The sequence below is a fragment of the Microtus pennsylvanicus genome, chromosome 3 (assembly GCF_037038515.1).
Source record: "Microtus pennsylvanicus isolate mMicPen1 chromosome 3, mMicPen1.hap1, whole genome shotgun sequence".
In the NCBI taxonomy this organism is placed as follows: Eukaryota; Metazoa; Chordata; class Mammalia; order Rodentia; family Cricetidae; genus Microtus; species Microtus pennsylvanicus.
In genome coordinates this window covers 144,411,182-144,555,360 of record NC_134581.1, presented here as the reverse complement: position 1 = coordinate 144,555,360, position 144,179 = coordinate 144,411,182, and the positions used below count along the sequence as shown (strand labels likewise).

General features: G+C 43.8%; 2 protein-coding genes and 1 long non-coding RNA gene across 3 annotated transcripts; 1 reads left to right on the top strand and 2 right to left on the bottom strand.

Moving 5' to 3' along the window:
- Positions 1-36,569: 36,569 nt before the first annotated feature.
- Positions 36,570-42,319, bottom strand: LOC142847382 (uncharacterized). The gene is made up of 4 exons (XR_012910155.1): positions 42,219-42,319; positions 41,893-42,046; positions 40,445-40,709; positions 36,570-37,483 (listed from the first exon to the last, which is right to left on the bottom strand). It is a non-coding gene; the product is annotated as an uncharacterized LOC142847382 (long non-coding RNA).
- Positions 42,320-44,628: 2,309 nt separating this feature from the next.
- Positions 44,629-92,080, top strand: Aco1 (aconitase 1). The gene is made up of 21 exons (XM_075967519.1): positions 44,629-45,205; positions 64,221-64,336; positions 65,073-65,241; positions 68,170-68,307; positions 69,122-69,191; positions 69,308-69,491; positions 70,249-70,388; positions 72,208-72,379; positions 73,429-73,529; positions 74,584-74,700; positions 75,577-75,736; positions 77,560-77,695; positions 78,397-78,481; positions 79,375-79,531; positions 81,396-81,520; positions 82,666-82,770; positions 83,940-84,082; positions 85,401-85,548; positions 88,285-88,407; positions 90,129-90,314; positions 91,292-92,080. Exons 2-21 carry the CDS (start codon positions 64,240-64,242, stop codon positions 91,403-91,405), a joined length of 2,670 nt encoding a protein of 889 aa, XP_075823634.1. The 5' UTR covers positions 44,629-45,205; positions 64,221-64,239; the 3' UTR covers positions 91,406-92,080.
- A 7,531-nt stretch (positions 92,081-99,611) lies between these two features.
- On the bottom strand, positions 99,612-142,827 carry Rigi (RNA sensor RIG-I). Its single transcript, XM_075967515.1, has 18 exons — positions 142,397-142,827; positions 131,272-131,406; positions 127,213-127,394; positions 126,188-126,332; positions 124,971-125,093; positions 123,372-123,479; positions 122,509-122,662; positions 121,318-121,576; positions 119,454-119,616; positions 117,615-117,719; positions 117,180-117,337; positions 116,117-116,252; positions 113,810-113,958; positions 110,222-110,312; positions 109,840-110,010; positions 108,679-108,830; positions 103,199-103,342; positions 99,612-100,816 (listed from the first exon to the last, which is right to left on the bottom strand). Exons 1-18 carry the CDS (start codon positions 142,500-142,502, stop codon positions 100,520-100,522), a joined length of 2,778 nt encoding a protein of 925 aa, XP_075823630.1. The 5' UTR covers positions 142,503-142,827; the 3' UTR covers positions 99,612-100,519.
- Positions 142,828-144,179: the final 1,352 nt, after the last annotated feature.

Below are 144,179 nucleotides of genomic sequence, written 5' to 3'. Positions count from 1 at the left end.
CTCTATAATACAGACGTGATACACAATAGACACTATAGTACAGGAGTAAGACACTATAGACACTAGAGTACAGGAGTGAGACCCTATAGTACAGAAGTGAGACACTATAGTACAGAAGTGAGACACTATAGACACTATAGTATAGAAGTGAGGCACTATAGTACAGAAGTGAGACACTATAGACACTATATTCCAGAACTGAAACACTATAGACACTATAGTACAGAAGTGAGTACAGAAATGAGACACTATAGACACTACAGTATAGAAGTGAGACACTATAGTACAGAAGTGAGACTCTATCGACACTATAGTACAGAAGTGAGACACCATAGTACAGAAGTAGACACTATAGCCACTATAGTACAAGAGTGAGACACTATAGTACAGAAGTGAGACACTATAGACACTATAGTACAGAAGTGAAACACTATAGTACAGAAGTGAGACACTATAGACACCATAGTACAGAAGTGAGACACTATATTACAGAAGTGAGACACTATAGACACTATAGTACAGATGTGAGACACTATAGACACTATAGTACAGAAGTGAGACACTACATACACTATAGTACACAAGTGAGACACTATAGTACAGAAGTAGACACTATAGACACTATAGTACAGAAGTGAGACACTATAGTACAGAAGTGAGACACTATAGTACAGAAGTGAGACACTATAGACACTATAGTACAGAAGTGAGACGTATAGACACATTAGTACAGAAGTGAGACACTATAGTACAGATGTGAGACACTATATACACTATAGTACAGAAGTGAGACACTATAGTACAGAAGTGAGACACTATAGTACAGAAGTGAGACACTATAATACAGAAGTGAGACACTATAGACACTATAGTACAGAAGTGAGACACTATAGTACAGAAGTGAGACACTATAATACAGAAGTGAGACACTATAGACACTATAGTACAGAAGTGAGACACTATAGACACTATAGTACAGAAGTGAGACACTATACTACAGAAGTGAGACACTATAGTACAGAAGTGAGACACTGCAGACACTATAGTACAGAAGTGAGACACTATAGTACAGAAGTAGACCCTACAGACACTATAGTACAGAAGTGAGACACTATAGACACTATAGTACAGATGTGAGACACTATAGACACTATAGTACAGAAGTGAGACACTATAGTACAGAAGTGAGACACTATAGTACAGATGTGAGACACTATAGACACTATAGTACAGATGTGAGACACTATAGTACTGAACTGAGACACTATAGACACTATAGTACAGAAGTGAGACACTATAGTACAGAAGTGAGACACTATACTATAGAAGTGAGACACTATAGACACTATAGTACAGATGTGAGACACTATAGACACTATAGTACAGAAGTGAGACACTATAGTACAGAAGTGAGACACTATAGTACAGATGTGAGACACTATAGACACTATAGTACAGATGTGAGACACTATAGTACTGAACTGAGACACTATAGACACTATAGTACAGAAGTGAGACACTATAGTACAGAAGTGAGACACTATACTATAGAAGTGAGACACTATAGACACTCTAGTACAGAAGTGAGACACTATGTACAGAAGTGAGACACTATAGTACAGAAGTGAGACACTATAGACACTACAGTACAGAAGTGAGACACTATAGACACTATAGTACAGAAGTGAGACACTATAGTTTAGAAGTAGACACTATAGACACTATAGTACAGAAGTGAGACTCTATAATACAGACGTTATACACAATAGACACTATAGTACAGGAGTAAGACACTATAGACACTAGAGTACAGGAGTGAGACCCTATAGTACAGAAGTGAGACACTATAGTACAGAAGTGAGACACTATATTACAGAAGTGAGACACTATAGACACTATAGTACAGAAGTGAGACACTATAGCACTGAACTGAGACACTATAGTACAGAAGTGAGACACTATACTACACTATAGTACATAAGTGAGACACTATAGACACTATAGTACAGAAGAGAGACACTATAGACACTATAGTACAGAAATGAGACACTAAAGACACTATAGTACAGAAGTGAGACACTATAGACACTCTAGTACAGAAGTGAGACACTAAAGACACTATTGTACAGAAGTGAGACACTATAGTACTGAAGTGAGACACTATAGTACAGAAGTGAGACACTATAGTACAGAAGTGAGACACTATAATACAGAAGTGAGACACTATAGACACTATAGTACATAAGTGAGACACTATAGACACTATAGTACAGAAGTGAGACACTACAGACACTATAGTACAGAAGTAGACCCTGTAGAAACTATAGTACAGAAGTGAGACACTATAGACACTATAGTACAGAAGTGAGACACTATAGTACAGAAGTGAGACACTATAGACACTATAGTACAGAAGAGAGACACTATAATACAGAAGTGAGACACTATAGACACTATAGTACAGATGTGAGACACTATAGACACTATAGTACAGAAGTGAGACACTATAGTACTGAACTGAGACACTATAGACACTATAGTACAGAAGTGAGCCACTATAGTACAGAAGTGAGACACTATAGTACGTAAGTGAGACACTATAGACACTATAGTACAGAAGTGAGACACTATAGTACAGAAATCAGACACTGTAGAGACTATAGTACAGAAGTGAGACACTATAGTACAGAAGTGAGACACTATACTATAGAAGTGAGACACTATAGACATTCTAGTACAGAAGTGAGACACTATATACAGAAGTGAGACACTATAGCACAGAAGTGAGACACTATAGACACTACATTACAGAAGTCAGACACTATAGACACTATAGTACAGAAGTGAGACACTATAGTTTAGAAGTAGACACTATAGACACTATAGTACAGAAGTGAGATTCTATAATACAGACGAGATACACAATAGACACTATAGTACAGGAGTAAGACACTATAGACACTTGAGTACAGGAGTCAGACCCTATAGTACAGAAGTGAGACACTATAGTACAGAAGTGCGACACTACAGACACTACAGTACAGATGTGAGACACTATAGAGACTACAGTACAGAAGTGAGACACTATAGACACTATAGTACAGAAGTGGGACAATATAGTTCAGAAGTAGACACTATAGACATTATAGTACAGATGTGAGACTCTATAGTACAGACGTGAGACACTATAGACATTATAGTCCAAAAGTGAGACACTATAGACACTATAGTACAGGAGTGAGACACTATAGACACTATAGTACAGGAGTGAGACCCTATAGTACAGAAGTGAGACACTATAGTACAGAAGTGAGACACTATAGTACAGAAGTGAGACACTATAGACACTATAGTACAGAAGGGAGACACTATAGTACAGAAGTGAGACACTATAGTACAGAAGTGAGACACTATAAACACTATAGTACAGAAGTAGACACTATAGTATAGAAGTTAGACACTATAGTAAAGAAGTGAGACACTATAGTACAGAGGTGAGATACTATAGACACTATAGTACAAAAGTGAGACACTACAGACACTATAGTACAGAAGTGAGACACTATAGACACTATAGTACAGAAGTGAGACACTATAGACACTATAGTACAGAAGTGAGACACTATAGATACTATAGTACTGAAGTGAGACACTATAGACACTATAGTACAAAAGTGAGACACTACAGACACTATAGTACAGAAGTGAGACACTATAGTACAGAAGTAGACCCTATAGACTCTATAGTACAAAAGTGAGACACTATAGACAGTATAATACAGAAGTGAGACACTATAGACACTATAGTACAGAAGTGAGACACTATAGAAACTATAGTACAGAAGAGAGACACTATAGTACAGAAATCAGACACTATAGAGACTATAGTACAGAAGTGAGACACTATAGTACAGAAGTGAGACACTATACTATAGAAGTGAGACACTATAGTACAGAAGTGAGACACTATAGTACGGAAGTGAGACACTATAGACACTATAGTACAGAAGAGAGACACTATAGTACAGAAATCAGACACTATAGAGATTATAGTACAGAAGTGAGACACTATAGTACAGAAGTGAGACACTATACTATAGAAGTGAGACACTATAGACACTCTAGTACAGAAGTGAGACACTATAGTACAGACGTGAGACACTATAGACACTATAGTACAGGAGTGATCACTATAGACACTATATTACAGGAGTGAGACCCTATAGTTTAGAAGTAGACACTATAGACACTATAGTATAGAAGTGAGACTCTATAATACAGACGTGATACACAATAGACACTATAGTACAGGAGTAAGACACTATAGACACTAGAGTACAGGAGTGAGACCCTATAGTACAGAAGTGAGACACTATAGTACAGAAGTGAGACACTATAGACACTATAGTATAGAAGTGAGACACTATAGTACAGAAGTGAGACACTATAGACACTATATTCCAGAACTGAAACACTATAGACACTATAGTACAGAAGTGAGTACAGAAATGAGACACTATAGACAGTACAGTATAGAAGTGAGACACTATATACAGAAGTGAGACACTATCGACACTATAGTACAGAAGTGAGACACCATAGTACAGAAGTAGACACTATAGCCACTATAGTACAAGAGTGAGACACTATAGTACAGAAGTGAGACACTATAGACACTATAGTACAGAAGTGAAACACTATAGTACAGAAGTGAGACACTATAGACACCATAGTACAGAAGTGACACACTATATTACAGAAGTGAGAAACTATAGACACTATAGTACAGATGTGAGACACTATAGACACTATAGTACAGATGTGAGACACTACATACACTATAGTACACAAGTGAGACACTATAGTACAGAAGTAGACACTATAGACACTATAGTACAGAAGTGAGACACTATAGTACAGAAGTGAGACACTATAGTACAGAAGTGAGACACTATAGACACTATAGTACAGAAGTGAGACGTATAGACACATTAGTACAGAAGTGAGACACTATAGTACAGATGTGAGACACTATATACACTATAGTACAGAAGTGAGACACTATAGTACAGAAGTGAGACACTATAGTACAGAAGTGAGACACTATAATACAGAAGTGAGACACTATAGACACTATAGTACAGAAGTGAGACACTATAGACACTATAGTACAGAAGTGAGACACTATACTACAGAAGTGAGACACTATAGTACAGGAGTGAGACACTGCAGACACTATAGTACAGAAGTGAGACACTATAGTACAGAAGTAGACCCTACAGACACTATAGTACAGAAGTGAGACACTATAGACACTATAGTACAGAAGTGAGACACTATAATACAGAAGTGAGACACTATAGACACTATAGTACAGATGTGAGACACTATAGACACTATAGTACAGAAGTGAGACACTATAGTACAGAAGTGAGACACTATAGTACAGATGTGAGACACTATAGACACTATAGTACAGATGTGCGACACTATAGTACTGAACTGAGACACTATAGACACTATAGTACAGAAGTGAGACACTATAGTACAGAAGTGAGACACTATACTATAGAAGTGAGACACTATAGACACTCTAGTACAGAAGTGAGACACTATATACAGAAGTGAGACACTATAGTACAGAAGTGAGACACTATAGACACTACAGTACAGAAGTGAGACACTATAGACACTATAGTACAGAAGTGAGACACTATAGTTTAGAAGTAGACACTATAGACACTATAGTACAGAAGTGAGACTCTATAATACGGACGTTATACACAATAGACACTATAGTACTGGAGTAAGACACTATAGACACTAGAGTACAGGAGTGAGACCCTATAGTACAGAAGTGAGACACTATGGTACAGAATTGAGACACTATATTACAGAAGTGAGACACTATAGACACTATAGTACAGAAGTGAGACACTATAGCACTGAACTGAGACACTATAGTACAGAAGTGAGACACTATACTACACTATAGTACATAAGTGAGACACTATAGACACTATAGTACAGAAGAGAGACACTATAGACACTATAGTACAGAAATGAGACACTAAAGACACTATAGTACAGAAGTGAGACACTATAGACACTCTAGTACAGAAGTGAGACACTATAGACACTCTAGTACAGAAGTGAGACACTAAAGACACTATTGTACAGAAGTGAGACACTATAGTACAGAAGTGAGACACTATAGTACAGAAGTGAGACACTATAGTACAGAAGTGAGACACTATAATACAGAAGTGAGACACTATAGACACTATAGTACATAAGTGAGACACTATAGACACTATAGTACAGAAGTGAGACACTACAGACACTATAGTACAGAAGTGAGACACTATAGTACAGAAGTAGACCTATAGAAACTATAGTACAGAAGTGAGACACTATAGACACTATAGTACAGAAGTGAGACACTATAGACACTATAGTACAGAAGTGAGACACTATAGTACAGAAGTGAGACACTATAGACAATATAGTACAGAAGTGAGACACTATAATACAGAAGTGAGACACTATAGACACTATAGTACAGATGTGAGACACTATAGACACTATAGTACAGAAGTGAGACATTATAGTACTGAACTGAGACACTATAGACACTATAGTACAGAAGTGAGCCACTATAGTACAGAAGTGAGACACTATAGTACGGAAGTGAGACACTATAGACACTATAGTACAGAAGTGAGACACTATAGTACAGAAATCAGACACTGTAGAGACTATAGTACAGAAGTGAGACACTATAGTACAGAAGTGAGACACTATACTATAGAAGTGAGACACTATAGACATTCTAGTACAGAAGTGAGACACTATATACAGAAGTGAGACACTATAGTACAGAAGTGAGACACTATAGACACTACATTACAGAAGTCAGACACTATAGACACTATAGTACAGAAGTGAGACACTATAGTTTAGAAGTAGACACTATAGACACTATAGTACAGAAGTGAGATTCTATAATACTGACGTGATACACAATAGACACTATAGTACAGGAGTAAGACACTATAGACACTTGAGTACAGGAGTCAGACACTATAGTACAGAAGTGCGACACTACAGACACTACAGTACAGATGTGAGACACTATAGACACTACAGTACAGAAGTGAGACACTATAGACACTATAGTACAGAAGTGGGACAATATAGTTCAGAAGTAGACACTATAGACACTATAGTACAGATGTGAGACTCTATAGTACAGACGTGAGACACTATAGACATTATAGTCCAAAAGTGAGACACTATAGACACTATAGTACAGAAGTGAGACACTATAGACACTATAGTACAGGAGTGAGACCCTATAGTACAGAAGTGAGACACTATAGTACAGAAGTGAGACACTATAGTACAGAAGTGAGACACTATAGACACTATAGTACAGAAGGGAGACACTATAGTACAGAAGTGAGACACTATAGTACAGAAGTGAGACACTATAAACACTATAGTACAGAAGTAGACACTATAGTATAGAAGTGAGACACTATAGTAAAGAAGTGAGACACTATAGTACAGAGGTGAGATACTATAGACACTATAGTACAAAAGTGAGACACTACAGACACTATAGTACAGAAGTGAGACACTATAGACACTATAGTACAGAAGTGAGACACTATAGACACTATAGTACAGAAGTGAGACACTATAGACACTATAGTACTGAAGTGAGACACTATAGACACTATAGTACAAAAGTGAGACACTACAGACACTATAGTACAGAAGTGAGACACTATAGTACAGAAGTAGACCCTATAGACTCTGTAGTACAAAAGTGAGACACTATAGACACTATAATACAGAAGTGAGACACTATAGACACTATAATACAGAAGTGAGACACTATAGTACAGAAGTGAGACACTATAATACAGAAGTGAGACACTATAGACACTATAGTACAGATGTGAGACACTATAGACACTATAGTACAGAAGTGAGACACTACGGACACTATAATACAGAAGTGAGACACTATAGTACAGAAGTAGACACTATAGACACATAGTACAAAAGTGAGACACTATAGTACAGAAGTGAGACACTATAGTACGGAAGTGAGACACTATAGAGACTATAGTACAGAAGTGAGACACTATAGTACAGAAGTGAGACCCTATACTATAGAAATGAGACACTATAGACACTCTATACAGAAGTGAGACACTATATACTGAAGTGAGACACTATAGTACAGAAGTGAGACACTATAGACACTACAGTACAGAAGTGAGAAACTATAGACACTATAGTACAGAAGTGAGACACTATAGTACAGAAGTGAGACACTATAGTACAGAAGTGAGACACTATAGACACTATAGTACAGAAGTGAGACTCTATAGTACAGACGTGATACACTATAGACACTATATTACCGAAGTAAGACACTATAGACACTAGAGTACAGGAGTGAGACCCTATAGTACATAAGTGAGACACTATAGTACAGAAGTGAGACACTACGGACACTATAATACAGAAGTGAGACACTATAGTACAGAAGTAGACACTATAGACACATAGTACAAAAGTGAGACAGTATAGTACAGAAGTGAGACACTATAGTACGGAAGTGAGACACTATAGAGACTATAGTACAGAAGTGAGACACTATAGTACAGAAGTGAGACCCTATACTATAGAAATGAGACACTATAGACACTCTATACAGAAGTGAGACACTATATACTGAAGTGAGACACTATAGTACAGAAGTGAGACACTATAGACACTACAGTACAGAAGTGAGAAACTATAGACACTATAGTACAGAAGTGAGACACTATAGTACAGAAGTGAGACACTATAGTACAGAAGTGAGACACTATAGACACTATAGTACAGAAGTGAGACTCTATAGTACAGACGTGATACACTATAGACACTATATTACCGAAGTAAGACACTAAAGACACTAGAGTACAGGAGTGAGACCCTATAGTACATAAGTGAGACACTATAGTACAGAAGTGAGACACTATAGACACTATAGTACAGAAATGAGACACTATAGTACAGAAGTGAGACACTATAGACACTATACTACAGAAGTGAGACACTACAGTACTGAACTGAGACACTATAGTACAGAAGTGAGACACTATAGTACACTATGGTACATAAGTGAGACAAAATAGACACTATAGTACAGAAGAGACACTATAGACACTATAGTACAGAAGCGAGACACTATAGACACTATAGTACAGAAGTGAGACTCTATAGACACTCTAGTACAGATGTGAGACACTATAGACACTCTAGTACAGAAGTGAGACACTAAAGACACTATTGTACAGAAGTGAGACACTATAGTACTGTAGTGAGACACTATAGTACAGAAGTGAGACAATATAGTACAGAAGTAGACATTATAGACACTATAGTACAGAAGTAAGACACTATAGTACAGAAGTGAGACACTATAATACAGAAGTGAGACACTATAGACACTATAGTAGAGATGTGAGACACTATAGACACTATAGTACAGAAGTGAGACACTATAGCCACTATAGTACAGAAGTGAGACACTATAGACACTATAGTACTGAAGTGAGACACTATAGACACTATAGTACAGGAGTGAGACATTATAGTACAGAAGTGAGACACTATAGACACTATAGTACAGGAGTGAGACACTAAAGACTCTATAGTACAGGATTGAGACCCTATAGTACACAAGTGAGACACTATAGTACAGAAATGAGACACTATAGACACTATAGTACAGATGTGAGACACTATAGACACTATAGTACAGAAGTGAGACACTATAGCCACTATAGTACTGAAGTAAGACACTATAGTACTGTAGTGAGACACTATAGTACAGAAGTGAGACACTATAGTACAGAAGTAGACATTATAGACACTATAGTACAGATGTAAGACACTATAGTACAGAAGTGAGACACTATAGTACAGAAGTGAGAAACTATAGACACTATAGTACAGATGTGAGACACTATAGACACTATAGTACAGAAGTGAGACACTATAGCCACTATAGTACACAAGAGAGAACTATAGTACACTATAGTACTGAAGTGAGACACTATACTACAGAAGTTAGACACTATAGACACTATAGTACAGAAGTGAGACATTATAGTACAGAAGTGAGACACTATAGTACACTATAGTACAGAAGTAGACACTATAGTAGAAAGTGAGACACTCTAGTACAGTATTGAGACACTATAGTACAGAAGTGAGACACTATAGACACTATAGTACTGAAGTTAGACACTATACTACAAAAGTGAGACACTATAGACACTATAGTACAGAAGTGAGACACTATAGTACAGAAGTGAGAATCTATAGTACAGAAGTGAGACACTATAGACACTATAGTACAGAAGTGAGACACTATAGTACAGAAGGGCGACACTATACTACAGAAGTGAGACACTATAGTACATCAGTGAGACACTATAGTACAGAAGTAAGACACTATAGACACTATAGTACAGAAGTGAGACACTATAGACACTATAGTACAAGAGTGAGACACTATAGACACTATAGTACAGAAGTGAGAAACTATACTACAGAATTGAGACACTATAGCACAGAAGTAGACAGTATAGACACTATAGTACTGAAGTAAGACACTATAGTACTGTAGTGAGACACTATAGTACAGAAGTGAGACACTATAGTACAGAAGTAGACATTATAGACACTATAGTACAGAAGTAAGACACTATAGTACAGAAGTGAGACACTATAGTACAGAAGTGAGACACTATAGACACTGTAGTACAGAAGTGAGACACTATAGTAGAGAAGTGAGACACTATAGACACTATAGTACAGATTTGAGACACTATAGTACGGAAGTTAGACACTATAGTACAGAGGTGAGACACTATAGTACAAAAGTGAGACACTATAGACACTATATTACAGAAGTGAGACACTATAGTACAGAAGTGAGACACTATAGTACTGAAGTGACACACTATAGTAGAGAAGTGAGACACTATAGACACTATAGTACAGAAGTGAGACACTATAGTACTGAAGTGAGACACTATAGTACAGGAGAGAGACACTATATCACAAAAGTGAGAAACTATAGACACTATAGTACAGAAGTGAGACACTATAGTACAGAAGCGAGACACTATAGTACTCAAATGAGACACTATAGTACAGAATTAGAAACTATAGTACAGAAGTGAGACAATATAGTACAGAAGTGAGACACTATAGTACAGAAGTGAGACACTATAGTACAGAAGTGAGACACTATAGACACTATAGTACAGAAGTGAGACACTATAGACACTATAGTACAGAAGTGAGACACTTTAGACACTATACTACAGAAGTGAGACACTATAGTACAAAAGTGAGACACTATAGACACTATAGTACAGAAGTGAGACACTATAGTACAGAAGTGAGACACTATAGTACAGAAGTGAGACACTGTAGTACAGTAGTGAGACACTATAGACACTATAGTACAGAAGTGAGACACTATAGTAAAGAAGTGAGACACTATAGACACTATAGTATAGAAGTGAGACACTATAGTACAGAAGTGAGAAACTATAGACACTATATTCCAGAAGTGAAACACTATAGACACTATAGTAAAGAAGTGTGTACAGAAATGAGACACTATAGACACTACAGTACAGAAGTGAGACACTATAGTACAGAAGTGAGACACTATCGACACTATAGTACAGAAGTGAGACACTGTAGTACAGAAGTAGAAACTATAGACACTATAGTACAGGAGTGAGACACTATAGTACAGAAGTGAGACACTATAGACACTATAGTACAGAAGTGAGAACTATATTACAGAAATGAGACACTATAGACACCATAGTACAGAAGTCAGACACTATAATACAGAAGTGAGACACTATAGACACTATAGTACAGATGTGAGACACTATAGACACTATAGTACAGAAGTGAGACACTACAGACACTATAGTACACAAGTGAGACACTATAGTACAGAAGTAGACACTATAGATACTATAGTACAGAAGTGAGACACTATAGTACAGAAGTGAGACACTATAGACACTATAGTACAGAAGTGAGACACTATATACACTATAGTACAGAAGTGAGACACTATAGACACTATACTACAGAAGTGAGACACTATAGTACAGAAGTGAGACACTATAGACACTATAATACAGTAGTGAGACACTATAGTACAGAAGTGAGACACTATAGTACAGAAGTGAGACACTATAATACAGAAGTGAGACACTATAGACACTATAGTACAGAAGTGAGACACTATAGACACTATAGTACAGAAGTGAGACACTACAGACACTATAGTACAGAAGTGAGACACTATAGTACAGAAGTAGACCCTATAGACACTATAGAACAGAAGTGAGACACTATAGTACAGAAGTGAGACACTGTAGTACAGTAGTGAGACACTATAGACACTATAGTACAGAAGTGAGACACTATAGTACAGAAGTGAGACACTATAAACACTATAGTATAGAAGTGAGACAGTATAGTACAGAAGTGAGACACTATAGACACTATATTCCAGAAGTGAAACACTATAGAAACTATAGTACAGAAGTGTGTACAGAAATGAGACACTATAGATACTACAGTACAGAAGTGAGACACTATAGTACAGAAGTGAGACACTATCGACACTATAGTACATAAGTGAGACACTATAGTACAGAAGTAGAAACTATAGACACTATAGTACAGGAGTGAGACACTATAGTACAGAAGTGAGACACTATAGACACTATAGTACAGAAGTGAGACACTATAGACACTATATTCCAGAAGTGAAACACTATAGAACTATAGTACAGAAGTGAGTACAGAAATGAGACACTATAGACACTACAGTTCAGAAGTGAGACACTATAGTAAAGAAGTGAGACACTATAGTACAGAAGTGAGACACTATAGTACAGAAGTAGACACTATAGACACGATAGTACAGGAGTGAGACACTATAGTACAGAAGTGAGACACTATAGACACTATAGTGCAGAAGTGAGACACTATAGACACTATAGTACAAAAGTGAGACACTATAGTACACAAGTAGACACTATAGACACTATAGTACAGAAGTGAGACACTATAATACAGAAGTGAGACACTATAGACACTATAGTACAGATGTGAGACACTATAGACACTATAGTACAGAAGTGAGACACTATAGACACTATAGTACAGAAGTGAGACACTATAGTACAGAAATGAGACACTATAGTACAAAAGTGAGACACTATAGACACTATAGTACAGAAGTGAGACCCTAGAGTACAGCAGTGAGACACTATAGACACTATAGTACAGAAGTGAGAAACTATAGACACTATAGTACAGAAGTGAGACAATATAGACACTATAGTACAGAAGTGAGACAATATAGTACAGGATTAGGACACTATAGTACATAAGTGAGACACTATAGACACTATAGTACAGAAGTGAGACACTATAATCCAGAAGGAGACACTATACTACAGAAGTGAGACACAATAGTACAGGAGTGAGACACTATAGTACTGAAGTGAGACACTATACTACAGAAGTGGGACACTATAGACACTATAGTACAGAAGTGAGACACTATAGACACTACAGTACAGAAGTGAGACACTATAGTACAGAAGTGAGATACTATAGTACAGAAGTGAGACACTATATATACTATAGTACAGAAGTGAGACACTATAGTACACTATAGTACAGAAGTGAGGCACTATACTACAGAAGTGAGACACTATAGACACTATAATACAGAAGTGAGACACTATAGTACAGAAGTGAGATACTATAGAACAGAAGTGAGACACTATCGTACACTATAGTACAAAAGTGAGACACTATACTACAGAAGTGAGACACTATAGACACTATCGTACAGAAGTGAGACACAATAGACACTATAGTACAAAAGTGAGACAATATAGTACAGGAGTGAGACACTATAGTACAGAAGTGAGACACTATAGTACAGAAGTGAGACACTATAATACAGAAGTGAGACACTATAGTACAGAAGTGAGACACTATAGTATAGAAGTGAGACACTATAGACACTCTAGTACAGAAGTGAGACACTATATACAGAAGTGAGATACTATAGTACAGAAGTGAGACACTATAGACACTACAGTACAGAAGTGAGACACTATAGACACTCTAGTACAGAAGTGAGACACTATAGTACAGAAGTGAGACACTATAGTTCAGAAGTAGACACTATAGACACTATAGTACAGAAGTGAGGCTCTATAGTACAGACGTGAGACACTATAGACACTATAGTACAGGAGTGAGACACTATAGTACTGAAGTGAGACACTATAGTACATAAGTGAGACACTATAGTACAGAAGTGAGACACTATAGACACTATAGTACAGAAGAGAGACACTATAGTACAGAAGTGAGACACTATAGTACAGAAGTGAGACACTATAGACACTATACTACTGAAGTGAGACACTATAGTACACTATAGTACAGAAGTAGACACTATAGTACAGAGGTGAGACACTATAGTACAGAAGTGAGACACTATAATACAGAAGTGAGACACTATAGACACTATAGTACAGAAGTGAGACACTATAGACACTAGAGTACAGAAGTGAGACACTACAGACACTATAGGACAGAAGTAGACCCTATAGACACTATATTACAGAAGTGAGACACTATAGTACAGAAGTGAGACACTGTAGTACAGTAGTGAGACACTATAGACACTATAGTACAGAAGTGAGACACTATAGTACAGAAGTGAGACACTATAGACACTATAGTACAGAAGTGAGACACTATAGTACAGAAGTGAGACACTATAGTACAAAAGTGAGACACTATAGACACTATAGTACAGAAGTGAGACCCTAGAGTACAGAAGTGAGACACTATAGACACTATAGTACAGAAGTGAAAAACTATAGACACTATAGTACAGAAGTGAGACAATATAGACACTATAGTACAGAAGTGAGACAATATAGTACAGGATTGAGACACTATAGTACATAAGTGATACACTATAGACACTATAGTAAAGAAGTGAGACACTATAATCCAGAAGAGAGACACTATACTACAGAAGTGAGACACAATAGTACAGGAGTGAGACACTTTAGTACTGAAGTGAGACACTATACTACAGAAGTGGGACACTATAGACACTATAGTACAGAAGTGAGACACTATAGTACAGAAGTGAGATACAATAGTACAGAAGTGAGACACTATAGACACTATATTACAGAAGTGAGACACTATAGATACTATAGTACAGAAGTGAGAAACTATAGTACACTATAGTACAGAAGTGAGGCACTATACTACAGAGGTGAGACACTATAGACACTCTAGTACAGAAGTGAGACACTATAGACACTATAGTACAGAAATGAGACACTATAGTACACAGGTGAGATACTATAGAACAGAAGTGAGACACTATCGAACACTATAGTACAAAAGTGAGACACTATACTGCAGAAGTGAGACACTATAGACACTATCGTACAGAAGTGAGACACTATAGACACTATAGTACAGCAGTGAGACAATATAGTACAGGAGTGAGACACTATAGTACAGAAGTGAGACACTATAGTACAGAAGTGAGACACTATAATACAGAAGTGAGACACTATAGTACAGAAGTGAGACACTATAGTATAGAAGTGAGACACTATAGACACTCTAGTACAGAAGTGAGACACTATATACAGAAGTGAGATGCTTTAGTACAGAAGTGAGACACTATAGACACTACAGTACAGAAGTGAGACACTATAGACACTCTAGTACAGAAGTGAGACACTATAGTACAGAAATGAGACACTATAGTTCAGAAGTAGACACTATAGACACTATAGTACAGAAGTGAGGCTCTTTAGTACAGACGTCAGACACTATAGACACTATAGTACAGAAGTGAGACACTATAGTACAGAAGTGAGACACTATAGTACAGAAGTGAGACACTATAAACACTATACTACTGAAGTGAGACACTATAGTACACTATAGTACAGAAGTAGACACTATAGTACAGAGGTGAGACACTATAGTACAGAAGTGAGACACTATAATACAGAAGTGAGACACTATAGACACTATAGTACAGAAGGGAGACACTATAGACACTAGAGTACAAAAGTGAGACACTACAGACACTATAGTACAGAAGTAGACCCTATAGACATTCTATTACAAAAGTGAGACACTATAGTACAGAAGTGAGACACTGTAGTACAGTAGTGAGACACTATAAACACTATAGTACAGAAGTGAGACACTATAGTACAGAAGTGAGACACTATAGACACTATAGTACAGAAGTGAGACACTATAGTACAGAAGTGAGACACTATAGACACTATAGTACAGAAGTGAGGCCCTAGAGTACAGAAGTGAGACACTATAGACACTATAGTACAGAAGTGAGTAACTATAGACACTATAGTACAGAAGTGAGACAATATAGACACTATAGTACAGAAGTGAGACAATATAGTACAGGATTGAGACACTATAGTACATAAGTGAGACACTATAAACACTATAGTACAGAAGTGAGACACTATAATCCAGAAGAGAGACACTATACTACAGAAGTGAGACACAATAGTACAGGAGTGAGACACTATAGTACTGAAGTGAGACACTATACTACAGAAGTGGGACACTATAGACACTATAGTACAGAAGTGAGACACTATAGACACTACAGTACAGAAGTGAGACACTATAGTACAGAAGTGAGATACTATAGTACAGAAGTGAGACACTATAGACACTATATTACAGAAGTGAGACACTATAGATTCTATAGTACAGAAGTGAGAAACTATAGACACTATAGTACAGAAGTGAGACAATATAGACATTATAGTACAGAAGTGAGACAATATAGTACAGGATTGAGACACTATAGTACATAAGTGAGACACTATACACACTCTAGTACAGAAGTGAGACACTATAGTACAGAAGTAAGACACTATAGACACTATATTCCAGAAGTGAAACACTATAGACACTATAGTACAGATGTGAGTACAGAAATGAGACACTATAGACACTACAGTACAGAAGTGAGACGCTATAATACAGAAGTGAGACACTATAGACACTATAGTCAGAAGTGAGACACTGTAGTACAGTAGTGAGAAACTATAGACACTATAGTACAGAAGTGAGACACTATAGTACAGAAGTGAGACACTATAAACACTATAGTATAGAAGTGAGACACTATAGTACAGAAGTAAGACACTATAGACACTATATTCCAGAAGTGAAACACTATAGACACTATAGTACAGAAGTGAGTACAGAAATGAGACACTATAGACACTACAGTACAGAAGTGAGACACTATAATACAGAAGGGAGACAATATATACACTATAGTACAGAAGTGAGACACTATAGTACAGAAGTAGACACTATAGACACTATAGTACAGGAGTGAGACACTATACTACAGAAGTGAGACACTATAGACACTATAGTGCAGAAGTGAGACACTATAGGACAGAAGTGAGACACTATAGTACAGAAGTAGACACTATAGACACTATAGTACAGAAGTGAGACACTATAATACAGAAGTGAGACACTATAGACACTATAGTACAGATGTGAGACACTATAGACACTATAGTACAGAAGTGAGACACTACAGACACTATAGTACAGAACTGAGACACTATAGTACAGAAATGGACACTATAGACACTATAGTACAGAAGTGAGACATTATAGTACAGAAATGAGACACTATAGAGACTATAGTACAGAAGTGGGACACCATAGTACAGAAGTGAGACACTATATACAGAAGTGAGACACTATAGTACAGAAGTGAGACACTATAGACACTACATTACAGAAGTGACACACTATAGACACTGTAGTACAGAAGTGAGACACTATAGTACAGAAGTGAGACACTGTAGTTCAGAAGTAGAAACTATAGACACTATAGGGCAAAAGTGAGACTCTATATTACAGACGTGAGACACTATAGACACTATAGTACAGGAGTGAGACACTATAGACACTATAGTACATGAGTGAGACCCTATAGTACAGAAGTGAGACACTATAGTACAGAAGTGAGACACTATAGTACAGAAGTGAGACACTATAGACACTATAGTACAGAAAGGAGACACTATAGTACAGAAGTGAGACACTATAGACACTATAGTACAGGAGTGAGACACTATAGACACTATAGTACATGAGTGAGACCCTATAGTACAGAAGTGAGACACTATAGTACAGAAGTGAGACACTATAGTACAGAAGTGAGACACTATAGACACTATAGTACAGAAATGAGACACTATAGTACTGAACTGAGACACTATAGTACAGAAGTGAGACACTATAGTACACTATAGTACATAAGTGATACACTATAGACACTATAGTGCAGAAGAGAGACACTATAGACACTATAGTACAGAAGTGAGACACTATAGACACTATAGTACAGTAGTGAGACACTATAGACGCTCTAGTACAGAAGTGAGACACTAAAGACACTCTTGTACAGAAGTGAGACACTATAGTACTGAAGTGAGACACTATAGTACAGAAGTGAGACACTATAGACACTATAGTACAGAAGTGAGACACTATAGTACAGAAGTGAGACACTATAGTACAGAAGTGAGACTCTATAGACACTATAGTACAGAAGTGAGACACTATAGACACTATAGTACAGAAGTGAGACACTATGATACAGAAGTGAGACACTATATACACTATAGTACAGAAGTGAGACACTATAGACACTATAGTACAGAAGTAAGACACGATAGTACAGAAGTGAGACACTATAGTACAGAAGTGAGACTCTATAGACACTATAGTACAGAAGTGAGACACTATAGTACAGAAGTGAGACACTATAGACACTATAGTACTGAAGTTAGACACTATACTACAAAAGTGAGACACTATAGACACTATAATACAGAAGTGAGACACTATAGTACAGAAGTGAGACACTATAGTACAGAAGTGAGACACTATAGACACTATAGTACAGAAGTGAGACACTATAGTACGGAAGGGAGACACTATACTACAGAAGTGAGACACGATAGTACATGAGTGAGACACTATAGTACAGAAGTAAGACACTATAGACACTATAGTACAGGAGTGAGACACTATAGACACTATAGTACAGGAGTGAGACACTATAGACACTATAGTACGGAAGTGAGAAACTATAGTACAGAATTGAGACACTATAGTACAGAAGTAAACACTCTAGACACTATAGTACAGAAGTAAGACACTATAGTACAGAAGTGAGACACTATAGTACAGAAGTGAGACCCAATAGACACTATAGTACAGAAGTGAGACACTATAGACACTATAGTACTGAAGTGAGACACTATAGTACACAAGTGAGAACTATTGTACACTATAGTACTGAAGTGAGACACTATACTACAGAAGTTAGACACTATAGACACTATAGTACAGAAGTGAGACACTATAGTACAGAAGTGAGACACTATAGTACACTATAGTACAGAAGTAGACACTATAGTACAGAGGTGAGACACTATAGACACTATAGTACAGAAGTGAGAAACTATAGACACTATAGTACAGAAGTGAGACACTATAGTACAGAAGTGAGAACTATAGACACTATAGTACAGAAGTGAGACACTATAGTACAGAAGTGAGACACTATAATACAGAAGTGAGACACTATAGACACTATAGTACAGAAGTGAGACACTATAGACACTATAGTACAGAAGTGAGACACTACAGACACTATAGTACAGAAGTGAGACACTATAGTACAGAAGTAGACCCTATAGACACTATATTACAGAAGTGAGACACTATAGTACAGAAGTGAGACACTGTAGTACAGTAGTGAGACACTATAGACATTATAGTACAGAAGTGAGACACTATAGTATAGAAGTGAGACACTATAAACACTATAGTATAGAAATGAGACACTATAGTACAGAAGTAAGACACTATAGACACTATAATCCAGAAGTGAAACACTATAGACACTATAGTACAGAAGTGAGTACTGAAATGAGACACTATAGAAACTACAGTACAGAAGTGAGACACTATAATACGGAAGTGAGACACTATAGACACTATAGTACAGAAGTGAGACACTGTAGTACAGTAGTAAGACACTATAGACACTATAGTACAGAAGTGAGACACTATAGTACAGAAGAGACACTATAAACACTATAGTATAGAAGTGAGACACTATAGTACAGATGTAAGACACTATAGACACTATATTCCAGAAGTGAAACACTATAGACACTATAGTACAGAAGTGAGTACAAAAATGAGACACCTTAGACACTACAGTACAGAAGTGAGACACTATAATACGGAAGTGAGACACTATAGACACTATAGTAGAGAAGTGAGACACTATAGTACAGAAGTAGACACTATAGACACTATAGTACAGGAGTGAGACACTATAGTACAGAAGTGAGACACTATAGACACTATGTTGCAGAAGTGAGACACTATAGTACAGAAGTAGACACTATAGACACTATAGTACAGAAGTGAGACACTATAATACAGAAGTGAGACACTATAGACACTATAGTACAGATGTGAGACACTATAGACACTATAGTACAGAAGTGAGACACTACAGACACTATAGTACAGAAGTGAGACACTATAGTACAGAAATGAGACACTATAGACACTATAGTACAGATGTGAGACACTATAGACACTATAGTACAGAAGTGAGACACTATAGACACTATATTACAGAAGTGAGACACTATAGTACAGAAGTGAGACACTATAGACACTATAGTACAGAAGTGAGACACTATAGTACAGAAATGAGACACTATAGAGACTATAGTACAGAAGTGAGACACCATAGTACAGAAGTGAGACACTATACTATAGTAGTGAGACACTATAGACACTCTAGTACAGAAGTGAGACACTACATACAGATGTGAGACACTATAGTACAGAAGTGAGACACTATAGACACTACATTACGGAAGTGAGACACTATAGACACTGTAGTACAGAAGTGAGACACTATAGTACAGAAGAGAGACACTATAGTTCAGAAGTAGACACTATAGACACTATAGTACAGAAGTGAGACTCTATAGTACAGACGTGAGACACTATAGTACAGGAGTGAGACACTATAGACACTATAGTACAGGAGTGAGACCCTATAGTACAGAAGTGAGACACTATAGTACAGAAGTGAGACACTATAGTACAGAAGTGAGACACCATAGACACTATAGTACAGAAATGAGACACTATAGTACAGAAGTGAGACACTATAGACACTATAGTACAGAAGTGAGGCACTATAGTACTGAACTGAGACACTATAGTACAGATGTGAGACACTATAGTACACTATAGTACATAAGTGAGACACTATAGACACTATAGTACAGAAGAGAGACACTATAGTACAGAAGTGAGACACTATAGACACTATAGTACAGTAGTGAGACACTATAGACACTCTAGTACAGAAGTGAGACACTAAAGACACTCTTGTACAGAAGTGAGACACTATAGTACTGAATTGAGACACTATAGTACAGAAGTGTGACACTATAGTACAGAAGTGAGACACTATAGACACTATAGTACAGAAGTGAGACACTATAGTACAGAAGTAAGACACTATAGTACAGAAGTGAGACACTATAAACACTATAGTACAGAAGTAGACACTATAGTACCGAAGTGAGACACTATAGTAAAGAAGTGAGACACTATAGTACAGATGTGAGACACTATAGACATTATAGTACATAAGTGAGACACTATAGACACTATAGTACAGAAGTGAGACACTATAGACACTATAGTAAAGAAGTGAGACACTATAGACACTATAGTACAGAAGTGAGACACTATAGACACTATAGTACTGAAGTGAGACACTATAGACACTGTAGTACAGGAGTGAGACACTATAGTACAGAAGTGAGACACTATAGACACTATTGTACAGGAGTGAGACACTATAGACTCTATAGTACAGGAGTGAGACCCTATAGTACAGAAGTGAGACACTATAGTACAGAAGTGAGACACTATAGACATTATAATACAGAAGTGAGACACTATAGACACTATAGTACAGAAGTGAGACACAATAGTACAGAAGTGAGACACTATAGACACTATAGTACAGAAGTGAGACACTATAGACACTATAGTACAGGAGTGAGACACTATAGTACACAAGTGAGAACTATAGTACACTATAGTACTGAAGTGAGACACTATACTACAGAAGTTAGACACTATAGACACTATAGTACAGAAGTGGGACACTATAGTACAGAAGTGAGACACTATAGTACACTATAGTACAGAAGTAGACACTATAGTTCAGAAGTGAGACACTATAGTAAAGAAGTGAGACACTATAGTACAGAAGTGAGACACTATAATACAGATGTGAGACACTATAGTACAGTATTGAGACACTATAGTACAGAAGTGAGACACTATAGTACAGAAGTGGGACACTATAGACACTATAGTACTGAAGTTAGACACTATACTACAAAAGTGAGACACTATAGACACTATAGTATAGAAGTGAGACACTATAGTACAGAAGTGAGACACTATAGTACAGAAGTGAGACACTATAGACAGTATAGTACAGAAGTGAGACAATAAGGTACAGAAGGGAGACACTATACTACAGAAGTGAGACACTATAGTACATGAGTGAGACACTATAGTACAGAAGTAAGACACTATAGACACTATAGTACAGAAGTGAGACACTATAGACACTATAGTACAGGAGTGAGACACTATAGACACTATAGTACAGAAGTGAGACACTATAGTACAGAATTGAGACACTATAGTACAGGTGTAGACACTGTAGACACTATAGTACAGAAGTAAGACTCTATAGTACTGAAGTGAGACACTATAGTACAGAAGTGAGACACTATAGTACAGAAGTGAGACACTATAGTACAGAAGTAGACACTATAGACACTATAGTACAGAAGTAAGACACTATAGTACAGAAGTGAGACACTATAGTACAGAAGTGAGACACTATAGACACTATAGTACAGAAGTGAGACACTATAGTAGAGAAGTGAGACACTATAGACACTATAGTACAGAAGTGAGACACTATAGTACTGAAGTGAGACACTATAGTACAGAAGTGAGACACCATAGTACAAAAGTGAGACACTATAGACACTATAGTACAGAAGTGAGACACTATAGTACAGAAGTGAGACACTATAGTACTGAAGTGACACACTATATTAGGGAAGTGATACACTATAGACACTATAGTACAGAAGTGATTCACTATAGTACTGAAGTGAGACACTATAGTACAGAAGTGAGACACTATAGTACAAAAGTGAGACACTATAGACACTATAGTACAGAAGTGAGACACTATAGTACAGAAGTGAGACACTATAGTACTGAAATGAGACACTATAGTACAGAAGTAGACACTATAGTACAGAAGTGAGACACTATAGTACAGAAGTGAGACACTATAGTACAAAAGTGAGACACTATAGACACTATAGTACAGAAGTGAGACCCTATAGTACAGAAGTGAGACACTATAGTACTGAAATGAGACACTATAGTACAGAAGTAGACACTATAGTACAGAAGTGAGACACTATAGACACTATAGTACAGAAGTGAGACACTATAGTACAGAAGTGAGACACTATAGTACAGAAGTGAGACTCTATGGACACTATAGTACATAAGTGAGACACTATAGACACTATAGTACAGAAGTGAGACACTATGATACAGAAGTGAGACACTATAGACACTATAGTACAGAAGTGAGACACTATAGACACTATAGTACAGAAGTGAGACACAACAGACACTATAATACAGAAGTGAGACACTATAGTACAGAAGTAGACCCTATAGACACTATAGTACAGAAGTGAGACACTATAGTACAGAAGTGAGACACTGTAGTACAGTAGTGAGACACTATAGACACTATAGTACAGAAGTGAGACACTATAGACACTATAGTACAGAAGTGAGACACTATAGACACTATAGTATAGAAGTGAGACACTATAGTACCGTAGTGAGACACTATAGACACTATATTCCTGAAGTGAAACACTATAGACACTATAGTACAGAAGTGAGTACAGAAATGAGACACTATAGACACCACAGTATAGAAGTGAGACTCTATAGTACAGAAGTGAGACACTATAGACACTATAGTACAGAAGTGAGACACTATAGTACAGAAGTAGACACTATAGACACTATAGTACCGGAGTGAGACACTATAGTAAAGAAGTGAGACACTATAGTACAGAAGTGAGACACTATAGTACTGAAGTTAGACACTATACTACAAAAGTGAGACACTATAGACACTATAGTACAGAAGTGAGACACTATAGACACTATAGTACAGAAGTGAGACACTATTGTACAGAAGTGAGACACTATAGACACTATAGTACAGAAGTGAGACACTATTGTACAGAAGTGAGACACTATAGACACTATAGTACAGAAGTGAGACACTATAGTACAGAAGTGAGACACTATAGTACAGAAGTGAGACACTATAGACACTATAGTACAGAAGTGAGACACTATAGACACTATAGTACAGAAGTGAGACACTATAGTACAGAAGTGTGACACTATAGACACTATAGTACAGTAGTGAGACACTATAGTACAGAAGTGAGACACTATAGACACTATAGTACAGAAGTGAGACACTATAGTACAGAAGTGAGACACTATAGACACTATAGTACAGAAGTGAGACACTATAGTACAGAAGTGAGACACTATAGACACTATAGTACAGGAGTGAGACCCTATAGTACAGAAGTGAGACACTATAGACACTATAGTACAGAAGTGAGACACTATAGACACTATAGTACAGAAGTGAGACACTATAGTACAGAAGTGAGACACTATAGTACAGAAGTGAGACACTATAGTACAGAAGTGAGACACTATAGACACTATAGTACAGAAGTGAGACACTATAGACACTATAGTACAGAAGTGAGACACTATAGTACAGTAGTGAGACACTATAGACACTATAGTACAGAAGTGAGACACTATAGTACAGAAGTGAGACATAGTACGTGTGTGAACCGTGCACTCTGGTGTCTAGTTTTTGGTCATGGATGGCAACAAAGGCAGCATTGTGGTGCCAGATGTCAGTAATGAGGAGGTAGTTAGGAGTGACACATGACACCTGTCTGTATTTTCTATTCAATTTGATTGTGACCTTAAATAAAGAGTAATAAAATTACTCTTAAAAGTTCATTATTTTTAAGATCCTGCTCGTTATTCTGAAATGTGATAATAAACCAAAAAAAAATTTTTTTTAAATATGGTGAGATGGATCATGAGGAAAATGACAAAGAAATCATATAATCAGTTACGCCTAGGGTCACACTGGAGGAGATCAGAAAGGTGCCCAGAGCCTGCCATGTGAAGAAGAGCAGAAGCCTCAGGGTGGGCCATGAACCTGGCAAGAGTGAGCATCAATGAGACAGGCAAAGCCAACATGCCAGGAAGAACCATGGCATGGGATATATTAGAGCAAAACTCAGATGTTGTAAGAGCTCATTGATTGTATCCAAACACCATGTGAAGCAACAGGGAGATGCAATGTGGAACAACGCAGCCTGTTTTATATTTCAGAAGGAAAATGCAACATTTCATGAATTGTAGTGGGAAACGCTGGAAGCAGACCGAGCAGGTAGGATGCTATCAAGTGGGTAGAAAGGAGCTATGAGTGCACTAAGGGAAGGAGGTAGTTGTAATGAATAAGGGGGGAAATAAACAGATGAGGATACAGTTTGGAGGGGGAACTAACAATCCTTAGATAGATGGGAGGACTCTAAGGAACAGATGAGCCAAGTATGTTCCTAGGCTTCAGCTCGAGCAAGGGAGGGCCATGTAGTTTCCAGAGATAATGAAGGCTGGGGAGATATAAGAGCAGGCTCCTGAAGGAAAAGGGGGTGAGGGTCTCCTCTGGACCCATTAAATGTGGGTGTGATTTGATTTCCTTTGAGAACTGCTCAGGTAGGAAAAGGATCACGTGAATTTGGAAATTAAAAGAGTCTAAATTGGAGAGATAATTTTGGCAGTAATCAATAAATACTCTGAATAAGGTCACCAGAGAAAGAGAAGTGAAGAAGAAAAGCCCCACAGAAGAATCCTAAGACTCTTCAATAAGCCAAGCAGATGTCAGTCTCAGTAACAAACAAGGGAGAATCTCCAAACACAATTCATGTATTTGGGAATGAATCTTGTAATACAAATATATGTAGGAATATCCAAAGAAACAAAATAAATCAGAGGTTTTAAAGATAAGACAATGTGGTAGTTTGAATGTAACTGGCACCCATAAGCTCACAGAAAGTGGCATTATCAGGAGGCATGGGCTTGTTGGAGGAAGTGTGTCACTATGGGGACGGGCTATGGGATTTCCTATGCTCCAGCAACTCCCAGTTCTCAGTTCACTTCCTGTTGCCTGTGGATCAAGATATAGGACTCCATGTCTGCCAGCATGCTGCCATGTCCCACCAACATGATAATGGGATAAACCTCTGGAACTGTAAGTTACCCCATTATATGTCTTCCTTTATTGTCTTAGTTAGGGTTTTTCTTGCTGTGAAGAGACACCACGATCATGGCAAAGAAAACATTTCATTGAAGTTGCAGCTTACAGTTTCAGAGGAATCCATTGTCATCAGGATGGACACATGGTGGCTTGCAGACGGGATGTGGTGCTGGAGCTCAGAGTAGTATATCTTGACTCAGAGGCAAGAGGAAGTCAACTGACTGTCATATTGAGGGAAGCTTCAGCAAAAGAGAGCTCAAAGCCCACCCCCACAGTGACACACTTCCTCCAACAAGGCTACACCTCCTAATAATGCCACTCCCTTTGGGGGTCATTTTCTTTCAAACCACCACATATGTAAGAGTTGCTGTAATCATGGTGTCTCTTCACAGCAATAGAAACCCTAACTAAGATATAAGTTGGTACCAGAGACTGGAGTATTGTTGTGATAGGTCTGACCTGTGTTTGTTTTTAGGAATCTGGACTTTTGGAAATTGGTACATTTGGGTTAGGAAAACAGTGGATGCTGTAATTATGGACTGTATTAGTGGAAACATGAAAGACAATGGTATTGACTATGAATTGATGAACTATGGAGGCCTTGTTCAAGAGGTTACAGAGAAGAAGAATATTAATATGATGCCTAGAGATTGTTCTTGTGATATTTTGGAGAAGAAAGTGGTCACTTCTTTATCCCAAGAGTCCTCCTGAGGCTAAAGTGAAGAGTTTTGGATTAAATCCACTGGAGGAAGAAACCTCAAAATAGCCTACTATAATCTCCTCCGTGTGGACATTAGTGATAATTCTAATAAAAAAAATTATAATGAAAAGTAGCAAGCTGAGCACGGCAAATTACAAAAGTAAATTTTGAGGAGAAAAAGAGCATCATAAAGTGAAATGGTGCTAAATCCTGCGTTCAAGGAAGCAAACAGACTAAGAAATGGAATAAAGGGAGTGGTGGCCTCAGGGCAAAGTCCCTCCGAGATCCCCAGAGACCCCCATCGGGACCCCAGACCCTGAAGGTTTATTCTGATCGACCATGGTAAATCTATCTATGTTAGAAATCTTGTCTGTCTGTCTTCCATTTTTGTCAGCCCTGATCTCAGAATTTGAATCTGAATCTGAACAGGTCAATTTGCCCTGGTGGATGTGCTAGAGAGCCAACCTGGAGGAATCAGGAGGCATCCCCTTTCTTTATCTGGATGGGGGTCTCTCATCTAAGACCATCCCATCAGAGACCCAGTTGGGCCCCATCTGTAACTCTGAATCTGAAGTCTCTGGGGATCAGGTAACCTTACTGAAGGGCTCCCATCCCATCCATATTGTTTTGATCTTGTCAAGGCCAAATCTCCGGGCTCTCAACAAACCAGACAATCTGGTATCCTCAGGGATCTATTTTGGGCCCTTTGTCTAACTGTTGTGCTTGTCGGTCTTGTGTGTTCTGTCTTTGTATCTCTGTTGATGACTGACTTGACTGGACAGACCATGGGAACAACTCCTTCTTCCCCCTTGGACCTCACCCTAGCCCACTGGAAAGATGTAAAAGACACCACTCATAGCAACAGTGTTGATGTAAAGAAGTGTAAATGGTCACTTTCTGTTCTTCCCTTCCGAATGGTCCTCTTTCAACATGAGCTGGTCCAGGGAATGACCTTTCCACCTGAATTTGATTCCTAAGGTTGAAGACATTGTTTTCCAACCTCCCACAGGACACCTGCAGCAGATTCCTTACATGGCGACCTGGCAGGGTCTCATTGGCAGAGTCCATGACCCCTCCTGTGGGTTAAGCCTTTTCTTCTGCCTAATCTGACTGCACCCACTTTGCCTTTCCAGATTTTTTCCCCTTAAAACCCTGAGAAGAGGTCAAGCCTGTCCTCCAGGGGGGATCAGATGACTCATATGTCTTCCCTCCTTCTTATTCTTCCCTTAGACCTGAAGCCCCTCCCAGGCTCAGCCCCCCCCCACAGGCAGGCCCACCTGCACCCCTGGAGCCACCCCAAGGGCCAGCACAGGCCACTAGGAGCCAGAGGGGGTCAACTCTGCAACCCGAGTCAGTCTCCCTCCGGTCGGCAGGTTCTCCTGGTGGAGATGGGAACCCAACCTTCCACTATTGGCCCTTTAACACCAGTGACCTCTACAAAGTGGTGCATCCAGAATGCCCCTTTCTTTAAAAAAAAAATCTCCAAGATCTTAACCTCTTAGAGACTGTTCTCTTCGCCCATCAGCCCACCTGGGATGATTGCCAGCAACTCCTGAAAATCTTGTTCACCTCTGAGGAATGGAACTGGATTCTGGAGGTTGCTCAGAGGCAGGGGCCAGAGGAAAGCCCAGCTGTTTATTTAGAGAGACTTCTAGAAGCTTTCTGCCAATACATACCGTACAATCTTGAGACAGAGAGTCAGCCCAGATGATAATGTTTGCCTATGTAAACCAGGCAGCACCAGATATAAAAAGTTACAGTCTCTAGAAAGGTTAGGGAAAGGAATCTGAGGGATCTAGTCGCAATGGTGGGAAAGGTGTGTAATAAGAGAGAGACACCAGAACAGAGAGAGGAAAAGAAAGAAAAGAGGCAGGAAAAGAGTCTCACCAGGATCCTAGAACAACAGCAAGCTCTGCACAGGGAAGACTTGAGAGAAATCCCCATGGCCACAAACTCCAGGAACGTGAAGCCAACTCAGCGGAAGAGGGACACTGGGTCAAAAATTGCCCAAAGAAGAAGGGACCTCCCAGACAACCCCAGTCCTGCCAGCCTACATGGGAAATGAGGAGAACAGCGACAAGGGGAGACAGGGCTCAGATCCCCTCCCTGAGCCTAGGGTAACTTTAAAAGTGGAGGGAAAACCAATTGATTTCATGGTAGACACAGGGCAGAAAACTCGGTGTTGCTAAAACCAGGAGGACCCATGTCCACCAAAACCACCTGGGTCCACGGGGTCAAAGGGCCCAAACCTTATTCATGGACTACCCAAAAAAACGTGGACTTGGGAATGGGACAGGTAACCCGTTCATTCCTGGTAATACCCACATGCCCCTACCCCCTGTTGGGCTGAGACGTCCAAAATGAAAGCCCAAATCCACTTTTCTAACAAAGGAGCTAAATTAGTCCACCAAGTCTTGGTGACAAGAGACCTAACTGAGGAATATAGACTTTACCAAGAACCAACAAATCCTAGGCCCCACATAGAGGACTGGCTCCAGAAGTTCCCCGGGGCTTGTGCAGAGACGGGAGGCATGGGACTGGCCCTTCACAGGCCCCCAGTCTACACTGAGATCAAGGCAGGAGTGGATCCTCTTAAGGTCCACCAGTACCATGTGCCAGTGGAGGCTAAAAGAAGCCCCCACGTAGGAAGCTATTGAATCTTGGGGTCCTAAAGCCTATCCAGTCAGCCTGGAACATGCCTGTTACCAGTTAAAAGGCCTCACACCATGGCTCACAACCACCTGTAATGAGATCTGGTGCCCTCATCTGGGGTGAAGGTGACCATGCAGGCAAAACACTGTATATATAATAAATAAATCTTAAAAAAAAAAGCCTCACACCAATGACTACCCCCCAGTACAGGCCTTAAGGGAAGTAACAAGAGGGTTATGGACATACATCCCACCATTCCCAATCCTTATACACTGTTGAGTACCCTGTCTCCCATTCGGCAATGGTACATTGTACTGGATTTAAAAGATATCAGAAATATCTAGGGGCAAAAGTAACAGGGTAGCCATCTGGAAAGTACAGATAACCACAGAATGTCCCCCTCCTAAAGGTCAGCCCATAAGGAAATTTGACAAACAAGAGGCAAGACTTAAGAATAAAATTTCTGAAAAGTCCTTAGGCACAAGCCAATCAGAACTGAACCCGTCACCTCACACTCTGCTAATGTAACTTTTCTGGGTTTTGCCTTTAAATAATGCCCTTTAGAAGAGCGGGGCACCTCTACCTGCTGCTTCTGTACCAGTTGCTTTGACGAGGTCCCTGCTGGCTTATATTGTGCACACAATAAACCTTGCCTTTGCATTTCCGTGAGTCAGTCTCCCTGGTGGTCTTTTGGGGTCCCCACAGACTGGGCACAGCAATTATATTGTTACAAGCTTATGGGGGCCAGGGAGTAGAATATGGTAGTTTGAATATGATTGGCCCCCATAATCTCATAGGGAGTAGCACTACTAGGAAGTGTGGCCTTGCTGGAGGAAGTGTGTCACTATGGGAGTTGGCCTTGAGATCTCCTTTGCTCAAGAGTTGTCATGGTCAAGGTGTCTCTTCGCCGCAATAGAAACCTTAACCAAGACAGACAAAGAAAGTAATTTAGATTGTTTTATAATAATCATCATTGAATATGAAAACCAATAACAAAGATGGCAAAAAAAAAGCAAGTTGGAGAGGAAAGGGTTTATTTTCATTACATTCTGCATTACAGTTCATTACTGAAGGAAGTGAGGACAGGAAGGATCCTCCAGGCAGGATCCCAGAGGCAGGAGCTTATTCAGAGACCATTGGAGAGAGGCTGCTTACTGGCTTGCTTCCCATGGCTTGCTCCGCCCACCTTCTTACAGAACCCAGCACCAACAGTCAGGGCATGGCACCACCCACAGTGAGCTGGGCCCTCCCCCATTGATCACTAGATGGTAAAATGCCTTACAGCTGGATCTCATTGAGTCATTTCCCCAACTGAGGCCCCTTCCTCTGATGACTCTTTCTTCTCTGGTATTCCATGGTGTGAATGAAGGCTCTGGTTAGGTACCAGTTCAACTTCTCCATGTTCAAAAAGATATGTGAGGGCTGTCTTCAGCAATAGGGCCATGATTATAACTTAATGGGAATTAAAATAAGCAAGTTAAAATGTATTAGAGATTGCTATAATAAAGTAATAAACTCTATATGCTTGTTTTTACTAATGTGCTACTTAGGTCATCAACAGGACAAAACTGGGCCTTAGAAGGACCCTCAAATGGAGAAAGTACCTCTACCAGATTGATCTGTGGGCATGCTTGAGGAGGCATTTTCTTAATTAATAATTGATGTAGCAAGATTCAGCCATTGAAATGTGGTCCTGGGTTATATAAGAAAGCAGGCTGAGCAAGCTAGGAAGGACAAGTTAGTAAACAGCATTCTTCCAAGGCCTCTGTTTCAGTTCCTGCCCTGAGTTCCTGCACTGGTTTCCTCCAATGATGCCTGTAATCTATAAGTCAAGCAAACCCTTTCCAGCTGCAATACGGGACAAAATATAACTCTAATTGCAAACTAGGACCGAAGCTGGTACCGGGAATGTGGGGCATGACTGTGACAGACCTGGCCACGTTGTTTTGGAGAAGATTATAAAGCATTCAGAATTTTGGGCTGAAAAAAATGTTCAGTGTGCTGTGTTCAATGAGCGATCCTGTGGGAGCCCGCAAGCTAAGAATTTTTAGAGAAATGCAGACAATGGAGGCCTGGCTTGTGAAATTTCAGAGAGAAGCTTCAGGGCCTCAAAGATTATATCAGAGTTGCTTATGATATTTTTTAATTAAGAGTCCGTGATTTCTTCTCAGCCAAGCCTGAAGAAGCAGCTGAGACTAAGAAAAGATCATCGTCATTGAGTTGAAAGCATCTAGAAGAATTAGCTCAGGATCAGAAGCTGTGGTCTAGAGGAAGGCTAAGGCTGCACCACACTGACACAGAATGTGACAGATAATGTAGGAGCTGCCTACCCTGTGCTGGTTTCGCAGGTGTGAAGGGGTAGTGAACAGGAGCTATGCTTGACATTCTGTGGCAGAGTTGGACTCTCCGAAGAGAGGCCAGGGGAAGCCAAGGGTACAGGTGAAACCTCAGTTGCAGTGGAGATCCCCGCATATTGAAGATGCCACACAGGATGGCGCCAAGGACAGCAGTAGGTGTGGGGTGGAGACACCCTGGGCCTATAAAACCAGTTGTGTGGAATGTGGATGGCAGAGCTGGAGATATGAGTGGGTCCCAGATGTCAGACACTGAGCTGTTTACCCTGTTGGACTTTCCGTTTTGCTTTGATTTGATTGTAACTGTTCCTTGGTTATTCCCTCTTGGACTAAGAATAAAACTTATTTTTTATATTTTCTGCAGTTGAGAGACTTTGAACTTTTATGTGTCTGAATATTTTAAATAGGGACTGTAGGACTTTTAAAGTTATATTGTGTTTAATATTTTGACCTTGTAGATAGTCAAAAAGAGTTATGGTTTAATAGTTATTTGTGTATCAAGTTGACAGAGAGTCAGTTGTGCTGGTTTATTTTTTGTCAGCTTGAAACAATTTCTAGTCGTCTGGAAGAGGGAACATCAGTTGACAAATTGCCAACAACAACAGAGTGACACGTAGACAAATGTTCTTTTTTTTTCTTTTGGTTTTTTTCGAGACAGGGTTTCTCTGTGGCTTTGGTTCCTGTCCTGGAACTAGCTCTTGTAGACCAGGCTGGTCTCGAACTCACAGAGATCCGCCTGCCTCTGCCTCCCGAGTGCTGGGACTAAAGGTGTGCGCCACCACCGCCCAGCTAAGACAAATGTTCTTGATTAATGATTGATGTTGGACAGTACAGTCACTGAGTATAAGTGCCACCCCTACAGGTGGTGCTGGGTTGCATAAGAAAGCAAACTAATAAGCCATAAGGACAAGTTAATAATCAGCATTCCCCTCATGGTCTCTGCCTCAGTTCATGCCTCCAGGATCCTGCCTTGAATTGCTGCCCTGGGTTCCTTCAGAGATGACCTATAATCTGAGAGTTGAAAGATAATAAGCTATTTATTCTCCTAACTAAGTTAGTTTTTGTTGGTGTTTTGCCAAACTACAGAGAAACCTACCTAAAACATGCACCTGTATTTATGAAAGTACAAAATCAAAATGATAGATGTATCTATCACCTCCAAAAATATCCTCATGACTCTTTGAAATTCCTTCTTTTATTGTGTTCCAGTCCCCCAAATACTCCATATCAACACATTGGTGCTGTCACTACAGACTGATTTGTATTTCTTGAAATTTATGTGAAAGAAATCACACAAAATGTACTCGTGTGGGACTTCTTTATTGAATAATTAGATGGGAATGGAATTCGTGTTGATGCATGTAGTGACAGTTTGGTCCTTTTCATTGTTGACGGGTATCCTATTATGTTCCCATACCACAACAATGCAAAAATTGTGTTTTCAATAAGATTTCAATCACCCAATGCTTCTGATACTATGTGTGCTGACTTAAATAAGAATAACCCCCACAGATTAATATATTTGAAGGCTTTGTCATTAGGGAGTGGCACTATTTGGGAAGGATTGGAGGTGTGGCATGTGGCTTTGTTGGGGGAAGTGTATCACTGGGGGTGAGCTCGGAAGTTTCAAGCGGCAGACTCGGGCTTTCTCTCTCTGCTTACAGATCACCATGCAGCTCCCAGGTGACTTCTCTAGCACCTGCCTACATGCTGCCTTGCTTCCCACCATGACAACAATGAACTAAGCCACCGAGACTCTAAGCAATCCCCCAGTTAAATGCTTTCTTTCATAAGAAGTTCCTCAGTCATGGTGTCTTTTCACAGAAACTACCAATTATGTATTCCTCATTTAGACAGACAAGCTGAAGCAAACTCTTTGGCAGTCATAGGTCATCGATGAAATATAGGATTGTGCAAAGTTTTGAAGAGAGAGAGTGAGAGAGAGAGAGAGAGAGAGAGAGAGAGAGAGAGAGAGAAGTCGTTTTCAGTAAATATGTTTTAGTCCTGTAATGACGGAGTGCTATGCAGAATTGCACCTAATTTCACTTCTGTTCAAACCCACTCTTACTACGTAACAATAAATGTCTCCTTCAAGAGTACTTCACTTTTTTTCTCTCTAAAAGTTGCAAAAACAACTAAGAGAATGAGCAGTTTAATTGCAGTAATAATTTATTGGCTTGGCTTAGGGAATTAGCTCACAGAACTTTTCCCTGTGGCAAAATAAAATGCCATGCACAGAGGCATCGTGGTGCTTATGCTAACCCTGGCATTTTACACATTTGAGCTCATTATTGGTCTCATTAATTTTGTGACTGTTAATAACACTGCTATTTATATGTAACTTAGCCTCTACAGATTTCCATCCAACACAGCAAAACCCAATGGGTAATATATCTAGAATGTTAAGCATGTGTCTGAATAATTTTCCTCAGCAGGAAATATTCTTTGAGATTTGACATATATGAACTACTGGGACGCCTAAGAAATGTTTTTATTTACATTTTGATTCTTAGGGCAAAGTCTGGTGAAATGCATTGGTTTCCTCAACTAAGAATAAGGAAATTTATATTTTCTAAAAGGGTATCAAATTGAAGACAAGATAACACATGAGTTAATTTTTCTACTGTGATTTCTTTTAAAAAAAAAAACCACAATGAAAGCATTTATGGTGGAAAGCAAACAAGTTTGGTTCTGCCCACAGTTCAAGGTTATAGTTTATCAGCTAGTTGTGAGCCACCTAACATAGGTGCTGGGAACTGACCTCAGGTCCTCCAAGAGCAGCAAGCCTTCTTAGCCACTGAACCATCTCTCCAGCCTTTGGTTTGTAAAATTTTACAAAGATAAAAAAAGTTTCTGCACTTTTTATGTTGAAAACAAAGCATGACTCCCCAAAATATGTATCTGTCACTTATGCAATAGAGGGTTTAGCCCATCTTACTCACTGATAGAGTAATTCATAATCACTGTCTCTGTCAGCTGTATCTCTATATAGTTGTAAAGTTGTGAAGAATAAACATTCATTCCATTATATATTGTTGTAATAAGAGCGGCGGGCTACGTTCCTGGCACCCGACTGCCTGCATGGCTAGCTTTATACCTGAAATAATTACACGGAAACTGTATTCTTTTAAACACTGCTTGGCCCATTAGCTCTAGCCTCTTATTGGCTAGCTCCTACATATTGATCTAACCCATTTTTAATAATCTGTGTAGCCCACGAGGTGTCTTACCAGGGAGGATCTTAACCTGCGTCTGTGTCTGGCAGCAGAATCATGGCGACTCCTTGACTCAGCTTCTTTCTCCCAGCATTCTGTTCTGTCTACTCTGCCTACCTAATTTTTTGTCCTATCAGAGACCAAGCAGTTTCTTTATTACTTAACCAATAAAACAACAGATAGAAAGATGACCCTCCTCCATCAATATATGAATAGTGAAGTTATTGTAATTTTTGTTATTATTCTATTTTGTCTAACCATGTTTAAAATCATGACAATTAATTCCCTATTGGCTAATGGCAAAAATCTAATAGCTAACAAAGCATTAATTGAATTGGTGATGGAAATACCTATATGCCATTATTGGGAATGTTTTTGTTTTACTCTGGAGAGACAGGAGAGATTATTTTGTTTTCAGTAATGGAAACTGAGCCCCATGTCTTATGTATGCCAAGTATGCATTCTGTCCTTGAGCCACAACTCTGATTCCTTTGGAGGAAACAGACATTAATTATGGAAATAGCATTGGTATTCCCCCCCCCAAAAAAATCATAGAACTGTCTGTGATTCAGAAATCCCAATACCAGGTACATTCCCAATAAATTTGAAATAATTATGTCAAAGACATAACTATATTCTCACAAAAGGGACAACTAAATTAAAGAGGTCTATTTATGTGTTGGTGACACATGATAATACATTGCATGCTTAAAATTTCTCAGAGTAATTTTAAGTATTTGTACCACCAAAATATACATGAATAATCTACGTTAAGTGACTTAATTATCTATTCATATATCATACATAGTATATTCATACATCAAAACGTAAGGGTATAACTTAATATACAAATACATACTATTTTGCTTATAAATAAAAAAAATATTACTTCATATGGAGACTTGTACCTGTGGAGATTAAATTGCTGCCTCTAAGATTCAAATTTACTATTTTATACCCTGATTTTGGTGTTGAACTACAGTTCTATTTGGCCAGATACCTCTGAGTTAAACTCTGTTTAAGCAAAAACACAAACAAAAGCTGAAGGTATTGTTTCTATAGAGATCAACTAGACAGCAGTGAGTCCCACAGTGCTCAGACTACAGTCTTTAAAAACCATTTCCCACTAAAGGGAAACAGGGCTTCCTGGAGAATTGGCAGGTGCTAGGTCTGGGAAATACATCGAACAAAACGACTGAGAGACGGAAGCAATTAAAGGTTACTGTGACATCAAAAGGACTCAGGAGCCAACCTGAAAGCAGTTCCACTGAGTACGACTAGATTAATTTAAGCATCGGTCAAAATGATGGTGCAGCTATTTGAAGCCAACATGCCTAGATTCATGAGTTCATCCGGCCAAGAAAAGCACACCGGTCTCTTCCAAAACTCATAGGGATCCAGCTTATTATTCTGAAAACTAGCAGTATATAAGTAAATATGATTGATGAGAATGATAAGATGTTTATTTTGTCTTTTCTAGAAGAATTAGACCTAAAGGGAACCAAGTAGTTAATAAAAAGCTAAGAACCAAGTAGCTAACAAAGATACTCAAGTATTGACGAAGAAAGAAATAAAATTCAGATACCCATCAAGGTTTGGTATTTTCTCCTCTTGCAGTTAATAAAACCTGCCATTATTTCATGAATCTTGAAGAAGGTGCAAGGTATCTGAGTCCTGGGAGTCTCCACAAGAAGATACAGAAAGCAGCAGGGACATCCTGTTGCTCCGGCTCTCTTTGCCTGTGATGCAGCGGTGGGATCTAGAATACAACACATGCAATGGCTCTGTGTCTCAGCAGGAAGCACTGAGGTGACCACGCTTAACTTGGCCAAAGGAATCACGCAGCTGTGACTAGAGTAGATCAGGAGGGGTGAAGAATAAGGATAATCTCACTGGCGTGGGTCCAGGTAATCCCAGAGAACCTAATTATAAAAGGACAGCAAGAGAGCCAGAGCTGGAGAAGATGTGGAGAGAGTGAGGTCAGAGGTGATGGCCACTTCTGGCTTTGAAGGTGGAGGAAGGGGCCACAGCAAAGAACACACAGGGTTCTTGGCGGCAGGAAAAGGAAAGGGAGTGGATTCTCCCTGCACACTCTAGGTGGAATACAGTTCCAGCAACAATTTGGCCTCAGCCCACTGGTCCCATTTCACATTTCCATTGCACAACACATAAGACAAAAATTAGTAGTGTTCTGACTTTCTAGACAACTGGTAATTCATTATAGCTCTAAGAGGAAAATACTATAAAGAAGCAAGAGGATTTTTTTTAATTTTTGAATAATCACGTGTCTTGTCCCTTAACCCAGGAAATGTCAAAGGAAGTAGGTCATTGTTGTGAACTCAGCAGTATATCCAGCCAGATGTCCACCGTCTACATGTCACATGATGATTTCTGTTTTATTTTGGTTTCATTTTTGGTTTGTCTAGACAGGGTTTCTCTGTGTAGCCCTGGCTGTCCTGGAACCCCTTTGTAGACCAGGCTGGTCTCAAAGTCACAGAGATCCACCTGCCTCTGCCTTCTGAGTGCTGGGACTAAAGGCGTGTACCACCACCGCCTGGCTATGAAGAAGATTTTCAAACCTTATAAATATTGTCATAGTTAACTTTTGCCCACATGACATAAACCTAGACATACCTGGGAAGAAGTCATCTCAGATGAGAAATCACTCCCATCCGATAGGCCTGGGGACAGGTCTCTGGGTCATATTCAGGATTGTTGATTGATGTGGTAGGGCCCAGACCACTATGGGCAGTGCAATTCGTAGGCACTTGGGCCTCAACTGTATAAGAGAGGTAGGTGAGCAAGGCTGGGAAGCAGGTCCGTAAACAGCATTTCTCCCTGGTTCTCCCTAGACACGTGATTATTCAAAAATTAAAAAAAAAATCCTTTGCCTCCTTATAGTAGTTTCTTCTTAGAGCTAGAATGAATTACCAGTCATTTGACCTCCTTCATGGACTGTGTCATGGAAGTGTGAGCCAAGTAAAGCCTCTCCTCCCCACGTTGCTTTTGGTCAGTGCTCTATCATAGCAACAGAAGCCAACTAGGACAGAACTTCCAGCAGAAAATTTAACGACTTCTTAGAAATGTCAAACTAAACAGGGAAATAAGACAACAGATTATTAAAAATATCCCAGAGAAATCAACCTTCAGAGAAGGGAGATTTAGACTAACAGAAGACTTCTCAACAAACACTATGGTAGCTAGAAGGTCTGGCCATTTTTAAGAGCTGGGGAAAAAAATAATCGGGGACGGGGTTATAGTTCAGTCTGTAGAGCGCTTGCCTAGCACGCATGAGGCCCTGGGTGTGATCCCTGGCAGTACAGGCCTGTGATTCCGACACTCGGGAAGTAGATGCAGGACTGGAAGTTCAAAGTCATCCTCAGCTACACATTGAGCACAATGTTAGCTAGCCTGAGTTAATCCTGTGGAAACAGAAAAAAGGAAGGAGTGGAGGGAGAACAAAGATGGGCAGAGGAAAGAAGGAGGAAGGGAATTACTCCTCAAAGGAACCCCGTGAAATACTGTCAGCAGTGAACAGCTATTAGAGAAAATATTAAGAAATATTATTAACCGCATAGGAGCCAAGAACCTCCAAAGGGAGCTGGGCATGAAGGAAGAACAAAGCTAGACAGTGTATGCGTAAGTCTTAATAAGTATTAAGCATATAAAACAATAATAATGCCTTGAAGAGTTAGCATCTAAGGGCATAACATACCAGGCAATGATGGCACAGAAATGAAAAGGGGAATAGAGTGGTTAGGATGTGGCACAAACCAGGTATTATCAGAAAAAAGTAAAAGTCACACTCAACGTTAGATTTTGATATGTCAAAGATGAACACTGCCCAAGCTTGGGTAAACATTAAAATGGCAAACAAAGGACGCGGGGAAGATAATAACAGCAATAACTCTCCCAGTTACTAATTAATGTAGTCATAATCATTCAGGGACCCACAAAACCAAGCTCTTAGCAAAGTCAACTTGCTGAGTAAATGTTTTTATCTCTAGTCTGACCTTTGGGACAGTCAGTGAACACAGTCTTCAGGGACAGAAAGTTCATTAATCTGTTAATATTTATTCTTTTAAAACGAGATTTATTTTAGTGCGTGCATACATGCGTGCACACATGTGTGCATGCATGCGTGTATATATGAGTGAGATGTGTCCATTAAGGCCAGAGATGTTGGAGTAGCTGGAGTTACAGGACTTTGTGAGCCACTCGACATAGCGCTAGGAACTGGACTCAGGTCATGTGCAAAAGCAGCATACTTTGGGAGAGCCTAGGCAGTTTGGATGCTCACCTTACTAGACCTGGATAGAGGTGGGCGGTCCTTGGGCTTCCCACAGGTCAGGGAACCCTGATTGCTCTTCGAGCAGATGAGGGAGGGGGACTTGATCGGGGGAGGGGGAGGGAAATGGGAGGCGGTTGCGGGGAGGAGGCAGAAATCCTTAATAAATAAATAAATTTAAAAAACAATAAATAAATAAATAAATAAATAAAGGGAAAAAAGCAGCATACACTCCTTTTTTATTATTATTAAAAATTTCCACCTCCTCCCCTCCTCCCATTTCCCACTCCCCCCACTCCCTCTCCCCCTCCCTCTCCAGTCCTAAGTATACACTCTTAAGCATCCCCCCAGCTCCCATTAACGTTTTTGTTTTAGTGTTACTCTCTTGATGCTAAAACTACACTCGGCTTTTCCGCATGACAATGTGTTTACCGCATGTTCACATTCCGTCAGCAGAGGGCAGCAGATGACCGTGCTGCTGTTCACTCAATCTTGGTGCCTTCATGGTTGAACTTGGAATAGACGAGATGTTTTAGTCTGTATTGCAGTTGTTACTTCTTGTCACCAAGAATGGGAGGAGAATGATGAAAAGGTCCTTCCGTGTCAAAAATCACTCTGCTAACTGAGCTGCACGACCAGCCCCCAACTATTTTTCTCCCAGCGCTTAAACCTACATGTGGAAGCCATTTTTCACGAGCTGGAAATAGAAATGAACCAGGTAAGCAACAAATTTGCCGGGTTTTCTCTTTTCATTTGTCAATGCTACCAAATTGTGTCATTGGAAACATAAATCAGCAGCAGCTGCCTTGGGTCATGGCATTGTATCTCCATGCCTGGATCGATTTGGTAGATCAATCCTGACATTTTCCTATTGACATTGGGGGAAAAAAAGACAAACAAGCATGCATTTACAAAGAATCTAGCAAATTAACATACATGAAGGATACTAGACACTTAGGGATATATAACAATCCTGAGATTCACAGTTGATCTGCCCTCTGTTTCTAACACCCCACCACCCAGGAAGACTGTCTACCTGGGTGTTCCTAAACTACTACAGACTACGGCTAGGTTGTCTCTGCTACAGTCAGAGAACACGCCTGAAAACAGGTGAATAAAGTATTGTAGGCTGCACGGTGGCTGAAGCCCATTCCCAGTTTATCTAATGCCTGCCTGTTTCTATAAGTAACCATGGTAATTATAATACTCCACAATGCCATGTAGCATGATGGGAGAGGTGTGTATGGAAGCACAGGAGTCAGATACATTGAAGACTGAATCCACCGCGGCACACTTCATACCTGCCAGCTCTTCAGTGTGGTTGGAAGCGCTGAACTGAATGACATGTAAAGATTCAACCATGGGCTCTATTCCATTGGACGCAGTACACGGTAGCAGTATCACTGAAGGGACACGAGCCACTTGAGCATGTGGCTCTGGTATGCCTTGCCCTTCACCCCAGTTCCGTTTTGCTAAGAAACCATTAGATTGCTTTTTTAAAGCTAGCCACCAAGTTCTATTTCCTTATTTGTGGCCACTTCCTCCTGCTGAGGCTGACTACCAAGGTCCAGCTATCAGAGTATTGGGGTCCAGCAATCAGAAGCCTCCATTTAATTTTAACATACCCAGTTAAAATTAAACACCTCGTCCTAACATGGGGTTTCCCCCTTTACTTTTATAAACTACCATTTGCCTATGGGCCATGCCTGTCTCCTCTCTATTCAGAGACAGTCCTTTGTCCCTCCAGGACAAATACTCCTACCCCCTTCCCATTGTCCCCATTCCCTTCTCTCCCATCCTCTGTCTCCTCTACCACAGCATCCTAGGTCATTCTAACACAGACCTCCCCTCTTTTTTCTGCCCTTCAAATTTACACTTACAAGGTCATTTTCTGCTGTTTCTCTGCCACCGTTAGAAAGCAGCCACTTTAACTTTCTTCCTTGATTAATAGCACTATGTTGGAGTCCCCTTCAACTACTGTATAGACTGGCCCGACAGTTGCAAAGGACCAACTCTTCCCCCATGGACACCTGGCTAGAGTTTAAGCACGGTTAAAGATCAATATTACGACTTTATCGCAAGCACATTTCAAATGCTTACTTTCCCTTAAGTAAAGCTGTTAAGGGCCAGAAAGCTTTGATCTTTAGACTGACAGCTATCAAACATGTTCCTTGTACCCATTTGCCCTGGGTGGGGATCTACCTACCAAGCAACTCATCTCGGCAACTGACAGGCTATCCTCGAGGCATTATGGCTGCTTTAAATGCACCATAGATGCCACGGGGAAACGCTGAGACACTATTTCTGGGCAGATGGGAACAAATGCCTACTCACGCCAGACAGGAAACTGATGAGAGACCAAAGGGCAGATACCGTCAAAGTCCAACTTGGTGAACCAATTAGTTTTATTTGTGTCACATACAAAGATATGTGAGCAAAAATGACTCAAAGACAGCTGCATCACCAAAACCCACCCTCGCATGGATGACAAGTCACAAAAGCAAGAGTCCTGGAACACAGTGCACAGCCTACAAGCAATTCAGAGGTTTGGAGAGTGTCATTTCTAGGTGGCACGGCTGGTCTGAATCTCTTGCAGGCAGCTCTGCTGGTCTTTGCTTCTTCCAGGCAGCTTGTCTTGTCTGAGAATGACTCAGAACAGTTTTTACTGCTAATATATTCTGGTGTGTGTGTGTGTCTATGTGTGAGAATCTGCTCACTTTCAGGGACTTCCTGAAGCTGTTCTGAGTTGTCTACTACCTGTCTTAAGAAGCTCCCTTCCAGAGTGGAGTATTTCATCTCCCTGTAATTACCCTGTTGTTTCACCTTCCCTTCTGTAGCTTGTATCTTAAGAAGTTACTCTCCAAAGTGCAAGGTTAGGGAGACACAGCTCCTCAGTCGGTAACTGTTCCCCAGCTGCAAGGAGTGCTGCAACCATTGGCTGTTGTTGAAGTTACAATTTCTGCCCTGGGAGGCCCTGCTCCCCTCATGATCTCTTCAGCAAACCACACTGGCTTTGGAAGACTCTGCAAGACAGAGCCAGTAAACCCTAGATGATCCTGCTCACTGGGAAGCTATTTTTTTTCAGACTACAGTAACTCTTTACTGACTCCAGAAGAAAAATAAACTGTGATTGGTGCAATGTGAGGCTTGTGATTTGTTCGTAAGTGATGCTTGTCATTTTGTTTATACAGCACTCGTGATTGGTAGAACTATGCCCATGTAGGGCTGTAACTGGTGGGATTACGGTCCATACACAAGCATGCTTCTCTTCTGGCTATGCAAGCAGACTGTTTCCCCCTAATTGTCTCATTAGTCTGGAAGGATTCTCTCCTATGTACTGTCTCCTGGGATTGTGATATTAGGCGCAGTAACAGCACCTCATAAATAATCTCTTGCCTACTTAGAGCCTTCATCAGCCTGTGCAGAGGGAGGCTAAGCCTTCGAAACGTCCCTATCTGGTGGCAAAGGCAGAAGCACTGGCGTCGGCAGGGAGGAGGTAGGTGAAGAATCCCAGAGAGTCCCCATGAGCCAGGGGACTCAGCCGAAGCTCAGAGCACTAACACAGAAGGCAGTTAAGAGCTCCAGAGCCCTCCAAGAGCTCTGAGCCATAACACTAGAGAGTGGCTAAAAAGGGTTACAGGTCAGGGAGGCACTGCAAAGCTTGGGCTCTTTGACAGCAATTCCTTATACCGAAATTCAAGAGTTATAAGTCTACCTACTGTTTGCTGGGCACTCTACATCCTGAGCAACGGGCCTCTGCCTTGAGTACCTGAAGCACTAATAAGCCTCCAGCTTTGACAGCTTGGAACTGAAACCCAGCCTATGAGTTCCTGGAACTCGGGGCCTTCAACACTAAGGGAGCAACCTAGAGCAGCGGAACACCCATCTCTGGCCAGGTGTTTGTCATTAGTTCCTAGTCATTCACTCTATATGTTGCTCATTCAAGCAATACTACAAATTAACTTTATACATAGAAATTGTGCCTTTCTGAGTAAGCCACAGAAGTGTTGAGGTCCTATTTCTACAGAGTATTCCTGATGTTCACTTCCCAAGTCTTGTCCAAGTAAAAAAAACAGGGAAACCGTCTTTTTCAAGGGTTGGGCATGGTGGGGGCACACCTGCAATCCCAGCGCTGGAAAGGTGGGTGAGTGCAGGGAATTCAAGGTCACACTGAGTTCCAACAAACAGTGAGCTCGGAGTCCGCCTTGGCCCCATAGGATTCTTTCTCAATACTATACCAAAAACCCAAGACAACTAAAATCCCACGAATAACCCTAAACTAAACAAGAATTGGGGTGGGAACAAAAAATGAAGGACAAGGGAGAGGGGCGGAACTGGAGACAGGGAGATAATTGATTATGTAGTGTACTGAAGCACTCAGAAAATGAAGTCTGTAGTGACCGCGGAGAAAGGATACCTTTCTTCTTCTGACTCCCTCCGCCAGTCAGGCAATTACACATTACACCCTGCGCCACGTGAGCGACAGTCAGCATTCTCCACGCTCCCAACAAGGAAAAGCCTACAAGTCGGCTAAGCACTTCCTGGGACTGAGCCACTAACAAAGCAGCTCGCCGCCGCAGGTCCAGTTTCTCCCGCCTATGGGGCGGAGCCGGGAGGATCTAGGGCCAAAGCTCATAGGCCTTCAGCTTCAGGACCTCGGGCCTCGGCTCTACAAAGCGGAGTGGAACAGGTCTTAGGCTCTGCCCCCGCCCGGGGCCCAGATTCTCGGGATCTGAGAACTGGGCTGGGCGGGCCCAGGCTCCGCTAATCAGCCTCAGCAAACAGGACCGGCCCTCGGGGCGGGGTAGATCCCCGGCCCCGCCCCTCGATCATGGCCTGTCTTCGGGCTCTGGAAAGAAGAGGTGTCCCAGGCTCTGCCCCTCGGTCTCAGCTTCAAGTTCAGGCCCTTGGGGCGGGATAGGTCGTAGACTTCGCCCCTCCTCCTTGTCCCTTAAGGTTCCGAAGGGTGGTGGTCCAGGCTCCTCCTGAGAGGTGTTCGGACCCCGCCCCCTCTGGGCGTGGCGAGATCCAGGCCCCGCCCCTCCGCTGCTGCAGCTGGTTCCGGCCCCTCTCACTCACGGTCCCGCCTCGCTGTAGGAGCGTCCGGAGGACCGCTCAACGGGAGAAGCGCCGAGTCGGCCTGGGTCCCTTGGTAGCAGCCGGCTGTGTGATCGCGGAGCCCCTCTGTGAGCGGTGAGTACCACGCGGGCCCGGAGCGTCCGTGCAGGCCTTTTCACGTTGTAGACCGCGGGGACAGAGGACGAGCTGGGGGAGGCCGCGGAGCTCGTTCCTGGGGTGACCTCTCCGCCCGCTCCTCAGCCTGCGTCGCTTTGGACTGGGAGTGGCTCTACTCGGCGCCTCGGGAGTTCTCGCCTTGGCTGTGCAAGCCGCGCCGGGGAGTCTGCCAGGCCCGGCCTACGGGATAAAGAAGGCTGCTTGTGCCGGCAGATGAGGGAGTACCCAAGAGGGGACAGTGAGGGCGAGAGACCCCCTCAGTGGGATGGTTGAGCTCAGAACTTAGGGTGATTGATTGAGAAACCCGAGGAGAACCGGACTGTACTAGTCGGCCAGGCCGGTACACGAGAACCGCACATCTCCCTGCAGCACGCTTGACAGCCTCTAAGCAGAAGTTGCTGAACTTTTGGACTTAGGACTTTTTGCGCACTTAACAGAACCTTTGTTATATGGGTTGTACCTATTGATGATTGCTATGTATAAATAAAACTTACAGACACTTAGTATGCTTAATAATTCAGAACATAACACTTTCTAAAATCCTATATTTTCCAAAACCAAGTTATGACGAATAACATTGCTTTACATTTCAACAAATCTCTGCTTAGAAGAAGACAGGTGATTTTTTTCCCCCCGAGACAGGGTTCCTCTGTGTAACAACTCTAGTCGACCTGGCACTCACTCTCCTTGTAAACCAGACTGGCCTCGAACTCACCTAGACCGGCCTGCCTCTGCCTCCAGAGTGCCACCACCCTGCCGACAGGTGGATTCTTATATCTGTCTGCTTCTGCTTTTATTTATTATGTGTACAGCATTCCTTCCATGTGTGCCTGCAGGCCAGAAGAGGGCACCAGATCTCATTACAGATGGTTGTGAGCCACCATGTGGTTGCTGGGAATTGAACTCAGGACCTCTGGAAGAACAGTCAGTGCTCTTAACCTCTGAGCCATCTCTCCAGCCCTGCTTTCAGTCTTTTGCAGTGTGGTTTGTCATGTGGCTACTGGAGACTTTCAAGTATCCTCCTGAAAGTGTAGTATCTCTGTTTAGTTTGGAAGTGTTGCTGGCCCTGCCGATCCCTAGGTGTTCTGTGCCCCACACATCGAGGTAGCAAGTGCTTGGGAGGCATAGTTCACTAGGTTCATTACCTTGTTTATGACCCTTCCACCCAGCACCATGGAGAGTGTTCAGTGTTCCATCTCTGATATTCAGGGCCACTCTTGGCCTCACTTTGGAACTAAGTACTGGATCCCCACACCTGATGGTGGCTGCCGCCTTTTGCAAACTCAGTAATGTTCATGCGTGCCTTGGTTGTTTCTGTGCCTGTGGAGTTGACCCATGTGAGCATCAGGACTGCAGGATGTGGCAAACAGGACCTGTGGGTTCTCAGAAGTGTGTGTAGAGAGACCGTGCCAAATGTATAGGGGTTGGTGTAAGATTACCAAGTAGTTGAGAGGTCATTTTTAAAATATCAGCATAGTGAGCTGGGCAGTGGTGACGCACACCTTTAATCCCAGGAGGCAGAGAGGCAGGAGGATCTCTCTGAGTTTGAGACCAGATACTAGGTATGGGGTGTGTTATTCAAGTCTTCCAAAATGTTTGCTAGAGAAAAACAAAAAATCCTGTGTTTCGAATATGCTAATATGGATCAGCAGATTTCTTGTGTAAAGGAGCAGACAGCAAAAATTACAACCATGCAGTTCTCATATTGCTATGTGTAAGTAGCCATAGGCAATATGTCAGGCCAGCTCTGATCCACCAGGGCTACACAGAGAAACCCTGTCTCGAAAAATCTAAATAAATAACTAGACAGACAGGATGGCATGCTTTTGCTCCCCTCCCCCGCTGTGCTCAGTTCTGTTTGTGGTTTCTAGACTTCGATTTCTTGAGCTATGCTTCCCAGTCTTTGAGTTCTTTCATTTCCATGTTCCTGGCTATCACTGTGAGTGGTCCTCTGTGGTTTTTCGTTAAATTCGTGACTGCGCCTTAAGCCAACTGATACCCTAATTGCCAATTTCAACTCCATTGCTACCAGTAGGATTTGGCAACACTGGCCGCAGCCAGGCAGGAATTCTGTTTCCTCAGGCACCGGTTCTATCGGCTACTAAAGGGTTCTTTATATAGATCTCTATCCCTCTATAAAACTCAGGCTTCAAAGGTTGAGGTGAAATCCGGCTGGCTTAGAGAGGCCGAACAAGTAGCTAATCTTCTCTCTTAGCTCTCATCTCCCCTCAAAACAGGGTGTCCTGCTCCACCCCCACCTGAGAACCCTAGCTACTCATGGTTCCTCCCTACCACTTCCTGTCAGCTAGTTGCCGACTCAACCTCCTGACACCAAGTTAATTTTATGTAATCAAATGTAAAATGTCTTTGCATCATTAGGCAAATATTCCATAGCATAAACGAATGTAATAGGTCTTAAATTAATATGCCACAGCAGTCCTGTCTCTGCCCCAGCAAGAAAGCAGTTGTCCAGCGCACTTATGTAATGCATAGAATCCTTCGTTAGACTCTTTCCTTTGCTTTGTGTTCTGCCTATACAAATTTGAGATAGATGTTGTATTCATATTATCAACTACACATATCAAAACAAAGAGATTTCTGTATCCTCTACCCAAAGAGGCTATCGTACTCTAATGGAGCAGCATCAACACTTGGACTGATAGAAGTGATGTGCGCACGGCCGTTGTTCCTGTGGAGGTTAGGATCTAAACGTCAGCACTTGTGTTCTTTGTCTACGACTCGACACTGCTGGTGGAGCCTCCCCTAATCACCCCTTGAGAAGGTGTTTATCTCGTTCCCAACTCTTCTGGACCTTGGGAACTTAATGGGTGTAAAAGATGCAAGGCCTGTCTGGAACGTCCAGTCGAGAGCATAGGTAAGGACTGGCCAGTTGAGACAGTGCCCTGTCTACATGTGTACATGAAACACAGTCCTGCGAGAAGAACAGTACCCCTAGTAAAGAGCACTTCAGAAGCATACGCGAGGGAAACCAGAGGCCTACACTGTGAAGCTGACAAAACCAGTGTTTATTACCATGTGCCTGGCAAGTAATAGCTTTTCATCTTATTTCGTCTGTTCTGTCTTTTAGGAGGAAATACCTCTTCATGAGGCAGCAGGCATCCGGATAGGAAAATCCCTTCCAACCTGATGTCAGTTCTTGGACTAGCCTTGTAGAGCATACTGGATTTCTCAGAACTTCAGTGTCTCTGACTTCACAATTAGGCAGTTGTTCGTAGGTGTCCCAAGCACCCCTGGTTTCCTGAAAGAGATTTATGCTAGCTATTGTGCGCGTTCCTTCTCACCTCTGTGCCCAGCAGTGTTCCATTTCTGCAGCTTGAAATGAGCCGTGATGACAGTATCTACCCCATGGGACTCTTCCAGTGCTCCATGTCTGAGCTTTTTCTACCCGGGGAACAAATCGCTAAACATTTATCCGCACACTGCTGCTGTTGTTGGAGCCAAGGTGCATTTGGTTTGTTTGGCTTCTTTTCTGTTTTCTTTCTTTTTTTTTTTAAACAAAACCAGAGCCCTTAGCCTTAGATATGACGTATGGGATGTGTTATTCAAGTCTTCCAAAATGTTTGATAGAAGAAAAGCAAAAAACTGTGTTTAGAATATGCTAATATGGATCAGCAGATTTCTTGTGTAAAGGAGCAGACAGCAAAAATTACAACCATACAGTTCTGCTGCTGTGTGAAAGCAGCCATAGGCAATATACTGGATATATATGAGCATGACTGTATTCAAATAAAACTCTATACAAAAACAGGTGCCGGACCAGAGTTTACAACCCTTGTACTAGAAGAATATAAAGAGAACCCCTGTTTTAAAGATACATTTTTTTTTAAGAAAAGGAGATTCTTCAGGAATTCTGGGACTGGAACCTCCAAGGTGGATACATGTGGAAATAGAAACTACAGATGACTGTAGTCATAGAAAAATCCAAAGTAGACTCTTCACAGAAGGACCACATGGTATGCACAGTGAATGAGAATCCATCCTCCCAAGTCTCAGGAGGGATCGTACACTGGGTGGGTGGACCTGCCTTCTAATGCAGTGTGGATTTGGACTGTAGGCCCCAAACAGTAGCATCTCTGACACTTATCCTCACTGCAGGGGCAGGGACAAATCTTCCTTATACATGTGTGTATTATAATTATTATATGTGTTATATATACATGTATGTACATATTTGTACACAAACTACAGACACATGTTATTTGTTACCTGTACACATGCATAAGTTATAGTCATGCTTGATCTCACACCTGTGAATTTAAAATTGCTCCAGAAATGTAAAACAGAAATACCAAACTGTTAAGAATAGCCATTTCTGAGTAGTGAGGTCGGGTGAAACCAAGTGAGGAACCTTTTCCTTCTTAGTTTTGGTATTAGATACTCACCCATCCTGTAACATTCATGTGGTGTTTTTACATCCCAACAGCCTATGCCTTTAAAGGGAGATAGGTGATTTCTTTAGTGAAAGAGCTGCTCCCCAAAAATATCTATTCTTATGAAAAGATGCCCATATGGCGACCTGAGAGGTTTAGTGTCAGAAGTTTGGTCCATTATCACCATGGCAACATGGTGACACTGAGGCAGATGTGCTGGAGACATAGCTGAGAGTTCTATATCAGATCCTCGAGCAGCAGGCAGAGGGAGACACTGGGCCTGGCGTACACTTCCTCCCTCAAGGCCACACTTCCTAATCCTTAATAGTGGCACTCCCTGATGACCTAGCATTCAAATATATGGGCCTACGGGGGCCCTTCATATTCAAACCACCACATCACGTGACATTGTCACATCATGTTTCTGAAGTAGTATATGTGATGCTGGTATAGACTAACTCAGAAAGCAAGCCCATTCAAGTCAAACACTTCATTTCATTCCTCGTGTTTGACTTAAACTCTTGCCGGAAGGTAGAAGTCCTAAAATCAAAGTGTTCCTTGACGGGCCCTTATGCTAACCCTTGCACTAGTGTTGCAAAAATCTGCTGCATGGTTTTTAAAATTAAAGGTCTGAAAAGACTGTTTCCCTCTGAGTCTCTGTTTCTGAGGCGAGAAAATGTGTGTTCACTTGCATACATAGATGTGTGTATGCGTTCAAGTGGGTGAACATATGCATGTGTGCATGTGTGTGTGTTCAAGTGGGTGAACATATGCATGTGTGTGTGTGTGTTCAAGTGGGTAAACATATGCATGTGTACATGTGTGTGTGTTCAAGTGGGTGAACATATGCATGTGTGCATGTGTGTGCTCAAGTGGGTGAACATATGCATGTGTGCATGTGTGTGCTCAAGTGGGTGAACATATGCATGTGTGTGTGTGTTCAAGTGGGTGAACATATGCATGTGTGCATGTGTACGTGTGTGTGTGTTCAAGTGGGTGAACATATGCATGTGTGCATGTGTACGTGTGTGTGTGTGTTCAAGTGGGTGAACATATGCATGTGTGCGTGTGTACATGTGTGTGTGTGTTCAGGTGGTGCATGTGCACATTTGTACGCGTGAGTGTCTGTGCATGTGTTCAAGTGGGTGTGTGCATATGTGTGCATGCGTGTGCCTGTGTATGTGTTAAGTAGATGAGTGTTGCGTGTGTGCGTGCATGTGTCTGTGTGTGTGCACTCACCTGGGTAAAGATAACAGGTTTGCCACAGTACAGAGTGGGTCTCTCTTGGTGATACAGTTAACTTGGGCTTTGGGTTTTCCTCAACCTCGCTATCAGTGCTTTCCGGCACAGATTCTAAACTTGCTTATGATCAAAGCCAGCCTCTCCAGTTATTTTACAGGAGCTCACCGAGGAAAGAGCTGTTCCACTCTGTGCTGAGTTACCTACAGCCTGCCTGGCAGCAGAGCTTTGCAGATCTTTTTCCCAGTGGGAAGAGGGGAAATAAGAGCCCTAGGAATGGGGAACTAAAAGCAAGCACACTGCTTGCTGGAGTCATGTGTGCTGTGTGGACTTCCCCCTGGAGTCTACTGTGACCCTTTGGCCATTTGACTGAGAACTTAGAAGGTTCTTCATAGGTTTAATGCCATCAGCTGACCATCTTCCTATCAGTCAGGTGCTCCCCCGCCCCTGTCTCTGCCTCTGCCTCTCTTTCTGTCCCCCACCCCCCGCCCTCTGTCTAACCCCCCTTGTTAACTCATGCTCTCACCTTTGACTATTTTATTGAGACATTTGCGGCACACCAGAGTGACCTGGCACCTCAGGTTCTGGGCATTGCCTGCTGGCCAGTCTCACTTCCATCCACATCCTCTTGGCCTCCCTCCCTTCCCTTTCCTCTGCTAGGAGCTGCCATCTTCATTTCCAGGTACTTAGCAGCAACAAGAAAGAGCACAGTCCTTGCTGGGTTCTCTGCCATTTGTTTGTTGTTCTCCTTAGACCCCACTGAGAGCCGGGTGCAGCCTAGTTGACTTCTTCAGCCCTGCTAGCATTCACGGTTTCTGCCTTTGCTCTCCCTCTGCCCTAGAGACTCTGCCTTTCCTAAGGCCTCCCTCAAATCCCAGCTGGAGCTATTTTTGTCTGCTGATCTTTCTCCTGGCCCTCGTCTTACTGTAGTGAAACACGTGCTGGTGTTAGTCTTTTCTCTTAGGTTGTAATCCTCGTAGAAGAGGCGTGTCTTTTTGTTTTCTTTTCTCCTGCGGTACCTAGTAATTACCACAAAGAAGATCCTGAAGAAATACACACCAAACCACATTGATAAGACTCCCTGGAAGGGGCCTGGAGAGGCAGCTGCTTAAGATTACAGGCTGACCTTCCAAAGGACTGGGTTCTGTTCCCAGCACCCACATTGTAGCTCACAACGACCTGTAACTCCAGCTCCCTTGCCTCCTCCTGACCTGTCCACCTGCACCAGGCACCCAAATGGTGCACATACGAACATGCAGGCAAAGCCACTCGTGTGCATTAAGTAAGAGTATGTTTGCAGTGCGGTGGTGGTGCACACCTCTGATCCCGGCACTTGATGAGCAGTGCCGGGCGGATCTGAGTTCAAGGCCAACCTGTTCTGCAGAGTAGTTCCAAGACAGCCAGGGCTACCCGGAGAAACCCTGCCTCCCGAATTATTTATTTATTTAAAAGTTGAGGTGCTTTTTTTTTAAAGAATAATTGGAGAAAAAAATGAGTATAAAAGATACATTTTCAGACATTGCCTACTGTAAAGTAAAGTTTCTCCCATCTGCGTAGATTTTTGAAAGTTTTGAAGACTTGTAATGGACCAGTTGTTTGCCTTCTTTGTTTTTAGGAGTTTTTTTATTTTTTAACATCTGTCTAGAACCTTTAAGTATCCGACCTTACAATGCTTTTTCCCAACACAGGAAAAATGCCTAAAAATTTATCTTACTGGGTCACTTTTCTTAGATAAGAGTGGTTCTTGAGCCTGCTTAGTGAATGTGTTTTAAGGTGTAGATTTCAATCTTTAGTAAAGGGAATAATCTACTTTCCTAGCCTACCAAGCTCTGGGAAGTAGGGGATGACAGTCTCATCAATTACTGCCACTCATGTCATAGAGTTCCCAGAATTCACTGTGCTCAGTGTGGTAACTCAGTTATGCCAGCACCCCCTGCCATCCGAGCAAAGATGTACAGACAGGCATTGTGACGTTAAAATATGCAAAGAAGCAAAAGGAGGTTTAACAAGCTAGAAAGAATTCTTGTCTATAGCCCTTAGGGACCATTGGGCTAATGTGCAGATTAGAAACCAAAGAACTGGGGATTAAATGTTGCAAACTTGCACGGACATGAAACCACCTTGCTGAGCACTGTATGTCAGAGCGACTCAGCACTGGTTCTTACGTCTGAATGCATTATAGCTACAGGCTGGCATCTCATTCCCTGAGCCAACTGTTTCTCGGACTTGGCTGTCAAGAGTTTACCTAAGTACTCTGATGACTTTGCAATCAAAAGTTTACCCAAGCTCGCTGACGACTTCGCAGACGTAGGTGAATGCTCCTACTCCAGTTCCCTCTCATTCTCTCCTGACCTCTGAGCAACTGGGCCAAGCTTGTCTTTGTCTGGCTTGCCTTGGACCATTGTCCCAAGTGACTTATACAGAACACTTAATCATTCATTGTCCTCCTCATCCTTCGTGGGACTGTTATAGAATTACAGAACATTACAGGTTATGGTGTGGTTCACGAAAGTGTATCACCATTAGTTGGCTTCTTATGTGATTCACTAGTTTGAATTTTTGGTTGGGAAGCAGAGGAGAGAATAGACTTGGTCTAGAACTGCCAAGAATCTGCCATGTTTGCTGTAAGGAAGACGAGAGAGCCCGTGCACGTTCCGTTCTCCAGCCTTAGGACTCAGGAAGGTGTTGCCTTAGTGCTGATGCGGTTGTTGTCATATCAACCCATCCTTTCAAAGTTAGATGGTATACAAATTTTGCCAAAAATTAAGGCCATTTGAGGGAGCTTGAGGCTGGTCTTCAAATAGTTACCTTAGAGTCTGAAGATTATTTGTGAGTTTAATTTTTTTTAATCACTATATAATTTGGACATGTGTATGTGAAATGACCCTGCCAGTGGCTGAGAGGTTGTACCCTGGTGCAAGAGAGTTAACCATAGCTGAGTTTAGCTCCCAGCTAGGTTGCCACCCAGAGGCCTCAGCCGGTGACCTGACCCTTCCTGTCTTATCACCTATAAAATAAGAGAGTGGCGCCTTTGTGGATGGGTTGCTTAAAGATTTTATCAGCACTTGTGAGGTGCCTGGTGCTGTGGTGGCAGCCTGCACACCCTTTGGGTAGAAGCTGCTGATGGTCTGTAGTGCTGCGGGCTGTTAGCCTTCTTCCCAGCTTCCGCTCTGGCTCCACCCACCTCCCCGGCTCCTAGCCTATCAAGATGGCTCTTAGGCTTCAGCCAAACAAGGACAGTAATGACCCTAGACCCCTCAGCCCTCCTGTCCTGCTCTGGTTTTATAGCTCTCATGTGACCCACAGACCACAGGTTGGACATCCTTCCTTAGCCATCCAAAGAGGCACGGATACTAAGGTTTAATGTTACTCTATTGCTTGTCACATTTTTGTAGGTGAATTTTGTGAACTCACAAAAAAATGACATAGAGACTTATTATTAATTTTGAAAGCTCGGCTTATAGCTTAAGCCTATCCCACTGTTTTGCCTGGTGACTTTTTGCCTCTTTTCCATCTTGTACCAGCTCTTTCTTTCTGTGTCCTCTGGCATCTCTCTCATGCCTAGATTCATCTCCTCATCTTCTCTCTCTGCCTGGAAGTCCTGCATAATCTCTTCCTGCCTAGCTGTTGGTCATTCAGCTCTTCATTAAACCAATCAGAGGCACCTTGACAAAGACACATCTTTACAGAGTACAAAAACATTATCCCACAACACCTCTTTCACCTAATGAAGTGAGAGTCATGTGTGTAGGCCTTGCCACATGTGCCTCACTGCGCTGGAATAGAGTCTGAGGAACCACATCGTTCATCGCCGTCCCTGTCTCTGGCTCAGCCTGTCTGCCTCTAGCTTTAGACCCTCTCTGTGATGCCACCACTGTGGCAGGAATACGCTAGTAGAAGACGCAGGAGCCTCGTGGAAAATCATTGAGATAGGGGTTTATATCAGCGAGCTTCCGGGAACTTCATTAGCATGAGTATCATCTCTTAGTCCAAACAGTTCTGAGGCCCCAACAAGACCACTTCGGGCCTCTAAAACTGGTGAATGCTAGGGTAAAAGCATCCCTGTGAGATCGCTGGAGGCTGCACGTGTAGCCTTTTGTGGTGACACCCTTCTCATCCTACAATTAAGTCAAAAGGTCATCCCCACATAAACTCAGGGCTTGAGGAAATCATTCGGGTTTCTCAAAGAATGAGTCTCAGTGGGCACTACTATGGAATGCTCTCCTCTGTTCTTCCTCAGAACTCACACATGAGCAAATATGCCTCAAATTCTAGCATTTGGGAAGCTGAGGCAGGAGGACTGAGAGTGAAAGGCCAGCCTGGGCTGTGCATCAAGACCCTGTCTTACTATGTAGCTTTGGCTGTCCTGGAACTCATTAAGTAGATTAGCTGGTCTTAAACTCATAGAGATCCACCTGCCTCTGCATCCCAAGTGCTGAGATTAAAGGTGTGCACTACTACACCCAGCATTTTTTTAAGATTTATTTTTAAGTGTGTGTGTGTGTGTGTGTTGGTATGCAAATGTGAGTGCATTACCTGCAGAGACCAGAAGTGGGCATCGGGTCAGCCGGAGCTGGAGTTACAGATAGTTGTGAGACGCGGTTGCTGGGACTCAAACTCAGGTCCTCTGGAAGAGCAGTAAGTGCCCGTAACAACTGAGTCCTCTGTCCTGCCTCAGCCCTGACTCTTGTCGTAGAACCACTGCTTCTCCAAGACTTTGTCTGCTCCTCTCTAGTTTTCTATTCTCTCCCAAGGTAGATAATTGTGTTGGCTTCTCTTCCTGGTTACTAATGTCCCACATAAGATCCACGGTCTTAGTTCTAATTGAGAGGGTTCCGTTTGGTTGATACCACTTTCACAAATAGCTGGGAAGATCAGAGCTGCCCTATCACAAAATCCACCTCCCATGGGCACCCACGGGCACCCACAGGCACAAGGAACCCCAAAGCCTTTCTAGAGCTCTGCTTGTAGAAGAGCCCGGGACGAGACATGATAATTTTGCCTTCCTGGACATATCTGACCTCCATTTATTCTTACATAGACATCCTAGGAATCTTTCGTTTAACAACAACAACAACGTTGTTTTAAATAGCATAGTGTTTAGACACAGGACCATCAGTTTGGAAACAGGACCAATTAATTTCTCTTTAAATAGAAAACAGAAGCAGCAGCAGTGGCGTAGCTGTCTTCCCAGTGAACTGGAGTAAACCCTAAACACGTGCTGATTTTGACCTTGGAGTCGAGAGCTGTGGATGTGATATTCAGGCTGTGTGCTTCTAGAAAGGGCTAGGAAGAGAGGAGGCCACACAGCAAGCAATGCTGAGGAAACCTCTTCCTGTTGTCACATAGACCTTAATAATCTGCAGTCCGCTCTTGTTTTTCTCTGGGTGTCCCAAGTGAGCAACCCTGAGGGTGTGTCGTCTGTGCTTCAGACCCAGGGGGGTGATTCCCACCCCGTCAGGCTTGTACAGAGCATGCAGTTCCCAGGAAGTGGATGCACTGCCCCCCAACAAAACCCCAAAGCCCTAATCTTTGCCTTCACCCCACTACTGATGGAGCTCTCTTGTGTAGGACCATTCATTCCTCTTCTTCCCCCTCTGAGGATGTAGGTGCAGTGTTGGCTGCCTGGCCTGTTTAGACACTAGGCAGCTTGACTCTGTCACTGGGATGTAACACAGGTCTAGTTAACCTGGTCGCTGGCGTCAGAGCAAGAAGAGGCAGTCTTTTTTTTTCCTTTAACCCTGCCCATCGGCAGTTAGCTGATATGTCACCTGTTCCAAACAAATACACCTTTGGTGGACAGACACAGCATGTGCCCTTTGGTATCTAGAGTATGACTCAGCTCGCTTTTCAGGCAAAGAGTGGTGGATGGTCTCCTCTCATAAGCAGAACTCAGCCTTTCTCATACAGCCCTCTTGTGAGATTGCTGCTTGGGTGTGGAGCTTTGGTCTGGAGACACACAGAGCACAGCACCTTGGCCTAGATAGACGGGCGTTTGGCCCACATTTTAAACTGATGAGCCTCTTATCTTGCTGTCGGCCGTGAGGATCTCAGTTGTTCAAGTCCAGAGTCAATTGTGCAACACGTTTTAGAGCTTCTTTATGCAGGGAAGTCTAACAGAGCTTGGGGCACAAGTCCAGAGAAGAGCAAGGACAGACGGTTCCATTCTCCCCATACAGATCTGACTCTTCCCCGCATTGCGATCTCACTTACATCCCGTGGAGATGAGAGCATTTGGTGACCAGAGACCATCTCAGTTTGTCACGAAGTTTGACCTTACTGGCAGATAAACAGTTTACTTCATTCATTCATTCATTTTGGTTTTGCAGGGCAGGGTTTCTCTGTGTATCCCTGGCTATCTTGGTACTCACTTTGTAGATAAGGCGGGTTAGGGTTAGGGTCTCATAGGAAATCTACCTGCCTGGGACCCCAAGTGCTGGAATTAAAGGCTTACACCACCATACCCAGCCTGGATAAACAGTTTACAAATGAAGAAATCCACACATCGAACAGACAGATGGGAAAGATTCAGTTTTACTCGCTGTTAAAGAAATGTAAAGATCAGCTTCTTATCTCTCCACTTGGTGAATGTGAGAGACAATTACCTCACGTGGTTTGTGCCGTACATTCCCTGCTCCGAGAGGGACAACCTTTCCTGAGTGCTTGGGGAAAAGCAGAGACATACAGATCCTTTAACAGCCAACAGTTTTATTAAGTGGATTAGGGGCCTGCTAAAGTTCTGTGTGCAAAGGGGCAGCATTGTTTAGTGGTATGTGCAAATAACCAAGATCAAGGTGTGCCTAGGTTGTGGCGAAGGTTAACCCGTGCGGGATGTGCACAAGTGAAGGCTCCAGATCCCCACAGCTGTCCTACAGGGAGCCCATAGGACAGTTACCAGAAAGATTACAGAGTCCAGACTCCAAACTCCGCACCTGCATGGCTCCCCCTTTCGATGTCTACCTCGGATTCGGCTTCTGGTGCCTGATGTTTAGGTTTTGGTTTGTTTGTTTTGTGACTTCCTCTGAAACTCGGTGTCTATACTCCACTCTCCCACATAGAGCTGTGAGAATCCTGATGTGCGGTTCATGCGGCCGTCACTTCAGAGCAGGCTAGCTGTGAGCCACCCTCCTACCAGATAATTCTCTCTACATTCAGAATGTGGGGAGGGTGACAGGCTTCCCGCTTAGTGCAGGCGTCCCTTTGTAGAACCCCATTGTGTAAGAACTCCTAGCGCTTTCTCTTGACTAAGCAGCCAGAGGTGAGTGTCCTATAGTCCTAAGTATTCAGCCAAGCCTCCTGGAGGGCGGGCCCTAAGTGGTTGCTTTAGCTTTGCTCTTGAAGTTAGTGTTGCCCAGGCTCTCTCTTTTTTTCTTTTCACCTATTTAATGGTTCGCTTTTCCTCTTCCTCTACCACCATCCCATTCTGTGGAATGGAAATGGTAGCAGCCTACATATGCTGTCTTAGGTGCCGATGCTCCCCACTTTCCCAACAGAGGAAACTAGAATAACGTGCTGGCCTCGCCCCCAAATCCACAGTTCACTCTCTGAGTCCAGTCCTGTCTTGTGGTGTTACTATATGCAGATTAGCTAGATAAAACAGAAAAGGCTGAAACACAGCCTCAGGGGAGAGGGCACAGAGAAGAAAGCTTGGGCCTGTGTTTGTTGGGTAGGGCCCCTGGCTGGGTGGTCAGTTTCCTGGGCAAGGCTGCAAATCGTGGGCAGTGTGGGAGATTGTGAGAGCATGACCGTCCTTGACAATTAGGAATGAGCTAGCGTTTGACCAGGGAAAAGGGCTGACCTAGAAGGCTCTGGCCATTCCTAAAGCCTGTGCTAGATCTGGACCTATTCCCAAGCCAAAGGACTTCTCCCTCACTTCCTCATTGAAATGTGGTCATTTGGGATTTCTTGTGCAATTAGCAAACCACTGAGACCGCCTTTTTTTGCACCAAGACCGATAGTGTGGGTGGAGCCTTGGAGTGCCCCTGGATTCTTGAGTCCTCCAGATTTATGGAGAGGGATTATTTCCCAACTTCTAAGCAAAACCAGTTTTTAGTTGCTAAAACACAGTTACTATTGTTTTTGACCTATGGCTCAGTAAAGATGGGCAGGGACATGTAAGACATGGCTCAGAATAGGTGCCAGAGGAAAGAATAACTCCGCCATTCAATACTGAGCTCGTCCTCGAAGGTTCTGATCGCTGTCTTCAGCTAGGGGCGGGTGGGTAGCCTGGTCACGGTCAGCGTCACTGTCACAGCGGGAGTTCTCATTCTACCTTTCCCTGTGATAAAGACACTGTGCGTCCCTCGGAGCTGCCTTTCCTGCAGATGTGAACCGGGAATGACCACGTGCTCCTCGGATGGCGCTCTCGCCAGCACTGCAGAAGGCAGTGGAAGGGGTGTTTGATGATCTCTACCTCCAGGCCCCTTTTTGCTTGGGGGATTTTTACATGACCTTGAATATAGGTGTAGAAAAAGGCATAGACTCTAAACAGTTACTTAAATAGAAAGAAATGTGATCTAAAATAAATCTTTGATATTATGTATATTAATTATAATTCTATATACATAATTTTGGTATCTCTTAAAGAAAAAGGAAAATTTCCAACAGTAATGGGATGGATACTTGTTTTGTTTATATAAGGAATTAAATCGTGGCTGAATATTTGATACCGCAGAATTAGAGTTTCGTTGCTATCCTGATTTTATAACCATCAGTGCTAAAAATGCTGCTTCACATCAACGCAGAATATAAAATGGCAAACACGTGCTTAGGGACACTTCAAAAGCTGTTAGAAACTCTCGAAATCCCAATCCAAAATTCATTTAATGGTTTTTTAATGAAATTCAAGTTAACAATCAAATTGCACTTTTTAAAATCAAACATTTTAATACAATGCTGCTCAAAGATACACTAATTAGATACTTACAAGAATGATGGTAGGAAATATGAGGAGTCTTTGTTTTCCATAATTAAATCACTATGTTTCTATAAGAACAAAAAATTTTACTGCAGTTCATGATTACAACGGTCAAATCTGAGCTGAGGTACCAGGCAACACTGGTGTTGCATGAGGCAATGACGTAGGCAGGGCAGTGAGCACACGCGTGTTCAGAGCCAAGGCTGCAGAGAAGTCACTCGGTGCAGCCGGGGTGAAGACTGCCAGAAATACCTCAGATTCATTATGCATTTGATTTTGAGTTTGTTTTCGCCAGTTGCATTAAATCTTTCCTAACCACCATGTATAGTTATGAGACCCCACACAGAGCTGCAACCCACTGTTTGAGAAGCTGGGGGTATTCAGCTTGATGCCGGCTTCTATGCCACGGTAGGAAGTGCTTCCTTTCTCCTCTACTGTCTACAAGTAGGGTTTTCTTTGTGGCCATAGTACTATCAGAATTGCCAATTTCCTAAAGTACAAGGGAGGCAGACAGTAAAAGTTCTTCATACAAGCCAGTTTCTGCAAGAGCCATATTGGTCACTGCAGCCATCCTGAGATATGCCATGGCTGTGAAGGGTGTGAGGAGAAGCAGGAATCCGTGAGGACTAGTGTTACTCCCAGGGCATCTGAGAGCAGCATCTGAGGGCATCTTAAGAACAGCAGCTGATTGGCCTGCACTGAATGATGGGGACATTTAGCAGTTGATTTAATTATAAACTTCTGGCTGGTTCCAGACACCTTTAGGAGTTGACACGGAGACAGAAACTTAAGACTATCTGAAGAAGTGATGACCCCTTTTGCTCAGTCCTTTGAGTGTTTGCCGGCACTTCCTCCAGCTGTTGCCCCAAGATGCTCTCCTGTTGATCCAGTTGTTTTCTGGGCAAGAAAAACAACAGCTCTATCATTGCAGTTGCTGCCATGAGGCCAACAGCACGGACGACAGAGCCCAAAGGATGTAGCAATGTGGTGTTTGTCATGGGTGCCTTCTTCAAATTGATCATCTCATTTTCAGGGCCCAGAGATTGGCAACCCACTTCTTTAGATAAGTTTCCATTTTTCTTATTTTAAAAAAAAATATTAATGGTTCTTTAGACTTGGTTGGTATGATGGTTTTTTAGACTTGGTTGGCTCCCCACTTACTAGGGCTGGCTAACAAATCTCTTCAATTTGTGTGATACTTTATCTTACATGTACCCTCACTTCGAAAAACAAAGCCACAAGGCTGGGTGTGGTGGTGCGTACCTCCTTTAACTCCAGTTCTCAGGAGGCAGAGGCAGATCAAGCTCTATGAGTTCAAGCCAGTCTTATCTACATGGCAAGTTCCAGGCAGCCGGGACTACACAGTGAGACCCTGTCAAGAAGAGCAAACACCAACAAAAACAAAAGCCACTCTCCCCGTGTGCCTGCTCTTCTTGTACAGACACCTTGGTGCATGCGCTAGTTTTCTGTCAGCTTCTTATACACTAGAGTTATCTAGTCTGTTAGCTACTTTTCTCTTGCTCTGCTAAAACACAGAACTGGGGCAACTTATAGGGAAAAAAAAAAACAGTTTGTTTGGGCTTCAGGCTTCAGAGGAATAAGAGTCCATGATGACAATGTAGAGACATAGCAGCAAGATCTGGAAGCTGAGAGCTTACCTCTTGAAGTAAAGGTGGCTGGAGAGGAGGGGAGAGGGCCTGGAAATGGCCTGTGGCTTTTAAATCTCAAAGCTTTCTCCCAGTAACATACTTTCTCCCACAAAGACACACCCCCTAAACCTACCCAAACAGCACCACCAATGGGGGTCAAGTATGCAAGCATTCTCATTCAAGCCTTTACATCTGGGAAGAGGGACCCTCAATTAAGAAAATATCTCCAGCTGGGCGGTGGTGGCGCAGGCCTTTAATCCCAGCACTCGGGAGGCAGAGGCAGGCGGATCTCTGTGAGTTGGAGGCCAGCTTGGTCTACAATATCTCCATGAGATTGGCCTGTAGGCAAGTCTATTGCTGGGCAGTGGTAGCACAGGCCTTTAATCCCAGCACTTAGGAGGCAGAAACAGGTGGGTTCAATGCCAGCCTGGTCTACATAGCAAATTCCACGACAGTCAGGGATGTTACACAGAAACCGTCATTGTGGGGGTCCCAGGCTGCTGTGGTGATGCCGTACCTTGGCAGGTGGTCCTGGGGTGTATAATAGAGCAAACTGAGCACACCACGGGGAGCAAGCCAGTAAGTTTTGCCCCCTGCTTCAGGTCCTTCCTCATCTCCTGAGTGATGCGCCATGACCCCCAAGCTGTAAGATGAAAGAAACAAGCTCTCTGTTCTCCCAAGTTAGTTTTGGTCACTGTTTTGTCACAGCACGAGGAACCTAGTCTAAGACAGTGTGCCTTGTCCCTGCTATATTGGTAACTCTTAACTGCTTCTCCTCAAGACTACTATTTATAAAATGCTTCAGACCAGAAGTGTTTCACACTTTACATTATACCTGGCCAGGGTGGCGCATATATAATCCCAATACCTGGGAGTCAAAAGAAGGATTGCTGGCCAAAGTACAAAGCTACCTGCCTTGGGCTACATGGTGGCTACCAGGCCAGCCAGAGCTACATAGTGAAACCCTGGTCAAAAAAAATTTTCAGAATATTTTGAGTTTTTAAATATTTGCATGTGCACAATTAGGTCTCAGTCATGAAATGAAGTCTCAATATGAAAATTTATGCTTCATATGCCCCTTACGCACATAAATCTAAAGCTAATCTTGTGCATTATTTGTTAGCACACCTGGTTTTAGTTGTGCCCAGTCACGCGAGTTCAGTTATGAAATCTATGGCATCCTCTTGGTACACAAAAAGTTACAGGTTTCCAGTCTATTTAAATTTAAGATTTTTTTTGGTTGGGCATACTAGTTCTGTGTTGAACTTTGGATAGTTCAAAAAGTATCCTGTCCTGAACTTCGGGTAGTTCAAACTTTGGGTAGCACAAATAGCTGTTTCTCGTAAAATTTGTAACTAGTTTTTTTTAAAAAAAAAAAAAAACTTGTATGTGCTCACAGTTTAAACTGTAAATGTTACATAAAAGCCAAGCCTCCCTCCTGAGGTCACAAGCGGGACTCGCGTCCTGAGTGAAGAATACCTTCTGTCTATAGATGCCCACGCTTTGCATCCTCATAAACATTCCTATTCTGTGTGGTAATGCCATCCTGGCATATTGATCATTTTATAAATGTATTGACTAAATAATATTTACTCATATAAGCAGGAAAAATGCTGTTTTTATATTTTAATTAAAAATATTGGGAAGGGACTGGAGAGATGGCTTAGAGGTTAAGGATACTTGCTTTTCTTGCAGAGGATCCAGATCTGGTTCCCGGCACCCACATGACAGCTCACAGCTGGCCTTGACTCCAGTTGTGGGGGATCAGGCACCCCCTCTGGCACCAGACACACGCAGTGGACATGTATTTATACATGCAGGCAAACATTCATACACATAAAATAAAAGTTAATAAAAATATTGGGGACTAGATTGAAGGGTGAAACCCCCCTCAGTGCGCTTTGCTCTCAGTCCTGTTAAATGGAAGCACCGTTTGTCCGTATGATGGACCAGGAATGTCATCCTGAGCTGGGGTGGCTGGTCCCGCAAACATGTGTTGGCGGTTGGTGCCCGATCTGAAGCCCCAGAGAAAACAAGGGAGCGCAAGAGAGGGTTCACCTGTGTCGGCACACCGTTTGCCATCGGATGCCAAGACAAAGCAGGAAGACCTCCAGACGTGGTATTCAAGATTATTAAAACTGATGCAGAGATTTTAAAAATAGAAACATGTAGAGCACTTTCGGAAAACTGGCTCTCTGGTGCCTACTTCCTCAGTTGAAGCTTGATATGGTCCCGCCAGTTGTAGTGGCTGTACAGGGCAGAGGTGGAAGGATCCCAAGATTGATACAAATGCATCCACTCACCTGTGTGGCCTTCTGGCCACTACTGAAAGATGAGTCCAGCTTCAAGGTCTGTTCATACAGCCAAGACTCGCTGTGATATGCATCTCCCCCCCCTTTTCCTACATAAGGTTTGTGGAAGAATGTTGGAAGGAGACTGTTGCAGTGAGACAGAAGGTACTGGGCTGTGTGCTGTTCTGAGAAGCAATACTAGCTTTCAGACGTGGTAGCGTCACCAGAAACACATTTTGTTGAGACTCAGTCCTGTGTTGATTTAAGTCCCATCCCACCTTCTATTTTGAAAAGTTAATAATTGACTTATTTATGTAAAATTACCATAATTTCTACAAGGGGTTCAGCTCCCAAATAAAAATTAAGTTATCTTTTATTTTAAAATTTATTTTTTTTTTACTAAATCATGAGAATTGCATACACGAACAAAATGTTTTGATCAAATTCACCCTTCCCTTAACCCCTCCCAATTATTTTGTTTTTCAGGGACGTGTGACCATCAATCATGAAGAACCCATTTGCACACCTTGCTGAACCCTTGGACCCTGCACAACCAGGAAAGAGATTCTTCAATTTGAAGAAATTGGAAGACTCACGATATGGTGGGTGCATCGCTCTGTGATGGACTTGCTCTGGTGGCAGCTGATTTCATGTTTGCATAGTTGATATGAAGCTAATTTCCCTGGGGGAGGGCGGCTGGAAGAGATCCTAGAAGACAATGGGTGAATGTAGGTGAAACACACAAGCACACACACACTTTTCCAAATAAGCATCTTCCTAGCTTTTCTAGTTCATAGTAGTAATTTTCATATATTTCAAGCTAGAATTTTTATTTTGTAAGTAAAATAGATTTTTTAAAATAAATTATTGGTTATATTCAGTGCCCATGCTACATTGTGTTTATGATGTTTAATTATAAATGGGTCATTTTCTCGTTTCTTGGGAATTAGTCTTAAGAAATATTATTCTATCTATAAAAAATCATATCGCTTGAGACATACCATGAACTGAGAGTCCAGACAGATGGTGAACTGCGGTGACTTAAAGGGAACTTTTTTCTGTTACTGAATTCAAAATGAGCAACCATTTAACATCAATAAATAAAATAATTTTATAATCTAGTCTTTGAGTATTTTTAATTTCCCAGTGTATCTGAAATCCACCCCCGTACATGGTTTTCACCATATGTGCGTTTTAAACTGTCAATCACTGTACCCTCTTTCCCTATTGGAAGAAGAATCCGATGTCTTGTGTCACGTGTATGTACAGATTGGCTTTAAAGGAAGCTGCACAAGAGGTGTCCGGTTTGTTTTTAACATTTTCTGCCTTTACTCCCAGGGCGCCTGCCGTTTTCCATCAGAGTTCTCCTGGAGGCCGCCATTCGGAACTGTGATGAGTTTCTGGTGAAGAAGAACGACATTGAAAACATTCTGAACTGGAATGTCATGCAGCATAAGAACATAGAAGTGCCCTTTAAACCCGCCCGCGTCATCCTGCAGGACTTCACGTGAGCCGTCACTCCCTCTCCCACCCCCACAGGAGTAGATTGCTGTATCTCCAGCACTCCTCCCCCTCGCCTTGAGAGGGCTACCCGGGCCTGAGGCCTGAGTACCCCGCGGTGGGTAGAAGGCAGCATGCAGGAGGGCTTTGTGGCGGGTTCTGTACAGGAGACAGCTGTGCTGTCTGTGAGGAGAGAAAAGCCGCTTCATGAGGCCTGGCTTGTCACCCTCAGCTCGCAGTCTACCACTTCTGGAATTCATGCCACCAGTTATGGCACAGTTGCTCAGACGTAATCATCCCATTTTGCAATGATGTTCTCCCATTCCCTTGGTAGATCCAGTTTCTCTGTGTAGAAGAAAATCAATAGATTTTATACACACACACACACACACACACACACACACACATTTTACGATCATCGGTGTTTAGCCTGCATGTATGTCTGTGTGTGAGTGTTAGAAGCCCTGGACCTGGAGTTACACACAGGTATGAGCTGCCATATGGGTGCTGGGAATTGAATTCCGGAAGAACAGTGCTCTTAACTGCTGAGCCATCTCTCTAGCTCCCAGACTTTTTATTTTAAAGATAATAGAAGAACTGATTCAGTTATTATAAATCTGATTGGAAGCCCATTCTTCTGAATTCTAACTACTACTTTTTTTAAAATCGTGTGTAATCCTTGTAGATGGTACATTGTTACATAAGGGAATTTTCAGGTAGTAGGTAATGTCCACTGAGCATGTTGTCCCCAACCTCCCTCTGCTCCTTTTCTCATCCCTCCCCATCCTCTAGTCCCCTCTGCTCTCCTAAACAGCCGTCCATTTATTCTCATGTGATATGCACGTAGACAACTTTATATCTCCAGAACATTTAGGGACCACCAATGAGAGAGGGCATGTATTTGTCTTTCTGACGGGCATAGTTCACGCCATAGATTATTCCCAGTCACATTCATTTTCCTGCACACGATTTCCTCTTGTTCTTTCGGGCTAAACGGTCCTACTGTGTGTGGTGTGGTGCTGTTCTTATCCACTGCTCTTTCTTAGACACCCAGCTGTGGGCGTAACCCAGCTGCTACAGGGCCGCAGTGGACACTGGAGTGCAGTGTCTCTGTCATGTGTTGGCTTGAAGCCTTTGGATAATCAGTTACCAGGAGGGTATGGCTGGGACATGGCATATGGGACATTTAAAAACTAAGGAGTTTTTAAAGAAATCCCTCTGCTGACTATGACAGTGGATGGACAATTTACATTCCCACCTGCTGTGTCCCTTTCGTCCATGTCCTCAATATATGCTAATATTTTTCTTCACGACTTCTTTTCTGACTGGAGTGAAATGGAATCCCAGTGTAATTTTGATTTGCTTTTCTTTGGCACTCATGAGGAATTACACATTTTTATGTGTTTTTTTGGCCCTTTGTATTTCATCTTTTAAGAACTCTTTGTTTTATTATTCTGTTTATTGATTGGGTTGTTTGATGGTTTAGTTTTTGAGGCATTTGTACTTTCTAGATGTTAGTTCTTTGTCCGCTGTATCACTAGCAAAGATTTTTCTCCTGCTGTGTGAGCTGCCTCTTTACCTAATAAACTATGTTCTTTAGCATGCAGAGGCCTTTTTGGTTAAGGAGGTCTCACTTGTCAACGGTTGGCCTTATTTCCTTCCTGGGTAGACTGGAATCCTACTGGGAAATGTCTTCCCACATTTAAATCTTAAAGTGGTTCCTTCACTTTTCTTCTAACAACTTCAGAGTTCCAGGTCTACCATCTGGAGTTGGTGTTTGTGCACAGTGAGATGTCAGGACCTGGTTTCTTTTTCCTGTAGACAGCCAGTTTCCCCAGCATTGTTTATCTTTTCTCCAGTGTAAAATGGCATTTTCCCAAAAACCAGGGGGCAGCACTTTGTGAATTTATATCTGGGTCCCCATTGTGTTTTATTGAGGTACTTGTCTGTTTGGAGGGCAGGGCTGTCACCGTCGCCCTGCAGCATGACTTGAGATCCAGGATGATGAAAGCTCCAGAATTCATTCTTTGCTCAGTGTGGTGGTTGCTGTTGTCAGCTCGACAGAACCCAGAATCCCCTGGGAGGAGGGGCTCTGAGAATGTCTGTGGTGGATCGTCTTATTCATTTTGATGATGACAGGGAAGACATGTCCTCACTGTGGGTAGGACCATTCCCTTGGCAAGGCATCCCAGACTGTGTGAGTGGACAGCTGTGTGAAAGCTGAGCGCCAGCCAGCGAGTGTCCTTTGCTGCTCCAAGCTCCTGCTTTGACTGCACCGAGGACCATGGGTTACAGTAAGCTCTTTCTCCCCTAGTAAATGGCATTTGTCAGTAACTTACCACAGCGATGAGAAGAGAAGCTAAGACACTGGGGGTTGCTTTGGCAGCCTGGGGTCTTTTGTGCAACAGTGGATTTTCACATATTTTTCTGTTTCTGTGAAGAATAGCATTGGAATTTTGATGAGGATTGCATTGAACATGTAGATGATTTGGTAATGTAGCCACTTTTAGAACACTGATTCTTCTAATCCATCTCCTAGTGTCTTCAGGTTCTTTCTTTGGTGTTTTGATGTTTTCATTATAAAGACTTTTACTTCTTTGATCAGTCTTATTCCAAGGTATATCTGCTCCTTCAAGTTTGGTCCAAAGTTGTAGGGGTGATCTTGGAAGCAGTCAAGGTTCCAGGGTATAAACATCGGCTTCCCCATGGTTTCTTGTGTCAAGTTCATTTACCGGTGAAGTTCTACTCAGTCATACCACTTACCTCCTGTGTGATTTATGCTCCAAGGTATATGCTGAGAAACTTATATTTTCCTAAGTCACCCATCGCTGGCACCTCTGATGAGATGGTCGCTTGTCAGTATTAGCATTGGCAAAACCTGCCAGATCCAGTCGCACACTTACGGCTGTTCCTGCTTGCGTCTGTCTTCCCTTAGGGGTGTGCCAGCTGTGGTTGACTTTGCAGCAATGCGTGATGCTGTGAAGAAGCTGGGGGGAAATCCAGAGAAGATAAACCCTGTCTGTCCCGCTGACCTTGTGATTGATCACTCCATCCAGGTGGATTTCAACAGAAGGTGAGGAAGGCTGGGAGAGTTTCCGCGGTTGTCTTCCTCGTGCAAAATCTCGGAATACACTTTATAAAACTCTGTGTATGTGTTGGGCCGATGATAGCTCAGCAGGTCAGGGTATTTGCTGCCAAGCCTGAGGACCGGAGTTCCATCCTTGGAATCTACATCATTGAAGGAGAGAACCAACTCCCACACTGAGCCCCTGACATACACGAGTCCCATGGCACACACGTGCCCACACTTACCTACATACAGACTAATAAGTGAATGTAAAATAATTTTTAATATGCATACATATATAAGAATATCTATAAAAGTGTTGCCAAAAAGGTTTTTCCAACGATATTGGGAGAAATGGATTGTGTAAACCCTATCATTGCTTGTCTGTTTGCTTTGAATGCGTGGTCTGCATCTAGTAGCTCAACTCCAGAAGAATGATTCAGGACACGCATGTGCACCGTGAGTTTGTCAGCGCAAGTGCTTGTCTGGCTTTAGAGGAGTTGAGGTGTTTTTAATCCACTGCACCGTTAGTCCTCTTTTTTTTTTTTTAAATCACAAGTAACCATTCTGAGTCTGGCTCCCTGGGCCCTGCTCCCTATACCCAGCTTCCTGGGCCTGGCTCCCTGACCTGAGCATAATGCCTACACTAGTTTTGCCCTCCATCTCTTCTGTCTGGGGTAAATCGAGCTGTAACAGCGAGGTGTAGACCAGCCTGCAAGCTTGCAGATGTCATTGCTGTTGGCTTGATTCATCACCAACAGATTGGATGGGTAATATGGGAAGCCTCGCAACTTATACATTTAGTTTCTCTCTCTGACAGGACAGACAGTTTACAGAAGAATCAAGACCTGGAATTTGAAAGAAATAGAGAACGGTTTGAATTCTTAAAGGTATGGGCCAGAGTTCGGTTACACCATTTGGTTTTCCATGTTGTGGGGCTTAATGAGGTGTGCAGATGACCAAGTAAAACTGTCCTCCCTGTATTCTTTTTGATGTTCAATCATAGTGGGGTTCCCAGGCCTTTTGCAATATGCGGATTATTCCTCCTGGCTCAGGAATCATTCACCAGGTGAATTTGGAGTATCTGGCAAGAGTAGTGTTTGATCAGGATGGATGTTATTACCCAGACAGCCTCGTGGGCACAGATTCACACACTACCATGATTGACGGTCTAGGAGTCCTTGGCTGGGGTGAGTCTCCTCTCATGTTGTTGTCATGGATGTTCTTTGGGAGCAATTACCACATTCACCGCACATGTCTGCATGGTCGCAGAGGAGGGCTTCACCGCACGTGTCTGCATGGTTGCAGAGTAGGGGGGTTCAGCACACGTGTCTGCATGGTCACAGAGTGGGGGGTTCACCACACGTGTCTGCATGGTCGCAGACGAGGGCTTCACTGCACGTGTCTGCATGGTTGCAGAGTAGGGGGGTTCAGCACACGTGTCTGCATGGTCACAGAGTGGGGGGTTCACCACACGTGTCTGCATGGTCGCAGACGAGGGCTTCACTGCACGTGTCTGCATGGTTGCAGAGTAGGGGGGTTCAGCACACGTGTCTGCATGGTTGCAGAGTAGGGGGGTTCAGCACACGTGTCTGCATGGTCACAGAGTGGGGGGTTCACCACACGTGTCTGCATGGTCACAGAGGATGGTGGGTGCCTTTGTTTGCTGCTGTGTTTTTCAGTGCCTAGAAAACAAGACCCTTTCTGTTTGGAAAACTAAACTGACTTAAGTTCAAGGACATTTGCATAAGTGAAAATCAGCTAGGTGTTCATTAACAATGGAGCCTCCTAAACCTACTCTCTATTGAGGGTGGCACTGAAGAGATTTTGGTCCAGGTACTGGGGAGGGCACAGTCTATAGAGGGAAATACTGCTCTGTGCCAGATAAGCCGTCTGTGGCTGAGGTGAGGGCTATGAAGCATTGCTCTGCTGTGCCGTTCACTGCAGGTGTAGGTGGCATCGAAGCAGAAGCTGTCATGCTGGGTCAGCCCATCAGCATGGTGCTTCCCCAGGTGATTGGCTACAGGCTGATGGGAAAGCCCCACCCTCTGGTAACGTCCACGGACATCGTGCTCACCATTACCAAGGTAAGGATATGTGTATGTATATGCGTAATATATGATCCACACACAAACACACACGGCCTCCTGGAAAGCCAATGACAAACGGAATAAACTTAATGGAGTCAGTGTGCTCTAGAGAGGCTAGGATGTAATATGTTGATAAATAGCTTATAAAAATAAAATAAGATTAAAAAGAGTTCTTCTGGTTAAGTTTAGATGGCTATCTTCATTCTTCTCCTTAATTTTTAAATTGTGACATAAAGTACTCAGAAATTAAGATCATGGTCATATTCCTGTCACCAAATTTTTCTTTTTTCCTTTTTGCCCCAAGACAGGGTCTCTCTATGTAGCTCTGACTGGCCTAGAACTTACTATATAGACCAGGCTCTCCTCAAACTCACAGAGATCCACCTGCCTCTGCTTCTTGCCTGGCTCCTGGTCACCGAAATTTAAAGAGATAATAATGTCCTGTCAGATTTGTTTCTGAGGCTGTTTTTATGAATTAGAATATATTTATAATTTGTGCATGTCTATAATTAGCATTTATGTATGGTTCAGAAGATCCTATCCCTCCCAGAAGTAATCGTTCTCTTGAGGTTGAAAATTATTCCCACACATATTTTATACTTTTGCTAGTTTTTCCACTTGGATCTTTTTCTCTTGAGTTTTATTCCATTTTTATCTCTGTGTGTGTGAGGCATGGCATGTGTGGCAGACCAAGGAGAACCTTTGGGAGTTGGTTCTATCCTTCCACTTTCCGATTTTATACTTTCTTCTCTTATTAAAAGTTCATTTATTGCGATAGATGTAACTACAACTTAGAAGTTATTATTAGGGCTTTCTCATAAACTCTTGAAAGTATCCTAGGTGTGTGTATGTGCGTGATTCACTTGCTTTAGGAAAAGTACTTTCTCCTGGACTGTGGTGGCCCACACATTGAATCCCAGGACTTGGGAGGCAGAGGCAGGCAGATCTCTGAGTTCAAGACCAGCCTGGTCTACAGAGCAAGCTCAAGGACAGCCAGGACTATACCAAGAAACCCTGTCCGGGGCAGGGGGGGTAGTTTCATGGTCTTTATTCCAAATAATTTTTCCCTGGGTTATATAATGTAGAGGCCCTTTGTATAGACCCCATGCTGAAAAAGCCAAAAGGTTATCTTTGATTCAATCTTTATGGAATTTAGAATTGGATTTATTGAATACCACAGATTATCACAGTAGTTTTCAAAATTATACTAACAGCGCTCACCCCAAAAGTGTGGTAGAATGCAGGTAGCTGAAGGGCTCCCTGTGCCCTTAGCTGTCTGAGGAGCTGGCTTCTTTGTCAAGTTAACTGACCGGTCCTGGAGCCTCAGGCCTAGCTAAAGCATAATGGGGAGACAGGAGATGCGTAGTCTGTGGCATTGGTAGTAGTGAGAACTAGGTGTTCACTGTGTCTTTAGAAAGAAATCCTTTATGTAAATACTGTGATTATATAAGCACTAAACTTATCTAGGATGAAAGAATGTAATCTTTTAATGCCTTCAGTGTTTCAGTCTGACGGTTTGTCATTTAGAATAACGCATCTTGGTGTAATTTTGGCATTCTTTTCCTTTCTTTAGTTTTGGTACACTCTCGGATTCACAGGAGGGTTGTGGAGAGCTAATAGAGTCCCTCCCCTTCTTCCCAATCCCCCATGTCCATGTCACACCGGCCTTCTTAGTGCTGCTACAGCATCCCCCATCCCTGGGGCGTCCCTTTGCCATCCCGGAATCCAGTCCCTTAGAGACATTGCCAAGAGATAGCTTTGTGTTATAGATGTGAACTTTCAACCCTCAGACTTTCATATTGTTTCTGCTGTATAGCACCTCCGGCAAGTTGGGGTTGTGGGCAAATTTGTGGAGTTTTTCGGGCCAGGAGTGGCCCAACTGTCCATCGCTGACCGGGCTACAATTGCCAACATGTGCCCAGAGTACGGTGCGACCGCGGCCTTCTTCCCGGTGGATGAAGTCAGCATTGCGTACCTGCTGCAGACAGGTACGTGAAGGGCTGAAAGCAGAGCCCCTGAGCAGCCAACCCTGCCTTCCACCTTTGCCCGCCCCATGCTCTTGTGTTAGATGTATTTTCCTCTCTGTGGAGACAAAGTATGTTGATGGCTTTAAGGAGGTGTGGAGTGGACCTTGATAGCCAAGAAAAACAACTCTCCCTGGTACCCCGGAACCCAGATGTACATACTGCTCTTCAAACGCTGATTGTTGTATATTGACACAAGAGGCCTTGGTGGTGGTAACTGGAGGGCCTGTCGATAGCAGGCACTGGTATCCACCTACTGTGTCCCCTTTCAGATGTTGATTGGGTAAATTGATGGGTTCCTTGTTTAAATAATGGGAGAGAAAAGTCTAGAAACAGAGCAGTGTAATTAGTAAGTAGCAGAGTCGGAACCAAAGCCTGTGGCCGTTATATCCAGAACAGCAGTGGGTTCAGGGCTGTATTTCTGGCGATAGGGTGCTGAGGATTAAGACTTTAGACTTTGGGTGCAATTTTGGGTTCTTTGTTCTGCCGTGTCCTAGCTGTATTCCTTAGAGAGTTACCTACTAATTTTCCTGCACTAGCATTTCCTCATCAGTAAATGAGAATAATAATAGTACTTGTCCCGTGGGTTCATTAAAGACCAGGGGGTGATGTAATTCATTTGAAGCATTGCACAGTGCCAGGCTCACCAAAGTGCATATGGGCCAGAAGTTAGAGGCGATTGGTAATTATTTTAGCAAAGTAATGGCAAGAGTGAGTGTGGCAAATTGAGGACAGATGCATGGGTGCCCTTGAGCAGGGGGCTCAGGCTGAGGATGCTGTTGAATAAGGGCTGTCACCAAAAAGGTGAAGCACATCCGTAAGGAGAGCCGGAATCTGTTCTGTATACATCACTTGGGTGGGAATAGCAGATGGCGCCCGATAGATAGCAGCCCAGAAGCTGAAGGGGCAGGGGCGTTGGTGACGGCATGGCCTACAGAACCGCAGGTGGACTCTCGCTTTGTAGTCTTTAACCCGGAAACCGTAACGTGTCCTCTGTTTCTGGTGCCCTTTAGGTCGCGAGGAGGACAGAGTAAAGCACATTAAAAAGTATCTGCAGGCTGTAGGCATGTTTCGAGATTTCAGTGACCCCTCCCAAGACCCAGACTTCACTCAGGTACGAGAGCACCTTCCAAACTCTTCTTTCTGAGGCTGCAGTTGTGGTTGTCTGTGTTTCTTCATGGGTGGTACAATTGTGGGAAATTAGTCCCTGGGTTGCCATTGTAAAGGAACAGGTGGTAGGTAGTGGTGAAATGAAAAAGTTAAGGACATAACGTATCAAAATAATTCTAAATGTGACTACTGACCTAAACTTTGTGAGTTGAGTGTTCCCTGCCCCTACTACTACTGGTTGACACTTACGCGTGGTAGACTTTATGAGGTGGCTGCAGCTATTCAAAATCCAAGCCTGTGTCATTGTTACAGTCCTGGAAAGACGTGAAGACATGAGCCGTCAGTAGTAGACAGTAGCCGTCTGTTTACCCCGTGGTTTGCTTTATTTTCTAGGGGTACAAACTGAATCAGTGTTTTCATAAGCAGCCAGGCTTTAGAGAGTAAACCAGTCTTGGGGTCCCTGTTTTCAGGCACCATCAAAGTGGAAGTACTCATTGAGTTGACAGCGTATCTTCCGCAGTCATGGCTTGTGGCTTCATCCCTCAGTAGAAAGCCAATCTCAGCCTAAAAGCCATGTGTTAGCTACTCTACAGAGCAGCAAGTAGAAGACAGCAGACAGCCGGTGTCTACCCCGTCCCTCTAAAGCAGCAAAGAGTCCTGCCAGTACGATGCTACTCCCGTGCCCATCTTAATATTGAGTTAATTTTTTTTAAAATATTTGTTTATTTATTTATTTATTATGTATACAATATTCTATCTGTGTGTATGTCTACAGGCCAGAAGAGGGCACCAGACCTCATTACAGATGGTTGTGAGCCACCATGTGGTTGCTGGGAATTGAACTCAGGACCTTTGGAAGAGCAGGCGATGCTCTTAACCACTGAGCCATCTCTCCAGCCCCCTGAGTTAATTTTTAACGTGATGAAAGGATCACTGACTTCCCTGGTTTAGAACGTGGCAACCTGTTCAACTGTTTATTTTGGGATGTTCTAAGGTCTCTGGTGTGGTTGTGCTGTTTCTTTATGGATGCTGTTATTGCTTTTGGTTTGGGTAAACAGGTTGTGGAGTTAGATTTGAAAACAGTTGTGCCTTGCTGCAGTGGACCGAAAAGACCCCAGGACAAAGTTGCTGTGTCTGACATGAAAAAGGACTTTGAAAGCTGCCTCGGAGCCAAGGTAGGGCCTGATCTCTACCCTGCACCTTTGTGCCCAGGCTTCCACCCCCTGTTATAATGCTTCCTGGACCCTGGTGTCAAGGACATTTCTTCTCCTTCCTAAACCCCTTCATGAGGCCCCCATGAACTATGGGCCCAGCAACTTCCCTGCAGCACGTGCCTGTCTATAAATGCAACCCCTGTTCGTGCATATATCCTTTTCCTGAACCTCCTGCAGTGTTGGTCGCCCTGATTGCACAGGCTCTCTAAGTCCCCGGACTTTTATGCATGCCTCTCCGCGTGTGCATGTCTCTGCTTCCTCCCTGCCATCCTCTTCTGCCCGATCCTTTAAGTTCTATCAGATACTGTGCTCTGTAACATGGCCCCCAGCATCTCCTAGCAGGAAGTCCTCTTCCTCGCACTTCAACTCCACGGCACTCTTTGGGTATGTGCCAAGGCTGATGCTCAGATTTTCACAGACTGCCTCCCGAATGAGAGGCTGACATGGAGTTTATCCATGAGGCCTCGGCTATACCAGATGTGTAGCTGTATCTTACATGACTGATCAGATTAGTTGAAAGTGATATTAAGACAAGTTACCTTTCTCCAAATCTCTATGAGATCAGAATCCACAGACTCAGTCAGGCCACAACCACTATAGTATATACTTTGCAGGCTAACTTTGAACTGTTAATCGAAAGAAATAAATGTTTACATTTTCTGTTTTATTTCAACATTTACTCATAAAAGCATTTGTTCCGTTAATAATTGGCACTTAAAATTACTATCACACTTCTTCCAAAGTGAGGAATTTTGATCACACATATTTTTTCTTCTTTGTGTGTGTCCTGTTTTCTTTCTTCTTGCATATAATATTTTCAACCTTCTCTTCCCACAGCAAGGATTTAAAGGTTTTCAGGTTGCTCCAGACCGTCACAATGACCAGAAGACATTCATCTACAATAACAGTGAATTCACTCTTACTCATGGCTCTGTGGTCATTGCTGCCATCACTAGCTGCACAAACACCAGCAATCCATCCGTGATGTTAGGAGCAGGTGAGTGTATCTGCTTCCATCCACCTGGTCTCCTGGATGGGGGAAGAAGAATTTTCATTTTACAGATGTACGGAGAGATTGACCCAGAACGTTTCTACACAGCCAAAAGCATCCAAAGCAAAGTATTTAAGTAATATTCATAGCGTATGACAGCCTGTCCTTCGGTAATTAACACAGAAAATACGTAGAGGAGAGTAGAGGAAGCTGATTTCTGCCAGCACCTGGAATCCGGTCCCACCTGAAAAAGAACAGAAAGAGAACCTCTTGTCCCCACACAGACTTTGCCCCTGTAAGCCACTGTCTTGGTGCATAGGCAGTTGCTGCTGGACCAGGGCCCAGATTCCCTGGCTGATGAAGCTCGGCGTGGTAGCTGTTGTGCAATGCCGTGAGGTGGTTAATAGTTACATGGGAAGTTCAATGTTGTAGGATTCTTAATTCCAATGTTTCATCACTGTCGAGAACTTCCCTTGGGTCCAGTGACCAGGGTCAGTAGTTCTTTCCTCGTGGGCCTATAAGGAAACCTTTTTAGAGTTCATCTTTGCCATCTGAACTTTCCCTACTTATCTGGAACAAACCTTTCTTCAGGGAGCGCCACCACCTGCCCGTGGCCTTTGTATCCTTGTTCCCTCCCCTCCTTGCCTCATATCTCCCCCTCAGTTGTCATGCTTCCTGACTCAGGGCATGAGCGAATCCACTATGGTCCTAACCAGTGCCCAGGGCCACTGATCTTCTGCAGATGTGCTGTAGCTGCCTGTGGTCCAGATGTGCTGTAGCTGCCTGTGCTCCAGATGTGCTGTAGCTGCCTGTGGTCCAGATGTGCTGTAGCTGTCTGTGCTCCAGATGTGCTGTAGCTGGCTGTGGTCCAGATGTGCTGTAGCTGCCTGTGGTCCAGATGTGCTGTAGCTGTCTGTGCTCCAGATGTGCTGTAGCTGGCTGTGGTCCAGATGTGCTGTAGCTGTCTGTGCTCCAGATGTGCTGTAGCTGCCTGTGGTCCAGATGTGCTGTAGCTGTCTGTGCTCCAGATGTGCTGTAGCTGGCTGTGGTCCAGATGTGCTGTAGCTGCCTGTGGTCCAGATGTGCTGTAGCTGCCTGTGGTCCAGATGTACTGTAGCTGCCTGTGGTCCAGATGTACTGTAGCTGCCTGTGCTCCAGATGTGCTGTAGCTGGCTGTGGTCCAGATGTACTGTAGCTGCCTGTGCTCCAGATGTGCTGTAGCTGCCTGTGGTCCAGATGTACTGTAGCTGCCTGTGGTCCAGATGTACTGTAGCTGCCTGTGCTCCAGATGTGCTGTAGCTGCCTGTGGTCCAGATGTACTGTAGCTGCCTGTGGTCCAGATGTGCTGTGGCTGGCTGTGCTCCAGATGTGCTGTAACTGCCTGTGTTTCTTTCCAGTCAGATACACAACTCTTGTATCTCAGAAAAGGCCCTAACAGTCATGATTTTCATCTAAATCCAAACAGATAATTTTAGAGAATTTTCCCTCCCAGAATTAAAAACTCACAGGATATCACTAAGTGGTATTGGATTCATTTATTTGTTTGCTTGGTTGGTTTGGGTTTTGGGAACTTGCTCTGTAAGTCCAGGCTGGTCCAAATGCTGGAACTAAAGATGTGAGCCACCACACCAAGCTGAGGTTCATCTATTAGGAAGAACAAACGCCCACCTGCCCCTTGCTTCATTTCCGTGACTCATTTGGGCTTGCTGCATACATGAATTGGCTCTGGGTAGTGCGCTTTCGATATGTCAGTCAAGAGACATAGCTGGGAAAACCCAGGCCTTTTCCTAAAGTAAACGCTCACCGTGCTGTCTCTTCACCATCTGTAGGACTGCTAGCGAAGAAAGCTGTGGAGGCGGGACTGAATGTGAAGCCCTACGTCAAAACTAGCCTGTCTCCTGGAAGTGGCGTGGTCACCTACTACCTTCGAGAGAGTGGAGTCATGCCTTATCTGTCCCAGTTAGGGTGAGGGAGAGGGGTTTTTGTTGGTTGGTTGGTTGGTTGTTTCATTAATGCCTTCGCCATTGTCCTGGTCCCCTGGCACCTGTGCCCTTGTGTAGCAGGCTGTCGCCGATCCTGTGCACTTTCACGGCATTTTATCATGTGGCAGACAGACTTAAACCCTGGCTTTCCGGTTGCAGGGGGCCCCTGGGATGGTTGCACTAGTTGTTCCTTTTGCAAGTGACCCCTATTCCTTGTGGCAATCCCTCCTTTCCCCAGAAGAGGGCGCCTGTCCTCGCCTAATAGTGAATGTGCAACTGAGTCTGCCTTGGCCTGGGAATAATTACATTCTAGTCCTTGAGGCAAATGCGTGATTAGTCACCACAGCAGTTTCTCCAGTTACCGTGTTATTTCCTAGTTTCCATAACATCCGTTTCCTCCATGTGTCTCATAAAATTCCAAAGTCTTTGGGAATGCACGATAGGAGATGGAGATATTAAAAGGCACATCGAGTTTCAGCTTTTAAATATTCTAGATCATTCGGGTCCTTATGTTACAAGTTTAAGAATGTGGGTGGCATCCTTCTTAGGAAGGGAAACTCTTCGGAATGGCCCTGTCCCAAACTCACTCCACTGCCCCTACTTTATGTCCCCTGGCCTCTGGGAAGTGTTCCTGCACGGGGGCTCACCGAGACAGCCTTTTCCTGTGCTGTGTTTTACACCTAGGTTTGACGTGGTGGGCTATGGCTGCATGACCTGCATTGGCAACAGCGGACCCCTTCCTGAGCCTGTGGTGGAGGCCATCACTCAGGTAATGTCAGGAGCCCGCGTTCTGTGACCTCTAGTTTGGGTTTCCATAACACTCGGCAGATTCTGGAAGCTGTGAGACGGTCAGTGCTTGGAACCAGGATGTGGTAACAGGAGTGTGAGCTTAGAACTAAGTCAGTGCTCGGAACTAGGGTGTGGTAACAGGAGTGTGAGCTTAGAACTAAGTCAGTGCTCGGAACCATGGTGTGGTAACAGGAGAGTGCGCTTAGAACTAAGTCAGTGCTCGGAACCAGGGCGTGGTAACGGGAGAAACCACGAGCTGTGTGACACCGGGCAGGTAAATGGGCTGGTGTGAGCCTTGGTCTCCACAGCTGTGAACTGGAGGTAACAGTGCCTGACTCTGAGGATTGCCACGGGAAATAGAAGTGCTGGCGCCCAGGCGAGGGTCCAGTGCATGCTAGCTTTGACTGCAAAGGGTCCTAAAATTGTGTTTTATGGGTCATTTGAAACTTGGTTCAGAATCGGACAATGAATGCAAACTGTATCGTGCTGGCTTGGTTTCTGTTGCCATAGACCTGTAAGCCCGAAGAGTACTCTTGGGTCTGTCACTGCGGCTTCCCTCAGCTCTCAGCTTCTGGTCTTTCTGGGTGGTCTCTCCTGGTCTTACTCTAGCAGCAAAAGCTATGATGTCATATGCTGACCTATCTGGTATCTTCCCAAGACCAGGAATCACTGACCACTACTCTCTGATTTGACCTGGAGCATCTCCCCTGGGATGCTGCTCTCTTCCCTCCTCCCTGTAGCAGGAGACGGAAGGGAAGGATGTCTGAAGGGTTTGTCCACATGACACGGAAACTGGTCAGATACGAGCAGTCTGGGCAGCGCCTTCTTTGTGAACTGAGGACTGTTGATAACCATGAACTCTTGCCTCACCAGGGAGACCTCGTAGCTGTTGGAGTGCTTTCTGGGAACAGGAACTTTGAAGGCCGAGTCCACCCTAACACCCGGGCCAACTACTTAGCGTCTCCCCCATTAGTAATAGCGTACGCAATCGCAGGGACCATCAGGATTGACTTTGAGAAAGAGCCTTTGGGTAAGATTTTGGTTTTGTAACTATCTGTCTTCTTCCTGTGAATTCAAAAATATGACTAGAAGGAAATTGCTGCTTTGGTTAATACAAAATGAAATGCAGAATCCTGAGAGGTGGACATGGTGGCACATGTCTTTAATCCCAAAGCTTCGAAGGCAGAGACAGATAGATCTCTAGAGCTGAACTCCTGGATAGCCAGAGCTACACAGTAAGACCCTGTCTCTACAAACAAAGACTCTAGAGAGTGTTAATCCCACCGATGGAGAATAAGACCATTATGGCAATTTAAAGCCAAATTTGAAGCAAGCTTTAATTGAATACTAGCCAGGTGGATGGGCTCTGGCCAGACACATCTCTGGTTTCTCAGAAAAAAGTGGGCCCAAAGCCAGGCAATGGTGACACACGCCTTTAATACCATCACTTGGGAGGCAGAGGCAGGCGGATCACAGTGAGTTCATGGCCAGCCTGGTCTACAGAATGAGTTCCAGAACAGCCAGGGCTACACAGAGAAACCCTGTCTTAAAGGAAAAAAAAAAAGGCCCTAAGTCACGGTTTCCAGTGACTTAAGTAGTATTTTCCATCAGGCCCAATTAGAGGCATTTTTGTTTCATAGCTCTCTAAGTCATAGTAAGTAAAACTTAAAATATAATTTTGGCTCTCATAAGGGGAGACAGAGAAGTCCTTTAACTGTTCTTCAGTGTACACCCAAAACACAAAGGGAAGAAACAAGATTCTTTGGGGGCAGTAGGTGGCAAAAGGACATAAGGTCCAAACATATTAGCAATTTGTCGTTCTGGAGTTTTCTGAGGTCACCTCCCTTTGCCCCCTTCCAGACTCCTGAGATGGGCTTCACTTTACTGTACACCCTGTAGGAACACGGTCCAGGTCAGATTCTGTCTCAGCTGAAAGTTCTGTTTGTCTGCATCCCCTGGGCTTTCCCCTTAATGCCTTCCTCACTCCAACCCAAGGAGATTGGATAGTGTGCAGGGCACCCCTTAGATCTGCTTTGAAGAAATTGGACTCTAACTATCCTGCTGACCCTCATTGGTCTTGGATCCTACATTAACAGTTATGCCTACTCCCTAAAATGTGCTTGACCCTCAGTCAGTGTTCCTGATTTTTTGCGGACATGAGCACAGGGTGGCAGCTGGGTCACCCAGTACACATTCAGGTGACACGGTCAGACGAAAGCACCACTCTGCCTTCTTGTCCGTAAGTAAGTAAGTAAGTAAGCAAATGCCCCTCTCATCGCTAGTTAGTGCCAGTTCTTCACTTTTTATGTACTTTTTGTGATAACTTTGCTCTTTCAGATGGGCCCGGAGCATAATACTGACTAGTGTCCAATGTTCTATACACAAGAAGCCTGTGATATCCCTGGCATTGACCCAGGCTTCATTCGGTTAGGAATCAGTGTGCTGTTGGCTCTGAGTCCTCAGGGACCTTTGAGGATACTGAAGTCTGCCAGTGACCCCTGTGCCTAACAGAAAATGAAGAAGTATTTCATATATGCCCAGACCGTCCCTAAGTCCCCGTTACACCCTAGATAGTATCAGTGCTACACAATGCTGTGTAGGGAATAATGAGAGGGGCAGGACACATTTGATACGGACACTTTCTTTTCTTCTGTTTTCAGTCTGTAGTCAATTGAATTAACAAATACAAAGCCTGTAAGTTGGAGGCCAAACTGTCCATAAATGCCTTTAAATAAGAGAGCACGCACTACCAGGCTGTGTTAATCTGCTGATGGAAATGTGGCCCATAAGAAGAGAGTCAGTCCTGGTTTTCACAACCCTGGGAAGAACAGACCTGACTGTGATAATGAGATGGGTGTGAGAGGCAGTTTCTCACTGGTCACGTGTTTCCCCAGGAGTGAATGCACAAGGCCAGCAAGTATTTCTGAAGGATATCTGGCCAACCCGCGATGAGATCCAGGCGGTGGAACGGCAGTATGTCATCCCTGGGATGTTTAAGGAGGTCTATCAGAAAATAGAGGTGAGGCACACCACAGTGCACACGCGCACTGGGAGATGTTGACTTTGGTCATCTCGCAGACCCGAGGCCAGCAGGAGCGTGGACCAGAGAGACATTTATTTCCTTCTCTGACCAGGGCAGGGTTACGGGCCACTCGTCTGCCGTGACTCACATGTTTACAAAACCCACTTGCCACAAACTGGGAGGAGACTGTGACACACAGCCTCAGTAACGGGCTTCCCACCCATCTCTCCCTCATGACATTCATTGTATTTGTCACTGGAATGCAGTCAGTTGGTTGAATGTATCTCTCAAGAATCATTTGAATGTTAAAAAAAAAAAGTATTAAGATCAAGGATGTGCCAACTTGTTGAGATGAGAAAAGTTGTACATTTTAAAATAGGAAAAAAGCCAGGCATGGCCGCTCATGCCTTTAATCCCAGCACAGCACTGGGGGAAGGGAGGAGGGCGAGCAGAGGCAGGTGAATCTCTGGGAGTTGGAAACTGGCCTGGTCTACATAGTGAGTCCTAGGACACCCAGAGCTACATAGTGAGACCCTGTCTGGAAATAAATGAATGAGTTGGAGGAGCCGTGAGAAGGGAAAGGGATATACCTAGGACACTGTATACATGTATATGAAATCATAAAAAGAATATATGCACATATATTGGAAATGGAAGTTTAACTAAATTTTAGCAAGTTAAAACAAAAGCATCTCGTGTCCATGAGTGCAGAGCCAGTGGGGGCCTCGGCCCACACAAGCAAAAGTCATCCCACCTGGACTGACATCATCTACTGAGGGCCACCCTGGGGCCTGGACTGAGGTCCCCAATTCCACACTGGCCCTTAGCTGCGGCTTCCCACAGTTCTGCCTCCATGGCTTCTTCACAGTCTCAGAGCAATGGTGAGAAGACCGTGTCTTCGTGGGAGGGGTCATCTGAGGAATGAGTCCTGGGGGTGGGGTGAATAGAGGGTTTCTGCCTTTCTACCAGGCTTGCTAAAGGTTCCTGTCACCTAGCAAGACAAAAGAACCAGGAACCACTTTGTATTTCTGCTTAGAATCAAAGTGGCTTTAGTAGACCTCTTTTGAATGTTTTGTATTTGTATATTGAGTTTTTCCTGGCCTGTATATGGTTAATTCTTTCCCTTTTTTTTTTTATTTAAGACTGTAAACAAAAGCTGGAATGCCTTAGCGGCCCCCTCAGACAAACTATACACATGGAACCCCAAATCTACATACATTAAGTCACCGCCCTTCTTCGAAAACTTGGTATGATTTTTATTACATGTTAGGGTGTGGGTGTGGCTGTGCCGTGACACCAGTGTGCAGTCAGAAGACGACTCCTGAGTTAGTTCCTTCCACACTGGGTCACCAGGCTCCCTGACGGCTCCTGAGTTAGTTCCTTCCACACGGGGTCACCAGGCTCCCTGACGGCTCCTGAGTTAGTTCCCTCCTTCCACACGGGGTCACCAGGCTCCGTGACGACTCCTGAGTTAGTTCTTCCTTCCACACGGGGTCACCAGGCTCCGTGACGACTCCTGAGTTAGTTCCTCCTTCCACACTGGGTCACCAGGCTCCGTGCTGGTGGCAAGAACATTTACCTGGGGCCATCAAACTGGCCTAAGTTGTTTAAATGTGTACGAGTCGTTTGCTCGCATGTATGTCTGTGCACCACAAGGGTAGAGTGTTGGGGGGAGTCAGAAGAAGACATAGGATCCCCTAGACCTAGAGTTACACAGTTGTGAGCCACCGTTTCATGCTGGAAATTGAAGAGCAGCAGTTGGTGCTCCTGACGCCTGAGCCACTGCTCCAGCCCCTGGCTTTTTATTTTTTAACATAAGTGCTTTAAAAGCTGTTTTTCCTTGTACAGTCTTACCCCACAGCCTTGTGCTGGCTGCCCACTGCAGTAAATCCTTTGCATACTCAAGCAGCTAATGCTGGGAGTGTTTCATGAAGCTGGAAGGTTTGGCTGCAGGCACTGTTTCTCTGGCCAGGGGTTCTGTGTGGCAGTGCAGAGACCTCCTAGTAGGTAGACACCACCTGGACGAGGACCAGCTAAGATCCGCAGGACTGGTCCAGGAGAATATCCTCAGGACCTTATACTCCATGACTGATTGCTATGGAGGGGGCTGGGAGGAGGAGTCAGCAGCCCAGCTGTCCTTGGCATGTGAGGGATTACCTGGAGATGCAGCAGGGATGTCCCTGCAGCTGCGTTCCCATCTCCTTTGAGGGTCAGTGCCAATACGTCACCTTCTATCCAAGGTTCAGATGTGAATGATCTGTTGACCTTCTGCTTGTGAACGCGGTCGCTATGAGCCAGCAAACTAGAATCTTCGATACACTGGTGCAGAGTTCTCTGTCTGGTGCCCCTGGTTGAGCTCAGCTGGTGACCTGTCTGGAAATCCTGGGCAAACACTGACTTGTGCACTGTTCTGCAGACTCGAGATCTCCAGCCACCTAAGTCCATAGTGGATGCCTATGTGCTGCTGAATTTAGGAGATTCCGTCACAACAGACCATATCTCTCCGGCGGGGAATATTGCCAGAAACAGTCCCGCTGCTCGCTACTTGACCAACAGAGGGTAAGCATGGAGGAGGCGGGAAGACTGACCGCAAAGGGAGGGAGCACGATGAGGCTGACGTTCTCTTTTCACGGGCCGCCTCTGGGATCACACTGCTCATGAATCACAAATGGCCAGGAGCGGCAGCTTCCTAAGCAAGTGCATGTCTTAGGCTCAGCATCAGCCCCCTCCCAAGCCATGGCAGAGCCTGCTTCAGTGCCAATGGCAGCGATATAACCTGACATTCATTGTCACGTCCTGTTGGGACAGTGTGGACAAAACCGCCTCATGACTGTGCAGCTCGCTCCCACTCATCCTCTCAGACCTGTCAATATCTATAGCTTCATCTGCATCATCTGCCCCCTGAATATAGATGACTTCGGGGATTCCCTGAGACTCATGGAGGAGAAAAACCGTCCTGATTTCTGTCCTCCCTTCCGAATCAGTTTCCTTAGAGAGAGGGCTCAAAGCAAATTTAAGAAGCAGAACAAATACTTTTTTCTCTGGGGGTGATTGTCTTGACACAGGAGCTGTTTAGGGAAATGAATGCAAGCAATTATAATGTCCCCCTCCCCGCAATGCACAAATCAGCAACATTTTAAAATGACAGGGTTTCAGAGGTCCTGAGGCATGCTTGTCTGCTCCTGAAGCCCGACCAGAAGCTCTCTTCACCACCAAATACAGGCCTAACAGTCCAGTCCTGTTAGCACACCCACCCCACCCCACCCCCTGAACTGTAAGAAACAAGCCAGTGAGCTGGCTACTGTGTCCATGAAACTTGCCGCCCTGGGCCTGCGAAGTTCCTTTCCTTGTTCTCACGCACATGATAGATACAGGATCAGACATTCCCTTGTGCCTCGTTGTTCTCTGCCGTGACTCTTTTCCTCTGGGCGGTTGTGTATCATGTTGCCACCACGCTGCTTCACTTTGCATTGGGGCCCTGATTGTTCAGGGACAAATTCAGGCCACTCCTGGTTAGTTTGTGGAGTGTATTTAGTCGTCTCCCATTCTCTGGTCCACCTGGCTGCCTCCCTATTATTTTTAATTCAGTTTTGACCTTATATGTAGCTCCTGTGTTAATAGGATAAAGAGTCCTTACAGAATTCCTTCTAATTTTCTATTCAGACCTGAAAGGCCCTTGAGTTGACCCTGGCGAGCACTGATCCCTGCCTTCTCTGCCCCTGGTTGGCTCTCCCAGTTGAGGCTTTGAGAAGAGTCTTCAGAGCTGTACCTGGCAGGCTCAGTGACATGCTGGGTTTAGAGCATTTTCTCGCCTGTGTGTAAGCTAGGTTTCCTCTTTCCTCACATCACTGAAGAGCTCCCCTGCTTCTGTTATCAGCCTGACGCCCCGAGAGTTTAACTCTTATGGCTCCCGCCGGGGAAATGACGCCATCATGGCACGGGGGACCTTCGCCAACATTCGCCTGCTGAACAAGTTTCTGAACAAGCAGGCTCCTCAGACTGTGCATCTTCCTTCAGGAGAAACCGTGAGTACAGCCTCTCTTCTTTCAGAAACCAGTGTCCGTCAGGCTTAGGAGCCTGGCTCTTCACAGTGGCTTTCCTGTCTTCACAGCTGCGGCTTGCCTGGTGTGGGAGCGGGGAGGTCGCTTGCTGGTTCCCAATAGCTTAGAGCCGAAACAATCACACAGAAACTGTATTAATTAAATCACTGCTTGGCCCATTAGCTCTAGCTTCCTATTAGCTAATCTCTTACATATTAATTTAACCCATTTCTATTAATTTGTGTATCGCCACATGACAGTGGCTTACTGGCTAAAGTTCCCAGCATCTGTCTCCAGCGACTCCAGCACTTCTCTCTGACTCTGCCTCCTTTCTCCCCGCATACAGCCTAGCTTTCCCCACTAGTTCTGTTATTCCCTGCCATAGGCTCAAAGCAGCTCTTTATTCATTAACCAATAAAAGCAACACACAGACAGAAGGACCTCACACACCATCCTGGCTTCCTACAGGTCTTGCTAGGTGTCCGTCTGTATGTGTGACATTTACCCTGGTAGAGATTACAGTCTCTTGCTTGCTGCTTACTAGTTGGGTACCATAGTTAAACTAAGTCTCATTTCATGGAAGTTGAGCTCAAAAAACAAAATCTCTGAGTGAAATTTCATGTGTTTAAAGTGCTTAAAGACTAAATTCCAGATTATTTATTCAGCATATTTATCACAAAGAGCTATGGTGTGTCCCCACTGGTTGTCGTTTTAATCCACTTCACCCACAGCAAAAATGAAAGGTCACTGCGGCCCTTTGAGGTCTGCCCAATCCTATAGGAGCTGGTTGAAGCTGGTTTATATGTTAGAGTTGTTTATTTGTAGATGTGGGTGTATGAGGTGAGGTCCTAGGACTAGCTATTTTCCTCTCTGGGCCTTTCTGTAAATTTGTGACCTAGAAAAAACACCAACCATATGTGACTCTGAGGCTTAAAACAAGATGCCTGTAAGATCTAGACGGTAGTACATCTGCAGGCCCCCAAGAGTGTGACCCGCCAGCTTCCTTCTTTTCTCATATTTTTTCTTTTACTGAAAATAGACTTTTTTCATACAATATATTCTAATTACAACTCCCCACCAACAACAGCTTATTTGAGCTCCTCCCCTCTCCCATCCAGAGCCACAAAACAAATCAGAAGAGACCAAAGTAAACAGGCCGGGCATTGGAGACTCACACCTTTAATCCCAGTGCTCAGGAAGCAGTGGCAGGTGGATCTCTGAGTTTGAGGCCAGCCTGGTCTACAGAGTGAGTTCCAGGACAGCAAGGGCTAAACAGAGAAACTTTGTCTCAAAACAACTAAAACACACACAAGCAAAAAAGAAAAAAAGCATAAGAAACACATATTATAGATGCAGAGACAAAAATGTTTGCACACACATGAATCCTATAAAAACACAGAACATATATGCACAAAGAAACCTGTAAATTTTTTTTAAAAAAATGCCCTGACAAAATATTATGAGGCAAAGAACCTCTAAAGATGCCACTGAGTTACTTTCATTGCAAGTGGTCATCAACTGTGATAGATTCTGGGTTAGGGATGTGGACTTATGTGTATGTCCCCTCTCTGCACTGGGACTCTATCTGCTGCACCCCTGTGCAGGCCTCATGTATGTTTTCATGGTCTCTCTGAGTTCATATATGTATTCTTTCTGCTGTGTTTCTAAAGCCTTGATTCCTTGATGTCCTCCAGCCCCTCTGGCTCTTACACTCTTCCAATCCTCTGTAGTGTGTTTTTCTCTTTTACTCTTTGGCTTTTGGGACTTTGTTGGGGGCCTGCCACCCAGCTCCCAGATAAATCATACATGGAGGCTCATTCTTAGTTGAGTGCCTAGTCTTATCTTGGCTTGTTTCTTGCCACCTTTTCTTAAATTATCCTATCTATCTGTGCCCTTGGGGCTTTTATCTTTCTCTGTTCCTGTATACTTTTTCTTTCCTTCTTACTCAGTGTCTGGCTGTGTAGCTGGTTGGCTGTCCCCTGAAGTCCTCCTTGTTGGAAGGAACTGTTTATTAAAATATTGCTTGGCCCATTAACTCTAGCTTCTTATTGGCTAACTCTTATATTTATTCATTAACCAATAAAAGCAACACATTAATCCCAGGCCCAGCCATCCACCAGGATATTAACATGTTTAGGTAAACCCTATTTTAGAGTTTAACGGAAGTCTTGTCTTGAGCCCCTTCCTCAGTCACCAGTGATCCAATCAGATGTTTGGGGAATTCTCAGCTCAACAGACTATCCTGTGAAAAGCAGAGTTGTTTGTGGAAGATGTTTCTCATTACTAAATTAGCTGAGCCCTCCTGGCCTGCTGCTTCATGCTTTGGTATGCGCTTCTGCTGCATCTGCCTTGGCTGCGTGGAGAGGGCAAGAAGACTTTGCATTTGATATTGTTTCTAAACATACTACCTTGTCTTGCTACCTTAAGAACTGACCCCTGCTGGGCCTCTACTATTGGGCCAAAACCCAGGCTTCATGGGGTTTTGTCTTTTAAGTTCCGAATGGTTTAGTCAGCGGAAGAGAAGGAAAAGAAAAGTGGACTTGGTTCCCTTTGTCCTCTGATGCCCTAGGATTTGAATATATAATTACTGGGCAGAATTTACACTGTCGTCAGAAGTAAGGTTCAGTCTGGGAGAAATGAGTAGAGAAAGTTAACTGGGGACTCACAACATGGCCAGGTTTTCAGTTTCTCATTGACTTAGCTGTCTTTCTTCTTCCTCAGCTTGATGTGTTCGATGCTGCTGAGTGGTACCAGCAGGCTGGACTTCCCCTGATTGTTCTGGCTGGCAAAGAATACGGTTCAGGCAGCTCCCGAGACTGGGCAGCCAAAGGCCCTTTCCTGCTGGTATGGATGGAGCAGAGGCTTCCTGGTGGGGCAGCCTTCTAGAACTGGGGCGGGAGTGGGGGGGTGCCTAGGAAGAAGTGCTACGGCTTTGTTTTCAAGACATTATGAAATAGCAGGTTGTGGACGCTTGTGCTATTCACCCAGCCTGCTTCTCTGTGCATCTAGACTTTTCCACTCGGACAGTAACAGTCCAAGGAGAACTGGCTCACATGGATTAGTTAGGTGGGCTTGGGACCAGCAGCCATGGACTCTGGGTATCTGTAGATAACTTTGGAGGAGAAAGCCTGTGGGGACTAACACATTCAGAAATGTATATGCAGTTAATGTATAGAAAAAACTAGCCTGGCTTTCATAATTGTCACTACTCTAGAGGGAGTGGGACCTGGGAGAATAGAGCCAATAGAGGAGGTAGATTAAAGTCCCGTGCAACCACCAGACAGTTTATACTGTGAGAGTTAAGAAGGGTCACATTGGTAAAACTCCCATGAGTTCAAGCCATATTCAGTCACAAGGACAAGCCGCATATAGCGAAAACATGTTTTTTTCATAGAAATGTATAAAGGATAATTTAAACATTTAGTTGAATTGAATCATAACAGCAAGCAATAATGAGTAATCCGAAATAAACTCGCTCCTATCCAATGCGCCTGGGAGGAGCACAAAAACATCCCAAGAGCAAATCCATGTTTTAAAGAAACTGAGGTCACAAGACTCTTGTCTTGTTTCTTGGCGTGTTCTCACAAGCACTCAGAACTCTCCTCACATGACTCCATTCCTGGGCCATGTCCCGACACATAATTGATTAAGATTATTGTCCTTGGTAAATGTAAGGTGCAAAAGGCAAGCTGTACGGGAGCAGTGAGGAGTTGGCTCCTTCAGAGGCTAGGTTAGAGTAAGAGTGGGTGCTTTTCTTCTAGATGACGTGTTCAGTCTGTTCATGTGTGTGTGGGTGCACACGCGAGTACCCATGCAGCCACAGGTCAGATGAACCCCCCCCCTCTCTCTCACACACACACACACACACATTCCTACACCTCATACCCCTGCAAGGTTCTGGTGCAGCAGCTCTGAGCTGGTATCTAAGAATTTATACCTAGAAGAAAAGCCTAGCTAATCCAGTTCTCTACTGTATTGGTTACTGTTGTATATTGCCAATTACACCCTAACAACCAAGGTCCTTTAATGGAAGCTGCATAGCAACACTGTTCAGCGCAGTTCGGTCCTGGAACAGGAAGCGTGAAAGGAGTGCACACCGGTCATTCGCTTGGAAGCCCATTCTTTCTTGATTAAACCCTTGGAATCTGCTCATGTGTGCCCACAGTAAAAGAAAACCCAAGGGAAAGGAAGTGATTTTTTTTATATTGTGATATGCATTGCAGATACAAATTAGCGGAGGGCTTTTGCTTCTCAAAGTGCTGTGTGGTCCAACAGCATGTGTTCAAATACTGCATCAAACACTACATAAACCCCCTTAATAAGAGTGGTGAGTAATAGCATCTACTGCTTTCAGAGTTGGTGGAGGGCAGGAAAGAATCCCTGATTGCTGTATATTGTAGACATCCTATAAGACTCACTACTGAGTTATTTGTAACTAGAAGGTAGCACTTTCGATGATCAACTAGCAGGTACTCAGAACCTAGCTGTGAGAATCTCTGAAGAATTTGTGTATCTCCTAAAGAAGAACTTGGAGCTGTGTCCAAACTTCTCCCTTGGCTCACCAGGGAATCAAAGCTGTGCTGGCAGAGAGCTACGAGCGCATTCACCGCAGCAACCTGGTCGGGATGGGGGTGATCCCCCTTGAGTATCTGCCCGGCGAGACTGCAGACTCGCTGGGACTCACGGGTCGGGAACGGTACACTATCGACATTCCTGAAACCCTGAAGCCACGCATGAAGGTTCAGATAAAGGTGAGCAGAGCGTCTGCAGGCGGAAGCCAGGGCCTGCTGATTGTCATCGGCTGCGAGGAAGAGATGAGTGGAGGGAGGGGCGTTAATGAAAATATGATCAGCAGATCCTGTATGCACTCCTCCATGAGCATCGTCCGGGGCTCAGGCTTTAATTAGCCCCGTGGTTGTGGTTTAGTTGAGAAATGTCCCCATAGCCTCTGGCGTTTGAACTCTTGGTAACCAGTGACGGTGCTGTCTGGGCCGCCTGTGGCCTTGTGGGTGAAGCGTGTTACGGTGTTACCATGTTACCGGGGGGCAGAGCTTGAGAGCTCAGTCTCACAATTACAGTTCCCTCTCTCAGGTAGGACCTGAGCACTCAGCTTCCTGCTCCCGCAGCCTTGCCTGCCCCTTGCTGCCATGCCCCCGCACCATGATGTCTTAAACCTCTGGAACCACAAGCCGAGTTAAACTCCTCTAAGTTGCTTTGTTCACGGCGTTTTGGCAACAGGAAGTAGCTAACATAGAGGCGGTGACACATCCTTAGAGGAGGCAAGAATAAAGTGCCCAGCACCAGAGTCCCAAGGGGACTTAGCGCTACAGAGGCAGCTGCTGAGGTCACCGGATGACCCCAGGCAGCAGCTGGAGCTGCTGCCCAAGGAACAACCTCAGTGAGACCCCTGCTGCCCAGGAAAGACTTAGGAGAAAGCATTATCTGTGTCCTGGGAGGCTACTTTGTTCCCACATACCTCTCACCTCCATCGTTAATTCTGCAATCCTCAACCTTCGGTGGGCACATGGATCCCCAGGGCTCTTGTTGAAATGCGCACGCTAACCCAGGAGGTTTGGCTGAGTGCAGAGACTGCGGGTTCCATACGGGGCTAGCACTGCTGCCGTTTGGGCTGTGCCTCAGCTGAAGCTAGCAGGCAGCCGGGTGGAATTTCCCTCGGGCGGACGTCTCGGCCCCTCCTTCAGCTCACCCTGCCCCTTTGCCTTTGCAGCTGGACACTGGGAAGACCTTCCAGGCTGTGATGAGGTTCGACACTGACGTGGAGCTCACTTACTTCCGGAACGGAGGCATCCTGAACTACATGATCCGCAAGATGGCCCAGTAGGAGCTGGCCTCCCAGGAGACCTGCCCCGTGGATGGGTGCCGGAGCCAGCGAGGTGCCAGGCCCCAGCAGCTGAGGCCTGGTAAAGCAGCCACCTCTACCTCTAGTGAGGGGGCTGCCAAGATGGGCAAGTGGGCACTGCCACGGTTGGAGGCACCGCCAGGACTTTCTACATTCTTGATTTATTCATCTTTTTATCCTTGTCTATAATGTGGGATCTAGAATCATGGGAAGGTCAGTAGAACCAGAAAGAGAACTAGCTTGTCTCTAAGTTACTGATCACCGGACACTGATTTTTTTCACTCCGACTAATCGTCAACTGAACACTAGCCAGTATTCTCAGAAGTATCTTCTAGCCTTTTTACTGTCCTTCTCTGCTCAGTGAACCTTTCCTCAGAGAGCCCGTTTCTCTATACTTTACACCAGTGTTGACTGACATAGGTAAGAACTTCTTCACACTTCAGATCGTAGCAGTGATGTCTTCCCCTCCTTCTAGGTGAGCAGAACCCTGGTGGATAGGTCAGCCATCAAAGGGGTTTATGTACCTTTCAGTCAACGTGAGGAATCGTCTTGACCATTTTCAACATTTGTTCAGAGGGGGTCCTTTGTCTGAAAGTAACTGGGGAGAGAGACAGGATTTCTAATTTGAATAAGATTAAATATATTTTCATGAAAATCTGTCGGCTTTGGAATTGAGTTCTGTTGGGACTGTGACACAGTGCTGTGGCCCGGAGAGCCATGTGAGCCCTGAAAGGCCTTCATATCTGCTCCTTCCACCACTGTATCTGGACCGCAGTCGCGGAGGAACTGTCAAGGAGCCAGTGTGTGAGCTGCCTGCCGAGAGCAACGGGAAAGAAGAAGGGTCCTTCTTCCTTGGTTGCAGCAGCAGCAAGGAGCAAACCGTGGCCTCTTGGTGTCCTAAAATCTGTTCACTCATTTTCACAGCGGGGATTATTTTGTGGTGTGCCATAAACTATGAATCATCCATCCCCATCCTGTTTGAGAACATGTGGGAGCTTGCACATGTGTGCGCACGCACACACACCTTCTCTCTGGAAGCTGGCTCGCTGACGTTTGCTTGGCTCTCACAGTGAGCCTGGTTTCTTTGGGTCTAAATGAGAACTAGAGCTATGCATGGCCTGACCCCTGAGCCTTGATTCCAGACTAGCCAATGCCTCTGTTATGGATTAAAATTTCCACTGGGGAAGGGGTTGCCTTGTGTCTCTGTGGCAGTTTGAATGCAATTGACCCCCCATAATCTCAGAGGGAGTGGCACTATTAGGAGGCGTGGCTTTGTTAGAGTGGGCATGGCCTTGTTGGAGGAGGAAATCTATCACTGTGGGTGTAGCGTGAATTCTAATTGGTTTAAATAATAAAAACCTGAGTCAGATACGGGGGGGGGGGGGGGGGGAGGGCGGGGAGGTGAAGACTGAAAGATCAGAGAAGTAAAGCAGCCAGCCCCTAGTTCCTACCGCTACAAAATCCTCAGACCCAAGGGGGCAAGATCCTGTCTCTATGGATCCTCAGACTGAATGGGGTATCCTGTCTCTACAAATCCTCGGACTAAATGCGATGACCTCCTGTCTCCTCCTGCCCAACCAATCCTTTCCTGTCTCCACCTCCCTAGTGCTGGGATTAAAGGTGTGAGCCACCACCAGCTGACTCTGTTTCTCTTTAAGACTAGATCAGTAACCCAAGGTGGCCTTGAATTTACAAAGACCCATCTGCCTCTGAGTGCTGGGATTAAAGGTGTGTGCCACCACTGCCTGGCCTCTGTGGCTAACTAGTGGCTTAGCTCTGAACTCTTCAGGCCAGCTTTTTTTGTTAGATCACAAACAAAACATTACCACACTGGGGGTGGCCTTTGAGTTCTCTTTTTCTCAAGCTTCCTTCCACGTGACAGTCGACTTCCTGTTGCCTCTGAGTCAAGACATAGGACTCTCAGCACCAGCGCCGCCTCTGCCTGCAGGCCACACTGTTCCCCATCCTAACAGTAATAGACTGAACCTCTAAAACTGCAAGTGAGCCACCTCAATTAAATACTTTTATTTGCCGGGCAGTGGTGAGGCACACCTTGAATCCCAGCACTCGGGAGGCAGAGGCAGGTGGGTCTCTGTGAGTTCGAGGCCAGCCTGGTATACAAGAGCTGGTTCCAGGACAAACTCCAAAGCTACAGAGAAACCCTGTCTCGAAAAAAAAAAAAGCTTTTATTTATAAGAGTTGCCGCAGTCATGATGTCTCTTCACAGTAATAAAAACTCTACCTAAAACAGTCTCTAATTTTTTTAACTGAAAAAATAATTCATTTACTTTGTACATGATTTATTTGAATATGTAAACATTGTAGAGTGGCTAAATCAGGCCTCACATACTTTCTTTTTATGGTGAGAATACTTCCAATAATATATTTTGAAAAAAATATGTAGTGTATAGGTATGAACAGCCATCAGCATTCTGTACCACAGAACTCCCAAGTTCCTTCTTCCTGAATGAACTCCCGTTCCCTTTCATGTTTTCATGTGCGCTTGCAGTGCTTTCTCCCATGTCTTCCATGGCTGACTCTTCACTGCTCCTTTTTATTTCAATGCTCGTCTTAGCCTCTCGCTAAAGTATCATCAGGCTTTAGACATGATGAGGTCGTGCAGTCATTTGTCTTTTGTGCATGGCTTTTTCACTTAACATCATGTCCTCAAGGTCCCCATAGCGCCACACGTGGTGGATTTGTGTGAGCACACATGCACCCTGTTTTCTCTGTTGACTCAGCCGTGGATAAACATTAGACAGGAGGCAGATTTCATACCTTGGCTTTTGTGAATGCTGCCGAAATGGATGTTGGGGCAGGTGTCTCTTCAACATGCTGCTTAGATTCCTTTGGAAGCGTACGTAAAGAGGAATGGCTGTGTCCTAAGCATGTTCTTTTTGAGTTTCTAGAGGGCGCCATACTGTTTCCATAGTGTCTTTCCATGTGCAGGTGTGTCTCATTGCCCTCCTCCACGCTGTCAGCGTGCTAACCTCTCTTCATTCCGATAACGATCACACTCAAGGATTTGAAGCGAGAACTCAGGGTCTTATTGGTGGCTCCCTGATGATACATGATGTTGAGCATATTTTCAAATACACGTTGGTCATTTTGTAACTTCTTTTGAGAAATGTCTCAGTCCTTTGCCCATTTTTAATTGAATTATTTGTTTTTTTGTAGTTGAATTTTAATACCGCATATTCTAGAGAGAAACTATCAAATATTTTCTCCTATTTTGTTGTCAGCTTGACTTTTGACTTTGACTATAAAACTTTTATTTTGAAGCATTCTGATGGGCCTGTTTTCATTTTCTTTGCTTTCATTTTTGAAGCTCTGTCTAGAACTAGTCCAGAAGAGCCATTACGATAACCAATGCCATGGTATTCTCCCCATGTGTTTATATAACGCTTTTGAGGTGTGAGGTCTTATGCTTAAGCCTTCAATCTATTTGTAGTTGATTTTTTATATATAGTATAAAATAAGGGTTCGACTTCATTCTTATGCATGTGGCCATCCATTTTTTCCAACAGCGTTTACTGAAGAGAGAGCTCTTTCTCCATGTGTATTCCTGGCTTTTTTGTCAAGTCATTTAGCCAACCTGTAGGTGTTTCTTTCTGGAGGCCTCTGTTCCTCTCCATTGGGCTCTGCGTCTGTTCTTGTGTTGGCGCCATGCTGTTTGTGTTGCTGTGTCTTTGTAGTGTCTTTGGGAGTGAGGTAACAGCAATGACTCTAGGGGAGCCGGAGAGATGGCTCAGTGGTTAAGAGCACTAACTGCTGCTCTTCCAGAGGACCCGGGTTCTGTTCCCAGCACGCATATGACAGCTAACAGCTGTCTCTGACTCCACATACAGATACAGGAAAAATACCAATGCAAATAAAATAAAAATAAATTATAAGAAAGAACAGTAATGACTCTAGCTTTGTTTTTACGCTCAGCACATCTTGGTCTGGAGGGAGTCTTGTGGTTTCATGTACGTAGTAAGATGGCTTTTATTTCTTAGAAGAACATCATTGGGGAAAATAGCACTGGAAATTTCATGGGATTGTGTTGAATCTTCAGAGCATGGTGTTAGTGCAGACATGTTAATAACTTTAACTTTTCCACGGAATGAATTTCCTTAATTGTCCAGGAATATATTTATGAGGGTTTTTTTGCACATTTCTAAAATGCTTCCTGTTGCTGGTAGGTGAGGACTTCCTTCTGTGTCGCTCTGGTTGCTTAGCAGCGATGTTGTCCCTTTGTCTTCTCACACCTTCCCGTGTGAGCAGGTGATGCTCTTCATTGGCATCTTTTGTGTGCCGACCAGAGGACTGAAGTATGCTCACCTGGAGATCCTCAGGGGTCATGTGATACTGCAGGCTGTTTTAAACGCCAGTGAAACTCTGATCACATATAAAAAAACTCCCTGCCACATTTTGTATCTTAATTCCACACTTGACATGTTTTTACATCGTGTGTCTCTTACCAAATGATTGTAACTGTTGAGCATCTTAATAGTGTTAACTCTAACCCTTTAAAATGGAAGCAAATGGCAGTAAAAGATCTACATACCTTACGGCTGTGTTCTCGAAGTGTGTGCTTGCTCTACCTGTGAGTTTTGTGCTGTTGTGTCTTTTCTTGTTCCTCACTTCGGCTTGAAGAGCTGCCTGTGGCATTTCCTGTGACAAGTCTGTTGGAGATGACGTGGTCATCTTACATTGGGAAAGCCTTTATCTTCTCTTCATTTTAGAATAGATGTTCTAGGGAAAGTATTCTTGACTGGCGGTTTTGAGGGGAGAGGGTGTTTGATCTTGGTCTTCTCAACCTCTAGAAATGTCTGTGCTTACGTTATCCAGATGCTGTCGCAGCAGCCTGAGTGGACGAGGACACTGGTCATGAGGGCAGTGTCTTGTGGCTGTGACCCTGGCCCTTTCACTCTCAACTCTATCCAAACACATCTTCTGTTCTTTCCGCTTCAGTATTCTTGGCCTGTGCCCTATGCTCGTCCAAAATAAGACTGTACAACCTTTTACCTGAGTTCTCGAGGTGGTGCTGGCCCACTTACTCTCTAGTTGGAAGTATAGCTCCTGCTGGTTCTACCCGCTTCTTCCTCTTGGAAAGGGAGGATAATCTCATTGGTGTTTATGACTTTCCAAGTGCACTACTGCCTTATTCTTCCCAAAGAACAGGCATTCCTTAGCATCCAAAATGAGGTAATTGGCGAGTTTACTTAACACAGCAACAAAGTCCATGTACCTTTCGTGGTGTGTATGTGTGTGTACAACGCAAAGGAAGGATATGCTAGTCGTGTCAGTTTTAAGCAAAAGGGAAAAAGAAAAACTAAATTGGCCCATGTAACTAAAAGGCTAGTGACATCGTGGCGTCAGGCGTAGATGATTCCAGTGATTTAAACGCAGGCTCCTTACTTATTATCTCCCCTCTGAGCCACGTTCTCATGGGCTCCGAGACAGCATCTCTTTGTTCTTCTGAGTCCTTTCATGGGTCAGGGTTATGGCTAGCATACTATGTTTGCTGTCACTTAATTCTTTGCAAACAGTTGCCTCAGGCACAGGCAATAGGACTTTGATCATGGGTGAAGAACCTTAACTTTGGCCCAGCTTCCTCGGGACCATGTCTGAGTTACTGTAATGTAAGAATACACCTTGGCCCAGCTTCCTCGGGATGGTATCAGTGTCTGGGTTACTCTTCTGCTCCTGTAGGAATACACCCTGACAAAAGCAACGTACAGGAAAAGGGCTCATGCTAGAGAAGACATGGCCGCAAGAGGCAGAGTGAACAGGAAGTGGAACCAGCTCTAAAGTCTCTGGATCTATCCCCACTGACTTACTTCCTCTGGAGAGGCTCCACCGCTTCCTGTTCCACAACCTTCCTAACAGTGCCACCCTCTGGAGACCGTTTTCAAACTGGGTGCCTTCAGAGCACAGTTGACACAGTGGGGCACTGGGTTGGACAGCCCATGGGTTGTAAGGAGCAGCACAGCCCTGCTTGTGAAAATGATAACTGTGGTCCCACTGGCTGCTTTAGGAAGCTGTTAAATGTCATCACCACAGACGAGACTTAGCACTCAGCCGATTTCTGTTCTCAGTCAAATTGCCATAAACAAAGGTAATCAAAGCTGGTATTTTTATTAGGGGTTTTCAAAGCTTGCACCCAGCAAGCCTGTGCGTGCCTATTAAATACAGATTTGTAGAGTGAATGGTAGTTATATTTACGGTGCATTAAAACGGTTTACTGGCGTGATCCAGAAGTCGATAGTGCACTTTGATCTCACCTGGCTGGCTGGTATCCTGGCCACAAATCTATCCCTGAGTTCCTACAGGACGCAAATTAACAGTGTCCAGTGAACAGAAGAAGTGTTTCCAGAACCACTGGTTTTAAAGTATGTGAGTGTGCCAGCAGCAATACAGTGATCACCTGTGCTGTAAATACCAGGCAAGGCCTCCCTGGCTGTGCAGTGCATGCCCCAGAGGCCCTCACAGCACTGAACCAAAGGACTTGCTCACAGAAACAGTGCCGTCTGGTTAGCCTGGCAGTTGAAACCTAGTTAACGCTGAGTCTGTCTTAAGTACAGGAGTCAGGATTTATCAATCTTATTGCACAATGAGACCTCTGAAGATTCCATTTCAGGATGAAAACGCTGCAGGATCAGCACTGACCACAAAATAACAAGGTCTGTGATTGTAGAACAAGCTGTATCTGAACTTCAAAAAGGACTCTAGTGGGGACCGGTCCCGGGTTTGTGGGAGAGTCCAGATGCAGCCTGCCATTAGGAAGTCCAAAGATCAGCATACTGGCATTTCTCAGACCCTGCCCGATTTATTCATGCAGTACTCACTAGCCCAGGGTTTGCTCCATCCCACGGTATATCTGGCAGTGGCTTAACTCTGTGTACAACTCAAATTCTCAGTTCAGTTTCAGCTTTAGTATGCTTTTCCCCATTGGCAAAGAAAGGGTTATTCCACTTCAAATAACTCATCATTGGCAGGGGCTGGAGAGAGCCGGCTCAGCAGTTAGGAGCACTGGCTACTTTCGCAGAGGTCCTGAGTTCAAGTCTTAGCACCCGCACAACCATCTGTAACTGCAGTCTGAGGGGTCCAATGCCCTCTTCTAATGGGCATGCAGACAGAACACTCATATACACAAATATATAAATGGTTTTGAATTAATCGAATCGCTGTAATATTTAAGCGGTTCTTTTCAAATAGTTTCCGGTAGATCTCTCATACATGCTACAGAGTTCTGAACGGCAGTAACAAAGAAAGACATCATCACATGTTAAACATGAAGGATGAAAGTCAGCACTCAGAAAATTCGTTTAACCCACGTTATAGCATCTTAAGAATTTTACCAGTAACCATTACCAATGACTACTATATAGATCATCCTTTTTCATATATTCTATCAATCAAAAGCCTAAATCCCTGCAGTTTGTTTTTTTTCCAAAAAAAAAAATCATGTTGCTGGTTAATTGCCCTGAACATCAGAACAAGTGGGGTGCTATCCCATGTCATTCTGTTGACCTCCAGGGTTGATTTGGGGGGCACACTGTGCACTAGGTAGTCTGGGGATAGTATTCAAATATATAAATGTCATGTGAAAGAGTTATATGGTCACATGATCTCTGCAGTTTTGTTCAGGCCATTGAGGGGCTAATGAATTACAAATAGCTTTTGCAAAGGTGTTTACATCACTGTGCTGCCTCCAAAGCAGTACAGTTCCTGCCCTGAACTGAAGACAGCACCTTGCTGTGTGAGCAGCAACAACACTCAGGCACTTATCTCTTGATTTGAAGAACCCCATCCTAAGCTCTCTGATGCATTAGTAAACCCTGACAAGAGATACAGGGATGCAATAATATATATTATACTATATATTATTATATATAATATTAAGTTTTATATATTTAAGAAGACAGAGCAAACCTTCCGTCACAGCACTTGAAGGGCAAAACCAGGCAAATCTCTGAGATCAAGGCCAGCCTGGTCTACAGAGAGAGTTCCAGGAATCTAGTCTCAGAAAGCAAAAGAAAAGAAAAAAAAGCATTAACTAGAAATAGTCCAAGTGTTAAGTAAGCATTAGACTTTATTGAAAATAGCTAGAGCCTGGTATGATTACATAAACCTTTAATCCCAGCACTAGGGAGATGAGGGGAACTGTGAATTCAAGGCCAGCCTGGTCCACACATCTAGTTTCTGGTCTACAGGGAGATTCTGTCTCAAGGGAAGAGAGGAGGGGGCAGGGATGGTTTGAGATGTCTAGTCAAGGAGGGGAAACGGCCCCAGTTAGGACAGATCTTAGAGGAAGATGCATAGCAAAGGCGCAGAACAGAGGTACCTTCTCAGCTGTCTGCTATAGTGTTCTAAATTTTAAAGGTATATGTCACTTCAGTACACACGTGTGCATATTGAACCTTGCAGTCGCCTATACTTGTGTCAGAATGTGAGTGACAGCCAAAAGCAGGGAAAGAGTCCAATGCAAGAATCAGAAAGTACCCATTGGACTTGACAGTCTGTCTGGTGGCCTTGAAAAGAACAAAGTCAGAATTCGGTAGAGTGTTAAGGGCAAAGCCAGCTTGTGGCAGGCACTTCATCCATCATGGGCAGTTCTGAAAAGTATAAAAGGGAAGTTTGTAACACGCCCCTCCCCGACCCCACTGCCATGTGCTATGAGTTACTGGTGACCAAAGTATTCAGTGCTGCAGGTCATGTGCACGTGCTCTGTGTGGACGAGAACTGCTTGGAACAAACATCAGGTTATCTGGCATTCCACACGGTGTAGGCTTGTGTAAGACGGGACTGGGTCATCATTGCTCCCTGGACTGCAAGACTCAGGAGCCCCAAGGTCATTTGGGCATTTCTTTCTTTCTTTCTTTCTTTCTTTCTTTCTTTCTTTCTTTCTTTCTTTCTTTCTTTCTTTTTGTTTTTGTTGTTGTTGTTGTTGTTGTTTTCTAGACAAGGTTTCTCTGTGGTTTTGGAGCCTGTCCTGGAACTAGCTCTTGTAGACCAGGCTGGCCTCGAACTCACAAAGACCCGCCTGCCTCTGCCTCCCGAGTGCTGGGATTAAGGGATTAAAGGCGTGCGCCACCACTGCCTGGCTTTTCATATGGGCATTTCTGCAGGGTCAAACTGTATTCTTTCAAAATGAAAATCTTTCCACTTTGCGTGCCGCCTCTGAACTCCACTTGCGATATCTTCCACCACAAAACTTTCGATTTTTATGACGGGAATCTCGAACGTCTTATATTTCACATGGATCCCCCAGTCGTGACAGCACTTCTGTATGGCACAGAATATCTTTGCTTTCTTCTCGAAACTGTCATAGATCTTTGGCTTAGGGTGCGGCTTAGACACAAAGCGCTCCTTAAAAGCATTTCCAAGCACGGTGTAGTGGGATTTCTGTGAGGAAGAGATTGAACACAAAAGAATATTAGAAACAGTTCAAGAACGGCTTAAAAACTGCTCAGTAGGCAAGGAGGAAGAGTGAGTGGAATCCCTTTATTTTACAGATGGAAACAGAAAAGACTGTGGACAGAGTCTCCTGCAGGCCAGAGCAGGATCCACGTACTGGGCTTCCTGCATGGTCAGGAGGAGATGCAAGTGAGGAGGGTACAAGGTCACCGGAGGCCAGAAAGGCACAAACAGAAGCACAGGGATGAACACCCAAGGGCCGGTGTGTGTGTGTGAAGAAGCTCAGGAGCTGGACTGTCCACAGGCCCTACCTATAGTTGATTTAAGGGTGTACCCTACAGAAACAAGACAGACCCAGCATCCCATCCTCCAGGGAAATGGTGTCTAAAGGGTCCACTGTGAACAAGAAAGCATTGAAATTGGAGCTGAAGGGACCTTCTACATCTAAAGGACCAGATTCAGAAAATGGAAGTCACTTGTAATAAGTAATATGCTTCTAGTCCAAATGGTTCCAATAACCCATCCCCTAGGTAGTCCAGCCATGCACCACCCTCCATTGGTTGCAAGAATTATACCAGCATTCCTCTCTGGAGGTTTTGCCAGCCTTTAATTAAAAGGTTGTTGTTGTTTTTCCGAGACAGGGTTTTTCTGTGTTGCTTTGGAGCCAGTCCTGGAACTAGCTCTTGTAGACCAGGCTGACCTTGAACTCACAGAGATCTGCCTGCTTCTGCCTCCCAATTACTGGGATTAAAGGCACGTGCTACCACTCCCTCAGCATTTAATTAAAAGTTTTAAGGGGGCCAGTTTAAGGGTGCTGCACGCCTTTAAGTTCCTGCACAGAGATTAAGTGGTTCTTTATGACTTCAAGGCCAGCCTGAGTTTCAGGATAGCTAGGATTTTACATAAAGAGACCCTGTCTCAAAAAAAAAAAAAGTTTTAAGGGGAAGAAAGTCGAAGGCTAACCTGCAAGTGTTACTTTTTTTTTTCCTTTTCATTTTTCAATACATGGGTTCTCTATGTAGCCCAGGCTATCCTGGAACTCACTCTCTCAGAGGGCCACCCGCCTCTGCCTCCCAGATGCTGAGAAAAAGGGCTGGTGTCACCACCTGCCCCCAGCTGTGCTGCATTTTTTAAATAAGGTGTTCGGTTTTCATTACAGAAATGTGCTGTGGAGCTGGGTAGCAGTGGTGCAGCCTTCAATCCCAGCACTTGGGAGGCGGAGGCAGATGATCTCTGAGTTCGAGTTCACGCTACAGAGCAAGTTCCAGAACAGACCAGGCAACACAGCGAAACCCTGTCTTGAAAACCAGGGGGAAAAAAAGAAGTGTTCTATGTCCCAAAAAAGTTTAGAAAACAAAATAGGAAGAATTTCTTAACCAGAATATAACATTTTTATATACTTAGCCTTTATCCTCATTTCTTTTCTTGACCGAAGATGGACCTCAAGGTATTGCTGCTCATGGGATTCGATTTATTTCCTAGCAGGTTTTCACTCTATCATATGTGCTTCAAAATCTCAGCCTAATTGTTCCTTTCGTATAATTTCTGACATACGGTAAAGTTGCAGAAAGGGCCAGGAAAATTCCCGAATGCCTTTAACCAGTTTCGCAGAAGCACACAGTTATACGCGTTCACGCATTTCCTAAGCTAAGAAGCCAGCACCGGTGCCTTTCTTTTCATTACAGAATTTTATGCGCAAGCCTTTATTTGTCCCAGGAGCTGATCGAGGACACAACACTGCATCTAGCATAGCCTTCCTTCTCTACAGCCGCATGAAGAAACTATTCCTTTGGCCAAAGTGGTGGCGCATGCCTGTAGTCCCTGCTCAGGGGAGGCTGAGACCCCGAAGACTCGCAAGTTGAAGCCAGCCTGGTCAATACCGTGAGACTGTCTTTCAAAGGGACTTTCTTATTTTTATCTAAAGGACACACAATTGTCCATATTCATAGTATGCAGTGTGATAATCTGAGCATGGAATGACCAATCGGAGTAGTTATCATTCCCTTCTGCCTAAACAATTTTCACCTCTTCATGTTATGAAGCTTTGAATTTCCCTCGTCTGATTTGTTTGGAATGAATGGGAAACAGCGCTTGCCCTGCCGTGTGGGAGAACCCTAACCCTTATCCATGTGGCCCAACTGCTGGGGCAGCTGTAATTAGACCTCCCTCTCCTGCCTAGCCTCCAGCACCTCTATTCCACTTCATGCTTCCATGATATCAGCTTTTCTGGCCCCCACACAAAAGCACAACTTTATTAATACAAGGACCGTGGACAACAGCCACAACAGAAGCCATAGTGTCCTAGCTACAAACGTTTCTCCAGGAGATGAGACGCTTTAACTGGTACCCGAGACTGCCAGGGCAGCTCACCTCCACCACTCGGATGTCAGCCGTGTAGCACGCAAAGGCCTTGCATTTCCCACACAGCAGTTTCTTGTTTTCCTTATCAGGGGCCGGTTGTGGCTTGCGTTGACTATCTCTGATGAACTTTTCATCCAACTGTATGCGTTGAACCTACATGCCAAAGGAAAAGTCTCTTGAATGACCATAACTAGCACACGAAGGTCAATGCACACAGCCACAACACGCACATACATACACACACACTCACTCAAATATAATTTCCATGAGCATACAACTCCTATTCGTACTGTTTGGTTTATAAAAGTCAATCTCGTAATTCCTTCGGTTCTCTGAACTCTTTAGCCATCAGGGTTTAATCCATCCTCCATTAATCTTTCAATTGCTTTCCCAAACACGCCCGTGAAATTGTCACATGAGCCATGCTTTCAACTTTCTACAAAACCTTAGAAACCCTTCACAAATGAGCCACCATAGGCGTGCTTCAGGCATAACATAAGCCGAACAAATAGATCAAGAGACAGAGTCCTCTGCCTGAGACCTCTCCTGGAGCACAGAACATATTGCTGAAGTCCAGCACAGTGGAATGCCGGCACAGGGTGGCTGGATTCTAACTCCACATGTCGACTGGCCGAGTAGAGAAAGAATGGGGCATTATGACAAACCAAATGAAAGATTATGAAGAGTGAGGAGAGGGTGGACCGGCCAGAAACACCAGGGTCCTGGGAATAACATGATGGTGGGCTCCCTGGATTTTCTGTTCATCTGCTATGTGCAGACTTAAAGCCGAAGCAGCTGACATCAGGAATGCCCAGAGGTAGAAACAGAAAGTCCCCCAGAGAAGCCTGCTGTCCCTCAGCAAAGGGCCAGAAAAGGGCAGCCTCGCAGACAGAATCTTTAGATTTTTAGAGCTTAAAGTTCAGACAATATAACTGCCTTGCTCTATGGGTAGAGAGGGCACTGGGGCCCAACCCCTCCATACCTGTGCCAGCACAAAGGAGGAACTAAGATTTCTACTTTACAAAGCTAATTAGGCCCCATTATCAGGATGGAGTCAGGGACTTCAGCCCCATTAACAGGAAGACCCTGCGAGGAGACAGAAACCCCTCCACCCAGCAGTAACAAGGGCGTCCCTCCCCTTGTTCCTGTCAGAGGCTGGACACCTGCTGCGTCCCTCCCCTTGTTCCTGTCAGAGGCTGGACACCTGCTGCGTCCCTCCCCTTGTTCCTGTCAGAGGCTGGACACCTGCTGCGTCCCTCCCCTTGTTCCTGTCAGAGGCTGGACACCTGCTGCGTCCCTCCCCTTGTTCCTGTCAGAGACTGGACACCTGCTGCATCCCTCCCTTGCTCCTTTCACCTGCTTCCACCGGTGGGGACAAAGCAAGGACCCTACCTCCTCAACAGAGCCGAGCCAGTAGCCAGCTAACACAGAAGACTAGGAAGGGTCAGAGTCTCAGGAACAGCAAATGAAAACATCTAAGTTGCAAACATCTCTGCTCGTATCATGAAACAGAAGACCTCACACTGAATGAAAAAGGCACAATCAATGATGCTAATGCTGAAATGATAAGAATTACATGGTACACAGTTGAACAGCCAGGGTAAAAATGCTTCAATGAACGATCACACACATTTGATTATGGAAAAATATGCAGGTTCATAACAACCCGGACTACAAGCTCAACAGATGAACTGGACTAGAAGGGACCAAGGAGCAATCATGAACTAAAAATTAGAACCAACGCTGGAGAGATGGCTCAGCAGTTAATAACAACGACTGGCTGCTCTCCAGAGGACCTGGGTCAGTTCCCAGCATCCACACAGCAGCTGATAACTCTCTGGAGCTTCAGTTCCAGGGGATCTGATGCCCTTTTCTGGCCTCCTTGAGCACCAGGCACAAGTACTTGATGCACGGACTTACATGCTGACAACACAAGCATACACACTAACATTATATATATTTAATATATATTATGTAATATATGTTTATTTAAAAAAAACTGGAACAAATTACCCCAATCAAACCACACAAAGAAAACAGACTAAAAAAACCGAAACAAATAAAAAAAACAGACTCTTTGGGACATGTATGACTACTGAAGAATTTTTTACATCTAACATCTAATGTCATTAGAGTCCAGAAATGAAGGGACAGGATCTGGAAAGTCAGAGTAATTATGGCTAAACAATTATGAAATATGGAGAGCAGTAGGATCTTAGATTCACAAAGCCAACCATGCCCCAAAGATGATCACTCCAAGGCACACATAATAAAACTTCTGGAAACACAAAATCTCAGCAGCAGGAAAAAAAATAAGAAAAAGAAAAAAAGGAAAAAGAAAAACAAAGCTACTATCTCTACAAAAGAAATGACAGCAGGCAGTTCTCAGAAGCCACACAAGCCAGAAGGAAGAGAAACAGTTATTTCTCAAATGCTAAAAGAATTAGCACTCTCGTCCATCAAAACCGCCTGGTGGGGAGCACCTTAGATAGCCAAGTGTCTTTCATTCACTTACATGGCTTTTTAAAATCACACACTAAAATTCAATTAAAATACTAGTCGTCACAAGTATCTTTGTTGTGCCCAGAGTCTTGACGCCAAAACCACCATTAGACCAGATCGGATGCAAAAGCAAAGAGTTTTTTTAATTATGAGTTAACTCGGGGTCTCTGTCTGACACAGCAGGTCCAGTAGAGAGACGCGGAGCTGCTGTGGGGCAGGGATCTTCAAGTTGCATAGTAACAGTCTCAGGATTGGTGCACCTCCGGGCTGGTGGAACCTGTCCTGAGCTGGTTGGTCAGCTGCAGCTGTAGAAAGGTTGCTATACCTGGAGGCCACTGGGGTCCAACGTACTGCAGTCCATGATTATCAGTAAAGCACAGGCAGAGCCCGCTAACTTCTGATTGGTTCCTTGCCACATGGAGGATACCTGGCAGTTTCTTCCCAGTAATCAGGGCAAGGTCGGGCCAGTTCGGGCGGGCGAGTTTGGGGGCTCAGGACATCCTGCTGAGTCAAGGGCCTCCATATTGCTGGGTTTTTCTGCAGTCTATCGTGGCTGCCAAATCTTGGGGTGGGGGGAGCAGTACTGGTGAGGGGCTGGGCCCTTCATCTTAAATGCACTGTTGGTAATGGTTCTAAAGTCTAATGAGTTAAAGCTGCTACTACCATAGTTACAACTTTAAGGCAAACAGCAGTAACTGGTGGAGACGCCACCACGGCACTGCCCCACCCAACCCCACACCTGTGGTTGAAAAGAACTCCACACACAGGCAAAGTCGGTTTCTTCCTTCTATACTGTAGGTTCCAGGGATCAAACTCAGGCCATCAATCAAGCACCCTTCTCCACTGAGCGTGCGGGCTAAAGTTGTATTTTAAATTTAAATGAGTGTGCTTAAGAGAGCTACAAAACAGAACCGCCTCTAAGCTAAGCCCTGCTTGCCCAAGGACAGATAACTTGGAATGCTGGAGGCCTTTGATCAGGTTAGACAACAAGCCGTGTGTTTTCACTTCTGGTGAAACAAGCCTGGTTGCCACAAACGCACAAGATGTGCTTAATCACACCTAGGGCAGTACATAGGCAGGAAGTGTGTCAGGATATGTGCTTGCCCCCCTTGTACGAAGGCAGGAAGGGCATCGCCTTCCTTATTACATTCTGACTAATGTAATTCGCAGCCAATTCTCTGGAGATCCTGGGTATGGACCTGGCCAGTGTCCACCGTCCTGGCCAGTATTTAATAAAGCTTGCTTCAAATTTAGCTCAAAATTATAGTCATGTTCTTATTCTCACCTGGTAGGGTTAGCATGAGCCATCATCCCCTAAAGTGAAGAAGCCCTTGCAGCAGTTGTGAGTATGTAAATTGTGCCGGAAGTCCTTCCTTCAAAAGGAACATTCATGTCCGAGCTTGGCTCCATGAGGAAGGGAACACAGGCTTCTTCATTTAGATTTCAGATTACACTTTGTGCAGTTATAACCAGAACAGCCTAATCATCTCCACACTGTGAAGTACCTGAGTTACCATCATGTCCTGAACCTTCTATTATAGACATGAGTTCTTGGCTTCCCTGGACTGCACACGTTGTGCCGCAACATGGTAACCAGAGAATTCCTGGGGGCACAGTGGTCTTATTGCACCATCCAACACACAACCTCGTAGCAAACTGTGACTCAAGCCAATTTCCAAGTTCAAATCCAGGCCCCAAGCCCTCATTAAAACCACAAAAGAGGTTCTCACCCCAGAATCACATCTTTTTGTTTTTCTTTTTTTTCTCTTTTGGTTTTTCGAGACAGGGTTTCCCTGTGTAACAGTCTTAGCTGTCCTGGAACCAGCTCTTGTAGACCAGGCTGGCCTCGAACTCACAGGAATTCACCTTCCTCTGCCTTCCAAATGCTGGGATTAAAGGTGTGCGCCATCACCACCCAGCCTTATTGTTTTTCTTTTATGGCACTTTCACACAGAGCTGTCATGCCGTTCAGTTCTTATTGCCACCTCCCCACACTGAGTTGCCCCTCTTCTCTAGCTGGTCTCCCCACCCCCAACCACCATATGTCCTCCCTTTCACATCCCATAGACTTGATCACTCCCTTTTATCTCTAATTCCAACAATTGAGAGGTAGAAACAGGAGGATGTAAAGTTCAAAATCACCCTCAGCTTCATAGCCAGTTCAAGTTGAGAGCCAGCCTGAACTACTTGGCAACCTTTTAAAAAAATAACAGACACACACCATACACATACACACTCACACACACCACACATACACTCATAGACACATTACACACACATACACATGCACACACACATGCATACTCACAGACTCACACACACCATACACATACCATACACACACACTCACACACACATACCATACACACACTATACTCACACACTCACACAGACACACACCATACGACACATACATTCACACATACAATACACACACACTCATACACACCATACACTTGCATGCACATAAACACACACCATACACATACTCACACACTATGTATGCACTCACACACCATACACACACATGCACACTCACACAGACTCACGTGCACACACCCTACATATGCACACACACACTCACACACTGTATGCACACACACACTCACACACTATGTATGCACACACACACCACACACATACTCACACACTATGTATGCACTCACACACCATACACGCACAGGCACACTCACACAGACTCACACGCACACACCCTACATATGCACACACACACCACACACTGTATGCACACACACACTCACACACTATGTATGCACACACACACTCACACACTATGTATGCACACACACACCACACACACACTCACACACTATGTATGCACACACACCACACACACACTCACACACTATCTATGCGCTCACACACTATGTATGCACACACACACCACACACACACTCAGCACCAACCCTGCTCATTTATTATTTCTGGTCAGATTCCAAGAGTAACCCAGAAAAAAAAAGACTTACCGTTTTCTCAAATTTCATTTCATCCCATGTCTGAAGCATTGAAATGGATTCATTCATTATTTTTTCCTTGAACATGTTCACCTTTTCTTTCTCGATGACGTCAGCATTGCTGGTCAGGAGGAAGCACTTGCTGTCTCTTGCTCTTCCCCTGCCTGTCAGAAAACATTTGGTTTGTACTTGCGATGTAAAACCCTGACGTGATGTGGAAACAGACACGAAAGTGTGAGAGGTGTTCCTAGAATTCACTGTTGATTCACAGCACCCTGCTTTCTAGGGGCGCTGGACTGAGGAGCACATGAGAATGCGGGCTCCAGTCTGCATGGTAAACACACAGATGAACCAGGATCCACCTGCAGCTCGTTTTCTGGGGATCTCCAGTGATGCGGTGTGATCACAGCCGGATTATCAGAAACACTGATTTCAAGATGATCTAGATGGGTCCTCAGCGATGCCACCACGAGCACTCCCACCTGAACCCTTTTGTAATGCCGAGAGAGGTTTATAAGCCCTGGGATGCAGGAAAGACACTGGCAACGCTGTTGCAGAGACAGATGGAAAGGGTCACGGGCATCTGAATGAGAGGTTATTCTGAGAGTTGGGTTATGTGCAACGGAGATGGAAAAGGACATAAAATGTGAAAAAGCAGGATGTGAGCAATTCGACATCAGTAGCGGAGTCTGGTTGGCTGAACTGGATCATAAGCTGAAGAAGGATGAAAAAAGGATGGGAATAGGGAGCAGCACACAGAGATGTTATTCAGAAGGGCCAAGTGGGGCTCTTCTTGGGGAAGCAAGGGAAAGGAGGGAAGAGCCTGGTCAGGGTGAGACGAAAGGACTCTACAGTACAAGGAGCTACTCGCCACAACCATGAAAGGTCTACTTGCTGAGTGGCAAAGCCTCAGGCCAAGTGGCTATCATACTTTCTTAAGTGTGCCAGTGAAGGCTGGGCATCAGGCAGTCCCATTGTGAAGTGTCACAATGGAGCACTATGGGTAAAACTATAACCACCTAATCCTGACCAGAGAAGTCAACTTTTGGCCTAAAATTACCCGAGTCACGTGTGCCTTCAATCACATGCGACAGCTCAGTAAAGAAGGATGGACAAGCACCCACACACCAAACAAAGCGGGAGCCATGTGGGAATGACGCCAGCTGCCCTCACCTCTGGTTTGGATCATTTTGATGACGTTGCCCACATACTCGTACAGGATGACCAGGTTGCACTGAGCAATGTCAATGCCTTCGTCAGCCACCGAGGTAGCAATCAGGATGTTGTTATCCCCGCTGGCTCTGAACGCTTCCAGCGCACACTTCTGTGCTGGGAGTGTCATCCCTGCGTTGGATAAAGAGGTCACTGTACAACTCACTCGTGAAAGAGTTACGCTCTTGGAAAACCAGCCACTAATTAGGACCATTTAAACGTGGAAAGTTATTTTTATCTTGAAAAAAAAAGCACACAGTCCATCAGATGTCACAAAATAATGAAACATGGTATACATTTTATACGCATACTATACTAAATCTACTTCACTATTCATAAATACCTGTTGCCTGGTTTGTTTTGCCACGTCCAGTCAATATACCAGGCTTTAGAAAGCTGAGTGCAGGATTTTCTTCAATCCATTTCTTTAAAGCCTGAAAGTGAGAAGCAAAGACCGGTTGGATACTATTTGTAAAGATTAAGCCTCGATATCCCAGACCCAAAAAGATGAACATGGGATGTACTCACTCATAATTGGTTTCTAGCCATAAATAGGGGCCACGGAGTCTACAATAGGCGAATCTAAAGAAGCTAAGTAAGAAGGTGAACCCAAGGAAAAACATATAGTTATCCTCTTGGATAAGGGAAGTATACAAAATTGCCGGGGAGAAAAGTGGGGTGTTGGGGGTGGGGTGGGATGGGGGTAAGGGGAGATGGGGAGAGAAAAGGTAGAAGGAAAGGAGGGGGGACTTGGGGAAACAGGAGGATCGGGATAAAGGAAGGTTGGATAGGGGAGCACGGAACCCCATTTCTTAGTTAAAGGACCCACTTTAGGATGGGCAGGAGACTTGACCCTAGAGGGGATCCCAGGTGCCCAAGCTGAGGCCCCCAGTTAGTTCCTTGGGCAGATGAGGATAGGGAACCTGAAATGACCCTATCCTAGAGCAATACTGACGAATATCATGCATATCATCCTAGAACTTTCATCTGGCGATGGATGGAGATAGAGACAGAGACCCACACTGGAACACTGGATAGAGCTCCCAAGGTCCCAAGGAGGAGCAGAAGGAGGGAGAACATGAGCAAAGAAGTCGGGACCACGAGGGGTGCACCCATCCACTGAGACAGTGGAGCTGATCTACTGGGAGCTCACCAAGGCCAGCTGGACTGTTACCAAAAAAAGCATGGAATAAAACTGGACTCTCTGAACATGACGAACAATGAGGGCTGATGAGACGCCAAGGACAATGGCATGCGGTTTTGATCCAACGCAATGTGCTGGCTTGGTGGGAGCCTAGCCAGTTTGGATGTTCACCTTCCTAGATATGGACGGAGGGGAGAGGACCTAGGACTTACCACAGGGCAGGGAACCCTGACTGCTCTTTGGACTAGAGAGGGAGGGGGAGAAAAGTGGGGGGAAGGGGAGAGGGGTGGGAGGAGGGGGAGAAGAATGGGAGGAGGGGGAGGGAAATGGGAGGCTGGGAGGAGGTGGAAATTTGTTTTTTTTTTTCTCTTTCTTTTCTTTATTCTCCTTTTATCAATAAAAAAAATACATAAAAAAAGATTAAACCTCGAATTATTTCAATATTGTGTGTATATGCATGTATATACAATATATGTATATATACACACACACACAAAGTACTCTCTCTCTCTCTCTATATATATATATATATATATCATAAAGCTGAACATGCAGATAGATTTCAGACTAAGTCCCAAACAACAATGAATTCTAGTGGTCTAGACCTCTGTGGTTCATTGTGGCTTAATTTGTGATTAAATTGCAGTGATTAAAAAGTCAAGGTCCAGAACAATGGTACACAGAATAACTGGATTTAACAAGACTTTGAGAAGCAAGATCGATATGTCTAAATCAATTATGGTTACATATCAGCAATAGACAATTGAAATTTGAAAAATATGTGTGGTACGTGTGGGTATACAGGGCTGATCATGCTTGGGGGTGTGCACGTGTGTGTGTGTGTGTGTGTGTGTGTGTGTGTGTACACGTTATGAAGGACTGGGTCAACCTCAGGTGTCGTTCCTTAAGAGCCACCCACCTTAGTTCATTTTGAGACTGAGTAACTCCCTGGGGATTGCCAAGTGGGCTCACCTAGCCGGCCAGCCAGTCCAGGGTCTGCTTATCTCTCCTCCCCAGTGCTGGGATCACAAGCGTGCGCTGCCATGCTCAGCTCTTCTGTGTGGATGCTGGGAACTGCATCCACGCCTGATCCCACACTTCCAATGCTTCACTCACTGAGCTATCTTCTCAGCCCACAATGTGAATTTGTTTTGTTTTGTTTTGTTTTCAAGACATGGTTTCTCTGTGTAGCTCTGGCTGTCCTGAAACTCTCTCTGTAGACCAGGCTGGCCTCAAACTCACAGAGATCCTCCTGCCTCTGCCTCTTGAGTGTTGAGATTAAAAGTGTGTGCTACCACTGCCTGGCTAATGTGAAACTTTTTTTTTTTTTTGGATTTTTTTGAGACAGGATTTCTCTGTAGCTTTGGAGCCTGTCCTGGCACTAGCTCTTGTAGACCAGGCTGGCCTCGAACTCCCAGAGATCCACGTGCCTCTGCCCCCCGAGTGCTGGGATTAAAGGTGTGCGCCACCGCCGCCCTGCTTAACGTGAAACATTTTAAAGTACGATTTCTCAATTGCATCACTAAAACTATCCTTTAGATGCAGCTCTAAGAAAACATATGCATGACCTCTATACCAAAAATGACAAAACACTAATAAAACATAGCAAAGAGGACTGCGGAGATGGCTCAGGGGTTAAGAGCACTGACTGCTCTTCCAGAGGACCCGGGTTCAATTCCCAGCACCTATATGACAGCTCACAACTGTCAGTTCACTGCAGTTCCAGAGAATATCATGCCCCTTTCTGGTCTCTGTGGGCACTGCATGCAATATACTGATACACATGCAGGTAAAACACCCACATGCATTAAAAAAAAACAGACTAGAAATGTTCAGTGTTCAGAGACACTATGAAGATAACTAAGTCAGGTAGTGGTGCTCACCTTTAATCCCAGCACTCGGGAGGCAGAGGCAGGAGCGTCTCTGAGCTCGAAGCCTACTTGGTCTACAGAGAAAGTCTTAAACAGCCAGAGATAGACAACACAGAGAAACCCTGTCTTAAAAAAAAAAAAAAAGAAAAGGAAAAAAAGAAAGAACTAAGAAGCAGGCTGTGGGTCAGCAGAAAACACTTCAAATCTCCTGTCTCCCAGAGGACTTTCTTTGGTTATCCTACAAAAAGAATCTTAAGAAACTTAACAATGTGGTAGCAACCTATTGTTTCCCAGAACTGGGCCTAAACTACTCATGTATGCTAGATGAGTACTCAACCACTGAGCTATAGCTCCAGCCCAAAACCTCGACTTTGACATTGGTTGTAAAATCTGAATAAGCATTTTAAAGATGATGTCAAGACAAACTTCTAAAGCATTTAAGATGCCCAAGCATATTAGGTACTAATCAAATGTAAATCAATACCTACAGGATGGCTGGACGTGAACATTTTAATGGGAAGGTCTTAAAAAGGATGAGTTTGGGGGCTGGAGAGATGGCTCAGTGGTTAAGAGCACTGGCTGCTCTTCCAGAGGTCCTGAGTTCAATTCCCAGCAAACACATGGTGGCTCACAACCATCTGTAATGAGATCTGGCGCCCTCTTCTGGCCTGTGTGCATACATGGAGGCAGAATGTTGTATACATAATAAACAAATAAATCTTAAAAAAAAAAAAAAGATGAGGTTTTTACTCTATAGTGCCAAGTCTTATGACTGGGTAAATAAAACAAGGAGATTTTAGGCAAAGATAAACAATCAGAACAGGCCCACACAGGTGTAGATGCTTGATTACAGGGTAGTGAGAAAAGGGCAACCTTGTCAATAAAGTAGACACACACACACACACACGAGGCTTACATCCACAAGTGCTCTGGTTTTCACAAAAAGAATGGTTTTGGTCTCCGGCTTTAGGTGGTACTCTTCTTGTAAGATCAGGTAGAGGTCTCTGAGTTTAGGATTCTCGTTGCTGGGATCCTTGGAAACTTCTTCTAGTTCCTCCAGCTTTTCTGCAAATGGGGAGCATTTTGCAAAAGGCTTATGAATGTAGACGCTTTAGAACTGTGGCCTTCCACTTCTAACGGCTAACCTCTCCATTGTTAGCCAGAAATCTGAGACGTAACCACTCACTTCAACTGGTGTACCCCTTTAGGAAAGCTCACACATTCTACAATCTACAGCTTAGGGATTTGACTTGAGTTCTGTTTAGGAAGCTGTGGAGAAGATTCCGAGGACAGTCACTGAGACTGTCAAAACTATGAAAGAAAAACAGGAAATAACCCAATCACTGAGAAACTGCTCCACAGGTCCTGGCCTACCCAGCTGGTGGAAATACAAGGTTAAAAGGAAAACATGATGAACCTGCTGATGTGGAAAGATCAAAAGAGATACATATTTTTATTTGTTTTTTTTTTATTTGTTAGTTTGTTTTTTGAATCAGGGTTTCTTTATGCAGCCCTGTTGGTCCTGGAACTTGCTATGTAGACCAGACTTGCCTCGAATTCACAGAGATCAGCCTACCTCTGCCTCCCAAATGTTGGGATTAAAGGGGGCTTTCAAAAGGATGTTTTAAGTTAAAAACCGGAACACAGGATGTCTTATCATTTAAAAAAATGTATGGTATACTGGGGTCAAATCAAACCGGATTATGATAGTCATTGTTAAGTTCTTAAAAATAACCTTAAAAATTCAATTCTATATCCTTGCAGCTCAATGACTTATACTAAAGACAAATACAACAAATAGCCCTGGTCCTTAATTTCATAATTCATTTTATCACACTTTACTAAAAGTTAGTGCTTGAGTTATTGTGTATGTATGTATCTGTGTGTGTGTGTGTGTGTGTGTGTGTGTGTGTGTGTGTGTGTGTGTGCTAATGTTCAGTTTTACACAAGTTCAATGAGACATTGGTGGTGGGAAACTGAGCATAGTAGAAGCCCTTACATATGGAAATGAAGATAACAGTTGCTTCATCCTTTGTTGGCAGTCCAGACTCTGTAAAACGCTAAGTATATAATGCAGGTTAAATTTAGCTGTTACTTATGAGTCAAGTCAAAAGGCTTTATCTGGTTCAGAAGAGAAGCCGCTCACTGCACTGAGAAGTCAGCGAGGCCCCAGCACATCTCTGTTATCTCACTATTTGTTATTCCTACAGAAAACAGACCTGGCATCCATATCAGAACTGCATCTGTTTGGGGATTGCAGTCTGTGGTTGGCTATCGATCCAAGGGTCCTGCCAAGACCACCAAAAGCATCCTGTGGGCCACAAATGGCTAATTCTTCTTTACAATGAAGAATTTCGTGTTTGTCATTTGTAAGTTCTATGCGACATTATCCCCCATATCAGTAAAATTATAGTAAACATATGCAGTTCATGTATATACTTTCCCCCAGATAACTGACTTACGTTGATCAACACAGCACATCACTGGCAATACACATGTATAGTAAATAATTTAATATAACCAAAAAAGTAGTGATTGCTACTCGATAGAAATGTTCCATTTACTATGTTCCCATGTTTGGAGTATAATGTAAGGGCAGTAGGGACATTTTTCTCATTATTAGAAGTATACATAAGCCAGGTGTTCACACCTTTAATCCCAGCACTTGGGAGACAGAGATGGACAGATCTCTTTGAGTTCGAGGCCAGCCTGGTCTACAGAGTGAGTTCTAGGACAGCCAGGGCTACACAGAGAAACCCCGACTCAAAAAAAAAAACCAAACAAAGAAATATCCATAAAGCATAGTTTTCTTAACATCATTAGAACACATGTTGGTGTCAGTAAACATTTTTAATTTACTGAGTTAGACAGAATACCATTACTCATTAACTGTGGGAAGCAGCCTTTTCAAATCCCACTGTTTTTCCTTCTCCCAAATTAAAGGTGGAAAAGGAACAGATGTGCCTATAGGTATTGGATTTTTCTGAAGCCAAACCCTCCCGTGCTCCCCTCCCCCCGTTAGGTTAACTCTAAGGTTTTTGCTTTCTTTTGTTTGTAGTGCTGAGGTTTCAGCCATGCTAAGGTCATGCTCCATCACAGCCACTATCATGTCCCATCTTAAACCCAGCACAACCGCATCAGCAAATAAATATACGCTAAGTATAACGTGCACGCTGCCAATCAAGCCACTGGCCTCCAGCGACGACTTCCGAGTCGCCCTCACCTTCAAACCTCCGCGTAAGATCTTGCTCAGTCTCATCAAATGCTGCATTTTTGACATCGTGGAAGAAGGCTTTGAGGTAATTAAGAGCATCTTTCATCTGGGCATGCTCATTGATGATGAGAGCATCATTGTATTTCTGTTTCAAAGGAAAGGTGAGTCTCAGTACACTTCCAACTCCCCACGTCCACTACACTGACGTTCAACTGGCTGTACCTAGATCAAAACCAGTTTCAAGAAAATCTTTCTCATGTTGCACAGCTGAGATTTAAGAGGTGAATAGCCCCTAGTGGGTCTATGATTAAAAAACAAAAACAAAACAAAACTCTGAACCAAAAGCTGGTTTCCTTTTTTTGTTTCAGTGAGCTAGAAATATTAATTAAGTAGACTCACTTCATATTGTAAAATTCTACCTTGGGAGAGGAATAGCAATGCATCATAAGAAACAATAATAAAAGCAAATCAGCTTTGACATCCTCCTGCATTGTGGTGCTGACCTTCCCCTTAAATTCCGAAGTCATAGCTAAGTACCCATGGGCCTTTCAGAATGAAGGCCCTTACCACCAACTCTGAAAGTTCATTAGGCCTTAAAATTCCGCCAACACCTGCTATGGTCCAAGTCTCCAAATACTTCCCACCGTGTTAACCACAGAGTGGCGGTTGTCCTGCCAGTCCCTTCTGTGTTAACCAGAGCCCCGAGTGTTCTAAGTATGTGACTTCAACAAACTAAGACCACACAGGCTTCAGGATGTGGCAACAGGAGCCATGTCTTGAACTCAGAGATGGCGGTTACCAATCACAAATCTAGAGCAGTAGGGATTTAGCATCACCCAATTTTCTCCCACCACAAAAATAAGGCAAAGCTGGAGGCTCAACACAGACTCTGAGCCTCTCTTCCAGTCTTGTAGACTTGCCGTTAAGTTTTAGAAGACAAATGAGGTTGGGGATGGCTTCCTGGAGAGTTTTTAATTCGGCTAGGATGAGAAGCTAATGTTCTCTCAGCTGCCACAGGGTAGGTCCCAGGAGAGGCAGGGACCGAAGCTTGTCATTCACAGCAGCAACCCACCCGCAAATGGGACGTGTACAGAAAGAGCGCTCTGCAAATGCTGCTCTCCTTCTCCTTGTCCGGCATCTGAAACACCATGCAGGCTTTGTGAATGGCGACGATCCACTGTTCGTATCTCTGCGTACCAAATTCTCTGTTTTGAATCTGAAATAATTTTCCTAGAGGGCAAAACAAGCAAACAAATGGTTCTCAAGCATTGGTGTTAACATGCCTCATCTTCTAATTTTCTTTCTTATCCATTATAAATAGGATATTTATCCTGAAGACTGAGATTTAGTAAAATGATTATTTACTAAATGACCCCAAATCAAAGTGCTTTACGTTTATAATTGCATTTATTTTTTTTCTTATTTCAAGAGGTCAATAATTCATTTTAAAAAGAGGAACTGGGTTCAGAAAGACTGAGTATCGCACCTTGAGTTAGCACAGACTTACCGAGTTCCTCGGAGACATTCTTTGCCAGTCCCTCTGTCTCCTTCATCAGCTGAGATATGATGGACTTAAATGTGTTGGTAGTCCGTGATTCCACCTTCCTGAAAACTAGAGACAAAGGAACACGACTTGTTTCAAAGAAGCACAGGTCAAATGCTGCCATTTCCAAACCCTTCTCTGCCCTTGTGATGTTCTCTGAAAAGCCACAGGCTCCACACTCACTGGTAAGTGGCCCAATCACAGCAAATGCTCAAAAGTCTTGAGATAGCCTCACGTTGCTTCCTGTGCCGAGCTGCCTAACATCTCTACTGCCTCGGTGTAACCCAGCCTCTCAGCCTCGCTTTCCTGGAGCCTCTACTCTGCCTGTCTGGCTGCTGCCCTTGGGGTTCTGCAGCTACCACACCCCAGCCCCATTTTCCTGCTTTCCTATTCACCTTCTCTACACCTTCTGCCCCCTCCCGAGAGTGTTCTCATTGGTCTTACTATTCACATTTGTGTACTTCCAACAGAAAAAGAATCGCCTGTCACATGCCATGCTCTGGTAATAGAGGACTGGCAAGAACTACGGACTGCTACACGGAAGGCTGGTTCTTGGAGGGAAGAAAGAAAGGCGTGCTCTGAAACCCAGCCAACCGAGCCCTGCAGTACAGGTGCAGGCAAGGCACCAGGAAGCGATTGGAAAGCAAGTCAGTCTCCCTGGGGAGGCTGCCATAAAATTAGCAAAGGAAGGAGAAAGGCAGGAACAGGAGCAGCCACGCAGAGGGCACAGCTTGGACACGGGCTCAGGATAACACGTGGAGAGTTTGCAGAGTCAGGAAAAGCAACAGAGCCTTTGCAAGACTTGGAAGCAGATGAAATTCAAAGGCAGAGTGATATTTTATTTATGCCTTATGAATAAAGCTTGCCTAAAGACCAAAAGGTAAAGCTATGCTGCTAGAGGCCGGGCAGGGGTGGCACACATCTTTAATCCCAGGATTTGGGAGACAGAGGCAGGCGGATCTCTGTGAGTTCAAGGCCACCCTGGGCTACACGGTGCAGAAAAAGATCCATGTGGTGGTGCACGCCTTTAACCCCAGCACTAGAGAGGAATAGAAAAGTGGGATGAGATGGGAACTCGCTCTCTTTCTAAGGACATCTTAGCAGTAAGACCTCTCTAGTGGCTTGATTGCTTTGCTTTTCTGATCATCAGGTTGAACCCCAATATCTGTCTCTGGGTTTTATTATTCATGCTACACCAAGGGCTCAAACATGGATGGGGTGGGAGGCACCTTCTTCACAGTCTCCCATGGGGAGAAATAAACAGAGCTGGGCCCTCCCATTCCACTACAGGCTAACAGGAAGCCTTGTGTAGCTGCTGCCCCTCCCTGCTTGCGTGGATAGTTAATCACTAATAATCTGCAAGTGAATCTCATTTTTTTAAAACCTGCCCTGGCCTTTTGGTGAGAGCTATTATGATTTAGATCATTTTAACTACAGTTATCAGATACATACAGGAGCAAGATGACCCTGTCGTATCTAGTTAGGGCATGGAGCACAGAGGTCTGACCCAGCCACTGGCTATCAATACACTTAAATTTTCTCACTACCCCCTTCACTCTCTGACTGGTGCTTGTGTTAGGGTTTTGGAGACAAAGAGCAGGGATGCTTGTCCCTTTCAGGCTACTTTTGAGACTCAGGAGGAGAGGTCCATAAGGGAGAAAGAGAGGAAACACGCTTATTCCTAAAGTGTGGGGTTAAAATGCCTCTGCCCAACAAATACAACATCAGAGTTCATCCACTGTCTCTGAAGGAGGAGGAGCAGAGTCACAGATTCCCAAGGGGAGTGTTCTGAGCCCCACTTACATTTCTGGGGTTTATAAACAAACTGCTCCAGTTCCTCCACGTTGTCTCTGACTGTGGCAATCACGGACGTGTCAAGGGCGGCGCAGAGTTTGCAGATATGCACCATGGCTTCCTCTACAGTTTTGGCATCGCCAACACCCACTGAGGCAGTCAGTCCGATGACCTGTAAGGAGCATCCCCATCAGTGGCTCTCGGACATTCTCCAGGATGTTGTGAGCAGAAGGGCCCCCGAAGTGAAGCTTATCATCCAGACACTGAGAGTAAGAGAGGAGAGGAAGCCTTCTCCAGGCAGGGCTACTCTTTCCTTTCTCCCCGTGTCTCCTACTGAGGGGGAAAACATCACAACGGGAATGAAAAGGAATGGTGTGTCCGTTCCAGCCACACACACGGCCCATTCGTTTTGTGTGCTTTAACAAGTGCCACCAACACTCAGTGAAGGGGAAGCGGCCATTGAAAACGAGCGCTGTGTAGATCCAGTGAGACGCTGTCCTTCATCCAGCGCTCGACATTACTGCATGGTTAACTCACTGGTCAGGCATCTGTTTACCGCCAACATTACTTGAAAAGAACAAGCTGTGGGTACCACACTAAATGTCCTTCAACCTGCACACCCGAAATGAGCAATTACTGGAGCAAAAGAACTGCATACAATTCGTGTTTCGCAGCCTCGTTCGGGCCCCTGATATCATACCATGACTCTTTATTGTACCCATCTCGGTTCTCATCCAGGGTTTCAGATCTTCCTGCCCCTCCGACTCCCTCTCCCATTTCTACACTGATGATTTTTAGGAAAGCACCTGCCTCTCCTCGGATGGAGAAGGAAAATTTATGCACCAGCCTCCCTTCCTTCCTGTCCCGCCTAATAATGACTCTCTGGAGTGATCGTTGTCATGTGACATGGGACCGGGTGCTGCTCGTTTCCTGGGTTAAGCCATAGACCCGCCCACTGATGCTCTGCCCTCCAGATGTCACCAGGGGCATCTGCCACAACCATCAGCTTCACCAGTTGTCCCCTTTTCCCGTTCTGCCTCATCCGCTGCTGTTCCTTACCTCACACTCAAGTGACACGATAGGGTTCTAGGATTCTGGAGCATGTCAGGCTCTGGACACACAGAACCCTCGTACTGAAAAATCACGAAGCTATCTTGCTGGGAAACTCCTCTTAGCTCCCCACTTCTCTACTAGGTCTTGCCTTGCTTTTATTTGCATCCTGACTACACCCTTTCCCCAGCTCAGCAGCAAACCTCGTGATGAGCTGTGATATAACTCCTATGTAGCTGGCTCCCTGTGCAGACTTAACTGTAGGAGAGCTAGCATTCTATCTTCTGTAGCAGTGTCCCCAGGGCCTAAAACAATGCCCAAGGTACATGGAAGCCCATGATTCACACAGTTGGCCCTCAAATCCAGATGTCATACATCTGTGAATTCACACAACTATGGATCAAAAATATTTTTTAACTTCCCAAGTACTAAACACGTATAAATTTTCCCACCTCCATTCCCTAAGCAATACAAGAACTATTGATATAAAATTTACATTATACTGTACAATATTAGTAATCTAGAGATGATTTAAAGTGTGCATGAGGAAAACGTGTAGATTATATATAAATGCAATGTCATCTCAGACAAGAGACTTAAGCAGCCTTGATTTGGTTTCTGTGAAGGGTTTCCACCCTGGATACCAAGGACAACTGTTTGTCAAATCAAAATCAAAATCAAATCAAAATCAAAACTAAACAATGCATTGCTAACTGACAGACCTAGAACGTGAGGAGGATGACCTCAAATGTGGCTACAAGGGTAACTAAGTGGGATTCTGGATGATTAGGGCTGCTCCGGGACATCACCTGACTGGAACTACCTGAGGCAGTGGGCCTGGCGACCCTCCGAGTTTGTGATCTAGGTATCGGAACATGATCTGATTGTACGGGTGGTGTTTACTGGTGTTATGGCATTCGTCAAAGATCATCAGGGTGAAGACAGACAGCGAGGGGATGGTTCCATCGTTGAGACTGTTCACAAGAATCTGGGGCGTGAGGATGATGATGTCTTTGTTCTCGATAATGTCCTGCATTGAGACATTATCAGTTGTTGCCCCAGAAACGCCCGCTACGCTGTACCTGGGAAATAACAGAAATCCCTTATTACCAACTGGGATGTGAACAAGGAAACAAAGGTGAGACGCCAGATCCGAGCAACCATTAATGAAGCTCCCCCTAAGCCCAAAAGAATACAACCGGGGAGTAGTCTAAGATAACACTCAAACCTGACAAAAAGCCAGCAATCGGGAAAAGCAAGTTGGTTATAACTGACCTCAGTATACTTATTCTTTCAAGTCATTAGGAGATGAAAAATTCTTCAAAGAGGAATGTCAAATGAAGTATAAAATCATTAAGAATGACTGCTGTGTCATCTAAATATTAACCTTGGCCTCAAGGTCATTCCCTTTGCAGGGTAACCCAGGAGCGCTTAGCCCTTCTGCTGGAGCTGAATGAAAAATATTATTCCACAAAGGAGTTACCTCTAAAACCTAAGTCTATGGTAATTTTCTCCGAATCATATCTTTAAAAAAAAACAGAACAGGGGCTGGAGAGATGGCTCAATGACCAAGAGCACTGGCCACTCTTCCCAGAGGACCTGGGTTCAATTCCCAGCACCCACATGGCAACTCACAACTGTCTGTAACTCCAGTTCCAGGGGATCCAACACTCTCACACAGACATACTGACGGGCAAAACACCCATCCATGTAAAATAAAATACATAAATTATTTAAGAAACAACACAGAAGAACTAGGCATGTCAGTGCACACCGTGACACTGTGACCCCAGCACTCAGAAGGTAGACGCAAGAAGATCCTATCTTCTAGGCCAACCTCAGCTACATAGTGAGTTGGAAGACAGCTCTGGCTACATGAAACCCTGTCTCAGAAAAGAACAAAAAAGCAAGCAAACAAACAAACAAAAAAACCAAATGAAACAAAGCAAATTTATAGCATGAAGCTAGAATTTAAAAAAAGAAAAAAAGCAGTTAAACTGATTGTAATACATACCCAAGTCTTTCAAAATAGCGTGAGAACACAGTTGCCTGCTGTTCATACACAGGAATTTGATTAGCAAAAAAGACCACTTTCCCTTTTCGTCCATGTGGCGATGTTTTCAGATGATGCTCACATATAAGAAGTGACACAAAGGTTTTCCCACAACCTTTTGGTATGGAAGGAAAAGGAAACAGATAACCAACGTTAGACGCTTCTCTAGAATGTCTTTATTTTCCACTTCTCTATCACCATTGGGACAGATAAACAAATCAGTTGGTGTGGGAAGCCCTTCTGTATATGTGTTGCTCTTATTGGTTAATGAGTAAAGAAGCTGCCTTGGCCTGTGATAGGACAGAGAAGAGCTGGGGTGGGGGGGACACTAAACTGAATGCTGGGAGAAAGAAAGTGGAGTTGCGAGAAGCCGTGTGTATCGCCACAGCCACGTGGCGATACACAGATTAATAGAAATAGGTAAGAGCTAGCTGGCAATACGTTTAAGTGATTAGCCAAACCGTGGTTTAAATAATATAGTTTCTGTGTGATCATTTCATGGTCTAGGCAGCCAGGAACGAACAAGCAGCTTCCGCCAACAATCAGCCATCTGCAGGGACAGCAGCAGTTTAAACCATGGCTGAAAACTATCAAGCTACTTCCTAGGTAACATCAACTCAAACAGCAAGAACCGGAAGTAAACTAAGAAGGCATTTCCCTTGCTTTGTCCATGTTCTTTAGAAAAGATACATTGTGTAAATAGGTCAGCTTTCACAAAGGCAAATGCAACAGGGGAAAACTTGAACTTCTTCATTTTATCACAGCACCCAAAAATAAAAGAAAAAGCAAAGAGAAAATTGCATAAGTTACCACAACCGACTCACCAGTAGGAGCGCATATTATTGTATTTTTCCCTTTCTCGGCAGGCAGAGCAAGCTCCAGTTGGTAATTTCTTGGTTTCAACGGGCCGTTAAAATTATTAGAAAATGCTTCTACAACATAGAAGGAATAAAGTTACCAAACAGCCAGTGTTCTATCTGTTGTTCAGTGGACGTGAGTTTGGACTCTAGCAACAAGGGCCCCATTTAGGAGGTTTGGAATCCAGCCTCTTAATAACTGGCCCACTTCCCCCGTTGATTTGACACATACACCTGTCTCTCAGTGGTAAAGTATCAATAACAAGTTATCAAGAAAGGCCAAAGTGGATTCTTTCTAAAGCATGGAAACTTAATTTAAAAAAGAAAGCAAGAATGGTCTAATTCAAAGCAAAGTTACTCGGAACAAAGAAACAACAGACCCCCAAAGACAGCTGAGAAGAACCAGGCTGTTGGCATCAGGTTCTCAAAGCAATGTTAGCAAGGGAAACCATGCTGTATGTTCCTCCAGGTCCCAGATGATCGGAGGCTTTATCTCAGGAACAGGTCAGCATACAAAATGTCAAGAGACAGAAAAGCCCTAAACTGCCTCATGTGTCTAATCTTCCCACTGTAAAGAAAGAGACTTTCGCCAGGTGGTGGTGGCTCACACCTTTAATCCCAGCATTCGGGAGGTAGAGGCAGGCGGATCTCTGTGAGTTCAAAGCCAGCCTGGACTTATGTGAGTTCCAGGACAGCAGGACTATTTCACAGAGAAACCCTGTCTCAGGAGGGGGATAAAAAGAAAAGAGTGAACGAGACTCTTTTAGAAGGTTGAGAAAATCCGCGTTGCTTAAGACACGTATGGATCATTGTATGTCTGAACATTTAAAACAACCCATACTGTATCACTCTGGCAGGACAGAAGCCTTGTTTCATTCAGGTGCTGATTCCATGTGTACAGTATCTTTTTTACATTGTTCTAAAAAATAATAATGTTCTTTCAACACTATTCATTATTCATCTTATTGCCTTCCTGATACATTTTGTTATAAATATGCTTTGGTATGTCTTACAACCTTCTGGTCTCTTTATGATGAACACATAATTCAAGGAGCATTAGAAGCCTTATCCAGCCATAGGCAACTTTCACGGCACCATGTGTATGAGAATGAGTTGATTTGAGCCCTCCACACAGATGCCGGCAAACAGAGGGCACACAGCCTGCTCATCCACAGGCAGCCCTGAGATCCGGGCAGGACGCTGAGCAAGTGGCTCATAAACAGAGGTATTGTTGTAGAGCACAAGGCTGCTTTGGGATGTCACAGACACAGAAGTTCTGGGATCACCATAGTCATCAGAGGACACACACTGGACATACACCCTCAGGGGCAGAAGGCAGATAAGATCAGCAGAGGCCGCGAAAGACAGAAACAGTGGTTCTGATTATGAAGTCACTATTGCCACACAAATTCCCTTTCCTTTCCTAATCATCCTTTAAAAAATAAATAAATAAATGGATTTTCAAAAAGCATCACATGCTGCAGAAAGCCCATTATGGAAAAGAACAAATGATGCCCAGTACCTGAAGGTGGGCAGGGATTCTGAGAACAAACGATGCCCGGGTACCTGAAGGAGCGCAGGGATTCTGACTGAGAGCCTGGCATTCTGGCTCCTCTTGTATGAAAATCTGTATGCTGGACGTCTCCGTGTCATCGTCTTCAACAGCTTTACTTTCGAGCATTTTGAAACCTTTGTGAGATTGAAAAAAAAGAACAAAAAAAAGCTTAGAGTCTTAATGTAATCTGACTATGGTTTTGGTTGTGAAAGCTCCAAAAAGTCCTAACACTAAAAACCTAAATTTCCATTGAGCTTTTACAACCATGCCCTTTCACTTTCTTAACAATTTATTTATTTATTTTTAATTCTTCAGTTTATTAATGAATTTATTGTGTGTGTCCCTCAGGGCACAGAGAGTATGTGGAAGGCGGAGGATAACTTTTGGGAATTAGTCCTCTCTATCCTGTAGGTCCTAGAAACGGAACTCAGGTCTTCCAGCTCAGTGACAGGAGGGAGCTTCTCTCTGCTGAACCATCTCATGGGTCCCTTTTATTTCTTAAAGCAACGGGGAGAATCATTTCGAGTTTGCAGCTCAGTTTGGTGTTTGAATGCCAGTGTCCTTTAGAACCACGTGACTCCAAGTGTGGACCGTGCTGCTTAGGAGCAGTAGGCACGGTGAAGCCCTCCCAACTCGGCAGCTCGTGTCAGGAAAGATTCATTACTGGGCACATGAAGGAGACACTCACGGCTTTTCGTCTCTGGCTAATCCATCGCCAAAAACACAGACAGTTCCTACAAGAATTTATGCTGAAAATAAAACCAGGTTTGGTTTTTATCAAACTCAGGTTCAAAGTAAGAGTGAGTTTCCGGAAGCCATATAAGACTGACTTAATCACAGCAAATTCTTCATCCACTCCAGCTCCACTGGTTCTGGATGGCTTCCAGGCAAGAGAACCAATCACTGTCTATCTTCCTTAATATTCAGCCTCTACTCTGGTAGGGAGATAAGTCTTGCAATTTGAAACATTAGGTCTAGAATTTTCAAGTTATTTCTCTGATAAATTTGTGCTGGAAACCCTTATTTTTCCTTCCCCAGAATCTTTGGGCTAGCGAGCTAATTCCCTCCCAGAACTCAGCCTCCCGATGTTCATTCCCTAGAGATGTAGCCTTGGGTATCTGAAGAGAGCAGTGTCTCTCATGAAAAGTAAATTCTGGTAGAATTGGCAAGTCCTAGTGAGGACGGTGAGGGCACGGGATGGTCCAAGGCTCTTTCCTGAAGCGCCCACCTTCAACAATCCACAGTTCACTGAACGTGCTGTTTTCTTTCTCCAAAGCCAATTTCAAAACCTTGGGCCAGTTCTCCTTATCCGATCTGAGAAGGCATTCAACCATCTTCTCCGCACCTGCCATCATCCCTTTGGTGAAGCAGATCTGAGTGAGACAAATGCAGCACACCGTGGATCAGTTAGCTCTGTCTTCGCTGAAGAAATATCTACTCAGGTAGCATTTGACCAAAATCACCATGAAGGACAGTTCAGTAGGCCTTGGTTCACATCATTTTGCCCCACCCAGTATAAGTTTTTAAGATATTCTTTCCTTCACCTTTGTCCTTTTTATGTGATATCAATAGATCAAGCCAAATGTTCTCATCTTCTGTATCCTGACATCCATTACCATCAGCAATCCCAGGGCAAAAAAGCTAACCCGTATGACAGCCATTCACACAAAGATTATATCAGCACACAGAGCTATTTGAAAGGCTCAAACCGCACAAAAATAAATATTTTACAGAGTAGGTATTCTATGACTTTTATGTCTAATGATAACTAAAATGTACTGTGTATATGTTATTATGCATCAAGCTGACATAAGCATTGTATGTGCGTTACCTCCTTTAATCTGACCAGCATGTAGTTAAGGTACATTTTTCTTACTTTAGACATGAAAAAAAACCAGATGCTAAAGGAATTGCCCAGGATTGCCTCACTAGTGACTGAGAGACGATTATAATAAATGTATCTATGTCCAAGAGCCCACCATTTCTTCTTTTCATTCATTGTACTGTTCAGTGTGATTTGTGTGTGCATAAAACACTATTGGGAGAAAGAGCAACAAGGCAACTTTAACTGAGAACAGGCTAAACTTCAAATAGAAAAATGACCCCATTCATTTTAAAAATTCTTTTCTAGTCATTCCATCTTCTAGTTGAGGTCTTTTATGGGTTTCAATTATCCTTTGAGGGCCTAAAACAAGACAGAACCATTTCCATGAGTCTTTTTTTTTCTAAACTTGGTCCTTTGTATTAATTTACCTGTTTGATTTCTTCACATTCCTGATTAATCAAGCATTCAGACAATTCAGGAAGGATATCTGTTGGGTTGATTCTGGTCTTAAATTCTGGCTGTAAACGCTGTAAAAGTAATCTGTGTTCCTCTAACTTTTCAAGTTTTTGGAAATCCCAACTTTCGATGGCTTCATAAAGTCCACAGTAACCTGAAAAGAAAGAAAAGTGAGGATTATTAAATGAGCCCAACATTAAAAAAAAAAAAAAACGCTTTGACCATCAAAACCATAGGAATTCTGTTTGAATCCATGGTAAGAGCCCTCAAGTCCATGGTGCCAGAGCCACGTGGTTTTGCCTTTTATTTCCTCAGGCATTTAGTCACGGCAGTGAAGGTCAACTAATACAGCTATCCATGATTTTTCCACAAAGAAATAGCACTTATTTTTGACACCCAAACGTTCAGGTCTTCCCAAATTCATTACTTTTCAAGGTAAAATCCTAAGGACAGATGTGAAGCCTTGTATTTGACCTCAGTATTAAATCTTCAAAATGCCCCCATGTGCCATAGCAACAACCCGCAATTTACTTTTTAAAGATATTTATTTATTTTATGTGTGTCTATGTGTACCATGGGTGTGTCTGTTGCCTGCGGAGAGCAGAAGAGGGTGCCAAATCCCTGGAACTGGAGTTACAGATGTTTGTGAGCCATCATGTGAGGGCTGGGAACCAAGCCTGGGTCCTCCGAAAGAGCAGCAAATGCTCAGAGCCACAGAACCACATTTTCGGTGCCCAAGTTACTTTTAAATTAGTCAAATTCATCATGTTTACCTTCTTAGTAGGAAGTAGTAAAAAAAAGACAAGAGGAAATATGAATCTTACTTTCTGCTCTTGAAGAGCCTTCCTTCCACACCATTTCAAGAAAAGATTATGCCAATGAACAAATCAAGGGGGGGGGGATGACTTCCAATTAAAATAACCCAAGAAAGTAGAAAGTGTAAAAAGGCAAGATCTCCTGAGTAAATTGGGAGCATGGGACCTTGGGGGAGGGTTGAAGGGGGAGGGGGAGAGGCAGGGAGGGGAGCAGAGAAAAATGTAGAGCTCAATAAATATCATAAAAGAGAGAGAGAGAGAGAGAGAGAGAGAGAGAGAGAGAGAAAGTAACCCATGAATGTCTCACTCTAAGGTGCCTGAACAGACTCCCCAGGCTTCCCTGCCTCTAAGACCCACATTTACTTCATTCAGTAGCCAGGGAAGGCAATGGGTTTTATTTCTCCATACCCAGGAAACTAACAAAACAGCTCCAGGATCAGGGAGAAGGTCCAGTAGGTGAAGAGCTCACCACACAAGCATGAGGACCTGAGTTCAATCCCCAGCTCTCTCATGTCAACAGCCAGGTGTAGCAGTGTGGCCCTATAATCCCAACCAGTCTAGCCGAAATGGTTAAACCCCGGGTTCAATGAGAGACCCAGAATCAAAACCTAAGGTGAAAAGCTCCTGAGGAAGACACTCAGTGTCAACCTCTGGCCTACACAAAAGTGCCCTCAGACGTAGACACACACACATAAACATATGCGCGTGTTCATCCCCTGCCTTCCCCAACTGACCTCCCCGCACCCACACACAAAGAAGCTTCACCATGACGAAAAGGAATCCCCTGGATTCTATTAGGACAATCTCAATATGCTATCGCCCCTGCAGTGTCTTTTCACGCTGCCATGAAACGTTAGCAAGGGAGGAAAAGATATATGCATATCCAGCAAACACCAGCACTCGTGACGTGTCTGGTGCACAGCTACATGTCTGATGCACAGTTAGATGTCTGACACACAGTTACATGTCTGTTGCACAGTTAGATATCTGATGCGCAGTTACATGCCTGACGCACAGCTACATGCCTGACGCACAGCTGCATGTCTGATGCACAGCCACTACATGTCACTCATCTTCAGAAAGCCATGCATGTTCAGCAGGGTTCACATACCACTTATTTTTCATAACCTCTTAAGTTATTCTATGTGTGTTTAAAAGGTACTTATTTACATATATTATTTAGAAAGTTCAGAAAAATAGTAATAGCTAATACATTTAAAATATATAATCTCATTCACGGTTTTATTGTAGTTAAAAAAAATTATAAAATTTACCACCTAACCACTTTTAACTAAGTTCAGCAATGTCGAGTAAATTGATTATGGCAAAAGGAGCTCAAGGGTGTTTTCCTCGTGCGAAAACCGTAAGTCTATGCCCATGAGCAAGGCCTTTACCCCTGGCTCCATCTCCTGCAAACACCATTCTGTTCCTATGGCTCAGAGTCGCTTTGGCGTGGGTGGAACACTTACAGCACCGTGGCTCACTTACTTGGTGCAACCGTCTCAAGGTTCACCCACGTGGTAGCATAAGTGAGCTTCCCTTCCTCTGGAGAACTAGAACGGATTCTGCTGTAGGCGTATACCGTGTGTTTTTCTCCTTACATTTGATTTGTTTTTTAACTGTTTATTCATTCTGTGATGCTGAGATATGTTTGAGTCTAAGGCCTCACCATGACCTGGGGGAGTGCTACCACCTGGATGGATACTATTTGGGATAAAGGCTGTTTGCACGACTTGTATTTTAGCTGTGGTGGGAAGCGCAGCTATGAACACAAGTGCAGAATTTGCTCTTAAAAGCTTTGTTTTAATTCTTTAGGGGAAAATTCCAGCTATGGATCTTCTGGATAATGCAATGGGTGTTTGTTTGTTTGTTTGTTTGTTTTTAGGAAACTCTAGTTTCCACAGCAGCGATACCACTTTATAGTCTACAAACAGTGCGCAAACCTTAGAGTTTCCCCACATCCTCACAGGAGTAATAGGTGTGCAGCAGTAACTCACTGGAGATTTCCCTCCCATTTCACTGAGGGTGAGTGACTATGAGCATCATTTCACATGTGTGATGGCTAGTTGTATGTCCGGAGAAATGGCAAACCCTTTCTTTATTAGGAGTGGGACAGGGCGGGGGCACCGGAGTGCCACAGCGCATGTGTGGAGGCTGGAGAACTATCTGCAGGAGCTGGCTCTCCCTGTCCACCTTGTGTTGAGGCAGGGTCTCTCTTTTTGTTTCTGCCATATACAAGGCTAGCTGGCCCATGAGCTTCTTTCTGGGCCACTCTTCTGTCTCTACCCCATCTCATGTAAGAATGTTGGGAATTCAGATGCACACAGCTGAATCCAGCTTCTTCACGTGGGTGCTGGGAACCCAACCCTGTGCAGCAAGCCCTCTCATGAGCTGAGCCCTCTTACCAGCCCACCTGAGCAGCCAATCCACTTTGTCTATTATTTCAACCAGGTTTCCTCTGTTGAGTTACAGGAGTTCCTAATGTTATATAATATATATCCTATATATTATAGATAATAATCCCTCACCAAATGCATGATTTGTATTATTTTCTCCCATTCTACGGGTTGATCTTCCACTCTGGCAGTTGTGAGCTTTGATATACAAAGATTTTCAGATTTTATGCAGCCCCATTTGTCTCTTTGTGCTCTTCCTGGCTATGTGCTTGACATCACGCCTGCAAACGGACATGCTTCACCCCTCATGTTCCAATAGATATGTTTTAAAATTCCCACAATATAGATGTTTAACTTATCCACTCCTTCCGTTTGGTCACAAGGCATTTGTTTGGTTCCCTAACAATGTGTTTAGTTTGGCTCAGGTGGAACTTTATAGCTATGGCAGCTTATGCTATAAAATTTAATGCCGCATGCCTCCAATTCAGCGGGATTGTCATTCACGTTCACACAGCTGCGCCGTGGCGTAATGGGCCTCCGTGTCAACACTATAAAACTGACTTGCTCGTTCTCCTCTTGAAAGACATTGGTATTCTAGTAACACGGTCGCCTCTCCCCCAGTTAAAACAATCCTGTAGGTTCCTGTGGATGTTTCTGGTAGATAATTCTATCATCTGCCTGAATATGGTCCTTACCTGTCCTTGAACAACGAGGCACAAACTAGACACAGACGCCTCAAAATTAATCCCTTTTCCCTTATGGCATTCAAACTCAGCAGAGTGAAGTAACTCTGGTTTGTGAGTGAGAAAAAGGAACCAACCTGCACTGTACAGGGCATCCAAAAAGGCCCGGAACCAGCCTTCCGTCTGCAGCTGCAGCAGGTACTGGAGGAACAGGGAGGCAGCTTCCATGGGGCCCTTGTTGTTTTTCTCAGCCTGGATGAACTGGACCACCTCTGCAATCAGAAGCCAGGACAGGTGAGCAGCCTGCAGAACCACTCCTCACTGGAGGCAAAACAGGGCAGCCCCTCCCACCTGGGCTGGAAGTCATAACCACACAGCAGAAGCAGCTTTGGGAAGCAGCAGACTCTGCTCATTCATCAACACACACTTCCCACCCTTCACACAAGCGGGTGCAGAGCTTCGAGCGTGCACTCCGTGAAACGAGTGTCTTCAAGACTTTTGAAAAAATAAATAGAAAAGCTCTCCGCAGTTGGCAGAAGTCACAGTGGAGGGTGTTACATAGAAGGAGGCAATGGCTGGACTAAGAGGGTAGGGTGGGACCCCATGGCATCAGTAATCTGTGCAGCAGACGCAGTAAGCAGCTTGAATTAAGAGTACGTTTGTGATCTTTTGTTCTGGGTTCTTGCTAAGAGTGAAAAATACAGCAAAAAAATGAAAAAAAAGAGGGCGCTAAAGAGACCAGTGAGAACAGGGGGCAGGAAACACTAGCAACTGCTAGCTTCAAAATGGTATTCATTTTGAATAGACATGCTAACTCTACCTAGGAAGTAAACAAACCACTCTCCGACTGTGGTCCCACATAGCCAATTTTTTTCATAGCAGATAGAGTACAAATTCCAAAGGAGGGCGCCAGTTGCCAGTGTGGTTTTCTGTGCATTCTTAGAGACTAGGAGACCCGGCCTGAAACACTTAGGAAGGTATCTGGAAAGAGCAAGGAGAGGAAGTCCTCTGCCTTCGCTCTCTCTTAAGGACCTCTATCAACAGCAAAGTCCCTGTCAGTAGTCACACTTTCTCTAGTCAAGGGGAGAGCTTGGTGGACTTTAGAGTCTGGACTCCACCCCAACTACTGAATTACTGTAAAAAGAAGCCCTTTATCTATTTCACAGCCACTCTGGTCTCTCTTCCCTTTGCACTAGACAGCCATTAACCAACTTTACAAGATTTTGTTATTCCAGATTTTTCAGGCCTTGTAACGCAAGTACTCTACCATGGCGCTATCGCCCCGGTTCTCATCTGGACATCTATGTGAGTGGTTCCATGTAGCATATGGCCTTTGCAACTGGCATCTTTCGTTTAACATGTTTTAAGGTTCGTTCATCTTGTACATGCTATCATTCCTTCCTTTAATAAAAAGCTATAAGAACGTAACAAGCCAATGAAATCCCGTCGCTCGGCAGGCACTGGGGCCGTGCCTACTCTCTGGGTATTATAGATAGAAATGCAACGAGTGCTTCTCTTGGTCACTAGCTGTTGCTGTGAAGAGATGTCATGACCGTGGCAACTCGTATTAAAAAGCATTAATTGGGGGCTGTGTTGGGGAGTCAGTCCATTGTCATCACGGCAGGGAGGAGGACCTCACGCATGGTGCTGCAGCAGTACCTGAGAGCTACATCCTGAGCTGCAGGGAGAGAGAGAAAGAGAGGGAGGGAGGGAGACCGGGATTAGTGTAGGATTTTGAGACATCACCCAGTGACATTTCCTCCACGGAGGTTGCACCTACTCTAACAAGGCCACACTTCCTACTTCTGCTAATCCTTTCAAACAGTTCCTCCACTCTGGTGACTGAGCACTCAGATATTCAGGGGGCCTGTCTCATTCAGACAGCCACAGTGCTCATAGACAGGTTTGTGCAAATGCGCTTCTCTTGGGTACACATGTAGATGTGAGACTGCTGGGCCATGCGGTAGCTTCGTTTGAACAGAGTGCAGAATGGATAAACCGTTTTCCAAAGAAGCCGCGCAATTTTGCAACCCCACTAGCAAACTGAGATTTATTTTCTACACATCCTAACTGGTGCCTGTGACTATCTTTCTCCTTAAGCCATCTGTATGAGTTGCCTGTGGCTGCAGCGACACCTTGACACAAAACACATAGCTTAAGGCAATGGAGACACTTTTGCACAGCTCCAAGCCTGTACATCCGAAATCAAGGTGTTGGTGGGGCGATGCTTCCATCGAGGACTAGAGGAGCGCGCTTCCCTTGCCTCTTACAGCCTGGGTGGCCATCAGGATTCCTCACGCCCTCCAGTCTCTGCCCATCTTCACACTGCGTCTCCGCAGCTGCCTTGTAGGTCTCTCCCTACACCTTGCCTCTGTCTCCACAAAGCATCTTCTTGGTCTTTATGCCTTCACATCTTATAAGGGTATCAGTCGCAGAGCATACCACCTTACTCCAATAGGACCCCACTGTACCTCTGTAAAGACCCCATCTCCAAATAAGATCATGTTCCGAGCTACCTGGAATTAGCATTCCAACATAATTCAACTCACAACAGCGACCAATCCAGTCACTTCCAGCTTCCCTGGGTCCGCAACCTTACCTCTTGGAGTCCTAACATCTGTCCTGTTGCTCACAGCTGTGCTCTTGCCTTCTGTGACATGATCTTCCCTTAGACCAGCTGCCACGGATGTACCACAACGACCAGATTTATCCCAGACACAGCAAAGGCCTGCCAGGTTAAGCTGTCTTGTTAGACCCTGGGCGGTTCAGACTCTGCACTTAGAGCTCATCCTGCTGCCTACCATACCCAAGACGGCTGCTTACAAGTCAGTGATAATCCCATCAAGATCGCCAGGATTTCAACGCAGACAAAAGCCCGTCTTTTGGGGAAATCAACAGCTCCCACTGTTTACTTTTCTGGGGCCCCCATGTGATGTTATCCGCAGCTTCCCAAGGTAGAGGCTTTAAAAGCTCCTCTCTGTGGAGCCTCTGGCTCCACACTTAGCATTGTATACGCTAACTGTGTGCTTATCATCTTCCTAACACTGTTACATGGACAGGTTTCATTCTACTAAACATGTGTTCAGACGGGGTCACTAAGAAATGGATGCTGAGAATACTACCCATCCAGTGCTCCTCTAGGGTGGGGGTGAGCAGATGACTCCAAAGGAACTCTGAAAAGACACTATAGCCCACACCCAGGCCTACTCTGAGACGGCCTGGAAAGCCTGGGGATCAGCAAAGTCTTCCACTTCACAGGGAAGCACACAGTTTTCCAGAAGAAATATGTCAATAGTTCTCTCACGAGTTGGAGCCAGTGCCCACAGTCATAAATGCAATTTGAAAGGGTTATAATGAGCCAGGCGGTGGTGGCGCACACCTTTAATCCCAGCATTCAGGAGGCAGAGGCGAGTGGATCTCTGTGAGTTCGAGGCCAGCCTAGTCTACAAGAGCTAGTTCCAGGACAGGCTCTAAAACTACAGCGAAACCCTGTCTCCAAAAACAAAACAAAACAAAAAGAGAAAAGGTTTTAATGAAAAAGAAGGACATGGAGCATGTATGAGTAAATTCCCACTGTCTTCTAGTACGGCAAAAAATGTAAGTCAAAAATCCTATACCCAGCCATAGTATTTATTAGTGTCCCAGGTTCCTCAATGCATCCTTATTGATACAATATATTTGTTACAAAATTAAGGTCAACCAATAGAATCCAGAGCTCCTAAAGGAGCCAGTGCAAGGAAGAAATGGCAAGGTAAAGAATGGAGAGTGTTACTAATCTAACAGAAAATTGAGAAAGAGAGATCAAAATATTTATGGAAAGATATGATAAATTATAAAAGCATGGGGGCTGAAGAGATGCCTCAAAGGTTAAGAGCACTGGCTGCTCTTCCAGAGGTCCTGAGTTCAATTCCCAGCAACCACATCATGGCTCACAGCCATCTCTCATGAGATCTGGTACCATCTAGTGGCACCCAGACATACATGGAGACAGAATGTTGTATACATAATAAATAATTAAAAAATACACATTGTGATTTAAAAAAGAAATAAGTAAAATATTTCTGGGCTGGAGAGATGGCTTAGAGGATAAGAGCACTAGCTGCTCTTCCAGAGGTCATGAGTTCAATTCCCGGCAACCACATGGTGGCTCACAACCATCTGTAATGAGATCTGATGCCCTCTTCTAGCATACATGGAAGTAGAATGGTGCATAAATAAATAAATTAAATAAATAAATAAATAAATAAGCAAAAAAAAAGAGCCTACCTTCTGAACCTTCTCACCTTTAAGTGACCTCCTCATGGTCCTCCTCTTTAAAAAAATACAACCAAACAAGATACTACCAACTTCTTTAAAAAAAAAAAACTCAGGACCTCATATAGCCTAGATGAGAGCTTTACCACTGGGCCACACTCCCAGCCTCATCTAAACAACTTTATCATCATCTTTTGGAGGGAGAGGAGATAGGTAAAAGGAAAAATAACAGCACTGGAACCCCAAGACCAAGTTCTCAGCACAAAGAAGACTGATTTGCTCCAGAGGGACAGAGGGCAGGGACAAGGGACAAACACAGGAGATAGAGGATAAGGGAGAAGGGGAAAGGAACAAGGGATATAGGAAAGGAATATTTGTCCCAGAGGACAAAGGGCTGCCTCTGGATAGAGAGGAGACAGACATGGCCCATAGGCAAATGGTTTATAAAGGTACAAGGGGAACCAGCACGTTAGGATGAGGTGCTTAATTCTAACTGGGCATGTTAACTAGGTGAGCCAAAGGGGGCTTCTGATTGCTGGACCCCAGTACTCTGATAGCTGAACTTTGGTAGTTGGCCTCAGGAGGAGGAAGTGGCCAAACAAGGAAATAGACCTTGGTGGCTAGCTTCAGGAATGTGATTTATAGGGCTTTTTTGTTTGTTTGTTTGTTTTTTTCAAGAAGGCAGAGGGAATGGGGGAGAAGGGCAAGGCCTGCCAAAGCCATAGCTACCACACTTGGGCTAGCCAGAATCCCTTCAATAGTTAAAGAGGAGAAAACCTTCAATGTACCTCTAACAACCAGAGTTTAAAAAAATTATACAGTCTTCCACTTATTCAAGTATTTTTTGTTTGTTTGCTTTTTCCAAGACAGGGTTTCGCTGTGTAGCCCTAGTCGTCCCAAAAATCGCTCTGTAGACCAGGCTGACCTGCCTCTGCCTTCCAAGAGCTGGGATTAGAGGCGTGTGCCACCACTGCCAGGCCAACCTCAAGTCTTTTCATCATGGCCGATGTATAACTATGAACTAACTTGGGGAGATAGAACACACACACAGACCTGCACCCGAATCTCGCCTTTATCACAGTGCACAAATGCATATTTCCTGCTACAACCAGAAGCCTGCTGAGCCCTAATAATCTTTGAAAGCAGAGACAAAACCAATCCAAATTCAATTGTTTTTAATAATTTCTGTTTCCTCTTTCTCTCATTGTATTTTTAAAGACGTCTGTTTTACAATCATGTGTATTTGGTGTCTGTGTGTGGGTTGTGTGCCTGTGAAGAGGGTGTCGGGTCCCATGGAACTGGAGTTATAGGCCGCCTGATTCGGGAGCTGGGAACCCAAGTCGGGCCCTCTGTAAGAGCAGTACGTTCTCCCCACTGCTGAGTTGTCTCCAGCCCCTTATCATCCTATGTCTTAAGTTACATCTCTTCTTCACATCCCACACCCTCTCTTTTCACTCATTTTGGGAACTCAATTTGTAAGAACACTTTGTGTCTTAGGAAAAGGCTTCATTTCTAACTGTTTGTTCTGGAATATGAAATCATAATGCACCTTCCTGCAGCAGGACTGAAGGAGGCTTAGCTGATAGCTTCTTACATGTGGAATGTGGGCGTTGATTGGTAGCTTTACTTTTAAAAATGGCTAGCAATATTTTGATTTTCTTTTGGTTAAGAGTTACTTAAATGTACTATTTTGTTATTGCTCTTTATTTCTTTATTTGCTTTTTTGAGTGCGTGTATGTGTGTGTGTGAGTGTGTGTGTATGTGTGTGAGTGTGTGTGTATGTGTGTGAGTGTGTGTGTGTATATGTGTGTGTGTTGCACGCGTATGCCATGGCAGATGTGCAGAAATGCCAGGGAACAATTTGCAGGAGCTGGTTCTCTCCTTCCACCATATGGCCTTGGCATCAAACTCAGGTCATCAGGTTTGACAGGAAGTGCCTTTACCTATGAGGCTGTTTTGTGGTTCCAAAGTATGATGTTTGGAAATTATTTAAGTAATTTTTAAAAGTCCTATGATTAATTCTGGGGATATAGAATACTTGTCAATAATTTAGTATCATGGACATGTATTCTCAAAATTCTCAAACGTCATTATTTCCATCACATAGACATAGAAACTGAAACAGACTTAAAACATTTTCCTGGGGTCATGAGCCTGCAAATTAAAGAATAAATGTATAGAAGCCGTGCTTCAGAGCCTTTGCTAAGTATTTATGTAGTATAGTATCTGAGAAAGCTTACACATGGGAGGAGGTTGATATACTCTCCTTTTATAAATATGTGTGGTGGACTCTCAGTCATTCTTACTACATTAAACAGTGCCTATACCCTCATCCATATTAATGAACTAATCTAACAATATTGTTAAGATGCTTGGTAATACCCCCGTTTCTTGAGTTATAAGATGCCCTCTCATATTTATTACCCAACAAGCTGCATGTGGAGCCAGGTGGTGGTGATGCACACCTTTAATCCCAGCACTCGGGAGGCAGAGGCAAAGGAATCTCTGTGAGTTAGAGGCCAGCCTGGTCTACAGAGCTAATTCCGGGACAATCAGGGCTACACAAAGAAATCCTGTCTCAAAAAACAAATAAACAAAAAAAAAAAGTCTTAATACTTCTAATCCTTTCAAACAGTGCCTCTCCCTGCTGGTTAATCATTCTGATGGGGTCATTCTTATACAAACCACCACAGGGGTCTCAGGAAGGCCTAATTCTGCCTATAGAGAATCTTAGCTCTTTAAAGACAGGCTACAACCGACAGCCTACAACCCACAACTAGCAGGAGCCTTCCTTGCATCATCCGGTTTGATACTTTCTGTTTCCTGGTTTATTTAAGTTACTAAATGTGATGTTTTTCTCCCTTTCTAGAAAATGAGACTAGTGCAATCATCTTTAAATTTGTGGATCTTTATCTTTAACCTCTGGTCAGCATTTTAAAAATATCAACATGAAATGTGATGTCTTCTTCCTCCTCGCTTCTGAGGCAAGGAATTTCAAGTGCATTTATTATTATTTTCCCAAACTCTTTACTGATTTGTTATTTAAACCAAACTATTACTTTAAAACTCTTAGCTAAACTAACAAAAAGAGAGGAAGACCCACATTGACAAACTTAGAATTTTTTTTTTTAAAAAGGGTTTAGGGGCTGGAGAGATGGCTTAGCAGTTAAGAGCACTGACTATTCTTCCAGAAGACCCTGGTTCAATTCCCATCTCCCACATAGCAGCTCACAACTGTCTGTAATTCCAGTTTGAGGAGACCCAATACCCTCACACAGACATACACTCAATGTGCATAAAATAAGAATAAATTATTTTTTTTAAAAAAAAGTCTAATTAACCGGGGTGGTGGTGGCACAGGCCTTTAATCCCAGCACTAGGGAGGCAGAGACAGGTGAATCTCTGTAAGTCAAGACCCGCCTGGTCTATAAGAGCTAGGTCCAGGACAGGCACCAAAGCTACACAGAGAAACCCTTTCTCGAAAAACCAAAAAGTCTAATTAAATGCACAAAATCATTAGGAGGTACTTGGAAAACTTGTACTTAAAACAAACTAGAAGAAACTGACAAATTCTTAGCCACTTACAGCCCATCCAAATTTAATCAAGAGGATATAACCAAACAGGTCTATGACAAAAAATGAGATTGAAACAGTAATAAAAAAGAAGTTTCCCAACAAAGGAAAGCCTAGAACTAGACGAATTCACTGCTGAATTCTACCAAACCTTTAAAGAAAAGCTAACATAAATATTCTTCAACATATTCCATAGACCAGAAGGGGAAGGGACACACATTCTACGAAGCTAGCATTACTCTGACAGTGCAATTAGATTAGTACATGGCAGGAGGGAGAGAGGGAGGGAGGAAGAAAAAACCTTTTTTCTGACGAACATACAAGCCAGTAGCTTTCTGACATGCCTTTAGCAAACTTGGCGAGAAAGAGACCAGAATAGAGGGTTACTAATCACAATAGCCTCAAACAAGCAACAAGCCCTAACCAAAGTTCAAAGACTTCTACAATGCAAGTGTCCAAGACAGAAAAAAAAAAAGAACAATACAAAACAATAGATTTCATCTTAAAGGGAATAAGAGACAAACAGTTTATTCTGGGGCCATTTTCAGTGACCACGGCTCAGGAATACAGATTTAGGTTACCCCAAACTCTATGTTCCAAATGGAAGCAGTCTTAGAAATTTCCATCCATCCATCTATCCATCCATCCATCCATCCATCCATCCATCCATCCATCTATCCATTTACCCATCCACTGATGGACTTTTAAGTTGGTTCTATCTCCAGCCATTGTGAATCATCAGGTGTCTCCCCCAGGTTGCCCCCACCCCACCCCCCACTATTCTCCTCTCTTGCTTCCCCCTGCTATTTTCTCTGCTCCAAAAGGGTTGCCATGGCGAGGCCGGCCTGCTTCCTTGTCTCTCTGCTCTGGACTCTCCCGGACACCTCTGCTTGCTCTCTCTCACATCTATAATAAAAAACCTTCCCCTAAGAGTGGAGCTGTTATTTCAGGGGTTCTCACTGTCCTCGCTGACATGAAAAAGTGCAGAGATAAGAGATAGACCCAGGTGTGTAAGCCTCTCTGTGCTATGTTGGATTTTGAGGTTTTTTTTTTTTCTTTTGGTTTTTTTCGAGACTAGGTTTCTCTGCAGCTTTGGAGCCTGTCCTGGAACTAGCTCCTGTAGACCAGGCTGGTCTCGAACTCACAGAGCTCCGCCTGCCTCTATGTCCCAAGTGCTGGAATTAAAGGTGTGTGCCGCCACCACCCAGCTTCCTCCACATTCTTGTCAGCATTTGTTGTTACCTGATTCCTTGCTAGACAGCCGAGCTGACTGGGGTGCACTGTCTTTCTGTTAATGATAGCCTTGGCTATTTTGGGTCATTTGTGCTTCTTTATGTTTTTTTTTTAAATATACAATGGCAAACCTACAGACAGTATTGTTCTAAATAGGAGAAACTAGGAGCATTTTCTCTAAAATCTGGAACAAGACAAGGGTGCCTGTTCGTTCTCCTATTATTCAATATTGCGCTTGAAGTCTCAGCTAGAACAATACAAGAGACATAAATAAAACTGACCCAACTAGGAAAGGGAGAAGTCCAATTATCTCTATTTGCAGATAATATAATCCTAAAAGGACCCCAAAGACTCCACCAGAAAACTCAGCCCTCACAAAAACTTTCACCAGAGTGGCAGGATACGCAGTACACATAGAGAAAACGGTAGCTTTTCCTACATACCAATAACAAACAGCCTTGCCCAGGAAGAAATGGGGAAAGACGGGATGTCATCCACAATAGCTTCAAACAAACTCTAACCAAAAGAGGTGAAAGGCTACTACAGGCTAACCTTTCAAGACACCAAAGAAAAAAATTCATGAAGATAGCAGAAGATAAAAAGATCTCCCAAGATGGGCAGAATTCGTAGGATATCAACATAATCCACATAAAAAAACTCAAATCTTCACATCATCTTTACAGACTATTAAAAAAAATCCTAAAACTCATGAAACTGAAAAGGCCTCCTGAGAGGGAAGAGGGAAGGAAGATTCCTTAGACGGGGAAGAGAGGGAGAGAGAGAGATGGAACACACTTGGTGGCGCACACCTTGATCCCAGCACTCCGGAGGCAGAGGCAGGCAGATCTCTGTGAGTTCAAGGCCAGCCCGGTCTACAAGAGCTAGTTCCAGGACAGGCTGGAGCAACACAGAGAAACCCTGTCTCGAAAAGCCAAAAGAAAAAAGAAAGAGAAAAAGAACAAGAAAGGAAGAGAGGGAGGGAAGGAGGGGAAGGAAAGGTGAGAGAGAGAGAAGAAAATGAAAGCAGAACAGGGGACCATTTGGGGGAGGGAAGGAAACTAACCAGAGAGGAAGGAATAAGATTAAAAGAATGGAAGTCACAGCACTTGTAAACTGAGGTGTCTTGTGTGGGTTTCCTGTCCTCAGGGTTCAAGGCTAGTCCAGTCATTAGGGTGTCTTTTTCTACTTCTCTCTAGCAGAACTGGGAGTGGGGACCCTGAGGGGTTTTCTCTGCCTCACTGAACATACTGGTTTGTGTGTGTGTGTGTGGTTTTTTGTTTTTTGTTTTTTTTTTTTTGGTTTTTCGAGACAGGGTTTCTCTGTAGTTTTGGAGCCTGTCCTGGAACTAGCTCTTGTAGACCAGCCTAGTCTTGAACTCACAGAGATCCGTCTCCCTCTGCCTCCCGAGTGCTGGGATTAAAGGTGTGCGCCACCACCGGCTGGCGTGAACATACTGTTTAAACTGCAGAGCAAAGAAGCCCAGGATTAACCTGTAGTTTCCACCACCGTCCAACACCAGGAAAGACAGACAGCAAGGACCAGTCAAATGAAAAGTAACAACTGTCACCCGGTGGCCTCCCATCACCCCTCGGAGGACATCTCCGTTTGCTCATCTCTGGTGGAAGCACTCGTGACAATCTACAAAGTGTCTCAAACAAGTCTCAAAAAAAAAAAAAAGCTGGAAGTGAAACACTGTACAAAACCCTAAGCACGTGGAGTCTGGGGAAAGTTTTCCTCTACGGGCTTCCCGTTAGCAACATCCTTTGGTAGCATTTTGTGTACCTCATGTACCTCAGTCCTCATGTTTCACGAGCTCCTCACCTCCGCCTTTGCCCTAAAGCCTTGCTCTGTACAGCAATCTACGGTGGGGGGCGGGGAGCGGTTCTTACTTCTTAATCTCTCCTGCCAGGACCAGAGACTCACAGATGATTTCCACAAGTTACTACTCACTTTGCGGGAACTCTGTCCCTGCCCATCAAACCCAGACGCTGTCTAGTCTAATATGCCCTGGCGATCTGACACAAACCTGGTGTTCCTAGGTTAGTTACACTAACTGGCCCAAAGAAAGCAAAAGAAGGGGGGCGGGGGGAACACAGGACCACAATTGGTTTTAGCTTGAGTGATTTAAAAAAACAAAACAACAAAAAAAAAAAAATCCACACCATCAGCCTGAGAGCCCGCATCGCATCGGGGACCACTCACCATCCTGGAGCCAGGGACCCATGTAGCTGAGGATGTAGGTGGGGTCCAGAGTCTTCCTGACATAGTCTCTGAATGCTTGCAGATTCTGCCGCTGTTCAGCTGTCATTCTGTGGCTCCCCGCGAGCGACAAGCGCCCTGGCTCCCCAAAAGTCGCCTCGGATTTGAGCGCAGAGGGGACTTTTCTAGGCTAGGAGGCACCCTAGGGACAAGCGGCCAGGGCCAGTGCCTGGAAACCGAAACTGCCTCTCAGCGCTGGGGGCGGGGATCCAATTAAGTTTCGTTTCTGATCCAGGGAGCTGAGCCGCTGGCCAGGAGGGACCCAAAGGAACCTTGGCAATGCCTTGAAGTTTGTGCATTGCTTTCGGAGTGGTGCGGTTTGTATTATAAAGTCCGCACAGTTGAAGTGTACAGTTCAATGATTTTCGAAAAATGGAGACACCGGTAACCACTTCCGCCAGATCAGCTGGGTCCTCCTGTAATCTCCGTTTTCACTTTATTAAGAAACTATCACCTCTTTTCCATACCAGTTTGCATCCCCACTCATAGAATTAAAGAACTAAAGTTGACTTGCATTCGCTAGGTACCAAAAACCAACCAACCTTCCTTCCTTCCTTCCTTCCTTCCTTCCTTCCTTCCTTCCTTCCTTCCTTCCTTTCTTTCTTTCTTTCCTTCCTTATTTATTTATTACATTTATAAGCCAGGGCTTATCATTTGTTTCTTTGGTTTTTGTTGTTGTTGTTGTTTTGGTTTGGTTTTTGGTTTTTCAAGACGGGGTTTCTCTGTAGCTTTAGAGCCTGTCCTGGAAATGGCTCTTGTAGCACAGACTGGTCTTAAACTCACAGAGCTCCGCCTGCCTCTGCCTCCCAATTGCTGGGATTCAAGGCATGCCCCACCATCTCTGTGCCCCCCCCCCCAGCCACGGGAGAGCGCTGATTTCTCTCATTGACACCTTACAGTTTCTTTTTTTAAAAAGATTTATGTATTTATTACATGTACAGTGTTCTGCTTGCATGTATACTTGTATACCAGATCTCATTACAGATGGTTGTGAGCCACCATGTGGCTGCTGGGAATTGAACTGAGGACCTCTGGAAGAGCAGCCAGTGCTCTTAACCTCTGAGCCATCTCTCCAGCCCACACCTTACAGTTTCAAGGGTACAAGTTTTACATATGTTACATTAAACTTATTCTATGTTCTTTAACACTAAGGTAAGTGGAATTGTTCTTGAATTTTCATTTCCAAATGCTTGCTACCATACAGAAACACAGGTAGATTTTGTTTGTTGACCTTAGATCATGGAACAGCGCTAAACTGATGTCTCTGGAGTGCTGGGATTAAAGGTGAGCCCCACCACCGCCCATGGTGTCTTTATGACATTTATTAATTTCCATGTCCCCAGTCTTGGTGCTTTTCACTTCCTTTTCTTTCCTCCTGCCACCCTGAGGCGCTAATAGGCCTGCGATTGCCCGAGCTTGTCTCCCCTCTGTTTTTAAGGCCCCTTTTCTGGGCCTTCAAGTTGCTCCAGCCTAATAGATTCTCATTTAATTATTTGGGCATTTGAAAATAAGATCACAATTTACCAAAACTGATTCAAGGTAAGACTTAAAACCATATAAATAGCCTTATGTGTAATAAAGAAATTGAATCCAAACATATACGACAACTGTGACTCCCAGCCCAAACGGTCCCCTTGGTGAACTCCGCTAATACTTAAAGTGAAACGTTACTAGGACAGAGACTCTTAGGACACTAGCACAGAAAGCATTGCAAGAAAATCGCAGA

Coding starts and splice junctions, on each gene's coding strand:
- Aco1 (XM_075967519.1), top strand. CDS start 64,240: ATGAAGAACCCATTTGCACACCTTGCTGAACCCTTGGACCCTGCACAA. Junction 68,308..69,121: donor CAGGTGGATTTCAACAGAAG/GTGAGGAAGGCT, acceptor TCTCTCTGACAG/GACAGACAGTTTACAGAAGA. Junction 75,737..77,559: donor ATCCGTGATGTTAGGAGCAG/GTGAGTGTATCT, acceptor CACCATCTGTAG/GACTGCTAGCGAAGAAAGCT.
- Rigi (XM_075967515.1), bottom strand. CDS start 142,502: ATGACAGCTGAACAGCGGCAGAATCTGCAAGCATTCAGAGACTATGTC. Junction 125,094..126,187: donor TGAACTGTGGATTGTTGAAG/GTGGGCGCTTCA, acceptor AATCTCACAAAG/GTTTCAAAATGCTCGAAAGT. Junction 119,617..121,317: donor CGCCAGGCCCACTGCCTCAG/GTAGTTCCAGTC, acceptor TGCTCCTTACAG/GTCATCGGACTGACTGCCTC.